General features: G+C 37.4%; 6 protein-coding genes and 2 non-coding genes across 9 annotated transcripts in view; 3 read left to right on the forward strand and 5 right to left on the reverse strand.

Moving 5' to 3' along the window:
• The window catches only part of LOC114352706 (endoribonuclease Dcr-1-like), a gene marked incomplete at its 3' end in the record, with an annotated part of 15,822 nt that extends 11,730 nt beyond the window's left edge, over positions 1 to 4,092 (reverse strand). Inside the window, exons 1-3 of the mRNA XM_028304382.1 lie at positions 4,039 to 4,092; positions 2,340 to 3,025; positions 1,203 to 1,344 (exon numbers count right to left, since the gene is read on the reverse strand). Coding sequence (XP_028160183.1) covers positions 1,203 to 1,344; positions 2,340 to 3,025; positions 4,039 to 4,092 — 882 coding nt within the window. The remainder of the gene's footprint in view (positions 1 to 1,202; positions 1,345 to 2,339; positions 3,026 to 4,038) is intronic.
• A 1,610-nt stretch (positions 4,093 to 5,702) lies between these two features.
• Positions 5,703 to 14,190, reverse strand: LOC114352702 (monocarboxylate transporter 14-like). 2 transcript variants are annotated; one of them, XM_028304379.1, is made up of 6 exons: positions 14,094 to 14,190; positions 9,850 to 11,035; positions 9,227 to 9,763; positions 8,098 to 8,313; positions 7,535 to 7,820; positions 5,703 to 6,910 (listed from the first exon to the last, which is right to left on the reverse strand). In XM_028304379.1, the coding sequence occupies exons 2-6, from the start codon at positions 10,966 to 10,968 to the stop codon at positions 6,744 to 6,746; spliced, it is 2,325 nt and encodes a 774-aa protein (XP_028160180.1). In that variant the 5' UTR covers positions 10,969 to 11,035; positions 14,094 to 14,190; the 3' UTR covers positions 5,703 to 6,743. The 2 variants fall into 2 exon arrangements, with proteins under 2 accessions (XP_028160180.1, XP_028160179.1); XM_028304378.1 differs by lacking the exon at positions 14,094 to 14,190 and adding an exon at positions 13,075 to 13,258.
• Positions 14,191 to 16,607: 2,417 nt separating this feature from the next.
• Positions 16,608 to 22,169, forward strand: LOC114352705 (putative nuclease HARBI1). The gene is made up of 5 exons (XM_028304381.1): positions 16,608 to 17,017; positions 17,340 to 17,536; positions 17,983 to 18,112; positions 20,255 to 20,396; positions 21,450 to 22,169. Exons 1-5 carry the CDS (start codon positions 16,634 to 16,636, stop codon positions 22,061 to 22,063), a joined length of 1,467 nt encoding a protein of 488 aa, XP_028160182.1. The 5' UTR covers positions 16,608 to 16,633; the 3' UTR covers positions 22,064 to 22,169.
• Positions 22,170 to 26,020: 3,851 nt separating this feature from the next.
• rb (adaptor related protein complex 3 subunit ruby) lies at positions 26,021 to 59,978 on the reverse strand. The gene is made up of 23 exons (XM_028304377.1): positions 59,742 to 59,978; positions 59,354 to 59,461; positions 58,702 to 58,840; positions 58,108 to 58,268; positions 57,206 to 57,349; positions 56,043 to 56,148; positions 53,644 to 53,848; positions 52,274 to 52,383; positions 50,746 to 50,904; positions 48,445 to 48,553; positions 47,613 to 47,721; positions 46,687 to 46,798; positions 44,224 to 44,470; positions 42,506 to 42,669; positions 38,354 to 38,451; positions 36,643 to 36,702; positions 35,377 to 35,509; positions 32,682 to 32,853; positions 31,508 to 31,710; positions 29,103 to 29,241; positions 28,285 to 28,394; positions 27,558 to 27,661; positions 26,021 to 26,281 (listed from the first exon to the last, which is right to left on the reverse strand). The coding sequence occupies exons 1-23, from the start codon at positions 59,846 to 59,848 to the stop codon at positions 26,131 to 26,133; spliced, it is 3,150 nt and encodes a 1,049-aa protein (XP_028160178.1). The 5' UTR covers positions 59,849 to 59,978; the 3' UTR covers positions 26,021 to 26,130.
• Positions 35,909 to 36,047, reverse strand: LOC114352707 (U4 spliceosomal RNA). Its single transcript, XR_003655878.1, has one exon. It is a non-coding gene; the product is annotated as a U4 spliceosomal RNA (small nuclear RNA).
• LOC114352700 (uncharacterized) lies at positions 38,787 to 41,232 on the forward strand. Its single transcript, XM_028304376.1, has 2 exons — positions 38,787 to 39,045; positions 39,135 to 41,232. The coding sequence occupies exon 2, from the start codon at positions 39,225 to 39,227 to the stop codon at positions 40,335 to 40,337; it is 1,113 nt and encodes a 370-aa protein (XP_028160177.1). The 5' UTR covers positions 38,787 to 39,045; positions 39,135 to 39,224; the 3' UTR covers positions 40,338 to 41,232.
• Positions 59,979 to 62,328: 2,350 nt separating the features above from the next.
• On the reverse strand, positions 62,329 to 76,155 carry LOC114352699 (alpha-(1,3)-fucosyltransferase C-like). The gene is made up of 3 exons (XM_028304375.1): positions 74,665 to 76,155; positions 68,699 to 68,827; positions 62,329 to 62,908 (listed from the first exon to the last, which is right to left on the reverse strand). Exons 1-3 carry the CDS (start codon positions 75,585 to 75,587, stop codon positions 62,764 to 62,766), a joined length of 1,197 nt encoding a protein of 398 aa, XP_028160176.1. The 5' UTR covers positions 75,588 to 76,155; the 3' UTR covers positions 62,329 to 62,763.
• LOC114352708 (U4 spliceosomal RNA) lies at positions 67,935 to 68,073 on the forward strand. The gene has a single exon (XR_003655879.1). It is a non-coding gene; the product is annotated as a U4 spliceosomal RNA (small nuclear RNA).
• Positions 76,156 to 144,179: the final 68,024 nt, after the last annotated feature.

Genomic DNA, 144,179 nt, shown 5'->3' on the forward strand with positions numbered 1-144,179 from the left:
GATTGCCTTGATCTGGAATAAAATTAGTTATTGTGGAATTAGGAAGTTTTCAGTACTCTTCACTTAGCTCACTTTATTGTGCACCTTTAAGGTTATTGATGCTGAAAATTAAATTATTATTAATTAAGTCCCGAACTAAATTGCTTAATTATGTTAATAACGTCTTCCCTGTCTAGCTGGTACTATCTTATTCCTTCAAAGTTTAGAAAGTAAGTTAATTCTATTGAATAGTCTTTATTTCTACCACATCATGAGACACTTATGAAATTATATTAACTACGCTTTGAAAGTCTCTTATGAATTATAATAAGAATATAAAATACGTAATGATCAATGTTAAAACTCTTTGAACTACCTCTTCACACAAATTCTAAATATTAAATAATAATTACGATGTTGTTGAATGTTATATTTATAAGAAAAACCAGCATTCTATCCCAATTAAGTATTATTTATTTAATATCACAATACGTACAAATATTCTCCATTAATATTACATTTACACCATAGTATTCACCCAATAACNATGATAATTCATGCTAAATCATGTATTTCCTCCACCATTTTCCGCAGTTTGGCACCTCACGTCACATCATTTTACCGAAGTGAGCCCAACAGCTTCGGCGCAGTGCCAATCACTGACGTTTGTCAACAAAATGGTGCTTGACTCTTGAGACAGGCTAAATTGCACCATATTGTTAATGACATTGAGCATACATTTTTTAATACTTTTGCGAAGTAAAACTTCTGTACGTAGTACTTATTATTATTCTGTGGCAGTGCTATCCTGTCGCAACAGCGATGCCCATCGCAATGAGACTCCACTCAGCATTTATGAGGTCGTCTGTCCACCTTGTATTAGTCTACGTACTCACCACGATGTTATACTTCACAGGACAATTCAGAGGCAGCCTGAGGGTGCAAATGAAGGCTTTCCCAGTAGGCAATTGGACCTCTTCTGTCTAAAGCCTGGTCTGTGAGCACGTAGAATTTCGTCCAAAGACCCCAAGCTACCCATCCTTATCGCTCGCGCGTATTTATGTTGCTGTCGCGCTCGCACACTCACTGCTGCCACCCGTCGCACAGTCGCGACAGCAATATAATTACGCGCGAGCGATAAGGATGGGTAGCTTGGGGTCATTGGACGAAATTCTAGCTGCTCGGCGACCGGACATTAGTCGCGATATAGTCTAAGTACTCACCACGATGTTATACTTGACAGGACAGTTGAGAGGCAGCCTGAGGGTGCAAATGAAGGCCCTCCCGGTTGGCAGTGTGACCTCCTCCGTCCACCACTGAGGTGCGAGACGAGTGAAGGTGTCTGACGGTAGCTTGCCGCAGTACCTATGGGTGATATTTAAATTATAGGTGTGTCAGATGGATGTAATCTAAGTGTGGAAAGATTATTCTACATTATGTAATACTAGTGGCCGTCCGCAACTTCGTACGCGTGGATCCCGTTTTACCCTATCAGGGGTGGAGTTTCGTAAAATCCTTTCTTAGCGGATGCCTACGTCATAACATCTACCTGCATGCCAAATTTCAGCCCGATCCGTCCAGTGGTTTGGGCTGTGCGTTGATAGATCACTATGTCAGTCAGTGACTCTTCTTTGAGTTAAGGCTCCCACAGACCAAACGCGGGTCAGAAGCAGTGCAGCTCAGTTGCAGCGCGGCTGAAGCACACTGAAAGCAGCGCAGTTTCAAAGCAGTTGCAACGCGGGCGGTTGTCAAAAAATTAAATATTCGAAAACCGCTTTCAACGCGCTGCTACCGCCCTGCGTCCGGTGTGTCATGCTAATATGGCCGCCATAGTAATACAACAGCTCGGGCCCGCGTTCGCGCCGCTTCTGTCCCGCCGTTCTAATTTGGTGTGACATACTTCAAAGAGTTTCTTGTATTACAACTTGCGTGGGCCTGCATTCAAACTGCGCTGCTACTGCCCTGCGTTTGGTCTGCCCAAGGCTTTATTGTATATTGAGATACATGAGGCCTGGTTCTAACAATAAAGTTAGCGGAATTGAGCAACAAAGAACTGAACGAGCGAGATGTCATTAGCAGCAACACTGTGATAAAAAGAGATGCGAGATAATGACGAATGCGGTGTGACAAGTGTGAGTGATTTAGTAAAAGTTGGGGATATAACATAGGTAGGTGTGAATCATGGGCTTGAGATTGTGTGTAACAAAAGTGTGTGACAAGGTATATACTGTGTAACACAGGTGAGCTATGACTTCTTCAATTTAATATGATATTATATCTGTTTCTGTCAATTACTTTTTCGTTCTACTATTATTAACAACGGAATCCATGGCAATATCAATTTAGTTTCTAAAACTCACCTATTTATCAACGCGATCGCCGAATTCAAATCAACACTAGCAATATCATCAACAGTCTTCTTACTATCATTTTCTAGCTTACTATCACTGTCGTTTTTAGCACTATCACTTATATTTACGACACACGGACACTCAACACTGACGCTCGTTTTCATATTACTACATCTATTGCAGAATAAATTATCCGTTCTTAAACTATCTTTTATATTTTCACACACCTTACTATCTTTTCCCGGACTATCATTTTCGTTTTCACAGTTCGAACAAATAATTTGAGTATCACAACCGTCTGTTTTCACTTTGGCATTTTCGCTTATTTTCAAATCGCTCAGTTTTTCCACACTACTATCAATTTCATTTTCACTTGAAACGTTAGTCCGTTGCACGCTTTCTATCGCCCTCATCAGACTATCATTCCCGTTTTCACATGTTTTAGCCTCTTTATGACTATCTTCTCTGTTTTCATTCTTTTTTTTATTTTCAAAGGGTTTTTCTTTGCCATTTTGTGTGGAGTTTTTAGTATCTTTGTTTTTATCACTATTATTGGCTTCGATGGTGATATTATCTTTGGATGTTGCTTCTTGGGGTGTATAAGGTTTGATAGCCAGGTTGAAAACATCGGCATGGTCTTCCTCGCTCTGAGGAGGTTCATCTTGAACGCCGCACCCGCATTTTCTGCTTATGATCTGGAAAAGACAAATGAATATTATTTTTGTGTTGTCAAAATTGATATTTTTTTGCCAAATCTTATTAATATAGGAATTAGAAAGAAACGCACTTGGATGCGGGCAATGTAGGATCGGTCGTTGTTTTTCCAGGACTTTGCGAGCCTTACTACGATTCAAATCATTCACGATTGGTAAAGCTCGCTTTAATCATCGTAAAAAACCGTTGTTGAACAAAGGCCTCCCCCAACAATTTTCATATTAGCCGGTTGGTAGAAACCTGCATCAAGCACTGTCCTGCAATCTTTATGAGGTCTGTCCACCTTGTAGATGGACGTCTCACGCTGCACTTGCCGGTACGTGACCTCCACTCCAGAACCTTGCTACCCCATCGGCCGTTAGTTCTGCGAGTAATGTGACCTGCTCACTTTAGCTTGCTAATCTGTCGGGCTATGTTCTACCTATACAGGGTGTCCCAAAATCAGCACGTCACACTGACACTGGAGGTAGCCGAGTCTAAGACGCATCGAAAGCTTAATATGTCCATAAAAAAGTTTCATAAGTTTTAAGATATGACCAATTTTATTTATTCATTTCCATAGAAAAGTATGATGAGTTTTGAAATATGACTCATATTAGTTATTTTTAAAAATGAACTTAATATTATAAGAAAAACCAGCATTCTATCCCAATTAAGTATTATTTATTTAATATCACAATACGTACAAATATTCTCCATTAATATTACATTTACACCATAGTATTCACCCAATAAAATTTACCAAGAACCTTAAAGACACTACCATAGTTTTCTACAACTACCCAATTACATAAAAATATTAACACAGCTACTTACAGTGCGACCGTCCTCGTCGAGCGCTCACCCAAGAATGACTCGATTCGCCATCTTGTCCCTTCCAACTCGATTGGCCACTTCCGGTGTTGCCAGTTAAAACCGACCAAAACTAACACTACACATTTAGAATTATTCATTTTAAATCACAATTATTCATTTTAAATCAATAAAACCTAACATTCGACCATCCTGACNTATTTAACTCGAGGGTTGCTCTCAACTCGAATATCATGTTGTAGGATAACTGAAAAAAATAACTCTTGCTGTAACCATATAAAACAAAAATATATTGTAACTTATACAAATCTGTACTAACTTGCCGAATATCTCTCAAAGGACTGTTAAATTAATAATGACTAATTATAAAAAGATGCTGCATTGATATTTTATGAAATTCAAAGAGTATGCTGTATTTTTTCTATTTAGGTACGTTATAAAGTACATATAATTGTAGGTCCTTCTTGATTAAATTGGTATTAAAATCATGCCAGAAAACAAATTATTCCTTGAAGTATTAAAATATAAGAGTTTCATGTAAGTAACTTAATTTTTAAACTAAATTCTGTTATTTAGAAATACCTTAATAGTTTTTTTATGAGCTTCTCGAAGCAATGTATAATTTATTTGTGGAATAGTTTGATGAAAACAATGTAGTTTAACAGGTTTGATTTATCAGTGCGGTTAAAATGCTTCTTTGGTGTCACCTCAGATCATAGTGATCTGAGGGTGTCACACACTAAGTATTTAATTAAATAATCATTTTCACGTTTGTTAAGTACTAGTTATACACGACACTATAAATGCAAGCGTTTGCATCAATGGCTGTGGAAAATGTATTTAACAAATGGACTCTATCAAATATTACCTAGAATCAGTTTTCTTCAAATCGAACTGTCTCAGAGCATGCATCCTTCAATATAAGGCTATGCATAGATTAAGAATTCAAATAAAAATATACTAATTCGTTATTTCACGTAAATTCTATAATGCATATTTAATAGAGTATTTTACTATATTCAGATATTTTAGTGATATTATTGGGTTAGTAGTGAAATTATCGAAAACTATATTTTTTGTATCATCAAATAGAAAATTATTTAATTATATTTTGTAACTATCCAATCAGTTATTAATTAGTGTAATAGTTTGTAGTATGTTTATTTGAGTAGCTCAAACTGAGGTGTAAGTTAAAGGTCTCCTCAGTGCTTACAGTAGCCAGTTGATGTGTTACGTACTGTTGTTGTTGATATTTGTTCCCCATCGATTGTTGTTCCCTTCACAATAAAGTTGTCATTGTAAAGTTACGATGGTTTTGTATTTTACCCTGTTCTGTTAAACTTTCTTTTGTTTTTAAAAAGAGATGTGTTTACAGGAGGATGATTTTGGAATTAATACTTGGGCATATTCAAATAGCCTCTTTTTTATCATCTTAAAATGTTGTATGTTATCGTTCACAAATGTAAGACTTCCTTTCAATGTGTAATCATTATTTATGACATGTGACGTATAAATAAATATTTGCAATGTGATCACATTGTTGCCGCAGTTCCATGCGTAGGCGCAGATGTCATCGGTCCTAATCTTAATTCAAATATTACAACATTACGGCTTGGCAACCATGACAGGCTGCAAGTAATATACTTTTAAAGACAGGCATATGAGCCGCCATAGACTATAGCTTAGTTTTGTATGTAGAGATAAACGAGAACGTTCGTATTCAGATTATTTATAGCTTTGTCTAAGCTATTATGACGACTGTATCAAATATATCACAGTTCGAAACTATTCTTAGATATTGCAGTAGATACATAAAGTGTAGGGTGTAAGAGGAAAACAAAAGCAGCTGAGTCAGATCTATATTCAAGAAATCTACAACACAGAACATCAAAAGGTTGAGCAAACTGTTTAACATCAGTTGGTCATAATCATAGTTTGGTTCGAGGTAGCGTATAAAATATTTATTCCATAAACACTTCAGGTAAAAATGGTCTGACGTCATCCTGGCACGATTATGGCCGAAGAGGATAATCTGATTGATAAATCACGTTCTTTAGTGTTTGGTGCAACATGATTCAGAATCTGAATCAGGATGGCGTAATTCAATATTTTTAACGCAGAATGACGTAGTCTTTTCTTATATTTTTATCACTTTGGTTCTCGTTTTTTTGGTAGCACATTGACATTGTCCGGTTCACACATTCAGCAGTTTCAGGAGAAGTTTTTGTTCTAGTGGGTCATCCCTTTTAAGTCAAGTTGAACTTGAAATTTTATGTTTTTCGGGTTTGAATATGTCTCTACATTTAAATTCGTCAATCATCCGACTAGCTCTATCTTAGTCTCATTTTCATTGGACGTTTTTGTGCAAAATTTAGTTTCGTTATGGTTGTGCATATTTGTATGGTGTCGCATATAAATGTTCATAAATGTTGTCGTGACAGCAACATACATCTACGTTTTTGCCCTTACATAGGCTGGCTTGGTATAACTGCCACATAAATAGGTACAATTAATAGTTTACGTAGTCGTTGTGACCATATAAGTATGGCGCCTTTGACTATAAATAGTGACGACCAGTGAAATAATATTTCACTTATGGCAAGTGCCCCCTAGACCGTAAGCCTCGTATATATCCATCTGCAGATATTAATATTTATATCATGAACTAGAAATCTACATAGAAGTCTTCATCTTTGCTTTGTGGTACTTTATCCACTTCAAGCAAAAAGATCAACATTTTTGCTACACGTCAGTAGCTGCCGCTTAACGTAGCGCCTACTGCCATTCACCCAAAATTGCCATTCACCCGTGGATTATCCCACGTCAACGGGTCTCTGTGGAGGCTATTTTCAGCCGTCACCCACAAGCAATTAGATCCAAATTCTTCTAAACTTCAGTGGTTGCCTGGGCATCGTTGAGCAGCGGCTTGCGTCCGCAGAAGCGACGGTTGTTCGTGCACGCGATGACCACCAGGCAGAGGCCTGACACCGCCACCCACAGGCCCCCTACGTAGAACGTCAGCTCCCATGATCCAGTTACGTCATACAGCAGCCCTGGAAAGTAAATAAAATATCTTAATTCATTCATATTTTTCATATTTCAAAATAAATTTGTAAATTTTGATTTACAATCTCAGTTTAAAACTTCCTGTATGTTCCTGATCGGTAAGGGAAAATGTGATGACATTTAATCAACGTACCGATTAAACCATAATTAATACTCACTACGACATGGTCAGAATATTCGAATGCATGCCTATCAATGTGGAAGGTCAGATGTCAATTGCTCCAATGGAATACTATTAGTCGGCGTTCTAAGGGACGATTATTTCGTGGGAGCTTATTACGTCGACCGGCGACTTAATTATTCTATGGGGGCTATTTAGATTGATGTCGTGCTGTGCGGTCATTTCATGAAAAGATCCAATGTTTCCATAAAACTCTTTATAAGAAATATTCGCCAGCGTTTTTGAATAGTAGTTGGACAAATATAGGTACTGAGTTAGACAGTATTCAAAGTAGTTTCCTAGGTATGTTGTCATCATGAGTAATTTGCTATAACTGGTAATTCCCACGCTCACTTTTAGGTATAATCTGTTGTGATTATTCAACTCAGATACATATCTCTAGACAACAATGTCGTAATGTTTAGTTCATCAATTACAAGCCATGACTTACCCCCTAAAGGCGGCCCGACTAGATGCCCGATACCCTGAGCCAGCAATATCAATCCATAAGCCACAGTAAAATGTTCCAAGGGTATGAGCTTCATCAGGATCGCTGGCGAGTAAGAGTACGAGCTGGCGAAGGAAAACCCAAAGACAGCGGAGTTAATGCTTAGCAGCCAGTAGTTGTGGATGAAGAAGGGATACGCGGCCACGGACGCTCCGCATAGGATCAGGAAGAACGAGAAGGTCTTCGTCACGTTCAACCACTTTTGGTCACCTGACCAGCCCAGCACCACCTGTGAGTAAGTAAGGCACTTTTATTTGCTGTTCGAATTAATATTCTTTCATTTTACGAGAGCTAGAACACTATTCTAATTGATATTACGTTCTCATTACTGTCCCCAGGTAACGCTAATGAAATTGCATCAGTAAAACATTGATATCCTAGCAAGGGCTTTGGTTGTTCTGGATTGAGTTTACATAACACATAAATTGTCCACTATCGACCAGGTGGTCTAAAAATAAATCATATGCATTTGAATTAATACAACCTTGAACGTGAAAACGACTTACGATTCCGATAGCGCTGGCAATACCGATGATACTGATCATGACCTCCCCTCCCTCCATGTTCTGGGAGGTCATGTAGGACTTGAGGAAGAAGTAGGGCACGATGAACCACACAGAGAGGATCAGCTCCGAAAGGTTGAACATGAAGAAGTGGAACTCCGTGAACATCTCGAAGTTGAAGCTCTTTTTGAGCACTTCGAACAGTCGGTGGTACCATCTCTGGAAAGGTAAATGAAGTGATTTTATTAAAATAATATTCATCTTAATAATATCCTGTAGTAGCTTGGTACTATTACTTATTCTGTGGTACTGTGAACAGGTACCTACTACTATAGTATAATAATGAGTATTCCATACTATTATTATACTTTACTATAGTAGTAGGTACCTGTTCTAGGCTATTACATTGTGGTTTGATAAAAACGGTGATTAGAAATTGTATTAATTTACATTAATCCGAATTAAATATTTATTGGAACATACAAACAACCTTGCAAGTGGGTAGGTAGGGTAATAAGAATATTTATAAATACATTCAACTCATTTTCTTTGCTATCAGTGCTGTCACTAACGTCATTTACAATTTTACAGTTTCATTTATTGCAATTTCTGGGGTATTTATTAAATTTAAAATGTCGGTAATAACGGTAATCGTAATTAGTTTAGTAGTCTGAATAAAATCATTGACTTTTAGAACATGAGTAAATAATTCGGTTTCTTAATCATGTGTTACGAGTACTTAATGAATGTGTTTGATAACAATAAAATTGTGATCAAAACGTTTGCTACAATATGACTCGATTTTCTCACAATCACTGCCATCACTTTTGGATATCTTGTACTCGTAAGTACCTACCTAAGTTACTTATCTAATTGTATATTTTTATGTTGTGTGTACTGAACCGGTAATTTGAATAATTACCGGTATTTAAAACAATGAGCAATCTTACAAATGTGTCATTAATGCCATAATTTACGATGAAGTTGTTCAGGTTAAAAATACATGATTTAGCAGGAAAACCGTACTAGGAACATGCAATGAAGTAGTCGTAGGTATAAGTAAACTAAGAAACTAACTGTTGCTGTAGAAGCAAGATAATGTTGGAGGAAAATATGTCTATAAAGTACTTACCCACTCGTCATCTGATTCTGATTCTATTGACCACATAGAGTTTTTATAAATATCTGGTAGAGATGACGCTTTCAGCCTGTACCGGGGGATGTTCATCATAGTTCCGCGATACATGATCGTGTTGCGGTACAGCGGCATGTCTTTGAAGTAGTGGTGGTCCGTGGACAACTGTCTCACGAGCCAGCTCGAGGACTGCCCCCTGACCTCCTTCTTCGGAGAATGTTCTTTCGCTCTTGGAGTTTGTTTCGTATCATTGACGGTACTCTTACTGGCGTCTTTTGTTTTCTTATGCTCGCCTTCATGTTCCACAATCTTCTCGCTAGATTTGTTCACATCTGATTCTGTTATATCCTTTGGCTTTTTAATCTTCACTTGCACGGGCAACTTGGCCGGCTCTGTCACCGCATCTGCTGGCGGAGCTTCCACGTTCAGATTAATTTCTGAGTGTCGCCTAGTCAAAATATCTGGGTAGTTTTGCAAAATAATATTGTACAGCCTGTTGTTCTTCATTAACTTATCTATCACCTCTGGTGGAACCTGAAAAAATAACGATTATATAAGCAAATTTGTAATTTTCAAATCCAAAAGTTCGGAGCATCGGCAGAACATTAGTTCTAACTCACCCTTTCGTTTTGTTGTATAAATGTGGGCAAATGTATGGCAGAATGCATACGCTGCCTAAGCGTTGCCTCGGCGTTCATCTGTGTTGTGTTTTCTAATTGCTCAGCTTCAGCAATCGATGTTGCCAACGTTTCTAAAATATATTCGGGACTTTTCCCGCTCTTTAGCAACGACTTCAGTTCATCGTTGGTTAAGAAAAGTGATTCTCCACCGAGCGACCGAGATGAGAGAGATCCCGCGCTCGACGAGCGTCTAGATCTTGACAATCTACGTTCTCTCTTCTGCTTTATTTCCAGCCATTCAGGAGTTCTCATTAAAGCACCGCACACGCACATGTTTAACAACGTGCCGGCGAGTAGTACAACAGTGTTCCTCCAGTCGTAGACTTGTAGGAAATAATGCGTCATCGGCGAATAGATCAATGTGCCAAAACCGATACCGCTTGATGCTAAAGACACAGCCAAATTCCTCTTCTTATCAAACCAAAACGCGACTGACACGACTGCAGTTACGTACAGTATGCCCATTGCTAAGCCGCTCATGAAACCGAATGTCAAGCACAACATTTCAATTGAATTGCATACAGAAGCTAGTAAAAAGCTTATTGTAGATAACAGCCCAGCTATCATCGTCATCCACCTGCATCCATATCTGTCCACTAAAGCGCTCATGATTGGCCCAGCCAATAGCGGCGTGGCTATGAATAAGCTGCCGATCATGGATACTTGGGACTGGGTGGTGTCAAAGTATCTGGCGAATTCTTCTTGAAGAAGCCCATAGGAAAAACTTAGGCCATCAGCACAGGCTGATACCAGGAATGCTGAGATCACGACCACCCATCCCCATCCTCCGTCGGGGACCGGCGGCAATTTTGCTACAAAAGATTCTGATTCGTCTGAACTGTCGCTATCGAAGTCGCTCTCAGTCAGACCTTGGAACTTAACCCTCTCAACTGGAGGTGAATTTGGCGTCCCATTAGTCTTTTCATAATGGGCTACGATTTCTTTGCTTTTTGATTTCAATGAATTAATTTTGTTTATATCTTCGTCAATATCACTTGGCAGCGTCGTGTTGTTTCCATTTTGATTATTGTTTGGCTTATCTTCGCTTAGGTCGGCCATATCTTATTGTTTCTTTTGTTTATAATCCAGTAAATAAACAATTCATAGCATTACATTTGGTTAGATTCTGAAACAAATAAGTAGGTATAAATGAGGAGCTCCATAATTGATCGCGACTCTCCTGCCCAATTTATCTTTTACCTATAATGGGAACCCGAAATAGACCTACTTATTATACTTAACCAAATTTTATTCGAACTTCAAAACATCGTTAGCATCTACAAAGATGCCTACGCTTCTTCCAATTATAGGTTCGTAGAAACAATCAATAAGGGATTAATTGACTCCCACGAATGTTGAGGCCCTATTAATTTTTTGTAGGAAAGAAAGTAGGCTCTTATTCTGAAATAACTAAAACTTGATTAAAACTCAGGAATGATTGGAACCTGATAATTGGTTTAATTTCAGTATTTGAATAAATCACAGACTTGAATTCATTAAAACGAAAGATTCTTTAAAATAAGATAATAATACACTCGGCATCAAATAAATCGCACCTCCCGCGACAATCACTTATCAAACGTATGCATCCCCACTTCCCACCAACATTGGTACCATTTGAAAGCCTAGTTCTAAACTTCATTTCATTAAAGGAAAGGTTTTTACCCCAAAAATGTGTCTTTTTTATCCAGAGTCACTTCTTCAAAAAATAGGTAGTTACGCTATAGCCATTTTTTATGACTATAAAACTGTTAAGTTTAATCGCTATCCATCTGTTAAAGAGGACACGTGATCCCAGAGGTGAGCCCAAAGTGAGGTCTATTTTCAAGTCACATTTATGGTTGTATGTTAATCATTTATTTAGAAATGAAATGTATTTTTCTTTAAGGATATTTATTGGGCTTTCAAATAACACCAATATTGTTGGGGTACCATAATTGTGTCAGAAAAAAACCTTTAAAGTTCGCGTCGCGGAAGGTGCGGTTTATTTGATGTTGAGTGTATCAATATTAATCGTATGTCTCTAACCTACTTACTTTATTTACTTATTATTTGATAGAAACGTATACATTTCAGAGCGTATGTTTTAACTATGTAGAGCCTTCTAGAGCACTCATTATTTGATAAAGCAACATTTTTTGGTGATAACAACTAATTATTTAAAAGATAAGTATGATATAGTACGTTGTAACACTTAAAAACGAGCACGTGCGATATGTTTGACTGTAAAGAGATTTTTTATAAACACCGGTACATCAAACTCGGCCACTGTAAAGACAAATCCCCTCCTTAAGCTCTGTTCAATAGGTATTTATAGAAAATACGTAAGAGCATTATAAGCCTTACATCATTGAAGCGAAAAATATCAACAATGGTGCATAACAATTTGCCCCATATTGTTCAGAAAAAGGTAAATAGCCTGCCAATCCTCAGGGATGAGGTCAGCCTCATCTTGATTGTTATAAATATTAAGTCAGAACACATGAGTGTCGGAGAGTCGGTGACATAACTAAATCACGTGTTTAAAATTCTTCAGCTTTGCTGTAACTATCGAACTCCGCGAGCTAGTAATTTACAAACGCTTTGATTCATTCATACTTATTATTATGACTATGAAACCTACTATTTTATTTATTCAATACATTAACTTTGAGTTGCACGTCTCCTGCATTTGATATAAAAGTCACCGGTAGATTCTAATTAATAAGATAAAGTGCATTATCGTTTGGGGTTGTCTGGGGTTCAATTCCCGTATAAGTAAGGGGCATTCAAAATAGGGAGGGACTGCTCCAGGTATGCCATTCAAAATGTTTTAATTGAGAACTACACTGTAAGAACATCTGCAAGAGCAAAACATCAGTGTTTTTGTTTTTGATGCACTTGATGTGCGTCATATAAAAAAAAGACATTCAAGTTTCTGTGAGTTTTTATATTTCATTTAATATAGCAAATATTCAGCTCCAAAGTCAACAACAATTTGTAACACAGAACCTAATACATAATATCTTAGCACAGAACCGGAGATACTAAACCCTTACTATGACGTTCTATTATAACCCTCGTGGCTAATGAATGAATCACCACCAAATGTCCCACAACAACACAAAAATCGCACGCCGGCTGTTAATGTCTAACCAAAGTGCGTATATAAGCGACTGTACCTACCTAGATAAATAGCTACACTGCACTCACTCACTCACATTCAAGATCAACCGAAAAGAGCATTGACTAGTAACCTCGCGTTATCAAACAAACTACATTTCGACCTTTGACGAGGCGTTAACGCGTCGTGCCTCAAACGCGTTTGCAACAAGACTGTCTGGGCTGCCTCACACAGCCACTTGGGCCCAACACTCTACGGCGCCACGATTATCAACGCACCGTTAGGTTACCCAAAAATACAAAATGGCATAAGGTATTGATAACCGGCATTTGTAACTTGTGAAATAGGTCGCGCGGACCGAAATATCTGTAATTTGTCATGAATGGGTGACGTACAGGCTTCCCAATTAATTCGTGTAAATTGGTTGTGCTATATTTCGCAACCTATCTAGTTAGTATAGTTACTATAGGTATTGTATCTTTTAATGCGTTATCGCGATTAGGTACATTGCTAGATATCGACTTTTTGGTGTCCATTTGAACATGAACATGTAACCTTCCAAAGTTATAAGTTGCTTGTTCTAGTGATTAGTGCTACAGACCATAGAGCCAAAACAGGTCGCGAGTTCGACTCCTGTAATAGAGCAAATGGTTTGGTTCATGTGCATGAACACTATGTAGGTGCGTACTTCGATGATTAATGATTCTAAAAAGGAAACAAACGATCCACTGAAGGCATGTAATAAATGATTCAGTAGAAATGATCTTAAAGATATAAATGCTGCTTTGAAGTTTAGACAAGATGATGTAGCTACATCCTACACAATTAGTAAATTAACACATTTTAAAGCTGGTTTTCCAAAAACCTACTTATCTTATAAAATTAAAACGGTAACAGGCTAAATTGCAGCAAGGCACATGTAAAGGTAAGTAATTAGTCAGCAATTACTTAGATAGGTACATTAAATAACTGGTCGCTAATGACCATAGGTACAGTTACCTATTTACATGGATTATTTTGAGATAGTTTTTTACTTTCAGACAGCTGAGCTGACTTGATCTTAATCTAGTCCTTAAGTTACCTCCATCCAAATTAATTTGAAATAGTTTTCATCGCCCATATTGGGTCTTCAAACGATCCTGTAGCTTCTAACGGGACTATTCCCACCTCTCGTTCCCACCTCAACTCCTGTGTAGCCAGGATCTACAGCTTGACCGCCACAAAAACCCAACCAATGAAGGTCAAGTTTGTCCCGGGGGAAAGTTAAACTGTCATTGGACCCGCAACGAAATTAATCAGAAGAACATAGGAGGAGTTCGAAATTAAGGTTCGACTTCCCTCCATTGCAAAGCGGATGACAGGTGACAAACAAAGGTTTAAAAACCTTTAAGAAAAGATTATGCACAACGGATAATAAGCTATCAATTAAGGGGGCCTATCTTATGAGCAATTAGCAACTACCTGCCAATAATATTTTTCACAAAATCGCTTAAAAGCACGGAAATTTTTCCTTGTCGCGACAAGATCGGTGTAATAAAATGCGGAAACAGATGTATGTTGTATTGAATTAAGATCCTGTAGCTTGTAGATAAGTAGATATTAACTAATTTCATTTCGAAGTGTTCTCGTAGAAACTTCCAAGAAAATTCCCCAGTTTATGAAAGTCATGCGAGACAAACACGTGAGTGATCCTTATATCCAGTATCGTAAATATGAAATTTTAAATTTAGATGTCTCGTAGTGGTCGCCTCGTTTACAAACACGTGCAAGAAGCTGAAAACGTCAACATGTTACGTTTCTCATACCACAACACCGACCCCGTATATAATATTATCACTCACTTTACTTATATTTAGATTTTTTCTAAATTATTGTGAGATAATTTAATTATGAGTGACCCTGTCGGCTGTCGGGCAGGCCAAACGTTACCGGTTCAATTTGTTGCTCTAGTTTTTCTATACTTTGATAGGGAATAATCACATCATTATTTTCTCCTCCTCCTAAGTCTTTACAGGGAACGTGATAAGGTACCTTTAACAGTTATTGTAACAAAACGTTGAATTTCATTTATTCCAGAATTCATAAACCCATCCATTTGACTAAACTAAAAGGTTAAAGATTTATAAACTTAGGTATAATGTTAAAAAATATTGTTCACATTGAGAAGGATCTCTTCTATAGCAAAGGAATCATTTCATCAAGATGTAGGTAAGTTTCGACGGAATTGGGGCTTTTCATTCGATACATCACTGCGTAGCTCAATGGTTGACTACTGGAGATTTTCCGTGAGGAACTAGCCGTACGCACGCAATAATCTCAACAGATGATCGACAGTCAATGACCTCCAGTTATTTTTGGAAGGTGAGGGTGAAAATATACATTAAGCTGCATTTACACTGACGCTTCTTTTTGATCAACTTTCCAAAATGCAGTGTATTTTCAATAGAGTTGTGCAAAGTTTCAAATTTCCTAACAAATTCGTTAGCGCCTTATAAGTGAGTCTTTCAGAATAGGTAGATGGGATTCTTTTTGAGTTGATATTAGTGACGAAAAAGTGCTAGCATTTTTCGATACCTTGACTTGCAAGTTGTAGATTGGCATTGGTTGCAATCACAATGATAATAAATGACGGACTACTTTTAAGTTGACTCACTCCTTTAACACTTTGTTAACCCAGATTAGAAATCGACTCCTAGATATCCATCTCACTACTTGACTGCTAAGCCTCCGAAGCAAAGCTCAGTCTTATAGCTAAAGTCGTTTGAATTGGCCGAAAATATTTAGGGAATTTTAATTTAGCCAAATATTGTCCCCCAATAACTGATATGGATGCACCGTTATTATGTCTGGGCGTCTGCCTCGTAATGGGTTCGTGTCTCGCTCCACAGACGCTGGCGCCGATGCGGTGATCTCACCGTGAGCGACGGTATGGCACGATGAACAGACGACCGCACATCAACCTGAAACCTAGCATCTTATACAGTTGTAATAAAGACTATTTTACGACTGCAATGTGCTGACGTCTGTTCGTAAACGCGTCAGTCCTTTGGCAATAGATCAATAGCGCACATTTTAGGGATTTCGTGTGCCATAACACGAATTAATTGGGGAGGTATTTGCATTCTTAACCATTTTATTACATTTTTATCGTCTCGGTGGATCGGTGGTTGAATAACTCTCGTCTCGTTGGTTCAGGGTTCGATTTTAAGGTGGGACCACAAAACTTTCAATTAACTTTGTGTATTTTGTTCCCAGTCTGTTTTGAACTTTTGTAGGCCTGAAATATTTGGAAAGAAAGCGAAGAAATTCATTGTACTTCATCTCATATTCGAATCCGGGACCTGTGGGTCTGTAGCAGGTGGTAGACCAGTGTGTTCCCAAAATAAAAGTTCGATGACTAAAAAAGTATTATACTTAGTAACTTCTTTGATCATAAGTAATCTCCAACAGTTGGAAAAGTTGGTTAAAGAAAAGAAACCATAGAAATCTTCGAAAAACAACAATTTCAACATTTTCAACCATCTCTTAGAATTTTAGATCATTTTAAAACTTTATTCTAGCAACACCAAATTTGAAAGGTAGGAATAAATTATTTCATTAATCTGGCAACATTGCCTTAAAATGTCATATTCTGTTGACAACGAAATATCCCAAGCTGCGTCTATTTTATTTGAAAGTAATCAAAAATACACTCGGATGGCTGAGAAACCGCCTGAGGAGGGCTACATCTCGGTCGTGGATGAGGAGCCGGAGATATTTGAGTTGTTAAAATGGGATTCCTCTCATACACAAAAACAACAGGAGCCCCGACCAGTAGAGAAAGCGCGAAGCCCCGAGAAAAGGCCCTCGAGGTCCCGGGAGGAGGTTGATCCCTTCGACTTGCCAGACCAGACGTTCATTGAGACTTACAGACTGTCTAAAGACCTAGTTCGTAACCTGATAGAGGAGGTGGCACCTGTCATGCCAGACTCCTTGAAGTCCCTTGAGTTCTCAGTGGAGAGCAAAGTGAGTGACCAGAGCTTTATTAATTTGTGTATTTCTTAGTTTTTTTTGTAACTTAGTAATTTTCAAACAATTTAGCTCCGAAACTTTATTTTGGTTTGTTTTTTATTTATTTACTCAAAAGTGTTTACAATTCGTAAGGTCAGATTAATGACAATAAATTGATTTTTCTTTATGATAAAAAATATATTGATGGCAAAATGTTATTTACAAGCTGTTATTTTTTCATTTGTAATCTGTTTGTTTTCTGAATAAAACAAAATAACATAAAAATCAAAGCTTTATACATAGTTTTATACTTAAATACCATTGATGTAAATTGCAGGTACTGGCAGCATTATCTTTTTATGCAACAGGCAAGTTCCAGAAGTCATTTGGAGGCAAAATTGACCCGAATCTCACAGCATACTTTGTGGCAACGGCAATGCAACAGGTCACCGAAGCTATGAACCATCCAACCATTGTGAAGAAGTACATTCACTTTCCACATTTGAGGGGCGAGAGAGATATAATAAAAGCAAGGTATAATGCAGCTGGCGTCAATAATTTTTTTTATTTAGCCTAGTCCTAGTCAGCAAAAATATTTTTAAAAACTATTTTAGTTATTTATTTTATTTATCTTGTAAAGTGATGCTAGTGCGACATCTTAAGCTGTGCGAAATTCACAATTTAGGATGAGCTGCACCACAACTTTAACCATAACTATAACAATAACCGGTGTTTTTGAATGGAGTAAGATTGTGCACCCCAGCCTATTTTACCTATCATGTTTTCAATGTCAGTTTTTTAGAAATCATTTAAATTCATAATAATCATTATTAAGAAAGAAAGAAAATGTTTTTATTTAGTCCAAATATCCTTAGTCTACTTACATAGTTAAATTCGAACCAAAGCTGTTATTAAACCACTGGTCTCAGCATAAGGTGGCTTACAGTGTCATACTAATCCAGTAACAAACTTGTTTTCAGGTTCTACATGAAGTATGGCATACCAAATGTGGTAGGTTGCATCGACTGCACGCACGTGCCCATTATGCCGCCGAACGACGACCGCAAGGCACATTTCAATAAGTCCTACCACTCCAAGAAGGTGCAGATTGTAAGTTGATTACTTCATTCTAGTAATAATAGTGAAAGATGTTTGAAAAAAGGTGTGAAAATAATGATAACTCACTCAACACTTTAACTAGATACTATGTTAAAAAAAATGCTTTATTTCCTCACCACAACAACCATTACAATATTTTTAGTACAATGTAGGCTTATAGTAGAATTAGATTATTGTGGGAGACTGACGCTGCGTTTTTTTTCTAAATGTAGCCAAGGTTATAGTTGCTTTTACAAATCTTGTTTATTGAGGATCTAAAGCTTGACCGTTAATACAGTGTGAGTCACGTTAAAGTGTACATATGAAAATAGATGAAACTAGACCTATTTTTATCGACAAAAAAGAGGTCAAAAAATTTTTGAGATTTTTTTTTTAATTTTTTATAGAATTTTTTTTCTTCCAATTACTTATAGTAAAGAAAACGTAATAACTTGTAAACTAAGAGGTATATCCTGATAAAATAAAAACAGTAATAATGCTAAATAACAGGTGATACTAAAAAAAATACATAAAATACACAAAAAAGGCCAACAAATAATAAAAAATGATACTTTTTGAAAAAAATCTGCTTTTAAATACGTGTTTTTTTGGTTATTTGATAAATTTCTCCAAAAAATGCCCCTATAACTGGTGGTTTTTACTACTTTGTATAATTCTCTATCGTATTACCTTCGTAAAACCAAAAATCGCATGTCTCTATCCCTATCACAACATTTGCAATGATCGTTTGAACTAAGCCTCTCCGGGCGCGCAATTCAACGCTTCGTTAACAACGAAACTGAAAATGGCTCTAGATTTGTAATTTAGATAAAGACAAGTTAAATTTAAATAAAAACAAAAGATTTCGAAGTAAAATAAGCATTTTAGTTAAAATTAAAATTTTCTCTACCTGCAGGCGGAGAATAATGTTGTGGCAGGCCTTTGTTCAAACGCTCATAGAAAATGTTGTGATAGGGATAGAGACATGCAATTTTTCGTTTTACAAAGATAATACGATGGAGAATAATACAAAGTAATAAAAACCACCTTTTATAGGGGCATTTTTTGGAGAAATTTATCAAATAACCAAAAAAACACGAATTTAAAAGCAGATTTTTTTGAAAAAGTATCATTTTTTATTATTTGTTGGCCTTTTTTGTGTATTTTATGTATTTTTTTAGTACCGCCTGTTATTTAGCATTATTACGGTTTTTATTTTATCAGGATATACCGCTTATTTTAAAAGTTATTACGTTTTCTTTACAATAAGTAATTGGAAGAAAAAAAATTCTATAAAAAATTAAAAAAAAATCTCAAAAAATTTTTGACCTCTTTTTTGTCGATAAAAATAGGTCTAGTTTCATCTATTTTCATATGTACACTTTAACGTGACTCACACTGTATAAACCCAACAAGAGAGAGCAAACTGTTAGTACTCAACATGTGAAATACGTCATTGATATACTGTCGTGTGATATCTACACCAAATGTTATTCTGTGCAGGTTAAATCGTCCATTGAACTCTGGTAAATTAGAGGAGGTAGTCCTCCTGTAGTAGAGACTAATGCCCGTATTCACCAATGATGCTTGCTTAAGTGAAGTAGCAAATAGAACGCACAGCGTTGAATAGAGCTCTGTGATTGGTTCGTGTATCATCCTGTGCGTCCACGCGCACTGTGAGACCTCATAGTAATGTTTGTGAATACGGCCGTAATTACCTCCTACCTATCTCCCCATAAATGGTGGAAACACACATTTCTGCCACATTCAGTTCATAACACTGAATGGGGAGTTATAAACTTATCTTCGACTAATCCCCAAAAGACCTTTTTGGCTCAAAATACCCACCTATATTTGTATACTTTATTGTTATTATTTTTGTTTATTTTGTGTCAAATAAAGATTTTTCTATTCTTTCTAAAGTCCGGTCGCCGAAAACGTAGAATTTCGTCCAATGACCCCAAGCTACCCATCCTTATCGCACGTATCATGCTCGCACGTAATTATATTGCTGTCGCGACTGTGCGACGGGCGGCCGCAGTGAGTGCGCGAGCGGTAAGGATGGGTAGCTTGGGGTCATTGGACGAAACTCTTCGGCTCGGCGACCGGTCTTTATTCTACAAGTAACCCAATGATTTGACGACATGTGCGCAGATTTGCGACAGCGACTGCAACATCCTGAGCGTGGAGGCGAGCGCGGGCGGCGCGTTGTCCTGCGACGCCGTGCTCAACCGGCACGCCGTGCGCGTCGACCTTGACTCCCTCAACAACGCCGGCGAGCAGTGCTGGCTTATTGGTAACCTAGCTTTTTTTACATCAAGATCAAAGAAGAGGGTTATCGTTTTAGCAGAGTAAATACAAATGAGTAGGTCATCTTCATAGAAACGCCCGAGCGCGGTTTGTATGTGAGCGCGCGCCAATTCAACAAAATTCGGGGCAACACCCCGCTACTCCACGCTAAATTTTTTCAGTGTGTGCGTGTGCGCCGCATACGTATTGGCGCGCTCACATACAAACCGCGCTCGAGCGTTTCTATGAAGATGACCTACTCATTTGTATTTACTCTGGTTTTAGCGCTCATCACTTGAAACCACTGTAGAGTAAGGTCTTAAGGTCACTTGCTAAGGTGGTGCCAACTGGTGAGCAATAAATCGCATTTGCGTTCACTTGAAAGGCGCCACTGTAGAGTTAAGCTTCAACCACACCAACACGTGCAGATCGCCATCGCCGGCACGATCATAGGCCAATGACAGTTAACGCGAACTGTCATGGGTCACGCGACCTGTCCTGTCATTGGCCTATGACCGCGCCGGCGCGCCTATGGTGATCTGTACGTGTTGATGTGGTTGCACTTACTCTCAGTGGCGCCACCTTGGTGGGTGCAAATGCATTAGTCCTTGGCGCCACTGTCTTAGCCACTAACGAGTGATAGGATCTAAAGCCCGGTCTGTGAGCACGTAGAATTTTGTCCAATGACCCCAAGCCACTACGCGCGAGCGATAAGGATGGGTAGCTTGGGGTCATTGGAAAAAATTCTACGTGCTCGCAGATCAGACTATAACTTCACAGACTGAGTGTTTTCCCAGCTAGTCATTTTCTTACAGACCTAATAAGAGTGATATTTATAATTTAGGACCAATTTCTAACATTTGTGTGCAATAAATCAGTATTAATAAAATACATTATTTTTATAGTTAGCTTTTATTATGTCACGGTGACACTCATCATGATCACTGGTGACGACACTACCAGTGATGCTATCTTTTGGATCAAGGATAGTTGGTTTAAAATGAAGGATAATATAAGAAGTAGCAGCTTATAATAAAATACGTAATTCTGTTTATTCCAGGTGGCCCATTTTACACACAGAAACCGTACATCATGACGCCGATACCGAAAATGACGAAAAAATCGCCCATCACACCGGAAAAGTATTACTCGAATCTCCACACGCAGACATTTTCAGCGGTGACCGAGACAATAAAACAGCTGAAGAGCCGGTGGAAATGTCTGCAGGCCACTTGCAATAAACAGATCGAACCACCATCCGTTACTATGATCGTGGTGGCCTGCTGTGTGTTACATAACATCTGTAACGGGCGGGGCTTACCAGTGCCGCCCATGACACAAACTGAGGAGCGTCTCGAAGCGATGAAACAAAAGGTGGCCAATGGCCCGATACCGAGGAAGCAGGTTGAGCATCCAGCTGGGATCCAAGCGAGGTTATCTCTAGCGGAGCGGCTGTGGAACGAGCGGAGAGTCATGCCGGAGTGTTCTGTGCCTAAGAAGCGGATGTCCAAGAAGGACAGGTTGCTAGAAGGTCACCAGCACCAACAACAGCCGCCGCCGGCCGCCAGCCAGCCGCCTCCGCTACATGATGATAGTAAGCGCCCGCGTATAATTAGCGTCCACACCACAAACTACAACTTGGCGATGCCTGGCTGGGGACACTATCCGCAGTAGGCAACCTTCCAGCGCTTGAGTACAACCTGGTATCAGTTGATGAGCCAGTTTAGGCGTCGGACGTGGCTTAATCGGACTGTATGTAGCTTCCGAATGACAGAATCTTCGGATAAACAGGTTGATCCAAACCGACAATGTCCTAGCCAAACTGGGACTCGAACCCAGAAGCTCCAATATAAGAGACATCTAGACCATAGAGTACTCAGTGTCAGTGCACGTTTAGTATGAATCGTGGCGCCGAAGGGATGTGAGTGTTGCGTTATGATCTGTGCCACTGAGTTTATGAAACGTGAGGAACTATTTAGATGTAAATAAATAGGTTTCCTTGTAAGATAGGTTTAGTTCATGAACAGACGTTTATTTGGAGTCAGTAATTTGTTATGAATTGTGTACCAGTGTGTCAGAACCAGTATGAAACCTTTGACTGGTCTAAATATCAATAAATTTCAAGTTACTGACTCAAATCATAAAGGCAGCCATGAGTAGTTTGATACTCAAATTATATTTAGGAAGTAGTTATAGTAAGTAACTTTGTTACAACCAAAATGGCAGTGTTATTTTATACAACAAAAAGCAATATTGGTGCTTTTGTAAATAATGTACAAGCAGAAATGACGTGTAAGTTTAATCGTGAAAAACTAAATTGTATAGTTTTTTATCACAATTTCCTATGAACTTCGGTAGTATCTATCAGCAATTTGCTTTTTATGAAAGACATTATTGAATCTCATAATCGACATTATCTTTTATTTATAAAAATACTAACTTTCCGCCCGCGGCTTCGCCCGCGTGGAATTTTGTCTGTCACAGAAAAACTTTATCGCGCGCGTCCCTGTTTCAAAAACCGGGATAAAAACTATCCTATGTTCTTTCCCAGGACTCAAACTATCTCTATGCCAAATTTCATCAAAATCGGTTGCGAGGTTTAAGCGGGAAAGCGTAACAGACAGACAGACAGAGTTACTTTCGCATTTATAATATTATATAGTTGGGATAAATAACCCATCGTGTTTTTTCATCCCAACTAATATTATAAATGCGAAAGTAACTCTGTCTGTCTGTCTGTCTGTCTGTCTGTCTGTTACGCTTTCCCGCTTAAACCTCGCAACCGATTTTGATGAAATTTGGCATAGAGATAGTTTGAGTCCCGGGAAAGAACATAGGATAGTTTTTATCCCGGTTTTTGAAACAGGGACGCGCGCGATAAAGTTTTTCTGTGACAGACAAAATTCCACGCGGGCGAAGCCGCGGGCGGAAAGCTAGTTTACTGATAAAAAAGAGAACAGTATTTTGGTAAAAACGGTGTTTTTATAATGAGGATTTCTTGCACTATCTACGCCGAAATCGTTTTACATGATCTCATTATTATTTACATAACATTATGTTGTATATGAAATAAATTTGGATACTTAGTAAAAGCACAGAATAATAATAAGTACTAATATTTGAATTTATACTATTTACAAAACATGGTTGATTGTATTAGGATAAGTTAAACCGTTTTTCATTTACTAATTTTTCAATTTCTTTTTCATTTGCTTCAATCTTGTGCCAAATGAATCTTCTTTTTCACTCGTTTTTGTAAAATGCTGATAAATACGATTATATGCTGGATTCGCACTATTTACACGTAAAGTAATTGCATTACAAGCTCCAGAAACAGACGATCCAACTTTCGGGACTGTCCCTATATTGCTAGAGTAACAAGACTAAACTCTAGAGCAGTTTCCTACGTCGACTTGGTGACTCAAAATTACGCGTTTATATTACGAATCCGGCTCAGACCTTCCCATGAATGTTGGCGACAAAAGTAACACTACAATAGTGGAGATCACAATGAGAATCATGTATTATAAAATATATCTATACAACATACATCGTTTTTCATTTCATCGAGGCATACAGACTTTCGTGTAATGTGTCACTACAACAATTAATTAAAAACTAATTAATAAAACAGAGAGAATTGAATAATATTATTTAATGGAATATTAATAAGATTTTTACTATAAAATTAAGATAGTCATAAACTGATACATACAGTCTTCAGGTATTCGTGAGGCTTGTTCGTAGGCGAAAGATTATTTAATTCCACTGACTGCCCATTATTATGATTCATAAAGACTAGATACGAAGACAATATGATTGCATATAAAATTGATGATAAGTGGGCTTAAATATTATGATAGTTTACTAAGTGATAAATGTTTTATATTGATATAAATTCTTACTTGACAAATTGACGACCTAGTTGGGTAGCAGAGCATACATTCATAGCGTTTTTGATAAAATATAAATTAGTTATAACTTCTATAAGGAAAATTATTAACATTGAAAATTAAAATGTATTACATATTAGAACTTAGTATTATGTAAATCACAGACACAAGGAATGACGCAATAGCTATTAAAATAAAACATAATTAACAACCTAATTAGTAACGATGTCAATGGAAGAACCGAGTGAACATTACTAGATTTATTTGCACTGAAAAAAATAATATAATCCTCCATCATCACTACCTTATCATCATAACCATTTCTTTTGTGGGATAAATAATATGTGATCCGCAATACATGTGCATTTTTTGCGTCAACCCAGTGTCTGTGAGGACACATAATTTAACACCATATTTATGCCTTTTACCCTGAATGATCAAACGACACATCAAAAGGCCGCGTTTTAATACCATGCTTCTATCAACCGTCTTTTTCGGAGGACCAACAGCGTTTTCATTGAACTATTAAAACTGATAATTCCTAGGTTTGGTTTATTTATTGGGATCTGCACTAGTAAAAGTTAAGGATCGGAGAAATATAAAAAATATCAAAATTACATAACACATGGGCATGACACTACGCCCACACAGTAGGTCTCGATTTGCGTATCTTTAATGCGGGCGCGAAAAATTATAACTTAAAACGCATGTATTGCATCTTACAGTAGATCTAAATTGGCGTATCTTTAGCCCAGTCGCAGACCACCGAATTTTAGTTAGCTGATATTTGGGTCAGATTGAAGATGTATGAAAGTGCGCACATTACACCGATTTGCTATCGGCCGATTCTTCATACAAATTAAAATCGGGCACAACCATCGGCCAACTAAAAGTCCGTGGACTGCGCCTAGGCTTAGCAAACTAAATGTCGGTGTAATGTGCGCACTTCCATACATGTCGATACTGATATTGTCGGGCAGTTAGCCCGACTAAACTATCGGCCAACAAAAAATCGGTAGTCTGCGCTAGGGATGTTATGAATATGTAGTTTCGATTATGGATACTGTTACGGATAGGAATATTATTATACCGGTACCGGTTTCGGTTACGGATATCTGTGCTTTAGAATGCAATTTGGAATAGTTGTCCAACATGGTTCATTCAAGTAATAAAAAAATAAAAATTGATACTACACTCAACATCAAATAAACCGCACCTTCCGCGACGCGAACTTTAAAGATTTTCTTCTGGCTCAATCATGGTACCCCAACAATATTGGTGTTATTTGAAAGTCCAATAAATATCCTTAAAGAAAAATACATTTTATTTCTAAATAAATGATTAACATATACCATAAATGTGACTTGAAAATAGACCTCACTTTGGGCTCACCTCTGGGATCAATTAGACCAATTTTTATGGTTATAAAGCCAAATAAAGATCTCACGTGTCCTCTTTAACAGATGGATAGCGATTAATCCCAACTTAACAGTTTTATAGTCATAACAAATGGCTATAGCGTAACTACCTATTTTTTGAAGAAGTGACTCTGAGATCTTTGTAAAGACACATTTTTGGGGTAAAAACCTTTCCTATAATGAAATGAAGTTTAGAACTAGGCTTTCAAATGGTACCAATGTTGGTGGGAAGTGGGGATGCATACGTTTGATAAGTGCTTGTCGCGGGAGGTGCGATTTATTTGATGCCGAGATGGCATTATAAAGGTAAATCAGGCTGTTATGCCTTTACATATAACGCTATACAAAAAAAAAAACAATTTTTAAACTGCCTAACGCTCGTAATGCATAGCTCTGTAGGTCCACATCGGCGTACCAGCTCCATTGTATTTTAGGGCCGGTCCATGGCCTGCGCGACGTCGGCGGCCAGCAGCGCGGCGACGGCCATGTTGCCGCAGCTGGCCGCCACGCGGCAGCACGAGCGCTCCGTGCGGACCGAGAGAAGAACTAACTCTTGGGAGCTCATCATGCGGCCGGCGAATCTGGGGAAGGACGTGGGTTTTAATTTATTTTGGGTGGCATTAAGGTGATGCCTTGCGAATATTGGGCGTTTTAAAGAAGCGCAGAATTAGTTTTAATCGTACTTTTCTTATTACTTAGGTTCTTATTTTGAAATATGTCATAGTTGACTAATAAATCTAGTGTCTGGTCGAAGCCGAAACATGAATGGAATCAATTTTCTCGATAGAAAAAAAATCCAAAGATGACCCTTCTATTACTCGGTTTTTCGTTTTATAAGCAGATAGGCTAATATTTCAATACCAAATTTTGTATATTGGTAAGGTAATAACATATTCTAAGTACTGGTCGAGTTATTTTCTTTAAATAGTGTTTGGTTTTTCAATAAATACATGATTTCCGATTTTTGTCGCTTACGTTATTTTATTCCGCGCCGCGCGCGCTATTGCTGTCCCTTTCCTCGCACTGAGAAATCATATTTCTATCCCTCTGTGTGCGAGGCATTCAGTCGGCCGAAAACTTTTACGAGGTAGCGCCTTAAGTAAGTACTTTTTTCACTTTCATAATGGTGAAATTAATAATGATGTCGCTAGAGTTTCACCTTTAAGCCTTGATCACACGTACCGAGTAATCGGGCGAGACAGTGCTCTCGGCCGAGTACTCGGTGTGTATGAACATTACATTACATTAAAAGATAAAATTTAATCTAAACGCAAAATTTTAGTCTTATGTTTTTTTGAGGAGGAGCCTGACTGGAAACAGGTTAACCTTATACGAGAGCGGCACATATCTTGTAATTGTAAAGTGTTTATTTAATAAAAGTATTTTCATTTTCATTACGCCGAGTGCTCGGCGGCGCTCGAGTATGTGATTCGCTCACCCAACTGTCTCGAACGAGTAAACATTTTACTGTCTCGCCCGTTTATTCGGTACGTGTGACGGTGTGATCAAGGCTTCACATTAGAGCATTAGTAGCGCGACAGCGGCGTTTTTATAATGTGAAGACATGCATCCGCTGTCATATAAACGGGACTATTCCCACCTCTCGTTCCCACCGCCGCAACTCCTGTGTAGCCAGGATCTACAGCTTGATCGCCACAAAAACCCAACCAATGAAGGTCAAGTTTGTCCCGAGGGAAAGTTAAACTGTCATTGAATCCGCTGTCACATAGTATGAAATTTTCGGCAGTGCGTTTGTTGCGCTGCTAAATCGCCTAAATGTGAAAGCGCTCTTAATTATGTGCATCTGGGTCGAGGACACATCTTTTAGTTAGAAAAAATATGTTTGAAGTAACTTACCTCAAAAACTCGCCGCACGTAGTAATTCCTGCCAAATTCGCTGTCTCAAAAACTTTTTTGCAAATTGACTCTTCATCTTCTAATTTTGCTGCTTTCTTATCACACTGAAAAAAAAAAGTAATTTATAAAAAGCAAAAGCCACTCTAGTGATTAGTCCTACAAAACTTTTTACAAAAGTTTGGAAGTTGTGTCGGCGGTTTATTGGTGACAAAAATGCAAACCCTCATTCTTTTCTAGCTTTTAAAATTGATAACTTCAATTCATTTAAAATAGGTAATAATATCAATTTTCATTTGAATTCACTTGAATTTCGATTTCGTCACTGTTCTGCGAAGCCGATGTGACTATGTTAACAACAAATTTGGGGTTATTCCCAGCTGCCCCCATCAGTATAAACTCTACTTTTTTTTTTTTAATTTATTGTCTCATAAAAGTTACATCGATTATACTTAATACTAATCTGCCAAACTGCTTAACAGTTTGTCGGCAGTCGTTCTCGTGCTAACTGTTATAAGTGTAACTTATTGTACATATTAACTAAGTAATAATACACACATGCAAAATTGGTTCCTACAGTCGCCGGCACATCAGACCAGACACTTCCAGTGTCTAGCCTGGTGCGCCGGTCGCCTGCACTTACTTTTTAAAAACTAATATTACATTATAATATATCTAATAGTCTGGGGACAGCTGGGAATCAATTTGCAGACATTACTGAAGTGCGTACCTCGGTCATTCCGCGTAGCTTCCTGTGTTCCGTGTCCCAGCGCGCCTCCGACATGACGACGGCTCGCATCAGCTCGCCCACCGGCGGCGTGATCGACGCACACACCTCGCCTAATACGAAGAGAAAATGTATGTTACTGTGCTGTAACGTTATAATTAAATTGATGACTTAGTAGAACACAATTTTCATGAATTCAGATAGTGGCAGTCCACTGCTCAAAATAACTCCAGAAAGCAGAATATTTTTATAAGTAAAAATACACTACATTTTTGTAATTTATAAATAATCAAAGCATACCTCAATGAAGAATGTGAGACAGAGTAAGTGATGATAAATAAATGCATTATGATCAACTTTCATTTTTCCTCACGTGCCCTCAACTTGTTCATCTTTCATTCCTTTTGCAAAAATAAAAATAAAGAAAAGGAGAGTAAAGTAAAGAAGAGGGTTATTGACCGTCATGATTAAACATGTAGGCTATATTAAAATTCAATGCCGTGTGGTGACGGCAGAGTAGAATACATTTGTCACCAACCCCTATTCTTCCCGCGGGTGTCGTAAGAGGCGACTTAGGGACTACACATCAAACAGAGAACGGGCAGCAGCGCTCTCTGACAAACATCAATCTTTTAAACTGCGATCTCCAACCCGCCTGCCAAGCGTGGGGATTATGGCAAAACCCTCCACTATAGTGGAGGAGGCTCATAGTCCAGCAGTGGACTGTAAAGGGCTGTTGATGATGATATTAAAATTTATAATGATCTGTGATAAACTGAATATACATCAAAAACGGCTTTAAAGTGAAAGGATCTACTCACCGACGGAGCTGACGATGGTGAACTCAACAGGCTGGATGGAGTCTGCGAAGTCTACCCCCATGGTGGTGGTTGCCTGCGCGCCGCACGACAGCAGCGGGATCGGCGCGAAGTCGTGGATGGCGCGCGAGCCCGTCAGCGTCTGGAAATTGTCAAGTAGTAGATAAATGTAAAATTTGAAGGCATCAATAGCTCAATGAAATAGAGAAACACGGGTCTCAACGCGCCACATTTTAGAGTAGGCGCAAACCGTTGATTTTTTATCGGCCGATAGTTTAGTCGGGCAGTTGATCAGTATGGGCATGTATGGGAGTGCGCACACTACGCCGATTCGATTTGGCCAATTCTTCATACAAATTAAAATCGGGCACAACTATCGGCCAACTAAAAATTAACGGTGTGCGCATACTCTTATATGAGTAACATATTATTATGTATAGATGAACTACACTGAACTGTCCCACCAAAGTCATTGACAAAGGGGCGCTACCATCGTTCAACTCTATAGTTTCCAACCTGGCAAAAATCGGAACCAGCGATCCTGTATTGACGGTGGCGCCCCTTTGTCAATATCACGGGTAGGACAGTTCAATATAATAGGTCTATAACAGCTTTATTGTCAGGAGGGCGCTACTATCTATATTGGATTATTATTTTGTTTTTTGCCACGTTGGATAACCATATAATTATGCCATTTACAGGAAGCCGCTAATATCAATACTGGGTTATTAATTTTTGATTTATGGCACTTGATGTTTCAGAATCGTTGAACAATACTATAGTTTAACGATTCTGAAACGTCACGTGGCAAAAATTGGAACTAATAACCCCGCATCATATCATCTTAGTAGCGCCCTCCTGTTAATTTCATAGCTGACACGGAATTTTAAATAGGATGAATTGGGAATTAAATCTCATCATTTATTAAAAAAAACCTTATAAAATTAAGTGCAAGGAATATAATAATAAGTAATATTAAAACCACCTCACCTCGGTTAATATTAACCCTGATATTCGTGACCTACTGGTTGCTAGAGTTGGTGAATGTAATCTCCACAGCGCACATCGACCTTGAGTACAGGTGCAGCGCGCAGACTAATCACTTATTTTACAGAGATTTTTTTATAAAATAAAGAGTAACATTAATAACAAGTCACCTTCTTATTAACCCTGATATTCGTGACCTCCTGGTTGCTAGAGTTGGTGAATGTAATCTCCACAGCGCACATCGACCTTGAGTACAGATGCGGCGTGCGACCACCGCCGGTAGACCAATCACTTTTTATAAATTTACAGATATTTTATATAAGATTTAGGGCCTCGTTCACCATCTTCGAAAAGTTCGAGTAAAGTGTCAAGTAGGCTATTCGTCACGAGTAGCAATTTATCGAATTTCACCATCTTGCATCTTCTTATAATACTTGCTAAGTAGTGGTAATCAGGAAGTAACTAATTGGAACTTTACTCGAAGATGGTAAGAGGCCCAAAGAGTAATAATTAAACCACCTTACCTTCTTATTAACCCTGATATTCGTGACCTCCTGGTTACCACAGTTAGTAACGGTCTTCACAGCGCACATCGACCTTGAATACAAGTGCAGCATGCAGACTAATCACTTATTTTACAGAGATTTTTTATAAAATAAAGAGTAACATTAATAAAACCTTACCTTCTTATTAACCCTGATATTCGTGACCTCCTGGTTGCTAGTTAGTAAAGGTCTCCGCAGTTCATATGGATCTTGAATACAGGTGCGGCGCGCGCAATCAGCGGCGGTAGACTGATCACTTATTTTACAGATTTTTTATAAAAATAAAGAGTGACATTAATAACACCTCACCTTATTAACCCTGATATTCGTGACCTCCTGGTTGCTAGAGTTAGTGAATGTAATCTCCACAGAGCACATGGACCGTGAGTACAGGGGCAACGGGCGCAATAGCGGCGGTAGATTGATCATTTATTTTTTAAAGATTTTTTATAATACAGGGTGTTGATTTCAATCCTCGCCATATTCAGGGAGTTGATTAAGTAGTTTATTCTGATCACGAATCAGTAAAAAAATTTAGTTCGAAAAAAATTGTAAACTAACTTTAACTTTGGGTAGTCAAAGAAAAATACCTTTTACACTACCTACTTTAAGTGGCATCCTTCAGGAGGTTATCCAACATGATAAGCGAGCGATCCGCGTAGCTCGATGAGTGCCGCAGTGTAAACTATTGCAGTATTGCGAGCCACAGTACAGATGATTTCGCACGGAAAATATTCGCTAAAAATTCCACTTTCGTTTGTAATTTTTTTTTTGGTTGATAATGAGTTTATGTAAGTCATAATAGATCACCTAAATAAATATTGTGAGGATTGAAATAAACACCCTGTATAAAGAGTAACATTATTAACACCTCACCTTCTTATTAACCCTGATATTCGTGACCTCCTGGTTGCTAGAGTTGGTGAAGGTAATCTCCACAGCGCACATCGACCTTGAGTAGAGATGCGGCGCGCGCGACCACCGCCTTTGGGCGCCCACGCCGCGCCACACCACGCGTGGGACCAGCTCCACGCTCTCTTCTGGGACTAGGAAGGGGCCCACGGGGATTATGGCGTCGCCTGCGGGAATACAAATACGAAATTATTTATTATGAATCACAGGTAAAATGGTGACATGTTACATTATGTAGAGAATAAGTTCAAGTTCAAACGTTACTTGCCCAAAACAGTAAGAAAAAGTAATATTATTATGGTAAGAAAAGAACATACTCGCAGAAATGCAATATTACTAAATTATATAAAATAAATGTCAACTAGATATAATAAACTTGGAGCGAGATCAAGCGAAACCGAACGCGATGGAGGGCTGTTGTGGACGCCCTCTGTCCCATCTAGGGGACATAGGACCTTAAATCAAGTAAGTCAAGATAAAATATAATAAAACTAAAACAGTCAATCAATGTCGCCAAATAAAAAAGATTTGTCCAAAGCAAAGCAAGCTAGTCATTCAATTTTAAAAGATAATATCGATGAGTGTTGTCGAATGCTATCTAAGCTAGCTGTAGATTAATAGGTTATAGATAAACTAGATCTATTCGAAAACGCGATGTTTCCAGCTTCCAAACCACACAATATCAGAAACTATATAGGATACCTGGTACTGGACACCTAATAGTGGCTGAAACGAACGATCGAAATAAAGGCCGATTCACACATATCAGTGAAGTCACAGTTCAGGCTCAATACCGGCACAGTGCGAAATATTCTTTCATACAGTTTCTATGAACGCATCCCCACTTGTCAGTGTCAGTGACGACACAATGCTCTCAGTGTCAGTGCCGACACCGGCAATCACGGACGTATTCGTTGACGACGATATTTTTTGTCGGATCACGGACGCCGCCACGGCACCAAAAACAAAATAACTTACTTCATAGTTTCTGAACAAGAATATTGAAACAGCTCTCTGACATTTTAAAATATTCAAAATATTTCACTGACGCAACACTGTAGCACTGATACTGAATTGAGCGGACACTGCGACGGAACTGTGTCTTCACTGATATGTGTGAATTGAGCTTAAAACTCACCCTCCGGCAAGCCCGGGGCCGCCGTAGTGGGCGACAGGAAGCCGCCACACGTGGGCGTCATGGTGGGCAGGCTGCTGGCCACTTCGTCAAGCTCTAGTAGCAGTTCCAAGTTGGATTTCTCATTCTTCTGCTCTGCGCTGGGTGGTGTTTCTGCTTTTTGTTTCGCTTTTTGCTGAAAAAATAAATATAAATGTAATCTCAAGATTACATACAAAGTTACGATATTCTGCACAGAACAATAATTAATTCCAGTTGCAAGTTGCAACGAGAAAAGTTAATGTGAACTAAAATAGTAAGACACGGGTCTTAACGCGACGTTTATTAATGAGTTACATTATGTACTCACGGCTTGACGTTTCGGCTGCGATGCTGCAGCCGTGGTCACAAGCAGTCTGCTGTAACTAATTAATAAACGTCGCGTTAAGACCCGTGTCTTTCTATTTTGGTTGAAATGGAACGCGAACGTTTAAAATCTTAATGTGAACTGTGAGGGTAGTATGTTTAACTGTTATCAAGATTTTTCATAGAATAAAGATTAGTGTCCGACCGAAACTAGTTTTACGACCGAAACCGAAACCGAAAACGAATTTCGGCAACGGTGTCTGTTTCGGCCGAAACCGAAACCGAAACCGAAACTTCCTTACAAGGCTCATATTTTGAGGGAAAAATAAAGAAAACGTAATTGAACTTATAAAGCGCCTTTTCGAATCGCTAAAATAAAGTGACAGTGGGCGGGGCACATAGCTCGTAGAGCTGATGGCCGCTGGGGCAGGAAAGTTCTTCCACTAGGTGGACCGACGATCTGGTGAAGGTCACGGGAGGTGCCTGGATGCGAGCGGCGCAGGATCGGTCTTCGTGGAAATCCTTGGGAGAGGTCTTTGTCCAGCAGTGGACGTCTTTCGGCTGAAACGAACGAAAGCGCCTTTTTACTCTAAAAGGTATCAAGTTATGTACCTATTAAAAAAGAAAAGTCTAGATTTTTTTTAATTACTCGCAACATTCAGGACATCTACATAACCCGTCCCATGGTCGGGTCTTTTACTTTAATAATTTCTCAATACAAAATTGGTAGTACGTAATTTAGTATCTACTGTACTTGCCATTGTGATAAATACTAAAAAGAACTTTGAAACTCTGAATCCATAATATTATCACCATGAAATGCACTATAGTCATAACTAACTAAGTACCTAACTAATGTTTGTTTACGTATAGCATTTGCAAACCAAAAAAAATGTATAGGTTAGATTAAACTTGATTATACTTTTATCAGTCATATTGAATATTTTTTTTTGATGTTTACTACCCGCTCTTGTTGTAACGACATAAAACGAGATAAAACTTACCAAATTCAAAATAAATCACTCGAAAATTCGCCACCACAACAAAACAAAACTAACAGCAAACAAACAAGCGAGCGAATCACGACATTGGCTCCGATCGGGATCGGATTCATTCCTCATTCAACGCGCCGAACATGACCGATAACAGCGCGGAAACTCCCGAATGCACATTCGGTTTCGGTCGTAGTTTCGGCAAGTTTGCCACCGAAAACGAAACTAAACCGAAACTCGTGTTTTTACCGAAACTCAACCGAAAACGAAACCGAACATTCGGTCGGACACTATAAAGAATGCTGGCAATGTAAGGGAGAGTCCGCTAATTTGGACCAGTTTTTTTCAATCCCATTTTACACATAGTTTTCTTTTGTTTTTTCTAATGTTCATGGTGTATAATTATAGAGAAATTATTCAACTTACTATTTCATAGGTATTAATCAACATAATTGTTGTATATTTAGCACAAATCAACAAAATACAAGTTCAGAGCTTCGGTCCAATTTAGCCGACCGGTTCGATAATTTGTACCACAGGGTTACTAAATAGGATTTCAATAAATTTCAAGCCTATAAAAAAACTATGGCAAAATATTATATGATACATTCTTAACAAATTAGGTAACGAAAAGAAACAGTAGTTAATAACATAGACAATCGATATTGTTTTACACGTTATCACGATTTTGAGTAAAAGTTTTGTAATTCCAATTATCGTAACGCACACTTGTACCTAACCTACTTTGCTAGTCTTTTCCTTTCATTTATTGTTAGTTAAACATAACTACGCAAATAAAACTTCAAAATATGATTTACTAAAAAAAAATTTCAAAATCCTTTGGTGAAGTTCCATACAACTTGATATGGTACAATTTAGCCGACTAGGTGATAGTGCTATTAAAAAATCGGTAAAAAATATAGCTTATAAATACCGAAAAATCTTTCAAATAATTGTAATCCACACTAATTTACGCTTCTAAATAATATATTAGATACACCCTGTGATTAAATTTAACAAAATTACAAACTAAACATGCATTGTCAAAAGTTACTTAAAAACAATGAAAAAATACTTTTCAAAATAAAACACACGTGTTAATTGTCACGGCAAAAACCACATGGCCGATACTAATTGAATTTATTTGTGTATCGCTGAGTGTCGCAATTACAGACATTCAATAAATACTTTACGAAATATGAGGGTGGTACAATTTACCCGGCGGTACAATATACCGAACTCTCCCCTATTAGAAAAATGATTAATTACCGCAACAGCATTTATTTAATTATTATAAAACGTTATAAATGGGTTAAAAAAATCAACTTATAACAAATGAAACAAAATCAATTCCAACCAACCTTTTTATCAGTTTTCTGCGCGTTCTGTTTGGGCGTCTCCTCGGGACTGCTCTCGCCGGAGCTGGCGTCCGAGCTGTCCGAGCCGGACGACTCACTGTCCGACTCGCTGTCCGACGTGCCCGAGTTCGACGACCTGACGAATTACGGTAAGTTTCTGAATAAATGATACGCTGATAGCGAAATTAATGATCGAAGATCTAATATTTTCACACTTGCACTTTAAAATAAAGAAATGGCTATTATTATAATATTATTTTTCACAAATTACTGAAATAAATATTATTACATATCACATATTTATGGTCTTTCACTTGAAAAAAAATGTACACATTGATGTAACTAGATGTAATAATTTATTACTTTTCTTAAAATGCAATTTAACAAATTCACATAATTTCACTCGTATTGCGAACTTAATAGGAAATAAATAACCAAAATAAGCAACTAAATTATTGAAAAATAAATAAACGAAAACTTCACCAAAAAGCTTTCATTAATTGTTGTAGTTGGGTAGAGTAATAAAGTTTCTAAGGCCATTACGGCCGTTCAAAAATTGCCATAGCGGACGGTATTTCACGTCCACAAGGCGGGGTATTGGTAAAGTTTTCAACTAGCAATAATCGCACCTCGGATTAACCTCATTGGTTACGATATTGCCTCTGCGCAAAGTTATCTAAATGAAAACTCCACGGAGGTCTTAAAGTCTGGAAAAAAGCAAACTAAACCGCGAGCTAAAAACGGATAGTGACATCTGTTGGCGTTTTGGCGAACTAACTTCTGCAAGTACTTGCAATGCAAGATTGAAAGCAAGCTCATAATGGTAGTGGCTTTTTGCTAACAAAATAAAGAAAATTATAGAGATAAGTTATTAATTTTTATAAATAATAATAATAAAACACTATGACTAACCCATTATTATTTTTTTGTGGAAAGGAGTTGATGCAGCTTAAAGATTTACTTTGTGAGCAGAACAAAATAGTAAAAAATAATAATAGTAGGCATAAAATAAAAACTGTTTTGGATTTCGGGTTGGTTTTTGGACCTATAAAAATATTTTTAATAAAAAAAACTTTACTGACCCCAGAAAAATCGGCTGTCATTATTTAATCCAATACAAATGTTTTTTTTNGTCACCCTGTATAATTTTATGGCAGTTTTTTGTAAGTTATATTCCAGTAATATAATTTGTATTTTATTTTTGGAATTATTAATATTACAGCTCATGTTAATGAAAGTTCATAACTAAAATTGCCTTTGTGGACTTACCTATAATTGTTGGATTGTTTTGGTGTCACTTGTTTCTTTTCCTCGTTGTTACTTTCTTCCCTGAAAATTGTCAATATTGTCATTAATGTAGTGATAAAATAATGTGACACAGTTGGACAACACTGAAGTGTCCCAAATATAACATTGACAGGAGGGCGCTACTATAGATACTCAGTTATTATAGTCTATCCAATATAGCTTGATTAGAATGACAGCTGTCATCAAAAGTAACGACATAACTTTGTAGTAGCGGTCAATGAGAGCTAAATATTGGCGGACAAGAAATAATTCACGTCTGACCTACAAACAATATTTTCGACGACAGTGCTTCCAATAAAAATGATAATTTCGTGTAAATGCAGCGTTAAATTACACTAATAAGTAGTAATTCGAAATCATAAAAATCAAGCTAGAGTATTAACGACGTCTCTACAAGGTTAACTCGAGTTACAAAAATGTTAGTGTTGGGACATATCGACAAATGTCATATTAAATTAAAACTATTCTTTTAACATATTTAACAAATTTTTTTTCTAACTAATTTTTTAACATATTTAAGTCAAGTTATACGTTTTTCTAAATGTTCACTATTAAAAACCAAAAAACATTTCATTCTTAAATAATCAAACATCGGAAATCAATCACCGGTAGTTTTTTGGGTATTCATAGCACCGTTGCTCTAGAAGAGATGCCCACCGCCTTCTAGCGAGAGGAAAAAACCACTGAAGAACACTGATGGTAATGACTACGACTTAGGTTGTACATCTACTTAGGTTTACTGTCTTTAAATTTAAATCATAATTGTCATTTTTATGAATAAAGATATATGAAGAAAAATTGGGTGCATTTTTTCATATCATTTTTTCGAAAACTTATCGATACATCTATGTGAACCGTACGAAACATACACATCACTAGTCACATTCGTTTGACAGCCGTCATTCTAATCAAGCTATATTGGATAGACTATAGTTCCGATTTTTGCACCGTTGCGTTGGATAACACTGAAGTGTGAGAAGTGTCCCATAAAATTGACATTTACAGGAGGGCGCTATAGACCCAATACAGTGAACTGTCCCGCCCGTGACATTGACAGGAGTGCACTATTGTCAAGACTGGGATATTAGTTCCGATTTTTGCCGCCACGTTGGACTTAGAAAACACTGAAGTGTCCCATATAATTATGACATTTACAAGAGGGCGTTACTATCAATACTGGGATATTATTTCAAATTTTTGCCACTTGGCGTTTCAGTATCGTTGGATTATAATATGATGAAGAAACAATAGCCATAGAGGAGAAGAATATGATGTAAATGTCAGTAGTGTTTTCATTCATTTACTACTCCTGAGCATGACACATGCTGAGCGGTGGCCAATTTTGGTTCTAACTACACTCGCGAGCAAAAATATGGAATCACCCCATTCGTTTCGAGTGATCTTTGGAACTTAATGGCTATGAAATATTAATTAAAAAATTGTACCTGTTTAAAGGTTACATTATAAACTTTAACTTGATACCATACACACATAGATAATCATCGAGTTCTTCAGATCGCTGGGAACAAAACACAGGAGGGTGATTCCATACTTTTGCTCGTAAGTATACTTGTACTTGCTTTTTGTTATTGTGTGTTATATTTTAAGTTGGAACCAAATAATAAATGTTTTTCTCTCTTTCTTCTTTCTTAGTGATATTGTTGCCACTCACTCGTCGTCTGACGAGTCCTCGGAGCTGTCGGAGCCGGACGACGACGATGACGACGAGCCAGAACTGCTTTCTGGCTCCGAATAGAAGCTCATGTTCTTCTGAAAACGAAAAAAAAAGCATGTTTAAACGACTTGAGGAGAATATAAATGCCAATTGTATTGTATTGCAAGTGTATTGTCGATGATACTGAATAAACATTTTTTCTTTCTTTCTTTCTTTCAATTAATTTACATAAAAATGTTTCGATTATTTCTTACTTTATGCTTGCCTATCCCTTTCTATAGCTTTGAGTGTCAGTTAACTTAGAAAAAAATATCCGATATATATTTTTGCTATATAAAATCAATCAAATTTGACAATCCCCGTCAACGGGTATTAGTGAAATTTTTGTTCATTCCCCGTTATATTAGGATTTTATTTTTAACATTATGTAAAGAAAAATATAATTTTCTTTAACCATTTCAAGTTTCTTGCGGGCAAACATCTTTAAGCCAGACCGTGACATTTAAAAAATGAATTTGTAATCTATGGTAGGAAAAGTCTATGGCCATAACCTAAAAGCGTCTCGTACCTCTGAAAAAACAATATTTAATTTTATAGAATTGAAATACCAATTACCATTGGATATTCTAATTGTGGTTTTGGAACCGACATTGTAATTGATAACATTAAATGTCGTTTCTTTCTTACAGGTACGTAAGAATTAAGATTCTGTTACTAAAGATATTATTATCCATTTCATGTGTAATTTGTAAACTAAAGAATAAATTCTTTCTTACAGAGAAACTCAATTGTGTTATTTTGACTGTGTCGTCCAAATCACAAAGTATATTGGAAATCATCTTATAAAACGACATTTATTGTCAAAAATATGGAAAAGTTGAAATTTACATTCGAAGTGAAACCATCAACAGACGGAAAATCCAACTATATTGCTGTAACCTCAATTACGACACAAGATGACAAAGTCTTCCTTATTCCTGAAGAGTATCAAGCAGTATCACTACACAAACACATCCAAACTTCGAAAACCTTCACTACAGTGAAAAATACGTTGAAAAAAAGATATCAATCCAGAGGTGTTTGGATAAAAATGACAGAGGGTATATTACAAACCTACATGGATGAGGATGATAACATGATTTTTCAAGACCAGCTTCTAGAGGAAACTACCCAAGAACAATTGGCTATTGCTAGTAAAAAGTGTTCAGAAGATCCTATTGTGAAAATTCTGGAAAAATTAGTGGAAGGTCAACAAAACAGAGAAAAGCAAAGTATAAAAAAGTTAGCAGACAGGTTTGTAATAGAAAAGTTTGACGGGAAAAACTCAAGTGCATATCAGTGGATGTCCGTATTTGAAAAAGAATGTGAAAGATTCAATATTACACAAGATGAAGAAAAAATTGAAATCTTCAGATTATTTCTTGAGAAATCATGCAATGATTGGTATTCTTCTATGATGATCAAGCTTGGTTTACAGTCCGAATGGTCAGAATGGAAATCGAGTTTTTTGCAAACCTACGCCAGCAAAGGTTGGACTACTAGCAAGTATGCTTTATCTTTCAAGTATCAATCAGGATCTTTATTAGAATATGCAGTAAAAAAAGAGAAACTTTTACTAGAGGTAAGAAAGACAATAGATGAAGGGACCCTTATCGATATAATTGCTGCCGGCTTACCAGATTTTATCACAGATAGAATTAACAAAGAAGAAATTGAACACACAAAACACTTGTTTAATGCACTGGGCAGATTGGAACATTTGGTTACAAGAAAAAAATTTATTAAAAAAAGAGAAGATACGAAACCGATTAAAGAAAAATGTGGTATTTGTGAAAAATTAAAGAAAGGCATACGCTATCATTCAGAAGATTCCTGCTGGTTTAAAACCAAAATGAATACTGAAAAGGATAAAAAGCAAATAAAGCTCATCAACAATTCGGAATTGGAATGTGAATTACAGTGTGAAGACCAAAAAAACTAATAGTGCCGCCATTGATCAAGATAAAATTAGTACTCAACAAAAATGTTGAAGTATTCGGGATCTACGACTCAGGGTCTAATGTCTCATTGATAAATTCGAAGTTATTAAAGATAAATAACAGTGAAACCAGACATTCCAAAAATACTAATTTAAAAACGATTAATGGCGTTAAAAAGGCAAATGGCATAATTACACTCGACATAGCCATATTTGATGTGGAAAAACAAATGAATGTTTTTGTAATAGACAAAGAAAATTTCGATTACGATTTTTTAGTGGGACTAGATTGTATAAAAGAGTTTCACTTAGTTCAAAATGAAAACCTGGAAATTACTCAGAAAATACCTGTACAGAGTGAAATAGTTTCTAAGGAAACAAATAAACCAGACTCTAAGGAAGAAACATCTAATAATTTAGTAAACTACAATGAAGACATCAGTGACGAAAAGTTCCATATTTGTATAAATCATCTAGACTATCAGAAGCAAGCTGTGATTGATGAATTAATATCAGAAAATAAATCTGTGTTTGCAAAAGACAAATATGACATAGGAAAGGTAACGGATTATGAAGCACACATCGATCTACTCATAGAAAAATATTGCAGTAAAAGGCCGTATCGCTGTACAATTGAAGACAAAAAGGAGATTGAAACCCAGATTGCAAAATTATTGGAAAATAATATAATAGAAGAATCATATAGCCCATTCGCAGCACCAGTCACATTGGCTTATAAAAGAGATGAGAATAAAAGATCAAGATTGTGCATCGATTTTCGAGACTTGAATAAAATAGTTGTACCTCAATCACAACCATTTCCTCTAATTGAGGACCTTATAGTAAAAACAAGAGATTGCAAGTATTTCTCAACACTAGACCTAAATTCAGCGTTTTGGTCTATCTAAGCTCCAATTAGCGTTAACGGGGAACAGTGAACAAAAAGTTCACTAATCCCCGTTGACGGGGATTGTCAACGGGGAATAGTGGAATTAGCCCAAATTTGTCAGAGATAAAGCGCATTAAAGCCCAAATGTAGGGAGTCATTACGTTGCATAAAGTGTAACGCGGCGTGACGTCACGTGGAACTTAACTTGCAACGAAGTTATGCATTATTATTTGTCAACTACGATATTACTTGTTTGATTGAGAAATAAAAATAAGTATACTTGTCAAATATTTTTGATAATAATAATAAATTGATGGACCACATTTTTTTTGCACACGAGGCCCTATCCGGCGGCGACGCCGAGCGTGGTCTTCATAGGTAGCGAAGTTGCAAGTTGGAATCACAGCGGTGGCAACTAAAACAAACCATAGGGCAGGGTACTCACCTGCCATGTAGCACGTAACGTAGCATGTAACGTATCTAACCTTCAAGTGAGTACGGCTTGTCCACGGTCATCGCGTATCTGGCTGCGAGCTCCTGGATCCTACTGCGAGCCGCCTTTGTGCTCGCAGTGATACCGACACTCGGCGGGTCGCTGCGAACCACGCGCGAGCAGCTCGCAGCGGGCTCGTGCCTATGTACTCACTTGATACAGTATCTGATACATTACATGCTACACGGCTAGATGAGTACCCTGCTTAGTGTTTTGTATCACATACCGGCGGCTCGGCGCGGTCCGGCTCGCGGATGGCTGCGCCGAGCGCGGCGGGCGGTGTACTGCGACATTGTGCCTACTGTGAACTGCGTACGGTCTAGAATGCAGTGATAGTAGTAATGTTGCACTACATACCGGCGGCTCGGTGCGGTCCGGCGGCGGCGCCCGGTCAGTGACGTCGGCGTCGGCGCAGCGAGCGTGTTCTTTATTAGTGGTAGCGTGATTTTGTGTGGCAGTGAATTTATAGAGATGAGATTATTGGTATTTTATTTTGTTTTTACTATTATTATGTATATTTTATGCAGTATAGGTTAGTGTCCGTGACTCCCACTCGGCATGGGGCACACTGAAAACCAGCGTCGTGGCCTTCCACACCGGGGGCCACGGCTAATGCTGAGTGGGGTCCCATTGCAATGGGCATCGCTGTGCGACAGGGTGGCACTGCTCAGTCTACTTTCTCTTCCATTGTATGTTTTATGTGTCACCTTTGTCTTATTTGCTTTTTATTTACCTCTATTGTATTTTGTGATGTCCATGGCAATAAATGTTTCTTTCTTTCTTACTTACCGGCGGCTCGGCGCGGTCCGGCGGCGGCGCGCGGTCGGCGTGCTCGTCCCGCTGGCGGGCGGCGGCGGCGAGCGCGGCGGGCGGCGCGGCGGGCAGCGCGCGGTACCCGCTGGCCGCCGACCCGATGTACTGCGACAGTGTGCCTACCGCGAACTGCGTACGGTCTGGAATGCAATGACAGTAGAGTTATACAAAGGTATTACTACGATTGTTAGGTGCATACAGCCTGCAATGCTGCAAATTACAATACTTATTAGATTTAATCTCATGTTGCAATACAGGGTCCATGTTTTGGGTCTATGTAAGAACTTTTATATACCAACATTGGAGCAATAAAGAATTTGAATTTGAATCCATTGACAGTCGAGGTAATTAAAAGGTATTGCTACGATTATCAGGTGCTCAGGTGCGTATTATAGTCTGGAATGAAACTACAACGTAGTGAAACAACAGGGATATAACCCTGCCGATGTACTGCGACAGTGTGCCTACCGCGAACTGCGTACGGTCTGGAATGCAATGACAGCAGAGGTGAATAAAGATATTGCTACTATTATAAGGTACGTACGGTCTGGAATGCATTGACGATGTAGTGAAACAACAGAGATATAAACAAAGCTAAAGCTAGAGCTACCGATGTACTGCGACAGTGTGCCTACCGCGAACTGCGTACGGTCTGGAATGCAATGACAGCATGAGTAAACAAAATGTATAATAATCACTACTCCTACTAGGTGGACCGACGATCTGGTAAAGGTCGCGGGAAGAGCCTGGATGCGGGCAGCGCAGGACCGTTCATTGTGGAAAACCTTGGGGGAGGCCTTTGTCCAGCAGTGGACGTCATTTGGCTGAAACGAAGACGAAGAAGATAATAATCACACATCATCATCATTTCAGCCACAGGACGTCCACTGCTGAACATATACCTCCCCCAATGCTTTCCATGTTGATCGATTGGTAGCGGCCTGCATCCAGCGCTTCCCTGCTACCTTTACGATGTCGTCGATCCACCTTGTAGGTGGACGTCCCACGCTGCGTTTTCCGGTACGCGGCCTCCATTCCAGAACCTTTCTGCTCTATCGGCTGTCAGTTCTGCGTACTATGTGCCCTGCCCATTGCCACTTCAGCAATAATCACATATAATTTCTAAAATCGAATAAAAATAAAAATCTTATCGTAATTTTATATCGTTTATGACGACAAATGTGTCGTTTAAAATCGATAAAATACCCCGATAGTATTTAATTGTAGTTTTACTGGCAAAATAAATTGCCAACGATCAAGTGTGTCCGCGGAAGACAGCATGTCATGACGAATACTGAACGGGGCCTGTTGATAGGTTTATTTATTATGCTGCATCTTTTATACTGTGTCAATTTTTTTAGGTTAAAAGATATTATTTATTATAAGAACTTATAAATATAATGATACAATTTGAATAGTTCACTTAAAAAGAGATTTTAAGACAACCCCTTAATCCCATTGCATTATTTAAATAAATGAAATCAACTATAGTCTGGTCTGTGAGCACGTAGAATTTTGTCCAATGACCCCAAGCTACCCATCCTTATCGCTCGCGCGTAATTATGTTGCTGTCGCGCTCGCACTCACTGCGGGCGCCCGTCGCACAGTTATTGGACAGCTTGGGGTCATTGGACAAAATTCTACGTGCTCACAGTCCGGGCTTTAAACACGATCATTTATCAAGCAACATTCACCTTTAAAACTACTCTCCACAGTCGGTTTCGGCTTATCCGGACGGAATATTTCAGCCGCGAAGGCAGCCAACAGCTTTCCATTCTGCGGTTCAATAAACCTCCGCAGCATTCTAGCTCGGTCTCTGACGTCATAGCTCGCGTCGTAGCGAGCTAGCGAGACGATGTACCGGCAGACTGGAAGCGTGTCTGGTTGCGTGATTGAGAGTTTGACAGCTAGTGAGAGCAGCTGGAGTTTTACTAGCTCGTCCTGAAAAATAAATATTTTGGGTGAAATGATGGCATAAGTTTCGGTCTCTGACGTCATAGCTCGCGAGCTAGCGAGCTAGTGAGACTATGTAGCGGCAGACTTGGTTGGATGATTAATAGCTTAACAGCTAGAGAAAGAAGCTGAAGTTTTACTAGCTCGTCCTGGAAAATTTAAAATTATTTTGGATATAAGATGATGGAAAAAGACTCGGTCTCTGACGTCATAGCTCGCGTCGTAGCGAGCTAGCGAGACTATGTACCGGCAGACTGGAAGCGTGTCTGGTTGCGTGATTGAGAGTTTGACAGCTAGTGAGAGCAGCTGGAGTTTTACTAGCTCGTCCTGAAAAAATAAATATTTTGGGTTGAATAATGGCACAAGTTTCAGTCTCTGACGTCATAGCTCGCGAGCTAGGCAGACGGGAAGCGTGTCTGGTTGGGTGATTGAGAGTTTTACAGCTAGCGATAGGAGCTGGAGTTTCACCAACTCGTCCTGGAAAAAGAAATAAAATTGGGTAGAATTTTTTTTTCCCTTTTCAAATCTGCAATCGACTTAGGTCATAATCAGATGTTTTGTCTTGCTTTTTTGTTTGTGTTCATGAGGAGGGGTATTCCAGTAAATTCTCTCCCTCGGTTTTTACTAATTCACGTAGCAATCTAGTCCAGCCTTCCAATATTCAGTCCAAGCCACTAGCATCTTTGGTCCAACTGTAATATTTGCCATCTTTTCAGTCTTGTGGGTAGAATGATGGCAAATTTCGGTCTCTGACGTCATAGCTCGCGAGCTAGTGAGACGTTGTATTGGCAGACTGGTAACATATCTGGTTGTGTGATTGACAGTTTTACAGCTAGAGAGAGGAGCTGAAGTTTTAATAGTTCGTCCTGAAAAAGTAATATTTAGGGTATAAAGATGACAAAATACTCGGTCTCTGACGTCATAGCTCGCGAGCTAGCGAGACGATGTAGCGGCAGACTAAAAGCGTGTCAGGTTGGGTGATTGATAGCTTCACAGCTAGAGAGAGGAGCTGAAGTTTTACTAGCTCGTCTTGGAAAATTTAAATATTTTGGTAGTATGAGAAAAAGAATCATTGAAATCCCCCCACGGTTGCTTCTACTCATAGAGATATAGAGATTAGAGAGATGCCAACTAATACGGCGAGTTCGAAACTCAGTGTCGCATTAGAAATTCACACACACACAAAGTGACCAAAATATGTGCTCATTATCCACTGCGGTTGCATTATCCATTGCTCGTGAAAGTAATACGATATATTACTTTCACGAGCAATGTGTTGTTTATGGGCATATTGCTACGACACCGGCTCCGCCCCCTTGTCACATCCTCTTTAGTTTCTGTGATCTGTGCTTCTACTGCTACAAAGAAAGAAGTACATTCAAAGTCCGATAAACACTTGACTACCTTTTTACCCGACTACGGCAAAGCAAAAGGAGGGTTATGATTTTGACGGGTTATGTATGTATGTTCATCTGTTCCCTCATAACTTCTTATCAGAATTCGACAAATGACATATCATTAGAAGCGTCTTAATTGTCCGCTGGTTATAGGCTATATGGGGTTTCACAAAATCTAATGTGGCGCCTTCTAGCGGACAAAACATACAGAGTAAAAAAATAAAGTTAAGATAAATATGCCGTGTTTGGTATCATTTGAAAGCGCTTTACTTGTACATTTTGAATATATACAGGGTGGAATTTTGTAATGCCACCTGGAGGGGGAAAGTACTCTTAATATTGTAGATAGAAAATTTTACTCAAAGAAAACATTCCTTAATTTTTGAAAACAAAGAGATCTGCATTCAAAGATTTTTGAAAATTTTTCGAAAATGCACAACCATACCATACAATTTTTTGTAAATAATTAAAATAATTTAAGATTTCATGGTTTTCCTTTCATTTAATTTATCAAGTTTGTTGAAGAGATTTCATCCATAAACTTAACCCTAACAATCGATGCAATAAAAATACAGGGTGTAATTTTTAACAAATTTTAGTTGGTTCGATTCCCGGGTGTGGCATGCAAATTTTTGGAAACCTTTGAATGCAGTTCTATTTCTTTTCAAAAATAAAGGAATGTTTTCTTTGAGTAAAATTTTCTATCTACATTATTAAGAGTACTTTCCCTCCAGGTGGCATTACAAAATTCTACCCTGTATATTATTACTAGCATTTGCTTGTGCGCAGTCGGGTAAACCAACCTACCTGGTCGGCGAAGTTGGCGGCCATGTGTGCCAAGATGGCGGCGGCGCGCGGGTGCTTGGCGCCGTGCTCCGCCACCAGCCACACGGCCGCCGCGCGCGCGGCCGGAGCCAGCCTGGAATATTTGACCAAAGAACATCAGTTTTTAACCCCCGACGAAAAACCACGGGGTGTTATAAGTTTGACGTGTTTGTGTGTCTGTGTATCTGTGTGTGTGTCTGTCTGTGGCAAGGTTCGTAAGGATAATTATCAATGATAATTATCACGATAATTATCGTGATAATAACAGATGGATAATTATCGGTTGATAATAACAAAAATTACTGTATTCGAAGTTTTCGAACGGGTATTTCCGCACTTTCGTCTAATGGTGGGCGTTAATCAACATAGATAATTATAAAACCTATCTATTTAACTTCACAATGATCACTAGTTATCTAGCGTGAAAATATTTATCTAATATTTCCAAGCTTTATGCGACTAGCGATGGATAAATTGACAACGATCAGCAACCAAAAACATAAAACAACATTAGCAATAAGAATTTCTTATGTAACAATATGACAAATGTATCTTATACTGTTGATAATTAATGATGAAGCGTAATTATCTTGATAATTTTGTTTCGTTTCCACCAAAAAAATTAAGTTTTCGAGTACCGGCCTCAGGAATACGTAGTGTGGGCAGGTCTCCCACTAGGTGAACCGACGATCTGGTTAAAGTCGTGAGAAGTACCTGAATGCCGGCAGTATACGATCAGTCGTTGTGGAAATCCATCCTCCGTTTAACAGTGAATGTTATTTGGCTGAAAAGAACGAACCTGAAATCTTCTGCGATATTACAAGTACAACCCCTTAAATGAGAAAAATTATTTCCATTGGTATTAAAATATATTGTCTCAATAAAGTTCAAAACGTGGTAACACTAACCGGTCCTGCCGTAGCAGCTTGGCGGCGCGCGCGACGGCAGCGCGGGCGGACGCGGCTCCTCCGCCCACCACGCGTTTCACCACCACCACCGCTTCACACACCACCCACTCTGCATGACAAGTAACTACAGTACAATGCACGTCACTGTTCAGGCAGCGTCGCATAGGTCGTGACATCACTGAATAATACAGTGTTAGTCACGATAAAGTGCACATATAAAAATAGATGAAACTAAAGCCTGGTCCGTGAGCACGTAGAATCCCGTCCAATGACCCCAAGCTGCCCATCCTTGTCGCCCGCACGTAATTATGTTGCTGTCGCGCTCGCACACTCACTGCGGGCGCCCGTCGCACAGTCGCGACAGCAATATAATTACACGCGAGCGATAAGGATGGGTAGCTTGGGGTCATTGGACGGGATTCTACATGCTCACGGACCAGGCTTTAGACCTATTTTTATCGACAAAAAAGAGGTAATTTTTTTTATAGAATTTTTTTTTCTTCTAATTACTTATTGTAAAGAAAACGTAATAACTTTTAAACTAAGAGGTATATCCTGATAAAATAAAAACAGTAATAATGCTATAATAACAGGCGATACTAAAAAAAACATAAAATACTCAGAATATGCTAAAAAATAATACCTTTTGAAAAAAAAACTGCTTTTAAATTCGTGTTTTTTTTGGTTATTTGATAATTTTCTCCAAATAATGCCCCCATAACCCATAACTGGTGGTTTTCATAACCTTATATTATTCTCTATCGTATTACATTTGTAAAACTAAAAATCGCATATCTCTATCCCTATCACATTTAATTATGTTTATATTTACCATCTTTGCTAGACAGCAGATGCAAAAGTCCATTGAGGCAGGTCTCAGTTTCCGAGTGTATGGCGACCGCCAGCCGGCCTATCGCCTGAATGGTAGCTCCAGCAAATGCCTGAAATGAAAAATTTAAATAATTTAAAGAAAGAAAGAAAGAAAGAAACATTTATTGCCATGGACATCACAGAAGACAAAAGATGTAAATAATAGAAAAAAAAGTAAATAAGACATAGGTGACATAAAATAAAACATACAATGAAAGTGAAAGTAAAACTGAGCAGTGCCACCCTGTCGCACAGCGATGTCCATCGCAATGGGACCCCACTCAGCATATGCCATGGCCCCCGGTGAGGGAGGCCACGACGCTGGTTTTCAGTGTGCCCCATGCCGAGTGGGAGTCACGGACACTAACCTATACTGCATAAAATATACAAACATAAATAATAATAATAGTACGCGTATAAATTTTAAGTGTAAGTACAGTATAATCCCAACTAATATTATAAATGCGAAAGTAACTCTGTCTGTGTTGCTGTCGCGACTGTGCGACGCGCGCCCGCAGTGAGTGTGCGAGCGCGACAGCAACATAATTACGGGCGAGCGATAAGGATGGGTAGCTTGGGGTCATTGGACAAAATTCTACGTGCTCACGGACCAGGCTTTAGATGGCATGCAACAAGTTCAGAAAATTCCAAATATCTCTACTCAATATCTTAACTAACTTCAAAATAGTTGGTCCTTCGAGGCGGATAATATTTCAACCTTGTCGCTGGAAGTGACGTTGGTCTGGTATTATATGGCGCTGGAGTGAGGACCTCTTGAAATTGATGTGCGTGGAGTCGGATTTGCAAAGGTTAGAAAATTCTAGACCATCCCCACAATGGTAGCTGGTTGAAATCCGGCTCGAAGGACCAGAATATTATGCTAAGCGAAGGACTACTTATAGAAAAATGTGTAGAGAAGTCTCAGGATGCTAGCTTGTGTTTTTCACGCACTTTTACATGTTTTTTCTTGGTTATTGATGCGATGCGTGCTTTTAATAGTACCTTGTCGCTGGAAGTGACGTATATCTGGAACTCCCGTAACACGACCGGAGCGCTGGACTCGGTGGCAGCTTGAGCAGCTTGATGTGGGACGGGTCGGACGTGCAACTAGGTCTCTACACTTGTTGGCTGATTGAAATCCGGCTCGAAGGACCAGAATGAATGGTGAGCTAAGGACTACTTACAGGGAAATGTGTAGAGCAACTTGATGTGCGTCGGATCGGACATGCGACTAGGTCTCTACACTAGGTCGCTAGATAAAATCCGGCTCGAAGGACCAGAAAAGTAAGCGAATTATTTATAATAAAGTGTGTAGAGTAATTTTTAATCGTACCTTATCACTAGAAGTGACGTATGTCTGGAACTCCCGTAACACTACAGGAGCGCTGGACTCGGTGGCGAGGTTGGTGAGGATCGCCAGCTTGAGCAGCTTGATGTGCGTGGAGTTAGACGCGCAAAGGTTAGAATAGCCAGATTATCCTACACTGGACTTAGGTTAGGAATATTAGTATTCATACCTTGTCGGTGAAACTGATATAAGTCTAGAACTGCTTCAGGTCTAATGGAGAACTCCACTCCATGGACAGATTGGTGAGGACCTCCGCTTATTAAAAATCCTACACTATAATATCTAATCCTACCTTATCACTAGAAGTGACGTATGTCTGGAACTCCCGTAACACTACTGTAGTGTTACGGGAGTTCTAGACATTCCAGACATACTCCTGTAACAGGAGCGCTGGACTCGGTGGCGAGGTTGGTGAGGATCTCCAGCTTGAGCAGCTTGATGTGCGTGGAGTCCCAATATGAAAATGCGAGAAAATACCATACCATCTCTAATTCCCCGCAGAGGCTGCTAGTTCAAATCCGGCTCGGAGGGCCAGAATGTATGGTAAGCGAAGAACTACTTACAAGGTAATGAGTGGGTAGAGTGATTTTTATTCCTACCTTATCACTAGAAGTGACGTATGTCTACAACTCCCGTAACACCACCGGAGCGCTGGACTCGGTGGCGAGGTTGGTGAGGATCTCCAGCTTGAGCAATTTGATGCGCGTGGAGTTAGACATGCAAAGGCTAGAAAATTCTAGACTATGTCTACTAAGTCGCTTGTTCAAATCCGGCTCGAAGGACCAAAATAGCGAAGCGAAGGACTACTTACAGGGAAATGAATAGGGAAGTCTGAGGAAGCTAGCTTTTGTGTTTTTCACGCACTTTTACATGTTTTTTCTTGGTAATTGATGTGACGCGTGCTTTTAATCGTACCTTATCACTAGAAGTGACGTAGGTCTGAAACTCCCGTAACACGACAGGAGCGCTGGACTCGGTGGCGAGGTTGGTGAGGATCTCCAGCTTGAGTAGCTTGATGTGCGTCGGGTCGGAGTTGCGCACGAAGAACGATTTCAGGAACGGCTCGAAGAGACCCTGGAACGAATGATTTTACACTTTAACATTGTATCAAAAAGGTGTAAACATATTTTGTACAGAAACAGAATAAATTGACACACATTACAATAGGGATGTTTCCTGGGTAAAAAAGCAAGTTTTAATTAGTCCGTCAGTTAGCTTATCAAAAACTATTCGACACGTATTTTTCACTTTTTAAAACTAATAAAAATGTAGAGATAAAGCGTGCCAAAGTACTAAAGAAAAGGCCCGTGACGTCAGTGAGTGCGTAAAAGTGCAGCACTTTGTGACGTCGCGCGGAACTTCAACGCATTATAACTTTGTAATTGTTTGTTTGATTGACAATTTAAAATATATACGTGTTCAATATTTTTTTATATCCAAATTGACGGACTAAAAAAATTTTTTTAGGAAACTAACCTATTATGATACAATAACTAATCTGTAACCGACGATTTTGAGTAGTCCGCTCTCGCGTGACTACCCCACTCCACTTGTGTTCATAGGTTACTACATAAATACACAGTTGGTTGGAATTCTTTGCCTTTATGTACTCTTATTTGCTACTGGTGAGTAAATTCTGGTTGATTGTTCTTTTAATAAATAAATAAAATTTCCACTGAAAAAAAAAGAAAATATTCAAAGCGCTTTCACATTAGAGTGTTAGAAGCACGACAGCAGCGCGGCAGCGGCGTTTTTATAATGTGAAGGGAGGCTTCCGCTGCCACATAGTATGAAATTATCGGCAGCGCATCTGTTGCGCTGCTAAGTCGCCTAAATGTCTCTCTCATGGTCTCTGATGTTTTTTTAGCCTGCTAGTATTTACTGTCAATATCACCACAGAATAATAATAAGTACTAAGTGCAGAAGTTTTACTTCGTATTTAAAAAAATGTATGCTCAATGTCATTAAAAATATGGTGTAATTTAGCCTGTCTCAAGAGTCAAGCACCATTTTGTTGACAAACGTCAGCGATCGGCTCTGCGCCGAAGCTATAGGGCTGACTTCGGTAAAATGATGTGACGTGAGGTGCCAAACTGCGGAAAATGGCGGAGGAAATACATGATTTAGCATGAATTATCATGAATAATATTATCTACTTATTTACCTCTCAGTGTCTTGAGGCAAATTAAAAAAGTACATTCTGTGTTTTTATTATTATTTAGGCAGTTAAATACTGCACAGTATTTAGTACACCATTTTCTTTATTTTCTTCCATCATACACAAGAATACGCGTGCGTGAGTCAATGTTCGCTCGTATATGAGGCCTTGTCGGATAGTATCCTGTAGGTGGGCCATCGTACGTGTTTTGTTTTCGATGTAAACTCGCGGAGATGAACAGGCCTGATATCACAAACTCATATTGCAAGCTACTGAGGCACTTACCGGTTTAGTAACTGTGAGCGAGGCGATGGAGTTGAGGACCACGCTCTGCACCTCGGTAGGTGCTCGTAAGAGCCGCACCATAGCCTTTGCCACTGGAGGTAACTCTTGCACTGGAATGATATTTAACACAAACATTTATGCTGGATTTCTATATTCAATCCTAATCCAAGTAATACGGATTTGGATTGTCAACTGTCAAATTTTAATATGTTTTTGGCCAAAATAACTGCGGTTTTTGATGTTTTTACATTTTTATATTGTTTATAAGACTATTTAAACAATATTAAAGTGTAAATGCATCGAAAATTTTGGAAATATAATCTAGAACTGAATTCAATTTGACAGTTGTAATCCGGATTTGGACAAGGATCGATTATGGGAATCGGGCGTTAGTGAGCAGCTAAATAGATCTGTAATACAGCAGCGGACAGTGGTTTAAATCTAGACTGTCGCCTCACAGGCTCCCTCTCAGTTCCTGCTCTGAAGTATGGGCTTGGCTCGCAGCAGGATATGGTGGTCTAGATGTAGACTAGCGGGCAGTAGTTTGGATGTGGACTGTAGCCTCACAGGCTCCCGCTACACTCACCCGGCCGCAGTGGTAGAACAGCTGGTCAAGAGCCATGACGACGCCCGAGTATCTGCTGCCCGCAGCAACAGACGATGGTCTGGACCTCCACTGTTGCCTCACAGGCTCCCACTACACTCACCCGGGTCGAAGTGGTAGTATAGATGGGGTAGCCCAGCCTCTGTAGCAGAGGCTTTACTGCCTGCAGCAACAGGCGGTGGTTGGGATCTAGGCTGTTTCCTCACAGGCACTCACCTTGGCGGCAGTGGTAGAACAAAAGCTGCCCCACAGCCATGACGACGCCCGAAGTGCTGCAGAGACTGTGGCCTCACAGGCTCCCTCTCGCTACTCACCCGGGCCACAGTGGTAGAACAGCTGGGCTACAGCCATGACAACGCCTGAATTCCTGCTCTGCAGGAGTGGCTTGGCTGCCCGCAGCAACAGGCGGTGGTCTGGATTTAGACTGTAGCCTCACAGGCTCCTTTTCATCGCACTCACCCTGGCGGCAGTGATAGAACAGCTGCCCCACAGCCATGACGACGCCCGAAGTGCTGCAGAGACTGTGGCCTCACAGGCTCCCTTTCGCTACTTACCCGGGCCGCAGTGGTAGAACAGCTGGGCTACAGCCATGACGACGCCTGAATTCCTGCTCTGCAGGAGTGGCTTGGCTGCCCGCAGTAACAGACGATGGTCGGGGTCTAGACTTGGGGACTGCGCCGAGTGTCTCTTGGGAGACGTAGGTTCATCGCTGTGCATTCAAGTGCTACAAAGACTGTGGCCTCACAGGCTCCCTCTCGCTACTCACCCGGGCCGCAGTGGTAGAACAGCTGGGCTACAGCCATGACGACGCCGGAATTCCTGCTTTGCAGTAAAGGCTTGGCTGCCCGCAGTAATAGACGGTGGTCCGGATCTAGACTTGGGGACTGCGCCGAGTGTCTCTTAGGAGACGTAGGTTCGTCGCTGTCGGAATCGTAGAACGGCTTGTCCGAGTCGCTGTCGCTTGAGTAGTTCTAGAAAAAGTGGACACGTATTTATGTAAATTTCTATTTACTCTCTACTTCAGGGGTTCCCAAACTTATTTGAGACGTGCCCCCTTTCGACCATACAAAAAATCCGCGCCCCCCATCCTCCAGTCCAGATTATTTGTTGGTCGTATCGAGCAATCTGGAATGTCAAAGTCAGTCAAAATTTCTTTATTTGTTTAGACTAATAAATAGTTCTTATAAATCGTCATTTTGCTCTTAAGGAGCCTCTACAAGTCTCATAATCTTTTTACCCTACCAGTGCTTCGAGACCAACATTTGGCAAGTGCTGAGAAGAAGCGCCGCAACAAACTCAGTCACCACTGTCTGCCGGTTAATTTAAATGAATGCTTTCTCTCAGCCGTCGCAGGTTTTATAAGACTTAACTACACAGATATTATGGCCCGCACCCCCCTTTAACCCTTTCGGACCGCTCCAATACAATTGTGCGGGTTACAAAATCGAGATTATCTCATTAGTTTTACATCGGAAATGGATGGGCTGAATATCGTACGATTGTGCGGGATGCGTTCTTTCACCTCCCGTGCAAATTTTGTTCGAAGCGCAGTTGGTGAGCAGGTTACAACCTGTACAGTTCATGACTGATTGCGCTCCCCGACTTGGCGAAAGAAAGTACCTACTATGGTTTTATTTTGTAATTATAGTAATTTTAAAGTTATTGATTAGACAAATAGTTAAAAATAGCATCTTTTTGTGATAACAGTAACTACTTGTAAGCAAAGGCTTTGGCGTAACGGCTTAACAAACTTTACTGACACAATTGTATCGACGTGGGCCCTACAATACCTTAAGCGTATTTCAAGTTTCTCGTAAATATTAATTTTTCATGGTCTCCGCACCATGTTTCCGATTTCAAACGACGCTACTATCGCAGAGATGCTCAATACATCTGGGGATGAGAGCGATGACAACGACAAAAGCTAGTTTCGACTACTTCAGATGAACTACTCCTCTTCTTCTGATGAAGGCTCAGACATTCATTACGATACATACCTCTGAGTATGCAAGCGGCATAGCAGACGAAGCCCTTCAATCGTCAACATCTTCCAGGAGATGCTGTTGATGTTCCAGAAGATATTAAAACTCCATAGGAATATTTCGAGCGCTATATTTACTGGTGAGCTCATGGAACAGATGGTTTTGCCCACAAATCAATATTAAATGGCAAATACTGGTATAAAAATTAAACCTGTTTATTCCTTACTGGTTATAAATACGTTTTTCGGAATACATGCCATTGATAAAATATCCAAAACCCTTACAATTTTGACCCTCACAATTGTACGTAGGAAGTGAAGGGCCCACACAGCGCCAGCTAGCCCCAGAGTAAGCAACTTAATGCTTGTGTAATGGGTGCTGGCTTAACGGATATACTACTAATATACTTTTTTTTTAAATACATAAATATTATACATTGTCACACCCAGACCCGTCACAGAAATTAAAATTCATCATTTCAATTTCTGCTCGGCCGGGAATCGAACCCGGGACCTCTCGGCATAGTAGTCCGTTCTGAACCACTACACCAAACGGCCGACAAATCTTCAAATCTTAAAATATTTGCACTCGTGCCAAAATTGCACAGTTAGGTGGTTCTTATTGGCACTGAGGCGGTAACCGTGCGGTCACGGTTTGATGCAAAATGTACGACAACTGCAACCGCCACGATTATCGTTGTCTGTTTCAAGCCTTAGGCCTCAGCCTCGAGTTTAGCGGGCAGCGGCGCGGGAGCGGCGGCGGCGCGGGAGCTGGGCGGGCAACGCAGACCCGTTCTAGAAACAAGCGGGCAGCTCGCGCGGCGCTTTAGCGGCGAAGTGTTGTGTTCGGGGTTGTGTTGTCGAGATATTTGTTTTTATTCGCAAACGAAATGTTTGAACAACGGCGACAATTTTATTTCGATTCAAATTTATTCCTAACGCTCGATTTATTGTGGGCAAAAGAAGGAGTGCGCTGCCCGCTCGTTGCCCGCTCCGGCGCCGCTGCCGCGCCGCTGTTTTCGAGAACCGGTCTATTTGATTCTACGCATAAGATCCTGCCGCTCCCGCGCCGCCGCCGCTCCCGCCCCGCTGCCCGCTAAACTCGAGGCTGAGGCCTTATTGTATAAAGCTCTACAATTTTTTACAGTAGCATAGGTATTAGGTAAATTTAAAGTTTTTCTTACCTCGCTATTGGGATCAGGGAAGCATGTCTTGGCATAAACGGTCAGGACGTTAAGAAGCGCCAGTTGACCCCATTCATCCACATCGGCTAGCAGTGAGCACAGTTTCCTGAAATTGAACAAATAATTTTTTTGAACATCACAGTAATAAATAAGGCCAAACCGGTAGCTCTTGTCTATGGATCGAATATGTTATTCACCGTTTGCTGTCTCTAGATCAGTGGTTCTTAACCGGTGGTCCGCGGACCACTGGTGGTCCCTGGAGGCATTCCAAGTGGTCCGCGAGGACATCGTAATAAACAAGTGACGTGATGAGTCGAGTCAACACAACGCAAACGGCGCACAGTGGGCGAGAAATCGACCTCCCCTTTCATAGAATTTTGAAAAAAAAAAGTGGTCCCTGACAAGACAGAAATTTGGTAAAATGGTCCCTCGAGACATAAAGGTTAAGAACCACTGCTCTAGGTTAATATGGTCAACGACCAGTACCAACTTATCTCAGAGACACAAGAGTTTCTTGTGCCAGGGTCAATGATGCGACTCACTATAGCTTTTTGACTCTGGGATTATGCAGTCACTATCACCTCCTTTTCTTTAAAAACATGCCGTTTTTCAACAGAAGCCTCTGCCTTACCTTATCTGTGATCGATGTAGCCGCTCACCAGTAGCTCCTAATCTGCAAATCTGGATTGATTAGCTGGTAGCCCTTGTTCCCTGGTTATTGCTGTCACTCACCGGTAACTCCTGTGGATGAGGCTCATCCTATCAGGACATACCTCGAAGAAGGCCATGGCTGCTGAGCCCACCACGAGCGGCGCCTTGTCCGACAGCAACTTGTCTTTAACCAAGTCCATACGATGTTCACTCATGCTCCTTGTCTTTGGGTAGATGCAGTTACTCACTGGTAGCTTTGGGATGCTATCACTAACTTGTACGTCCTTGTATTTCTCTGTGTCAATGCAATGGTTACCAGGCACCTCTTTCTCACTGGGCACTTAGGGCACGTGCCCAGGGCCCCGAGACCGAGGGGTTCCCCGTCTGCTCGAAAGACCTTTCTCCAGATGATAAGGGCCACTCTTGATCCTTAAGTGCCCAGGGCCCCTAGTAGGTTAAAGACGGCCCTGATGGTTCGGCCTCCTTACGTCAGTGTCAATGCTGTCACTCACCGGTAACTCCTGTGGATGAGGCTCATCCTGTCAGGACAGACCTCGGAGAAAGCCATGGCAGCGGAGCCCACCACCAGCGGCGCCTTGTCCGACAACAGCTTGTCTATTATAGCCACCAACTCCTCCTTTTGGTCGGGGTCGATGCTGGAATAAGCAACATGCTCCATCATTATAGAAGGCTGCAAAATATGCTACCATTTTTGACACATAGAAGGTATGTGGACACCTCACTCTTTACACACTATTGATATTGAAGGCTCAATGGCTAAGTTTCATGTCTTCAATCATTTATTTGTATCTTTAGATGTGCACTCTAACAGCGCGCGCGCACGGGTGACTTTTGTCACTGTGACAATATTATGCCTCTCTTCTTCTCTTTATAAAGGTGTAAAAGAAACATACTTATGCTACCATGGAAAATACTGCCACAGGCCCACGGCGACAAAAATGTCATCCATGCGCGTGCGCTTAACTGGTATTATACTTACACTTTTGCTAACTGGATTGATACATAAAAGATTTACAAGATTGCAATAAGTGGTCATAATGGTGGTGCATTTATTTGGCATTTTTTCGTTATTGTAAAAATTTCATCACAGAATTTCAATCATTGTACAGTCGAAAGCACATCAACCTACACCTTTTTGTTGCAAAATAGCCTGTATTACAACGAGATAAGACGCCACTGTGTTTAGGTTGATGTGCTGTCGTCCGTACTATCGGCAACAGTGTTAACTACCCATTGCCTGTCATGTCATCTCGTTCTATCGCAAAGAATCATCTTTGACAGTGAACGGTTGAATGATGATCCTTTTGATGAGAGCGAGAGCAAAAACGGAAATGGATAGTTAACAGTGTGGCCGTGTGTACATTCTTTTAATAAAGTTAAAACTAAAACCTACCTGTATAACTTAGGGATGGCGTGAGCAGCCGTTTTCCTGACGTAAGGGCTCATATCACTGGCCGAGTCTCGGATGGCCAGCATGACGATGGGCACGATCATCGTCACGCGAATGGACGACAGCACGCGGAGAGCGCTCGCGCGAATCAGCTGGTTTGGATCCTGAGTTGATCATTTAAAAGTCAATGTTAAAGAGATTTGATAAAAAAATAACGATTATAGTACCCTACATCACTGTAATTTAGAAAATTACAAAATAAAGTCACAAGTGTCATCTCAGTAAAATCTTCATCTTTGTGAGAATGTAAGAAAGTACACCTTCCATGCAAAACAATAACAACTTCGACTTAATACTATAACTGATAAATCTGAATCACCATTCAGAGATTCAAAACACTGTGTTATACCAAATTTAATGCTTGAATAGATTCATGAAGTACTTCAATGAATCTCATCTGTCTCTCTTTTGTCAATTTCATAAGTGACATCATTGGGGGGGCATGTGCCCCTGGTGCCACCTCAGCTGTATACGTGTATAAGTGACATATAGATAGTAACAGACAGACACATGAGCAAAACTCCCTCTAATAAATACCTTCAGAGCCCTCTGGAAAGTACTGATGGAAAGGAGTGCCAGGTCCTGCTGCTCCTCTGCGTACCGGACGAGGTACACATACACCAGCTTTTTCACTTCGATGTTCTTTGACACCACATTCTTCACTACTGCTGGGAATCTGAAATAATTCAAATAAGATATAACTATATACTTAATTTCATCGTTGTGTTGGGCTGTTTAAGTAACAATGAAATATTATGCCCTATAACAATGTTTTTCAACCTGTGGGTCACGACCCCCTAGGGGGTCGCCAAGCCTTCATAGGGGGGTCGCGAGAGGTCGTAAAAACTACCTCAGTAAAAAAAACAGTAAAGTTATAAAGATAAATTTATCCGAAATCTAATAATTATGCAAATGGTTCCTACAATATCTTTGTAACATTATAAAATGCATGAAAAAAAAAAGCAAGCGGTCGGGGGGTCGCCAAATATTTTTTCATAATAGGGATAGTCATGAAAAAAAAAGGTTGAAAACACTGCCCTATAATATGCCTTAGCACTGATCAGGACAAGACACAAATAATTTAGCCTTGTGTCTGGAATCTCAGTATTCCATGACTAACAATCGTAACAGTAAATCAGTCTTTGAAAATGTAATTTACTAGATAAAAAAGCCTAAAGTATGTACTTACAAATCAGAAGCATCCCTTCCTTTAGCGATCATGCCAATGATCCGTTTCATAGCCTCAAGTTTTAGGGAGTCTTTTGACCCATCCAGCATTATTTTCAAGTCACCATTCCTAAAACAAATAATTAATTCTTTATGTCCAAATTTTACATAAATACCCATAACTGCTTCCAAAATTGGCAAGCAGGTTTTAAAGTAATGTGATTTAAGGTATTTCTGTGAGTTTTTCATTATAAATACTTAATAAGAAATGAATGATGGTTGTGTAAAGAACTTTAAAAAATATCAGTACATTCATCAACTATCCATCTACTTAACTGTTTGGTTAATAGCACAGATCACGACGAAAAACGAATTTATAGAAATTCACTTTAGTTGTTAGTTTCACTTACTTTTTGTAATCTGGTTGGAAAAATGCCCCAGAAGCCGGATCAGTTGCTGGATATTCCACTTCTCCTGTGACCACTTTGTCATTATTGTAGGATGACGTACTCGTCATTTTGTTCACTTCAACTAAATATATTTTTCATGTAATTTTCCCACGAAATTAAATAAAACACTATTTTATTGTTGACGTTGGAGAAAAATCATCTGAAATTCCTTCAACTTTCACCCATTTTGACAGCTTTGACGGATCCAAAGTTGAATGACCAATGAAAAGCGGGATTGATAACAATCCTGGTTTTGTATTGGTTGGTTTGCTATTGAATGACGGGGCGGAACGAACACGATTGGCTGATTTATCTGCAGTGTTATTTCCATGAAGCTATAGATTTCCGTCAAATACGTTTCGTTTGTTACAAAAACCATTTAGCAAAATTAAATAATTATGTAGTGTTTCTGTTTTCTGACTCCGTGCAAAACAATTTTAATCATTCTTTGCAAGATACATTTAAACTTCCATGCACCTTGAAACCTTGGTGTAAGTCATATATAAGTGATGAATAATGATTGTTGTAAACTAAAACTAAGTTGTACTAAATTCATTTTTATGAATTTGGGGGTAAAGTAGTTGGAAATTATTAATTAAAAAAATGATTTTTAAGTCACATTTATTTAAAAACAGGTAGGAAACAATTTTTATTCATAAGTAGGACATAGAGGCGCGGTCTACCTTTAATAACTAAAATGGCTATGATAACAAATTAATGACCACGCCACGCCATGATACAAACGAACACGGCAGAATACTTACTTACTACTTATCATTTATGATCAATAGTTATAATCTAACAAATAATAAAACATTATCTATAGGAAGGTAGGTAACAAGTGATAAAAGAATGTGTCATCGCACCAACCCACAATAAATTTAGAAAAATCAATAGATTACGTAAGTACCTACATACATGTGCTACCTTAAAGATAACTAAGTAATATTATTAAGTTCGTAAAGCGTAACATTTTACAGTATTGTCATTGTAATGTCTAAAAGTGGCTATGCTATGCCACTGTAAAACTGCTACTTATGTAGGCAGGTAGGGTAATTGCGCCGGTTTTCCGTCCAGCTCCTGTTTTCGTCCATTTGACCGACTTGCCACAAACAAATACGGAAAATTAGAATACAAACCTAACTTTCCGTGCAAGTTTGGACTTGTTACAATCTATAATATCTAAGTAACAGTTCTGCCTGCATGAAAATGTAATTTGACAAGTAATAACTCCAAAAAAAATCTACGGAAGTTGCTGCTGCACAGAGGTGAATAAAAAAGGTCGTCAAGTAAGAAAAAAACGTGCCGGTAGGGAACTTTCATGGTATGTTTAATTACTGTTTTAGCTACTTTACGTAATGTTTTTGGCACGAATGTCTAATTATTAGCATAATAAACACTATTTTAAGGGTTTATTAAAGTTTTTGTATAGAAATCTTAGACAATTAAGTGGACTAATACTAGCATAACAATTTTGCAAGATTTTGGTTTTCGTCCACGTGGACGGAAACCCTGACACCTAGTTAATATTTTTAATAATAATTTTACTTCAATGANTTTATTTTGTAATTATAGTAATTTTAAAGTTATTGATTAGACAAATAGTTAAAAATAGCATCTTTTTGTGATAACAGTAACTACTTGTAAGCAAAGGCTTTGGCGTAACGGCTTAACAAACTTTACTGACACAATTGTATCGACGTGGGCCCTACAATACCTTAAGCGTATTTCAAGTTTCTCGTAAATATTAATTTTTCATGGTCTCCGCACCATGTTTCCGATTTCAAACGACGCTACTATCGCAGAGATGCTCAATACATCTGGGGATGAGAGCGATGACAACGACAAAAGCTAGTTTCGACTACTTCAGATGAACTACTCCTCTTCTTCTGATGAAGGCTCAGACATTCATTACGATACATACCTCTGAGTATGCAAGCGGCATAGCAGACGAAGCCCTTCAATCGTCAACATCTTCCAGGAGATGCTGTTGATGTTCCAGAAGATATTAAAACTCCATAGGAATATTTCGAGCGCTATATTTACTGGTGAGCTCATGGAACAGATGGTTTTGCCCACAAATCAATATTAAATGGCAAATACTGGTATAAAAATTAAACCTGTTTATTCCTTACTGGTTATAAATACGTTTTTCGGAATACATGCCATTGATAAAATATCCAAAACCCTTACAATTTTGACCCTCACAATTGTACGTAGGAAGTGAAGGGCCCAGTTTGAAACAATTGTTGGTATATGAATTTTCCAAGATGGTGGCGGAAAATCTGGAAAATTATAGCAGATTCGTAATCTGCGGCCCCAAATTACCTAAAATTCATGTTCAAAATTACAAATTTCTTTCTAGTTTAAGCGCGGGTCCGAAAGGGTTAAAGGTCTTTGCGCCAAAGGGGGCGCGCTCCCCACTTTCGGAACCCCTACTTTACTTTATGTTAAAACTCGAAATCTACTCGAATTTGTCTAGACTGAAAAAATATTTCTGGACAAAATAATAATAAATCTTTGGACANTAGCGCACTTACCCTATACTTTAGAAAGCCTAGTTTTTAGCACATTTCTGTTTTCAAAATAAGTTTGCTCTGCCACTACAAGAGCTATTTACAAGTACAAAAATATTTTGAAACTAAAACTACCGTTAAATAGCACCGAACCCTGTATAAGTGTAGAAAAATATTTGATACTATTTTTCTTTTAACCTATTTTTACTTAAAAATTAATTACTTAAATTAAGAACACAGTTTTAGTTAGGTAAAGTCATGTTTTTTTTCTAGTTGTTTGAAGGCACTGTAAGTAGTCTTTCAGATCAAACAATAATCTATGTTCTTGTCACAGTTATCACAAATTGTCTAACACTGACATTTATTCCATCAACACAATGTGGCATCAACATTAGTTTTAAACAAGCCAAATCAAAAGCGGCGCAGTTAACTGAGTTAGCGCAGTGCGTTGTCAGCGCAGTGCGTTGTCAGCAGGTGTGGTCCTGCCCGTTCCACTGCTCGTCGTTCCACCAGCGCCGGAAGTGCTGGTACTCGGTGCGCCGGCTCACTGCACCTACGTCGTTCAGTGCAGCGCATAGGTTGCACACATCCGGTTCGAAGGTCTCTTTGTACCTGAAAAAAAAAAAAGAAAATACCTTAGTACTTAGGTACTTTAATACTTTTTAACTGAATGACTGATTTTTGTGAAAAAAAAATAATCTTCTAGGTAGACTGAGACCCGATTACGGTAACTTTTAACGTTTCCAATCCAGACGCGTTTCTGATTCTGCGATACGATTGGTCGTTCAACAGCGTACGTCAGCTGTTTTGACCAATGCAATCGTATCGCAGAATCGATGAAGCGTGTCTGGATTGTAGACGTTAAAAGTTACCGTAATCGGGGTGCAGGTCACGCTTTGCTTCACAAAACCAAACTTCTGAGTAGACGCAAAAGAGCGAAAAATTAAATTTTATAAATAAACCGGCCAAGTCGTCGGCGTCGTCGAACAACGACGTAACTGCGAAATGTTAAGTTTCCAGGAGAGCGTTTTGAAGTTTTGGAACCGGTTTTTTGTGTCTACAAAAAAAACTACTTGGCTGATCGGTTTCAAATTTGGGGATGTTATAAACATAAAGATGTTATTTTATATAAACTATGTACCCATCTCCAAAAATACTTAGTTTTTTGTAAAAATCACATGCGTCATTATTCTATGGACAATTTGAGGATGTATGTGATAAACCGTCGTTGTTCTGCGAATTTTTTTAATCAAATATATGACGTATGTCACTTTTAGTCATTATTCTACGGAACTTCTGCCATGAGTACCCGTCGGATGATGAAGAAAGTTGGAGGAAATAAACAAAAAACATTGTTTATTAGGTTTCATTATTAATTAATTTATAAATAAAGACAATAGGTATCAAAGAAAATTAACAAAAATCAATGATAGATAAACCACATCCTTATACTGCGGCAGGTTATGCAGAAGATCGAAGAGTATAACTTGCCACTATGCTTGGAGTTCGTAGACTATGAGAATGCCTTCGATTTGATCGAAATTTGGGCAGTGCTGCAATCTCTCCATGCACCGCGGCCGTATCGACTCTCGTTACATCGAGGTACTGAAGTACTTCTACATGAACGCACCAATCCGGCCCGAATACAGAAGCAGAGCACGAGCGCGATTCCACTACAGCGAGGCGTAAGGCTGGGAGATTTTATACCTATTTCCAAAACTGTTCGTTCACCTGTCCAACTCCTGGAATGAAAGGATTCGGCATAAATATCAACGACGAGTACAACACTCACCTTAGGTATGCCGACGATAATATTATGGTCATGGCAGAATCTTTGGAAGACCTCGACACAATATTGGCAGAAAATGTCCGAAAGGCATTAAGTCCGCCTTATGTACACCGTTCTATGTGCATATAAGTTTTAAATAAATAAATAAATAAATATTAAAGACCTTAATCGAGTATCCCAACGGGGCCTTTGGATGAACATGGAAAAAATGAGCTTATGTCGAATGTCCATGTTGCACCCTACCCAACTTCGGTTGGGATCTCAATTCTTGAGATTATTGACAAGTAGGATGTCTACCTTGGACAAAAGATTTAGCTGGGTAGCTCCAACTTCGAGAAAGAGGTCAATCAACGAATCTACCTCGACTGGGCAGTATCCGGAAAACTAGACATCTTTTCGTCCAAAATCCTAAAGTGCCTAAAGACGAGAGTCTACCAGCAGTGTGTGTTACCCTATTATAGGTCCAAAACGTTGGCTCTCAAAGAAGCTCAAAGTTGCACGGCGTGCTATAGCAAGGGTTATGTCAGTGTTTCTTTACGAGATCAAATCATATCATAAATGAGGGAGGTCCGTAAACAAACTAAATTCGATGACATATCCCGACAGATTAGCATGCTGAGTGACAATAGGCAGGACACTTACGGCCAATGGGGCACCAAGGTTCTGGAGTAGGCTGCATACCGAAAAACGAAGCGTGCGACATCCACCCACAAACCAAGGCGGAACGATGATCTCATAAAGGTAGCAGGAAGGCACTGGATGCAAAAACTATCACCTATAAGATCTTGCATTATTTTTTTAATTATGTTGGGATCTGCTTGAAAGGGTAAAGGGGGCATTGATTTGACGGAGTAAGTGCTACTTAGAAATGAATAAAATAAATAAGTATGAAATGTAACTTAGACGAAAAGCTTTCTAAGCATACCTATACTTACAGGGTGACGTGTAATAAGTGAACATCCTTGTAAGGGATAACAGGTTATTGTAACCAATTTATTTATGTAGGTATATGCCTAGGCAAAAGTCAAGCATTTCTCAGTTTTAATAGGGACATCCTAACATGGTGTTCCGATAAAAATTGAGCGGNCCAGTCGGCGCGCCTCCTCGAGCGTGTGACGTCACCCGTGCTTCGAGACGAATATTTTTTAAATTCTTTGTGCGATATTTTCAGCAGATCGGTGCCACGTAAAACTTTTGTCTTCAAACTGTTTGCGTTTTGGACAAAACTCGATAATCAACCTATGATTTCGACGATAACGTGACGATCTCGATTCTCCAAATTGGTTTCGTGCTAACATATCTCATACTTAGTTCACTTTACGTCACGTTCACAGAGACGCTGTTTAAGTTATCATACTAATTTTTTTGATAGCAATGAGGGTTTTCATTTGAGATGGCAATACGTAGACGCGAGGTCCAAATGCTGCATGATTGGTTATTTTTGACATGACATTGACACATATTATGTCAAAATCCACCAATCACGCAGCAGTCAGACCCCACATCCACGTCCCGCCATCTAGCGGATCTTTCGTTCGCGAAAACCCTTATTCGAATACGCAAACGATTCGAAATCGAAAATAGTTTCGCACTAGAGGTACAGTGACGTAGAAATTTCTTGAATGTTTTATCTGGTAGCGATAGTTCTGACGTAAGTTTCGTTCTTGCCGCAGGAGGAGTGCTCGAAGTGGGGCCGCGTGGAGCGGCTCGTGATCTACAACGAGCGCCAGAGCGAGGACGACGACCCCGCGCACGCCAACGTCAAGATCTTCGTGCAGTTCGCCGACCCCGACGGTACGTCACTCGCTGGTCATAGACTGTTTGAGATCTTTATGCTATTGCTCCACTTGCGTCTTAGCGCGTTTGGACTTTGAGGGAAACCGTTCTATTACGATAATGAATTGTGTGCGTCCACACTGGGCGAACGGGCTCGCGTGGCACGCTGGTCATCCTGCTCACGCACGAGTCCGCCCCCAGTGTGGACGCACCATAAGAAATGAATGTTGTTTGGCGACCTAATTATTCGTTCTTTTTTTAGTTTATTTCAACTTTTGACGGCATTATACTTACTCAAATCTAGCCTATGCCCATCGTTAATGACTTATTTAACGCGTAATATATTCAGATTTTATCATCAACGCAGGTGGAGCTGTATCATTAGCAAATTAATATATCAAAAATGTAGTGAAGCATCATTTTGTTGACAAACGTCAGTGATCGGCTCTGCGCCGAAGCTATAGGGCTGACTTCGGTAAAATGATGTGACGTGAGGTGCCAAATTGCGGAAAATGGCGGAGGAAATACATGATTTAGCATGAATTATCATGAATAATATTAACTACTTATTTACCTCTCAGTGTCTTGAGGCAACTTAAAAAAGTACATTCTGTGTTTTTATTATTATTTAGGCAGTTAAATACTGCACAGTANTATTAGAACAATGTAAGTTCAGTACATCCGCCACCAAAAACAATTATTTTGTACCAAACGTTCTTAATGTTTATACTCATCAATCTACTTACAAATACCATAAAATAAAAACAAAAGGACACTGTTTCTTTTATTTTCGAACTTCCTAGTACAACGACGGGTGTGTACGTACGTCACAGTTTTTTTTTTCTCTGACTACCCTAGTAAAGAGATGGTTGTGACTTTCAGTCATCAAAACAATTAAGTGTCCAAACTTATAGATATAAAGACGAAATTCTAGATACATTCAATAACAATACGAATACAAATGTATAAGCTATTCCAACAAACGATTTGCAGTCTTCCGAAGTACAATGACGCTTGCACAAACACGTCTCTGTACTGCGTTAAAATAATCACATCCGTCGGTGTTCGATTCTGTATCTTCGATATTATTACGAATTTTGAAAAATTAAAAAATTAGTTTATAAAGGGGCTATTTTAGAGTAGTTTAATGCAAAAAAACTGATTTTGACGGTTGCGATCATACGACGTTGTTCGACGACGCCGACAAAGTGCGTGCCGGACTCACGCACAAAGGGTTCCGTACCATTGATTAATGAATTTTTTTTTTAATTTAAGTTATTTCTATGAAAGATTACGCGGTAATAAGCGGTTTACGATTTACGAGGTACTAAAAAAAACTACTTACTAGATCTCGTTCTCGTTATTTTTTTATTTTTGCATCAAAATCTTAATGCGGTTCACAGAATACATCTACCTACCAAGTTTCAACAGTATAGCTCTTATAGTTTCGGAAAAAAATGGCTGTGACCTACGACGGACAGACACGGACAGATAAACAGACATGACGAATCTATAAGGGTTCCGTTTTTTGCCATTTGGCTACGAAACCCTAATTTTTGCCATTTGGCTACGGAATCCTAAAAAATGCACCTAGAAAAGATTGCCTAGCTACTTATTAGGTTGTGATTTCGAAATCGCTTTGTTTATGTCTTAACTAATGAATTTTTACTGGACTAGTAAAATTATAATTCTATAATAATTCGCATTATTAAAAAAAAAATGTTATGTTATTCTGTAAATAAAATTAATTTATGTCAGTATTTTTATACCTCGGGCTTTATTAATCTAAGGTTAAAACATGATAAAGTTGCATATACAAAGTAGGACCAGAGCAGCTTGGTTTGTAAACAAAAGATCCGACCCTTTTTTTTCTCCCCATCTGCGTGGTTGAAAATAGTCGCAAACACCCTAGTAAGTTTGGGGTGAACCCTTTTGTCTGTGCTTTTGTACAATGTCAGGCGTTTCGTTAGTTACTGCGCCAAAATTTCAACAGATGGCGCTATCCTTACTTAGCCCGCGGTATCATTTGTTTTTTTCCTGATTATAAGACCTCCATGGAGTTTTCAATTGATTAACTTTGCGCAGAGGCAATATCGTAACCAATGAGGTTAATCCGAGGTGCGATTATTGCTAGTTGAAAACTTTACCAATACCCCGCCTTGTGGACGTGAAATACCGTCCGCTATGGCAATTTTTGAACGGCTGTAATGGCCCGAGATACCCCTAATCAATTGTAGATAAAAATAATCACTAGTATTGCTGAATATTATAATGTATGTAGGTAGGTAGGTACACTGTTAATCAATTTCCAGTATTTTCCAGGAAATAATTTATTATAATCAACCACGCACGAGTTCCTACTTATTTGTAGTTTATGAATCTACTTACGTACGATTACTTACTCGAGTACTTGTTATGCTAGCTAAGCTTAGCTTACTATCACAGAATAAACGAGTGGGAGTGATTTTTAGTGCATCATCATTCTGGTCCACAGTCCACTTGAAAATTTTAAACTTTATTGTTTTAATTAAATGTGGATAATAAGCTTTCACTTTCCTATCAAACATTTTTAACAGCGCAGCTTTTTGACAGGAATGACAAGATTTTTACTCACTTTTGACGAAGCGGTTGTACGAAGACTATCCAACTATACGTGGTTCACATCTCCCAATTTATTTAATTTTGGCGTCTTTAGCTTTGTTAAATTCAGTAACTTTGATCATTGCTTTATTAATGTAAAGTTTATAGATAAAATTAATAAAAATGATCGGCAGCGTGTCAAGCCATGTTCAAGCAAAGGAACTGGCTAGCCAGCGCCGAGTGTAATTTAGTATTACCTGAAGTGGTTCTGCCATCTAAAGAACTCGTAGTACCGCGTCTTGTTCCTGTAGATGGCGTCCATGGTCTCCGCTAGCTTCGCAGGACCCAGCTCCCGCGCGTCTAGGTAACTGCCGGGCGGGAGGAATCTGCAAGAGAGCAAACCTTTCATCATCATCAGGTTCGTTCAGTCTCCACACCTGTACTTACCTCAAGCACCAACATCTTTCGTCTTCGAATCGTTTGCGTATTCGACAAAATTCCATACCCAGCCGGGCTAGGATGCGCGCCGTGATATATACTCTTATCGACTTCAAAATGTATGAGCAAAATCGATAAAGTTGCGTGATAACCGCTTATCGCGGCGCGCATTCTAGCCTCGATCGCGATTGCCTAAATTAGTTTCGTTGCATACCTACGTTACGTTGCTACCTTTTCTCATACTAAGTTCACTTTTCGTCACGTTCAACAGAGGCGCTATTTAAGTTTTCATACTAAATCTTTTGATGGCGATTCGAATACGCAAACGATTCGAAGTCGAAAGTTTTTCGTGCTAACTGTACAGTAGGTCTAAGTAAGATGCGCGACGATAAACTTATATCGAGGCGTTTTATCGATTTTGCACAATAAGCTCATACATTTGACGTCTAAAACCGTCGATATAATTTTATTATGGTGCGCGTCCTAGCCCGGCAGGAGGAAAACCTACTTAGTTTCTTAACTAAACTGCTCAATCTGGTTAGATGTGTCGGGTAAAAGAAATGAGTAGGAAAGTGTAAAATAACTCTTATCTGAGATAAGTCATTATTACCTATTTTACATAATAACTGTTACATTAACACCTAATCCTATTACAACTACATAATATCGTCGTTGACGAGTGAAAAACTCGGGAGTACCGAAAACAAAATTTTTCAGGAGAGAAAAAATCGTCTCTTGAATACTTATTTTTGTATGAGACATTTTCTCGGTTTTTGATGTTTATTACAAAGAAAAGCATTTTAGTTTTGAACGAAGTTTTTCAAATTAGAGTAAGAATTCACACGTCATCAGGCGTCTTGCCGAGTTTATCATTCTGCAGGGAGGTTTTCATTGAACTCTGTATATGGCACTAAAAATTCCCATTCGCATAAAGGTGAACTTGAAAATGTGCGTTGAGAGATTTTCTTATTTACTACATTAAAAAGTGTTTTTGGTAAACATTTGACTTACGAGGTTGTCTTTTGCACCTCCTGCATTATTATGTAAGTAACATTATACCACTATTAATTTGCCCATAAGTTTTGGTAATTTGCATTGGGCCTTAATAACAGGACTGTTCTATTTTATTTACCTACTTGCTGCTATTCCACTGAAACCTAAATCCTTATCAAAGTTCTCGATAAGGATTTAGGTTTCAAAGGAACGTGACTTTTCAGTTTAAAGCTCATTTTAGTCGTTTTAAAGTAAGATTACTTAATTCCGAAATGTTCACTGCCTAAGTACCTATCTGCGAAAGTACCTAACTATCTGTGTCGCTTTCACGCCTAAACCACTGAACCGATTTTGATAAGGCATAAAGATACTTTGAGTCCCGGGAAAGGACATAGGATAGTTTTTATCCGGGTTTTTAACAGAAAAAATTTCACGCAGGCGTAGCTGCGGGAGGAAAGCTAGTCATTGATTAATGTGTGCTTTAAAGTCGAGACAATACATTGAAACTGGTTGACTTGGGGTTCTGCTTCAGTTAAATACAATGCTATAATGGTTTGGTACACAATGGTTACCCTACTCACATATTGAGAGGATAAATATGACATGCAAGTACTAACTTATAGTTCATGAAGTAGAATTCATTGAAATATGTATTTCATGAAAGGTAAAGTTGGGGAAAGTATCAGACGCACTTAAATGTTCGGCTCCGATCCAACTAAGAGTTAGTACCTGATGGTGGAGTTTGCTTGCAGTAACATTTATAAAATACTTCGATGTTGAAGCTGGCTATAAGCCTGCTTTCACATCAATGGTATCGTCGACTATGAGAGGTCCTCAGGTCATGGAAAAAAGCTCACTGTTGGAAATAAGCCCTAGAAAAGAAGGAGAGGTCAGAAGTTTACGATTTTCGTTCACTCTATACCTACTTAGGTACTCTTAAGCATTCTTTATTGCACACCACATAAAACTGATTAATAAAAGAAGTAAAATACTGAAATCGCACAATTTTATTTGGTCTTGCTTAGAAGATGCGAACTTTTTCAAATAACTCAAGGAGAGAAAAGAGTTTGAGATAAATATAAATATTAAATAAATATCCTTGGACATTTTACACTACGCTTCTAGTCCCAAATTAAGCAAAGCTTGTACTATGTATGGGTACTAGATAACGGATATAAACATACTTTAATTTTTTTTTTTTTGTAAATACATACATATTATATATAGTAACACCCAGACCCGTCACAGAAATTAAAATTCATAATTTCAATTTCTGCCCGGCCGGGAAGCGGACCCGGGACCTCTCGGCATAGTAGTCCGTTTCCGAACCACTACACCAAACGGCTGACCAGATAAAACGTACGTTTGTAATGTACGAAGAATTAGCACCTTTCGTTTCCCTATCGCTGCTGTCACGATGATAAACTAGTAAGTAGGTATTGTAGAAATGAAATATTTTCTACCACGTTGTGAACTAAACCTGGATAGTTAAGGAAAAGTGGTAGATCGTTGCAACTGGTAACTTTAGGATGGAACCCCGCCTAACTTCAAGCTAACGTTTAAACTTCAGACTAACTGGTACACAAACATCAAATTGCATCCACTTTCACAATGCGAAGCAGTTAGAAAAGTATCTGCCAATATTGATGCGAAGACTTACTTTTAAGGCATATTCATTCATATGTTTTTACCTACATTAGAATCCAATGCAGCTTGATATTTCGTTTTAGCTAATACAAACAGTTTCTTTTTGAAATAACTGAAATTCAATAGATTTACATTTCTTTTATACATTCCAGGGTCTCGGTCAACAAAGACACCGAGTTTATTTTCAAATAATTAAATCAGTTTTATTCCTACAAGTTATTTCATAAAATGGCAAAATTAAATGGCTCTCATCGCGTGAGATAATATGGGTTTTGTATACAAACAAACATGATTCATTTTATTTCGTTCACGTCTCTTATCTATTGGATATTTTGATAACTATGAACATTACGTACGACAGCACATTCAAGTTTCTAATGTAGTTATAATAAGTGTGATATTTAAATAAAATATACAACCAGATGTAGCGATCCCAGCACATGTTTTGTAACACTACCCCCTGACATACAACGGTCATGAGCAAGCATGACGCTTCCATTCCATCTCCGTATCATACCACTACACTAGTGTTGGTAAATTATTATCGAGAGTTTAACTATAGATGATTTACTTTTTTTTTTATAATCGACGAAGCTGGAAACATTGAATTTTCAGATAGAACCAGTTTATTCTGTAACCGTTGTATGTCAGGTTATCATGTTATTGGTACCGTTTGAAAGAGCTCTTGAAGCACTTTCAGGATCAGTAACCAGTTTTTCAATATCTTGTATAGTTTAGAAATAATCGAGTGAGATCACTTAACGTTTCAACCATGTATAATGTTTTGGTTGATGAACTAACAGCTTAACGACCAGTTTAACCCTATCTAATAACTCTGTTAACTCGGTTAGATAAGCCAGTCCCTATAATAGACTATCAGCAAGTCCTAGATTTAAACTAAGTATTATTAACCTATTTAGTGGGAAGTTTTTTTCATCCTACTTCCTACTAATAATATTATAAATGCGAAAGTTTGTGTGGATGTCTAGATGTTTGTTACTCTTTCACGCAAAAACTACTGAACGGATTTTGATGAAACTATACAGTATTATTGTTTATAACCCAGAACAACATATAGGCTATAAATTATGACGATCTGTGACAAACTAAATTTCGCGCGGGTGAAGCCGCGGACAAAAGCTAGTTTAATAATAAAATTGCTCTATTAAAATGAATATTTTTAAAAATTGTTCTATAGTTAGATGGAGTAACAACTATCAGTGTGGCCAAATTCGGGTGTTATGAACGCACGTTCACACCTCACAGCACTAATAACAGGCTCAGCTTCCATTGGCGTACCTATCTCATGACAGTATCTTTTAAAAGATGGCGTGTCTTGTCCTGGGACTATTCTCACCACTAGAGATGGGTTTCCACCCGGGTAAAAACCCACATGAGGGTAAAAACCCAATAAAAACCCGTTTCATTCCACCCGTGGGTGTTTACACCGGGTGAAAACAAATAATTTTATAATTATTTCAATTGGTATCTTTTCTTTATTTTTATTGAATTTTTCTCATTTAAGTTTATTGATTAATAAGTAATAAGTGTAATTTAACACTAATATGCATTTATATCGTGGCCAAATCGTAAAATTGATCACGTTATGATGATGTGACCAATTATTTTATAAAATGGTGTTATTTCAAGAATCGTTGAACCGATTTAAAAGAAATTTAGTAGGAACACAATAATTTGTGATCATGGCAAGGACATGGAGGGGGGGATGCCAAAGATGCCAAACACTCTCTTTGATGACATTACGGTATAAAGTTACAAATAACAACACCAACTACAAAGTACTTCTGCTTAAAAATTTGAAATCGACCGCCCTTCCGCCACTGTAACGCATTGTAACGTTTTTCAAGACCTCCTCTCCCCCCAGATTGCATTACGTAACACTAGAACGCCCCCTTAGCAACAAATACCATTTCTCACTTTAAAAAAACGCTATTTTTGTTTTCACCCGCCAGAATGGGTGATAATGGGTAAAAACCGGGTTTTTACCCAAATCACCCGGTTTAAACCCAATCGGGTGAAATGGGTTTTTACCCACTACCCATCTCTACTCACCACTGCAACTTCTGTACAGTTGGTGAAGTTCGAATCATGTCGAGTAGTCCCGCAACACAACAAATAGAGAAAACGTGATTAACTATTTTCATTTGAGGAACAGTAAACAACGCTTAAGATGTGTCTGTTAAAACGATGATTTAGCCTGAAACATGTAGGTAATATTTATGTGAATATAATATTGAAACGTCAGTTTGACTCATTAGCGGAAGGTGGGATTGTAATCCCACGTCATAGAAGTGTGTAAAAATAAACATGAACTTATCGTAATTCATGGAATGTCCAAAACACTAGCTGATAACAAAAGACACAACCATCCGGACGCGATAACAGGTGAAATTGAAATCATGATAGTTTCGTAGAAAAATCATGATTATTGTTGAGTTAGACGTAAAGGTAAATCGTTTAATTCTTACAAATCGTCAAGATTGTTACACAGTTATGACGTTATGTCACGTTATCAGATTAAGATAAGAAAAATCATAGCTTGCTTGCTGTTAGATACGGCTATTAGGAGACGGGTAGTAGTAAACCAATTTTATACAAATCGCACGAATTATTCAGTCAGTAATAAACTAAAAAGTGTGTCAATACACTTTTTTCAGTTCAATAAACCAATGAGTAACTAACCTCACCCACAATATGCACATATTTGGGTTATCTTCACACCGCAATGTATCAATTAACACGTTTCCAATATTACCTACTTCAAGCGGTAGACGCCGATTGTGTCTCGTTTCTGAAAGCCAATGCGTTGAGGCAAGTTTCCCAAACTGGGGCACATACACAGGTAAAGGATGCATGACAAGAACTCTTATACGATAGTTGACTGGACTGGCAGGTTCGTGCGAGTGACACGCACTGTGACGTAATTCTTGACAAGATACAAGCCCATCCGGCACGTTAGCTGACATTAAAAGCATCATACTTGTAACTGGGTTTTATCAATTAAAATCCCTATTCTATAGACTACAAAGACTTCTCTTTATTGTAGGAGATTCGTATCATCTAGAAAATGAATAAAGATTACTCGTAAAAGTTGAGAATCAATGTTTTGTCGTGAAACGCTCACCTTGAATAGTTAGCGCCTCCATATACCACCGGCACAGCGTCGTTGTTTAGTGCGTTCAGCAGCTTCTCCGTCACGTAGTCCTCCGCGAAAGAGTTCTCGAACGACAGGTAGAAGTAGTAATCCCTCTGGAGGATGTCGAAGCAATGCGAACTGCTTTGTCTCGGACACTTCAGCGTCCCGCACGAACCGTACACGTCCACCGTCCAACCGTACTTAGTCTTTGCTTCACGCTGCAACTGCCTCACGAAATTCTCTCTCCTGCTCAACGTGTTGCAATGAGACACAAACCACGCCACCACTTTACTTTTACTGTCCAACTTCTTTTTAAACTCATCACTCACTGGTGCCAGTTCTGGCCACGTCATGTCCCTTTTGGGGCCTACTTTCTTGCCGTCCAAGTCGTAAATTGTTATGTATCCCCACCGGACGTCCGAGTCCAGTCTGTAAGTCCACGTCCAGTTGAAGAACCCATCGAACACTGGGTCGCACACCCGGTAGTTGTGCGCCGACTCCGTCGCTCCGAAGATGTACTTCTGACTGGCAGACCTCTGCGCAGGCAGGTTATTCGCATTCGGCAAGTGGTTGCCACTGAAAGCGATGGCGTCGAAATTTTTGATGTCATCAAAAAACGATTTGTTGTCTGTCACGTAGCAGTTTTTGTATTCGCAGTCGAGCTTGAAAAACGCTTCTTGGCCTTCTCGCATCACGTCGAATGGAGAATATCTCGGTGCCCACTGCAGAATGAACTTCATTGGTTGATGTGGTGTGACGTTGAACTGGAATAATATATTGTCCATCTGCTTGGTGTAATCGTACGTGACCCTGGTAGGGAGGACGGCGTACATGAAGCCGACGGTGGCCACGACGAGCACGACGGCGAAGTACAGCCGCACGCCGCCGCGATGGCGCGGGCCCGGGTACATGATGCTAGCTTCGACACCACGCCGTAACTGATACCATGCACTCTATTTCATTGATAAGATAAAATCTAATTGTAAGCGATAAAAACATCTGTGGGCTTGATAATTTGGGTCCGGGTAATGGTAAAGTGCGTGCGTGTTTATGTTGCATGCTCTGTTATTGGAGACTGTTTGTGTTTGAAAGGTATGCAGATTAAGATCAAGTCTACGTCACGTGTGTGTAATCCGACGTAGACTCTGATTGGCGCAGACTTTTGTCGAAAGTGAAAACTAACGCAAAATCTTGGCTTCGCAAGCGTGCCTACCTGTCACATTTGTTTTTGCATAATCTCCATTATCACTGACATGATATATCGGGGGTTTAAATGGCACATTCATTAGTTCACGGAATGAAACCGCGTCACCGAACACAAAACTATATTTGTAAAATTTATACTAAATATATGTAGATATAATTCGATTGCTTTCTCTTTCACTTTCCTTCCTGAAAATGTATGCACCGCCAGCGTTCGTAACCGCGTCATGTCATAGTTCAAATTCCATGACTGTTCATGTAGAAACACGTGCTGTGTGCAACAGCTACTCGCAATTACTAATTATTTTTCAGTTACATTATGTTCGTTTCGTAATGAACATTCGAATGAGTCAGCTATCAACTCAACCAATAAAAACCGGTCAAGTGCGAGTAAAATTGCACTCTGAGGCTCCTGTATAAACTTAATTAGTGAAACTTGATTTCATTAAACCTATTTTTCAGAATTCTCCTGAAAAAAGTTAATAAGTGTGAAGTGAATAAATGAGGTTCAGTTTTCATAACATCTTCCATTTCTTTATTACAAGAACTAATGTATGAACAGTTAACCCTCCTTACGCCCATCATTTGTGACGATAATGAAACGGCCGTGCCACATATTTTGACTAAGGTATAGATTCTGTTTAGTCAGGGCTTGTAGAGTTAGAAGTTTGGTCTCTGCAGTTACATGAAATCTGATAAGTTTTTCACAAAGTTTTCTGAATAAACAAAAATAAAGCGACCCTGAAATGAGTTTGTTTCCGTCTTGGCAAAACATTTTTGGTGGAATTTATTTTTCCAATTACGCTGCGGTACCCCAATAACAGCATTTACTACTTAACTGGCCAGTGTATAATTAATCACACTGAACGAATTAATTGAGTAGTAGTCTCTAAGCAATTTGTATGTAATAAAAACATTTAATGAAGAATTTAATCGTAGAAGCCACTAACATAACTCTGTTAATTAGTATTAATGAGTAGCTCAATTGAAATTTCAAAGACTAAGTTGCGAAGATCTCGCAGTATTAAAAAGAGGAAGGAAGTTCATGAAAATTGTGGGTGGACGTCACACGCTGCGTTTTCAGGTAAATACAGGGTGTGGTTTTGTAAAACAACGAGCATCTCAGGGGTGATAGTACACATGAAAGTATTTACAAGAAAGATAAATAAAATTTTAACTATTACTTTAATTAGTAAAAAACCTTGTTCAAACGTCTCCTAAACTGACTGATTTCATTTCCTGATTTCATGGATTTTTTCATGAAAATTTAAAATATTTTTTTGGCATCAGTGTCGTGTATGAGATAGGCGTTGTTTTATAAAACCACACCTGTATATACAGATCGACAATGTTTTTCATATGATGCGGGCTGCATTCATTTTGACCTGAACGCAGACCGCATCAAGTGAGGCAATTCCAAAATTTTTAAATTCTCATTAAAATACCCGTATACAAGAGGCTGAATACACACGAATGGTACCTACACGAATAAATAACGTTATCAGTTCGGCATGTAGGTAGGTACTCATTAATATCATGGCAACGCGACGTCAAACGTTAGCTCAGTGGTTTCCAAAGTTGTCTGGGCTACGACTCATCTTAATACAAGTTCCCAAACTCGGGACCCACCTATAGGAAATTTCGCCCGCTGCCCAGCGGTTGTATCTGTAGGGCAGGCAGGGCACACTCAATGTTCGCTCGCGACCCACCACTGGGTACAAGGCAACCCACAGTTTGGGAAACCCTGGTCTAGCTGATGAAAAAGTCTTTGATTTTGTTGTCCATACTGTAATGTTATACATATGTATTGTTTAACTAGTTGCCATGGGGAAGTTCTTACCACCTACGAGTATGTTTATCAGGAACTAGCTGACCCGGCGAACTTTGTTCCGCCTTAATGGCAATAAATAAGCAGACTTTTTTTTAATTTCGAACGGGATAAAAGTATCCTATGTCCTTCTCCTGGCTCTAAACTACCTCCCTGACAATTTTCAGCTAAATCGGTTCAGCCGTTCTTGAGTTATAAGTGGAGTAACTAACACGACTTTCTTTTATATATATAAGATAATGTGGAATTGTAATGGTGAAAGAATTTTTCAAATCGGTCTTGTAGTTTTGGAGCCTATTTAACAACACGGTGGTTAATCAAGCTTTTTTTTACCCGGGAAAATGGCCTATCCGTACCTACGAGCGACAGGTTATGTGGGGCTCGAACCCACTAAAACCTGGGGTGTTCCCTCTGCCGCATAGTGGTCGGCGCCTTGGCTACTAGAAACGACCAAGGCGTCTTCCGCGGACGTCCCGCCCTACACGGCGGGACCCAACACGCCCCCACTTAATGGGGAGCCGACATCATTAGCCGGGACCATGGTTAGTCAAGCTGACATAACTCAGATCATTGTCTGATCTACGAGTATACGAGTATCTATATAGTAATATTATAAAGAAAAGTTGGGGCAGAAAAATTCTCCAGTAGCGACCATGGGCCGGAGGACGTAGCGTGGGCAGGCCTCCCACTAGGTGAACCGACGATATGGTGAAGGTCGCGGGAAGAGCCTGGATGCGGGCAGCGCATGACTGGTCGTTATGGAAATCCTTGGGGGAGGCCTTTGTCCAGCTGTGGACGTCATTTGGCTGAAACGAACGAACGAACGAATATTATTATGAGGAAAGATTTTTTATGTTTATTATGTTTGAATTGAATAACCATTACAATCCTGGTTCAATTATTTCTAGCCAGTAACCATTATTTTTTGTTTTCGTATTACGTGGTGGTAAATCCCGCTAGCTGGTTGCAGTAAAAGCAGCTTATAATAATAATAATGTTGAACATTACGTTTGTCTTAACGCCTGGCAAGTTTAAAAGGCAAATGTTTATCAGAGTGTAAAAATTTAAGCTGGCTCAAACCAACGGGTAATGTAGGTAGAGTCAAAACAAATATGAATTGCAATTCAAACAGTGGCGTAGCGTGGCTTTTCGCCGCCCGGGGCCGTCCGGAAATCCGCCGCCCTTTATTTTAATTATAAATATTTTAAAGATTAAATATTATATTGAATGGACTTCAGGTACAAACTATTCACCTTATTTGTCGAAAGTCAAAATAAACTACCGCGCACTGCTTCAGAAGGAAAATACATTAAAGAGAAGCCATTGCTTGAAACCCACAGGAAGTTTGATTTTCTTAAATAGCTCAGCTTTATTATGTAACACTAGGTGTATAACAATAAACAATAATAACAAGTATTAAAGTATTTATTTGTCAATTGAGAGTAAATATTATCTTAAAATATATACAGTGTGAGTCACGTTAAAGTGTACATATGAAAATAGGTGAAACTAGACCTATTTTTATCGACAAAAAAGAGGTCAAATTTTTTTTTGAGATTTTTTTTAATTTTTTTACAGAATTTTTTTTCTTCCAATTACTTATTGTAAAGAAAACGTAATAACTTTTAAACTAAGCGGTATATCCTGATAAAATAAAAACAGTAATAATGCTAAATAACAGGTGATACTAAAAAAATACATAAAATACACAAAAAATGCCAACAAATAATAAAAAATGATACTTTTTGAAAAAAATCTGCTTTTAAATTCGTGTTTTTTTGGTTATTTGATAAATTTCTCCAAAAAGTTCCCCTATAACAGGTGGTTTTTATTACTTTGTATTATTCTCTATCGTATCATCTTTGTAAAACCAAAAATCGCATGTCTCTATCCCTATCACAACATTTGCTATGATCGTTTGAACAAAGGCCTGCCACAACATTATTCTCCGCTACAGGTAAAGACAATTTTAATTTTAACTAAAATGCTTATTTTACTTCGAAATCTTTTGTTTTTATTTGAAATCTAACTTATCTTTATCAAAATTACAAATCAAGAGCCATTTTCAGTTTTATTGTTAACGAAGCGTTGAATGGCGCGCCCGGAGAGGCTTAGTTCAAACGATCATTGCAAACGTTGTGATAGGGATAGAGACATGCGATTTTTGGTTTTACGAAGGTAATATGATAGAAAATAATACAAAAACCACCGGTTATAGGGGAATTTTTTGGAGAAATTTATCAAATAACCAAAAAAACACGAATTTAAAAGCAGTTTTTTTAAAAAAGTATATTTTTTTATTATTTGTTGGCCTTTTTTGTGTATTTTATGTTTTTTTTAGTATCGCCTGTTATTTAGCATTATTACTGTTTTTATTTTATCAGGATATACCGCTTAGTTTAAAAGTTATTACGTTTTCTTTACAATAAGTAATTGGAAGAAAAAAAAATTCTATAAAAAATTAAAAAAAAAATCACAAAAATTTTTTGACCTCTTTGTTGTCGATAAAAATCGGTCTAGTTTCATCTATTTTCATATGTACACTTTAACGTGACTCGCACTGTATAGTGCTCATTGAACTTAGAAGGAATAACATATGTGCTTAAAATATTATTAAGGGTTGTAGGTACCCTAGCTAACCAGCGCCACCATATTTTTTCTTGATTACTTTTGTTATAGACCGAAATTAAAAAAGTGGTTTGAAAAATGTATAATATGTATCGAAGCTATTTTTTAAAATAATTTGTTTGAATTCATTAGATATTTGCAGCAAGTTACAGATTTAATTACTGCTAAAAGTTACCATTTTAGCTAATTTTGAATTTCGAACTTGCAGAATATAATAAATACACGGTTTTAAATGTAGCTTAGATATGGCTTTAACTATTTACAAACAACTTTTTTATTTCGGTTTTTAACAAGAGAAATCACGAAAGATTATCTGTGGCGCAAGTTTAAGAGGGGTAGGTAAGTAAGCTCCTTAAATATTTTTGTTACTATTACTTTAAAAAATAGATTAAAAATGTACTCTTCGTGCTTTTTTCAAAGCAAAATCTTTTACACAATCGTCGATATCAAATTGTATCTCATTTTCAATTGCCAGTATAGCTAGATTTGTTAGTCTCAACGTAGACATTTTTTTCTTGTTCATGCAATGTTTTTTTTCTTATCCGCCGCCCCCTTTCATATGCCGCCCGGGGCCATGGCCCCCCCTGCCCCCCCCAAGCTACGCCACTGAATTCAAATGTTGATATTTAACAAAATTATAGACAATGATGAGTTTGTCAGTATGTTTAGAGATTATATTTCCATACAAACACATCGGTTATTGTTACTAGTACGGTTAAAGTAAGGTGGTGCAACTCAACCTTACTCGTATTCTTCGTAAAGTTTTTTGTTATAAATGTATATTTAAAAATATTTTTGATTTTGATTGATTGATTTTGTTACATTCACAGAAACAGTTCAATCTCAATTTCAATCCATTTTCGTCATATTTTATTCACAGAATTGCTCAATTCTATTGGCGCGCACGTGTAAAAGCAGAGAGCCAATAAAACCAAATGTTTCCAGCCGCCGCGGACATTTTGCAAAGACAGAGCTTTAAAATAAAAGATAATGCTCGCTTAAGTCCTGCAGCCTGCTATCATCCCTTTACATAGCTTAAGACATTGGTTTTCAATGTCGGGAACAGTGAGCGAACGAAAAGTTATCATTACTGAGAAGGACATATTTTGTAGAGTTTGAAGTAAGAAACCGGTTATCATTTGCCACCAGAATGTAATACTTGACTACCATCTCATCGTAGAACATTTATAGAACTGACGACGATGTGGCAGGAATGGAGACCACGTTTCGGCAAGCACAGTGTGGGTGGGACAGTAAAGATTGAAAAAGCGTTGGATGCAGGTCACTTCCAAATTGGGGGAGGCCTTATTTATTCAATAATAGTAGACATCCTATCTAATATTGTTATTGAAATAACTTAATACCTATGGCTTATGGTTAATGAAGATCATCATCTCATGATTTCTTTTGAACAATTACGTCGATTTCACGTTAGATAACGAATTCAGAACCACCAAGCACCAAGCCAAGAGAATGAAGCTCTCGTTATAAAGAAAAGTTTTTTAATAATAAAACTGCGCATTTTCCACTTTGTGAATCGAAAGGGATTACCGTATAATCCATGAAAGGGTTTGTAACCAAGCCTAATTCGGGTAATATCTTGGAATGTAATCCAGCTCAAACGCAGCTGTGGGTGATTAATGTTATTTAATAATTTTAATACATACTATGCTCCTCCCGTGGCTCTTTTTGTTAAAATTACCCTTTATTAGACTTGTACTGTAAGGTTGGGTTGCACCATCTTACTTTGACTATTAAAAAATCGTGAAAAGTCTGTCAAACTACCTACAAAAATCACTGGTTTTGGTTATAGTTACCGTTAAAGTAAGGTGAGACTTAAGAGAACTACCTAAGACTTAAGAGAACTAATTTAATTAGTATAACTCTAAACAAATAAAAAAAGTTATTTTTGATTAAGTACATATGATTTTTGCACACATCTTGAAAATTGTGTATCGAGGTGGAATACTAAGATATCTTGACAATATTGTGTTCATTGCTGAAAGATTTCGATATTTTCCGTAACAATAGAGAATGCGAAAAAATAGATGTTCATTCAAAGGAAAAGAAGAGCGATCCATTTTTTCCTAAATCACATACTTTAGATACCTAGATAGACAGATTGTCCAATAGAATAGACCATTATGTGATCGCCCATGAAGGACAAATTACCTTATATTTGTGAAACTTTATGGATACCAAATCAAAGTACTGATACTCGGTAATATTCGGATATTACGATATCAAATACAGCGGTACAGTTCGACCACTCACTGTAATTGTGAGCGAATGGTTTCAGGTGCTCAGTCATTGGTATTATAGCGTGTAACACCGTTAATCGGATTGTTCTGTGAAATACGTTAGTAGTATTTTCAGTCTGATCCGTCAAATATCTATTGAAAAATTAGTGAGAGCCATAGTTATGTAAAAAATAGGAGCATAGCGTACCTACAAGGTGACTCGCAGATTCGTTCTTTACTTACTACTGATTACGTTTCTTGAACCGTCCCGGCGAACATTTTTTTTACATTCCGCTTGGAGTCCCAAACTAGAACAAGAAATAACGTTGCCGTCATTTTAGCCTTGAAAATTTTTACATCCACTATACTGTAATACAGACTGTACACAGTTTAAAGGGACTCAAAACTGATTGATCCTAAATCAGTAAATTGCGTGGAATTTTGATATCATTCTGTGATTAGAATCATGCATTATTATCGTTGCAGCGAATATTCTTGGTGTGCCCACCTTTAGTGACAAGACATTCGTGAGGTATTTTAGGATCATCCTTTAAATTGAAAGTTACACGAGAATGTTCCTGGTGCGTAGCAACCTTTAGCAACAAGGTTGTTTGGTGGCTTATATGGGATTTAATTAGTATCGTATCTGGCGCCCTTGATTATTCATTATTATCATTTATGAGCTTTAGTCTTGTATGAAATATTCTGCCGGGTCATACAAAATTGATAACGATTGGCAAGGGAAAATTACAAATAGCTTTTCATTTATTACACACGATTTCATATTTTGAAGTTGTTACTTACAAGTGGCCTACAAACTAACGCTTTACTTAATGATAATGTATATGTATTACGTAGCTTAACCAGCTAAGGAAAGATGCCGTAATCTAGCAGTACTAAATTTAATGTACTCAGATCTTTATCTCCAGATGCATAGTTCGTTCGTTCGTTCGTTTCAGCCAAATGACGTCCACTGCTGGACAAAGGCCTCCCCCAAGGTTTTCCACAATGAACGGTCCTGCGCTGCCCGCATCTAGGCTCTTCCCGCGACCTTTACCAGATCGTCGGTCCACCTAGTAGGAAAGGCATAGTAAAATAGAATAAATAAAACTTTTCTTAATTAAGTATTTTTGAACATAGGTTTTAGCAATTCTGCGAGCTATGTCGGTTACTTTGGTTCTCCTGCGGATCTCCTCATTTCTGATTCGATCACACAGATTGATGCGGGCAGCGCAGGACCGTTCATTGTGGAAAACCTTGGGGGAGGCCTTTGTCCAGCAGTGGACGTCATTTGGCTGAAACGAACGAACGAACATAGGTACAGGTGATAGGTTTGCAAAGATTTTAAACATAATTTATTTGCTTTAAGAGTGATAACATATTCAAATGGCCGTTGGATCAAAGCAGATACAACTTTGTTACTTTAATAAAACGGTACCGTTTGTTTTCCAACAAAATTAAAATTATACAAACACATCTGACCTTTAGTCTTTTTAGATTTATTTAAACGAATATTAAAGTAGGCTCTGTATTTACTTTAATATTGCAGTAAAGTTCAAATAAAATAAACAACTGTTATATGTACTCGTATGTATAAGTAATTGGCATTCAAAGTTATTTGTTTCCATATCCTTTTGATTTGAAGCGAAATGTTTATTCTGTCCGTAACTTTATTATTATTAACCTTTACTGGATAAACCAACAAGCAAAGTTATTAGCGGTGTTAATATAATAAATGTTAAACATTTACTTTGTATTGTGATATAATTTGGCCAAATTGGGATACCATTTCATTTAATTCGTGAAATTAATTTGCGTTCCATTGAAAATTCTTGAAACGACATGATACTTAGTATTCATTTCAATGACCATACATACATACTGTAATCCTGTTCTCTAGGAAAATGATGATGATGATTAGTACCGTATTTAGAATATTACTAGTGGCTACTGTTAATTCATGATATGGACGACACGACAGTAAAACAAGTGTTTATTTTAGTTAACTACCTACATATCGTTTCATTTCCAAATACTATTCGTACATTTCAACAATTGTAAGTAAGTACCTAATACTTACATAGGTACTACCTATCTTGTTATTTCCTGTATAAATTATGTGTACCTAGTTATAGACTATTTTGGAATGAAAATGTATATTCTGTGCTTTGACCCGTAAAATAGAATATCCATCTTGATCACTATAAATAAGTCGTCGTAAATTATAGAGCAAGGTTTTGTTTCATTCTGTAAACGTGTCTGGACTCATTAAAATTAATGAATCCGACGATACAATACAATACACCGATCAAACTAGGATAGCTTAATTATTGATGAAAATCTTACGAATTTACGAACTCAGGATTATTCCTGTTAAGCCTTTAGCCAATTTGTAATAAATTCTACTAGATCAATTCCAATTATTTTGCTAGTTTATAAAACTATTTGTTTGCCCGTGGTTCGCCCTTGCTATCTTGGTTCGTTTTGGCAAAAAAGATATCGTATCTGTCTTTCATTTATATTTAACTCTATTTCATCGTTCGATTGCACAAAATACCAACTATTTGTTTTTTTTTCTCTTCTTTTATTTGTTCATTTGTATTTTCGTGTCAAATAAAGGTTTTTCTGTTCTATTATGAATTCCATTTACAAAATTTAAGCTCTCAAATCGAAAATCTCGAGTTTGTAATAAATGTTAATTTGTATAAAATAATTTATGATATAGCTCGGGGTTTAAGCTAGTGTTAAAATAAATAGAATTACGCTGAATTCAAATTAAGTATTGAAATTCTCACTAATACGGGATTTGGCAACACAAAAACACTAAAACTACCGCGGGCTTGCAACTCCAACGGTTTGAGCCGAAATAAACGCAGTTTGAGCTAAAATAGAGTAGCACTAAGGCGCTGACGGATGCTAGTTATTGATAAAATAACTGCTGAAAACTATTTTTAGTTCGCAACGTTGCAGACTATATTTGTAACATAATAGATTTGTGAATAAACTTCTGAGTAATCTTATACTTTGGGCTGACTCTACGCGTCTGACTTTTATTATTCTGTGCTATTACACCCGTATTCACAAACGATGGCTTAAGTGAAGCAGCAAATCGAACGCACAGCGTTGAATAGAGCTCTGTGATTGGTTCGTGTATGACCCTATGCGTCCATGCGCACTGTGAGACCTTATAGTAATGTTCGTGAATACGGGCGTTAGAGACGATATGTAGGTACCATCGGCAACAGTGTTAACTTTATATATATATATATATATTTATATTTTTTTTAAATATTTTTTTTTATTTTTTTTATATATTTTTTTTTATTATTTTTTTTATATTTTTAAACCGGCAGACAGTGGTGACTGAGTTTGTTGCGGCGCTTCTTCTCAGCACTTGCCAAATGTTTGTCTCGAAGCGCTGGTAGGGCAAAAAAAGAATGAGACATGTATAGGCTCCTTAAGAGCATTTGACGATTTGCAAGAACTAATTTAATTAGTCTAAACAAATAAAGAAAATTTTGATTTTGATTTTTGATTTTATCCATTGCCTGTTATGTCGTCTCGTTCTATCGCAAAGAATCACCATTTGATGAGAGCGAGAGCTAAAACGGAAATGGATAGTTTACAGTGTGGCCGTGTGTACCTACAGTCTACAGAACATCAGATTTCATTTTTTATTGTAAAATGGAACCTACTCAACCATATACTATCCGTTCGCTTTAAGTTTGCCGCTGGCGTCACTTGAAGGGAAGCGTCTATAACTACCTATAACAAACTGTATTTAAAATATTTTTTATTTATTTTTATTGATAAAAATTGTGTATTTGTTTAAAATAAGACATATTAATTGCGTTTAATCACTAACTAATTAAAAAGTCTTTGGTTTCAAAGGTCTCAGAATATCCGTGGATGAAATTACCATTCTTTTGTTTCTAAGAAACATTATATGACAGATAAATATTTTAAGCTATCTGTAAGCTTACTTGCAGCTAGTGGCAGTAAAAAAGCTCATCTCGTACCTTCAGCTTGATCTGGTTACATTAGCTCTAAATAAAAAGTATAAGAATCTGTCTGGGCTAAAAGCTTTAACGTATATTAAGCTTTTAAGCTTCATCATTACAGTAAAAAAGCTCATCTCTTATGTACCTTCAACTTGATTTGTTTCGATTAGCTCGCTAGTGAACTAATTTCGAGTCTTCTTCCGGTCTGGTAGTTTCGGAGCCTATCTCTAAATATAAAAGGAGAAACTGACTGACTGACTGACAGATCAACGCACAGCCTAAAAGGCTAAACGTAGGCACTTGAAATTTGGAAGGGACGTAGTTTAGGTACCGTAGAGGTGCACCAAGAAAGGAATTCCCGAAATTCCCACGTGAACGGGAATTATCAGGAAAAACGGGATTCACGCGTGCGAAGTCGCGGGCGGCCGCTAGTTCAATACAAAAATACAAATCATTCCTCTTTATAATCTTAGTGTAGACCACTATACTCAGTTTTTCAGTTTATTGGCTCGGATTAAACTTGGTAACTTGTAGAGTTTACGCTGAAAGCGCTTTGAAACATCTCAGCAACAAGTCGCCTTAACTTCCCAACCATTTTCAACTTTGTGCCGTGAGTTTATACGATACGTCAAAACGAGGTTACTGCACATCATTTTAGTTGGAAATTCTCCTTATTACAAGTAAATAAGATACCACAGTGTTTAAATTCACGTGCCTGTGCAATATCTAATTAAACTAGCTGTGCCCGCGACTTCATACGCGTGAAAACTCGTTTTTGCAACATTTTTCATAGTTGCTCTGCGTCTATTACTCGTAGCGTGATGGTATATAGCCTATAACCTTCCTCTATAAATGGTCTTTCTAACACCGAAAGAATTTTTCAAATCGGACCAGTAGTTCCTGAAAGTGCTAGTTTAATAATAACATCTCTATTTATTACCAACTTCTATAATATCAGTCAGTTATCGGTTACTTTTTGTCACAAAATTATCACAAAGTGCTGTTGTTAGAACCTAGTCAATGGGCTAATTATGCTTGTCTGGTTGCTATGGTAACCGCAACGTTAAGAGTAGGCGCACACCGTTGATTTTTCGTCGGCCTTTTCGTCGGATTTTTACTCTAAGCGTATTGTAGCGTTNATCAATTTGTGAAAACAGCCAAAACTGCAACGCTACAGTATATGAGCGGTTTTCAGCCCTGACTTGTTACATATCACCACAGAATAATAATAAGTACTACCACAGAATAATAATAAGTACTACCACAGAATAATAATAAGTACTATATCACCAAATAACGGATTATAAGTAATCCTACTATAATATTATAAATTTTAATGCGAAAGTTTGGATGTCTGGATGTCAGGATGTCTGGATGTTTGTTACTCTTTCACGCAAAAACTACTGAACGGATTTTGATGAAACTTTACAGTATTATTGTTTATAACCCAGAATAACATATAAGTAGGCTATAATTTATGACGATCTGTGACAAACTAAATTTCACGCGGGTGAAGCCGCGGGCAAAAGGTAGTATTACATATATTTTTTCAGAGAATACAAAACATTTTTGAGCTACAGAAATTAAAATTTATAGTTAAGTTTTTTCAGTTAGTGTTTGTCGCGGGAGTGCGATCAGAAGCGCGACAGCGGCGTGTCTGTCGCGCGTTTGTCGCACTGCTAAAGTCCCCTAAATCAACCAAAGTGAAAGTGAAAGTTCTCTAAATCAACTCGGATTACGCGACTTTGTTGTGGCGCGCCCTGCGGTAAAAAAAAGTACAAACTTAGATAGGCACGCGAACCTTGCCAAAGTTTTTAAATTATGAGTACTAAAAAGGTGCTGGGATTATTAGAATGGATAGAAGAAAAGGAAGGAAGATAATGGCTGAATTATTTATTATTTCTTACGTTATTTTTTTTACGTTTATGATGATATTGAAGACATCAAATGTAGCTTGTGCAAGAGACTGAAAATAAATCTGAAAGACCAAAAGGAACTCTAGCAAGTTATATTATGACATATTTTTTATTTTAAATCTTTGGATAATTTCACACAGCGCCAGCTAGCCCCAAAGTAAGCAACTTAATGCTTGTGTTATGGGTGCTAGCTTAACGGATATACTACTTATATACTTTTTTTTTTAAATACATAACTATTATACATAGTCACACCCAGACCCGTCACAGAAATTAAAATTCATCATTTCAATTTCTGCCCGGCCGGGAATCGAACCCGGGACCTCTCGGCATAGTAGTCCGTTCTGAACCACTACACCAAACAGCCGACTAATAAGTAATATTGGTACTACCGTTCTATTTATAAATAAATAAATAAATATTTAGACAATAGTCTACGTGTAAGATGAACTTGTAGAGCATTTCAATTTTAGATTAGCATTGCAAAGCAAGACACATACCTACTTATTACGTGCGTAGTAGCGTTGGTTATGTTCAACTATAAATAATACGTCGAGATGGATAAAAAATTAAAATACTGAAACTGTAATATGGAAACCTCATTGCCGATACAGTACCTACCTAAGATATTAATAAAAGTGGAAAAACCTTGGCTGGATATACTGAGTGGGCGTCCTTTTTGGCACAACGCCTTATATCATAGACCTAACGTATTATTATTGTTATTTTTTGTTGTGTTAATTTATTGTTTCTCTTTTTTCTATGTGCCAAATAAATTATTCTTTCTTTCTTTTTTTCTAAAATAGAGCCAATGTAAGCAAACGACCGCGAGCGAAAGGAAGGAATCGAAAAGTAAAAGTTTTCGAACTTTTTACAATAACAAACAACCGACTTACTTAACAATTCTGCAGTTAAGATAAACAGTTTCTGTATCTTTAGCGAATGTTACATAATTATTTTTGTTTTTTTTTTCTATTTATAATGGCAAATTACGCCCCACGCGGCAAATCTTTCGTATAATTTCAATATCTCAAACAATTTATTGGTTAAATGTTATTATGAACAAGCTATGCTTACAACTAGCGTTTAAATGTTTAGTATGATAAAAAGCCATATTAATTTTAGGATCTACATTGTTAATTGAAATAAAACTCATTTTATTTTTGCAAGTAGGCTTTTAAAACGCACTTTTATACGTCCCAGTATTAACCCTACCACTGCTTCGTAACATTAAATGGGCCAGTGCTGAAATGATTTTTAACCTAGTGTTCACATTTGTTAACAAATCTGAATAACCCGATTAAGTAATAAAATTAAGTGAAAACAAACATTATTCACGGCTTAATTCTAATGTAATAAGTGATACAACATAAACAAATTAATACAAGTCCCATCACCCTCCACCACGACATTTGCATGTGAATGCGCAATGCGTTTATCGCTCGAAGTCAACATGCAATATTTGCATACGTTCATTTGAGGGAATTTATAACGAAGCTTTGTATTAAAAAGAAACAGTTGAAAACTCTCGCATTTTTAAATCGCATTTGGAGATTTGATTTTAAAACAGAAATTCACTAAAACTTTATAGATTCATATAAACAATTTAATACTCGTATTCCCGTAAACTCTTAGGTTGAGTTGCACCACCTAACTTTAACCGAAACTCCGGTGCTTAGGCTGCGTTACACCACCTAACTTTGACAGTATCTACGACGATAACCGGTGTTTTTTGTATGGAGTTTGACAAATTTTTGACGAATTTTGAAGTTAATGTAAGATGATGCAACCCAGCCTAAGAAATAATAATGCTTTAACAAGTGTTTCAGGAGTACTTAATAGTAAAAACTAAGAAATCATACAATAATATGTCAATGATGCAAAACATTTCATAATCAACCAGTCTTATCAGCTTCGTTTTGAATTCTGGGTTTTCCAGTGCTTTTATACAATTAGGCAAATGGTAGATACTGGAGTTCCTGTTATCAAGGCTCTTGCTATAAAGCTTTTCAGATAAGCTCAATAAATAAACGTGGGTGGGTTAAAAGTGGATTTACCACAAACCATTATACAGGAATAATCCCCCCAGCTATAGTTGGGATCGGTCCTGAAAACCGATTTTTCAAAGTACTGTAACACTTTATCAACTATCTGGCCCGGCGAACTACGTGCCGTCCTGACAATTAATGTGTGACATGAGGTGTCAATTATTGCGGAAAATGGCGGAGAAACTTGATTTATTTCAACATTACATAATCGAAGTTTTCATACGTATCCCTAACTTTTTTGGAAATATTTATCGCCTATGTTCATCAGAAGTTAATGTAGGATTTAATAGTGAATTATTTTTTCTAATCGTCCAGTAGCTTCAGAGTATATTGAATGTAAAATGTACAAAGAAACAATCAAGTCTTTCCTCTTATTAGTTTAGATTTAATTATCAAGCGAAGAAATTTGTGAAGCCTATCTACCTACTTCAATAAAATTAGTCATTAAATCTAACGAGTCACGAGTCAAAAGGCAAAAGGGGAAATCCTTTACGTATTTATTGACTTAATTAAGTCCCAACTAGGCTTTGAACTCATTAGATTTAATCACTACTAGACTAAGAGCTAATGAACGCCAGACCTACGTCATTTTATAAAAGCTGAAAGTTTGTCAGCGTATGCTCCCAATATAGGATATAATTTTGGTGAATTATGAAGTTTGGGTCATCGTGGTCATCTTTGGGAGCTACCCTAAAAAAACTGTCTGGCAAGGAGTTGGAACTGTCAAAACTGTCTGGCTGTTGGGGAAAATACTTCTAATTATTGTCCAAATATTATACATAAAAATCAGATTCAATAGTAGCTCCCAAAGCCACCATGACCCAAACGTCATAATTCACCAACATTATATCCTATATTGGGAGCATACGCTGACAAACTTTCAGCTTTTATAAAATGACGTAGGTCTGGCGTTCACTAGCTCTTAGTCTATACTTATATAAATGAAAGCCGCCTCGTTTGTTATATTCTGTTTGTTTACCCTAGTCTCTGGGGATTTAGATATGGTTTTAATTAAAAGATTACTTATACTGTTTTGCCAATGTTTAAGTGAAGCTGGAGCTGATATTTGATAACTTAACAAAAATAATTAAATCTAAAAAAGCTACCCTCTAAAATAAAAACAGTTCTTTGGACTATTTTGTAATGTTAATACTACGTCAAACTTCTTTGAAGACGAAAGGTAGGTAGTTTATTTATCATTGAAGAATCTGACCTTTAAGTTTTTCATTAGTTTTGGCTTCATTATTTGGGAATTAGATTTTAAATTTTAAGATCAAACAATTTTTGCTCATTTATCGCCACAGCTTAGTATCGAAAATACAACTTCACCAAATACTATTTAAAAAGCGTCAAGTACAGAATATTATGTAAATTGAAACCGCAATGGAATGTAATGTTAATATAACTCAAAAAGTTTGTTTAGTTATTCAAATAGAGCTGAAATTTAAATCCAAAGTCCCTTATTATTTACAGTAAAACAATGTAACATGAATTTAATAGTTTCACCTAAACATGGTAGAGCTTATGGTCTACTCATAACGTTGATCAAAACTCCATCACAAACAAGTAAAGTACACGCTTTGAAACCGGAGAGGCGAAGTTCACAGACACGTAGAGAGGTTTTAGAAGAGTAAATACAAATTATGAGTAGGTCATCTTCATAGAAACGCACGGGCGTTGTTTGTATGTGAGCGCGCCAACACGTATGCGGCGCGCACGCACAAACTGACAAAATTTAGCGTGGATTAGCGGGGAGACAGTCGTGGATGCGCCGAATTTTGTCAGTGTGTGCGACGTGCGTGCGCGCCATATACGTATATTGGCGCGCTCACATACAAACCGCACTCGGTGCGTTTCTATGAAGATGATTTACTCATTTGTATTTACTCTGGTTTTAGTCAAGGCTGCGTGAATGCGGCCCGCTCGCTATAATGGCTCATGGTTCTATCGAGTGCTTGTTAACAGATTCGTTCTTTATTATAAACTAGCTTTTGCCCGCGGCTTCATCCGCGTGAAATTCCGTTTGTCACAGATCGTCATAAATTATAGCCTATATGTTATTCTGGGTTATAAACAATAATACTGTGAAGTTTCATCAAAATCCGTTCAGTAGTTTTTGCGTGAAAGAGTAACAAACATCCAGACATCCAAACTTTCGCATTTATATCGAACTGCCTAAGGCGGGAATGGAACCCACGACCTTTCTCTTGAGGGGCGACTGCTCTTCCATCTGAGCTACTTAGCTACGTAGATGAACCCGTCGAAATTTTCAAGTGTTCGTTCTTTCTTACCAAAAACATTTCATCATACGTTTTGCACCGTAAAAAAGTTATCGATCTCATGTAAAACCATACTTATAACTCTACTCGCTCTAACTTCAAAAACATAAGTAAGTTTAATTAATTAGTGGCACATAAATAATAAAGATAAAAAGTAAAGTGGCATGCTTTTGTGTAGCAAGAAGCACGTTTGTGGCGAGTTTTATTTATTTAAGGAACACAGTTACTACAAATACATTAATTGGAAAAGTGATGGTGACCAACCACTTGAAACTATTGCGAATATACGGTGTGTATACCGCCTTACTTATATTTCAAACACACAGTGGAATTAACTTAATATTTTTATATCTTTGGACATTATTACACTGCGCCTCTAGTCCCAAACTAAGCAAAGCTTGTACTGTGGGTACTAGACGACGGGATAAACATACTTAAATACTTTTTTTTTGTAAATACATACATATTATACATAGAAAACACCCAGACCCGTAACAGAAATTAAAATTCATCATTTCAATTTCTGCCCGGCCGGGAATCGAACCCGGGACCTCTCGGCATAGTAGTCCGTTCTGAACCACTACACCAAACGGCCGACATATTACATTTAGGAAGCTCAGCAGTCATTCAAAATAGGACCGTACGACTTAAATGTTAAGATAAATATTAAGTTCACGAGTCATTAATACGAGGCGCCTTGGTTTAGTTTAGTTAGTACACCTGTCCCTTTTATTGCTTTTAGAAAGTAATTTAGAACAACAACAATGTTGAACTTTGATATGAGTATCAAAGTAACTTTTAACTTGCGTGTTACTTGTAAAAGTTAGGTAATAAGTAATAGTGAGGAAATCCTTGGGGGAGGCCTTTGTCCAGCAGTGGACGCTTTCGGCTGAAACGAACGAGGTATAATTTAATTATATATGGGAACTGTGATGTCAAAAGCTTAATACTCAACTTAACAACACTCAACACTTGACAATAATTAGCATGACATTTTAACAATATTTTTTAATTCTAATAATAGTCCAGTCAATAAAGCATTATAGATGGAAAACCGTGGAACACAATTTTTGACTTCGGGACTTTATTTAGACTAGTTAGGAGGTGAACATAGCAAAAGTCCCCGCCCTTAGCCCTTGAGCCGCCGGAGAGAGGGGAGTTTAAAGGTACCACTTTTCGGTTTTTCGCTTAATCCTCGGAAACTATGCGTCCTAGTGACATGACTACTATGAACCAAAAAAAGCTTATTCAATTTTCTACAGGTGAGATAGTCAAGTTTTTCTATATCTTGTATAGTTTTCGCGGCATCTGCTCTAGAAGGTCTGTAATATTGGAAATTTTATTTTTGTCTTACATGTTCCCATCATTAGAAAATCGACTAAATCAACATTGAGCTAATATTCTAGACATGCGGGAGCATGTTAAGCCTAGTTCCAGGGAGGGGACTGCACCGTGCGTATATTTAGACGAACCACTTGGAGCCACTTTTGACTCCTCATCACTCAAAAAGTACTATGCATTAACACTTCAAATTTGGCTCATCTATTGAGACTTGCAAGATAAACATCAGCTTCAAATTTCATAAACATACCTCAAATGGTTCTTTAGGTATTGACGTCCAAAAATCTACATGGCTGACCTTTATGACCAAATTCTAACCACTTCCAGATGACCTTGAAGGTTCAAATTTGGCATCCAGATAGGTAGTTGTGTAAATACAAAGGAACAAATAAAAAATCAGTAAATTTTAATATTTCACAGGTGATAGATAGATTTTAGTGCCCTAAATGTCGATTTTTGAACGTCAATACCTAAATAACCGTTTGAGGTATATTTATGAAATTTGAAGCTGATGTTTATCTTGCAAGTCTCAACACATGAGCCAAATTTGAAGTGTTAATGCACAGTACTTTTTGAGTGATGAGGAGTCAAAAGTGGCTCCAAGTGGTTCGTCTAAATATACGCACGGTGCAGTCCCCTCCCTGGAACTAGGCTTAACATGCTCCCGCATGTCTAGAATATTAGCTCAATGTTGATTTAGTCGATTTTCTCCTAATGGGAACATGTAAGACAAAAATAAAATTTCCAATATTACAGACCTTCTAGAGCAGATGCCGCGAAAACTATACAAGATATAGAAAAACTTGACTATCTCACCTGTAGAAAATTGAATAAGCTTTTTTTGGTTCATAGTAGTCATGTCACTAGGACGCATAGTTTCCGAGGATTAAGCGAAAAACCGAAAAGTGGTACCTTTAAACCCCCCTCTCCCCGCCGGCTTAAGGGCTAAGGGCGGGGACTTTTGCTATGTTCACCACCTAACTAGTCTAAATAAAGTCCCGAGGTCAGAAATTGTGTTCCATGGATTTCTCTCTACACCGTCGTTAAAGCATTCATTGACTGGACTATAATTCATTAATTCTATCTTTATTTTATAATTATTGAATCGTTTAATAATGAAATTTCCACCAAACTCAATTTATACATTAATTTCTTTTGAAACTATTAAGATCGTCGTTCTGTCTCCTTCCTAAAGTTGCTGTGCCCTAAATGGGTCCACATTGTATAACTGCCTAAATTGTAAGACCTAATGTGAATGTTCTAATGAGGTTATGCAATAAACGATTGAGTACTGAGTATTAATTGCTTAATAAATAGTCAAATAATTCAGGGTAACTTTCATTTCCACACGGAAAACACAAAATGATAATAATTATTTACCACCAAAGTTGCCGCATAATGTCTGATGTGTTTAAACAAGTTCATTTTAAATATAAACTTCATTAATGTAGCAAAAATCTGCGTGTAATATAATTATTCCGATCAACAAATGGCAGAAACTTGCATTCGAAAATAATACATTTCATGTTACAGCGTGAAATACTACTCATCATTTTGTTTTTATGTACGAGTATATTTTAAGCTTCTGGCTAAGGCATTGCCACAAGGTTTTATTTTTTATTTTCAAGTGAAACATACATAGTATTAGGTACTCGTATCTCTAACATAGAAATGATAATTTCCTCATTCCCCAAACAAACTTTCATCATATTTTCAGTCCATGTTTTTTTTTTGTCTGAATAGATATACCTACATATTATTAATATAGGTATGGGCCATGCCTACCACTAGTACGAAAAACTTTCTACTTCGAGATCTGGGGGCACGGCAGTGCCCCCACCAAGTCGAGCAAAAAAGCGGCACGGCCGTACCATCCTTTTCTCGAAGCAATTCAGGCCATTTTCGATTGCCTGTAACTTCGTTGTGGATAAAACTAGAAGGCTGAATTTTCATTAGCTATGCAGGCATTGTAAAGACACGGTATATTTAAAATTTCATTCAATTTGAACCAGTAGTTTAAGAATTATAACGGGTCAAAGTTACTTAATTTTGTCACTCACTGACTCACTGACTCACCGATCATCAAAACTCTAAGGCACTTCTAGCAGACCTAGAAGCTTCAAATTTGGAATATAAGTAGTGTTTGGTGTATGAATCAAGGAAAAACTAAAATATTTGGGGGCACGGTAGTGCAACCGCCAAGTCGAGTAAAATTTTTCAATTTCGGTCCAGTTTTCTAGATACATAACTGCTGTCTACAAAATACAAAAAGAAATGAGATCCCATCAAAAACAATACTTGTCAAAAAAACCAAGTCTCGCAACTCAGTTGTTCTACGGTAAAAAGTTGTGAGATCCATGTAATACCAAGTCCAGGCCAGGAAATCTTTAACGTTTTACATAAATATATTGACTTGGCCATCGCATGAAAACACGTGTAAATTAAATTATTTAGTGCGATGGCCAAGTCAATAATTTATGTAAAACGTTAAAGATTTCCTGGCCTGGACTTGGTATTACATGGATCTCACAACTTTTTACCGTAGAACAACTGAGTTGCGAGACTTGGTTTTTTTGACAAGTATTGTTTTTGATGGGTAACTTTTACTTTACTTAACTTTTTACAAAAATTAAACTCATCATCATCATCATCATCTCAGCCATAGGACGTCCACTGCTGAACATAGGCCTCCCCCAATGCTTTCCATGTTACCCGGTTGGTAGCGGCCTGCGTCCAGCGCTTTCCTGCTACCTTTATGATGTCGTCGGTCCACCTTGTGGGTGGACGTCTAAAATAAAATAAAGTATTATTTGTAAGAGCGTCCCTACCTTTATACCGTATCCATTTGGTCAGCACTTTACGCGTAAAAACGCAATAAATACAAAAACAAATACACAGAGTTAATTTAGAATTTATACGAGTAGATCCATTTATCTTTAGCTCAAACAGGAAATATAAAATGTATGTTTGAACACGCGTGATGAAAATGTTAAAAAGAATCCTTTATTAAAGGAAACGCGAGCTTGAAGCGTACTGTATGATGTATTTTAAATTGGATATTAATAAAAAAGGAATGCACATGATATTATTAAATTCCTTCTATAAATACTAATTGAAATTGAGATTGTGCTTTAAAATGGCTTTTATATCTCAGAAAGAACTATTGGGATTTTGTTACAGCTTTTATTTATTTATTTTAAGGACAGCCAACAAAGCATACACCTTATCTAATATAACCTTAATACATCAAACATTATGTGGTGTTGCTTTAAAAGGCTGCCACGGCATGCAAATAAGTGTACTACTAATAGAAGGCGAACACAATTTTAATTTTCTTTTCTCTTCTACATAAATCACTAAACATGATTCTACAGTCTACAGTTCGTTTCGGATACATAGTCCAATCTTTAGACTATTTATACGAAACGAACAAGTCATGCAAAACAGCTTTAAATTTACGAGGTGAATATGATGTCATGTCGATGCTCCCAGAAGATGACCGTGACAGGTGGATAACTGCGATTGTATTCTATTGATTGTTGAAAAATGGCTCAAGTTAGTCCTAAACTCTTTTGCTCGAAAAGCCATATACCTAGACGGTCTAGCCAGTTTGTATGGAGTGTTAAAATTAACCTGAGACAGTAGATCCCGGCAGTCGATTTGCCCATTAATAATTTTGTACAAAAAAAGGTGGTCATAAATTATTCTGCGATTGTCTATTCTGCTTTTGATAAAATAGATATGAATATCTATCATAATTTAGCAAGAAGAAGAAAGGGTTACAGTTAAAAGTTTATCTAGAAATACCTAGCTTATTACCACAAAAATTAATATACGTTTAGCCGAAAATGTTTCTTTCATTTTATAAAAAGCATGTTGAATTTTGTACGGAAATCTCTTTCATTTAAAAATTCTTGTGCCTACCTACATACTCGTACATACAAAAAGGATGTCATATTAGTGGCTGACACGATTCAAATCTCCCAAGCGAGTATACCAGAATTAATTAAAGGCGCAACAGTTCGCAAATACAAAGACATATCAGCTAAACAACTTAAACCTATTATTAAGAATATAATATTACATTATTAATCTCCATTATTCATTTAATAAAACGATCTTATGATAAAGTCCTGGTTGCTACGATTAAATGAGCTACGAAGCTACAGGTACTCGTAGTCCTCGTAGCGACTACGTTCCTACGGTCGGCTGTAGTCAGTCGCCGCTACGAGCTTCGAGGAGCGACACGCGTCGCTTTTCAGGAAAACTTCGCGACTCGCGACAAACTTTCGAAGTTGTTCTTTCATTTTTATTTGAGAACAAATTGGGCGTTGATCTCAATTGTGCTAACAAATTGTTTTTGCTTCCCTAATTCGTGTAACCGAAAAGTTTTTCTAATTTGAAACAACCAAGTTTTTTATGTAAAAATTATCTTGGTGTTGTACAGTGTTTTCTTTAGTGAGTTTTTGATTTTTATGGATGGAAGTTGTTGTTTGTAACCCCCGACGAAAAAACGACGGGGTGTTATAATTAAAATGTAACTTGCTTTATGGAGTGATTTTTGTTTAAAAGTTTTGAATGATGTGACTGACTTTAAAGTTCTTCAAAATGGTGTTGAACATGTTTGAGTATGAGGACGGGCTGGTGATACCCAGCACTTCAGAGATCGACAAGAAGTTCTGGGATTACTTTGACGTCACCACCACTTCGGCTCAGAACTTGAGTCTGGCTGTTGAGGAGACCATCCCTAGGGACCAGACTGCAGTCTTGGCTACTTATGGTGTGCTCCTGGCTGTTGGCGGGATCGGGAACTTGGCAGTGCTGTTGACCTTGGCCAGGACTAGACGGAGGAAGTCAAGGATTGACCTTCTGATGACGCATCTGGCGCTCGCTGATGTTTGCGTCACCTGTGGTGTTATACCATTGGAGGTCAGTGCTTTTTAAATGTTTACTAATTTTAATATTTAACGTTTATTATGTCCTGTCTGTACATATTTATCATGAGGATGATATTTTTAGAAGCGTTGACAATATTATTCTAAATCGGAAGTTAATTTTAATACAACATTATCTACTTACAAAAAACTTAAAATTACTTAAAAACTAAACTTTAAAAATTGTTCTTATTGGAAATGGTAAATTTAACTGTTTCTAGTTTACATACCTACTTGATGTCTTTTATGTAACGTAGTTTTTGAAACCTATTACTTAAGCACCCACAGCCTGTTATCGGACTCGTACTTTTATTTTCGATATTCCTTTTCCTTTTATGGTTTGGCATGTATAAAAAACTATAGACTAACAGACGCTTGAGTGATGAAAGGGTTTTTTTATCATAGATCGTAGGAAACCCTTTAGAGTTTAGAAACGGGACATATTTATTGAAACTTAGGTGTGCCTGTTATAATCCTATGCAGTTTATGTCACGAAATGTTATAGTTTTTCTATTAACCACATTTTCTGCCATTTGTATTTCAATTGAATTTGTATTTGTTTGGAAACCAAATTATAATAAAATTGTAGAACTATGAAGTAAAAAATAAGTCTTTTATTAATTTTTAAAACTTTCTTTCCGTTTGTCTCCATCCAAATGGATAGACTGACTTGGATAAAACTAAATGTTATTGAGTAAGACCGTCTTATAGAGAATTTTAAAATTCCGTAAAACTAAAAAAAATCCGTAAAACAGTCAAATGCAGGCAACCAAAGTCAAGAGCAGAAGGCAGTTTTTAATATAATTAAGAGAACTGCGTTACTAGATTATTAATTAATTATGTTTAAATTATATTAACAACGAGACAACCACACTCCAAGCCTTAGCAAATTTAATTAGAAGGGTTTAACAAACATGGGGTCTAGTAAATATAATGATTAAAATTATTTTGAATTTAACTTCTATAAAGAATAGACTGAATATTATCATTTATATACATACATATACACTTACAGTTTTTATGCATTGTAAGCTGCCCTCTCTCACTCTTTACTTCGAAAGTATTCCTGAAATGGCAATGATACTAAAACATTGCTTGCTGACTACGAGTATAACAATTTCTAATAACTGCTTAGGCCCGATTCGACCAAACTTTTATCCGAGAATAACTCCTGGTATAACCAGGCCTCCGTCACTCGCCTATGCCGGCCGAGATAATTATACCTACAGCGAGCGACAACTTCAAGTTGCAAATCAGTCAGGGCCGCCACGCGCCAACAGCACTGTTATTCTTCTTTAATGGAAAATCGTAATATTTAGGAATAATAATTAACTGTAGTGATTTAAATAATTAAAAAAACTATACTTTTTAAATAATTTTGAAATACTTATGATAAAAAACTTATTTTAGCTAATAAAAACATTAACTTTACTTCACCGTGTCTATTTTCCGACACTACACCTTTTAAAACTGTTTGTTCAATTTCAAATTATCGCAACACTGAAATTTATTAATAGGTACTTTAGAAATGGTACGATTATACAAACACCACTAGATTAAAGTTTACCAATCGTAAATACAATAAATGCTTCTTAAAATTATTTTTTTATTTATTTTACTTTGCTTATACAACCCTGACGCTTGAGCTGTGAGGTAGATCAATTCTGAACACAAAAAATTGCGCTCTTGTGAGTGTAGTAGTAAGGTGTGATTTCGAATGCACCATGTGCGTTGGATATTTTGCATTATTATTATTACCGTTAAAATGCCGGCATCTGATCCTACACAAAGGAGTGCAATTTCTGTTGCTACTATTATGTATTCTGTGGTATAACTGGCACATTACTAAAATAACTTCCCTACAAACCGAGCGTTAGGTTAGGCACTTATAATAAAACAATAACAATGATTAAGTGTTTTCGTGTAACAATACAAGTAATACCAAGAAACAATTAATTACGGACTCTTACCAAACAAAAACATGTCCTATTCTAAGTTCCGCGCCAAACTCGTAGCCAAGCGGTTACTGTTACATCCATTATTCACTGAGATCCATTACACTACAAACATAAAGGATATCAAGTCCCGACGTTGTGTTCGTCAGTCATATATCGATGTCAAACGCCACGGAAGCCAATATCTGAAAATAACTAAAGCTTTTGTCAAACTACACTGATCTGCAAAACTAAGTTCTAAACTTTAAAATTACCATTTTTTCTTTACTAAGTATAACCTCCATTAATAAAAGTTACACCCTAGTTAAACTCTGGCTTAAGTTGTCATTTAGTATGGAAATGTCATTATAATCCAGTGTTCATCCTGCGCGTAGGTGTAACTTTTTATTAATAAGCAGGTAAAAGTTAAAGATTTAAAATAAAAAATGTTTTGTAGGAAATGTTATCTGCTTTCTTTGAAACTTATATAAACTCTTTGTCAAGTCCTTTTTAAGTCGAAAGTATAAACTTGTGTTTTTGAAAAGTTGAAATTTTAAAAGTGTGTTACTTAGTTTCATCTTCTCGTAGGCTTGACCCGCATGGTTATCAGTTTGTCACAGGCATTGTGCCCAATTTCATGGGTTATAGTTTTTTATGCGTAACCCGTAACCTTCTTCTTTTTCGTAAGTGTCCTTTTTAGGATTCCGTTGTCCAGACAAGGAACCCTTAAAGTAGAGATCAACCAAACAGACATTACAACTTGTTTTGTAACAAGCTCAAAATTCGACATTATAAACAGCATAAAGACAAATAAATAATAAAAAGAAGTTTAATTTGTTTAGATAAACAAATAAGTAGGTACATAAATAATATAAAATTTCCAATTACTGACACGGACGTTCGCCATGTCGTCAGGGCTAGGTTATTTTTTTCCATAGCAACGTAAGCACATGCCGTATCTTCCCTTTTTGTTTTAATCTAAGATTGCCACAGATACAGACTCCAAAGGATAAGGAAGTATTTTCCGACCTCCAATCTACACGGGTAAAAGCTGTAGGCAACAGCTATGTATATTAATATCGAAACAGTAATCAGGAAACATCTTAAGCCATAGCGTTATGTAATCCACGGGCAGCAGAAGATATACATTATTAATTAATATCTCCCAGTGATCTGCCGCTGTGCGTGTATCAATTATGTACATAACTTCCTCGGGAATCTGATCAGCTAGTTCAGACTGTTTGAAGATTAACATCATAAGACAAAAGATACAGAATATTTTATGCTCCTTTTCGTTAATAAAGATACAGGTAAAATATACGCTAATAAAAAGTTTCAAGTCCTTATTTTGTTTGTTTACTAGCTTTCTGACCGCGGCTTCGCCCGCGTGGAATTGACTGTGACAGAAAAACTACATCGCGCGCGTCCCTGTTTCAAAAACCGGGATCAAAACTATCCTATGTTCTTTCCCGGGACTCGTAACTATCTCTATGTCTTTCATCAAAATCGATTCAGTGGTTTAGGCGTGAAAGCGATACAGACAAACAGACAGAGTTACTTTCGCATTTATAAGAGATTTATCTTTATTTATTTTAGCATAGCCTTGTTTGATACATGCAGCTTCAATTTATGAGAACAGTAGATACTCGTATACTTCACAAGGCTTAGCACTTTCGGCCTCATAAATACGTGATTGACGTATTAGCAAGCTACACGTGTTCAGGCTAATTTGGAGCTAATTATTCCTCTTTCAGAGGTTATGGAATACCCGTATTATGGAATGATACTCAAATACGAACCTACAGGCATGATTAGATTCAAGCCTGTGATAGGTTACACACTGTTAAACTTTAACGTGTGCTAGCTCAGGCTACAAAAGACTATGAAATTGTATATGTAAACTCTAGCATAATAAGTTCTTATAATGCTATTATTTTAATGAATAAACTATAAAACTATAAACTATAAATTGAGTGTTTAGAAAAGATAAAGATAAATAATCTTTATTCAACTTAACAAAAGTACATCACACATATACGTGAAATGGAATGCTGAAAAGGTAACGTAACGTGTGTCTCACTCAAAATCATCATCAACGTTCAAAACAGATGAAGAGTGCGTGTTAAGTTTGGTAAAATATATTTGAATGAAACAATAATTATTCATCATTAATGAAATTAATCGATCCATAGTAGTTGGAAAATGAATGCAAATAACAAATTAGTGTATTCGTAATCCCAATATCGACCGTTAGGCATGAATTCATTTATTTTACTTAATCAAGGACAATCAACAAACCACACAAATGGTAAATTACGAGTAGTATTATGCATTTATATGATCCGCATTTGAAAACGTGTTACGCCCGTATTCACAAGCGATACTTGCATAAGTGAAGCAGCAAATCGAACGCACAGCGTTGAATAGAGCACTGTGATTGGTTCGTGTGTCACCCTGTGCGTCTACGCGCACTGTGATACCTCATAGTAATGTTTGTAAATACGGGCGTTAGTCACGATTTTTTATTCATTGAATTTTATTAGTGTTTCAGTAACACAGTTATGGAAAATTATAATATGGAAAAACACATTTTTATCAATTTTAAAGTACAAACCTATGTGCAATTTGGTAACAAATATTTGACGGATTTCCGGATTTCACTTCCGGGAAAATGCCTATTAATTAACCTTTAGATGTGGTTGTCTGTTACAGTTTTTGCCAGCCATATAGCTAGTAATTAAATTTTAGAAAAAACTCCACCATCCCGTTTCAAGTAAATTAAATGCTAATGCTACAGCGTATAAAAATTTGTTGGAAAATTGAGTCTAACGATTAAAATTACCAGTTGTAGTGATAGGACGATGAGGTTTGACAAAAAGTTTTAGGAAGGTTAGGACTTCTACATTATAGTGCTCACCACTTAGGCTAAGTTGCATCACCTAACTTTAACCGTAAATATGACCGGTGTTTTTTTCATGGAGTTTGACAGATTTTTGACGTTGTCAAAGTTAAATTAAGATGGTGCAACACTGGCTGGCCAGTGTAGCCAGTATCAAGCTTAATTGATCTTAAATTTTTTTAAAGGGGTAGTAGATGTTTGACGGTATCATTTTTACTATCAATTTATTTAACTACATTAGGGTAGTAAATATGCGTTTTTGCAAAAAACCCTTTGAGTATGTTTGTAGCCGTCTGGTAAACACAGTACAAGTGTGGTACAAGCTTTATTTACTTTGGGATTTAACGGCGCTGTGTAAAACGACCAAGTATAATTTTATTTAAATGAGACTTAATACTTACGTTACAAGAAACCAAATAAGTTACGCAGTTTGATATTTTTGGTGTATAATTTATTTTGGTGTTAAGTTTCTTTTTCAGTTCAGTGAGTGTATACTTACCTGCCGGGAAGTGCCTATTGACTAAAGTCTTCAATAGGCCTGCCTAATGTTGTACTATTACTTATTCTGTGCTAATGTACGAAGTTGGTAGGAAAATATAAAAAAAAATATACAAAAGTATTCGGGGTTAACAGTGTAGGTACCTGGCAAAGGTTCTATTCATAAATTAGGTACAGGGTGGCACAGAAGAAAATTCACTTTTGAAAATTCAAGGAAATAAAAACTGTACATTTTTATAAAACTTTAACTATTGCAATTTATTTTTAAATTTACTTTCATTAAATTACATCGCCCAGGCGATTTCCTTGACGCTTACAACATTCGATCAACATTCATCAAAATCTTGAAATGCGTTCGTTAGAATTACCTTGAAACCTATTTTCAATTTTTTGCCGAATGCTCTGCTTCAGTTGCTGCATGGTTGTTGGATTATAAAAGTATATACTCTATTCTTAATGTAACACCACAAAAAATAATTTTCTGGAGTGAGATCAGGGCTTCCTGGTGGCCAGGAGAGTCACCCCTGCCTGAAATTATTTTTTTGTGGGAACATGTCTCTTACCATCTAAATGCTCTCATTTGAAGTGTGACACGTAGCCCCATCTTGATGAAAACAAGTGCTCCGGTCATAGCCTTGCGAATCTTGCCACTTTGAAATCAAAAAGCTTTTCAGCCTACCAGTATAGCGCTCTCAAAAATTAATCATCCTTTCAATGCAACAAACCAATTAAGCAGGGGTGAAATCTCACTGCCTCTAAGAAGCGCTAATCTCATTCCAGCAGACTTCTTTTTATGGGGTTACCTTATTAGCAGAGTATACTCTCATAATCCAAAAACTCTGCAGCATTCATTCATCATGAATCCATTTCAAGGTAACTCTAACGAAAGTTTTCCAAAATTTTGATGTATGTTGACCGAATGTTGTAAACGTCAAGGGAATCATATAAAATGTACGATAAAATTTATAAAAGAAAGTAAATTTTAAAATAAATTGCACTAAATTTCCTTTAAATTTCAATAGTTCAAGTTCTACAAAAATGTACAGTTTTCGTTTCATTGAATTTTCAAAAGTGAATTTTGTTCTGGGCCACCCTGTATATAAAAAGATATATCGTTCTTATATTTTCAAAGAAAAATAGTTGAGATTTATATTGAATTACTTGATATTGTTATTTCTTTTATTTAGTTCTCACTTTTGTCCTTAGGCCACGAAGCGGCTGTGTAATGAGGCAGCTGTAAGTACCTAATTTTCTAACTCACTGGAGTGATCTAGATTGTTTACATCTCATAATGACAATATTTTTTCTATCATAAAATAGGTCGAAAGAACATTGGCATTCTATTCTTCATTCTTCTTATTTCGAATATACTCTTATAGATGACCCACGCTGAACTGTCCCACCAAACTCAATGACAGGGGGGCGCTACCATCGTTCAACTATATGGTTTCCAACATGGCAAAAATCGGAACCAGCGATCCGGTATTGACGGTGGCGCCCCACTGTCAATGTCATCGATAGGACAGTTCAGTATTTTGGAACTTTACATGTAAACAGAATTTTTCGCAAGTAGATACAGTCAGCGTCAAATAGTTCGTGACACTCAAAGTAACCAAAAAGTTCGCAACACGTCTTTTTTCCAATTTTTAATTAGGTTGTGTTGTCATTTTTTTGGCCACATTGGGTGTCACAAACTATTTGACGCCGACTGTACACATAATAATGACTTTGACCTAAAAATTAAGATACATTAATATAGGTATGTAATACTCAAATACACTCGGCATCAAATAAATCGCACCTCCCGCGACAAGCACTTATCCAACGTATGCATCCCCACTTCCCACCAACATTGGTACCATTTGAAAGCCTAGTTCTAAACTTCATTTCATTAAAGGAAAGGTTTTTACCCCAAAAATGTGTCTTTACAAGGATCCAGAGACACTTCTTCAAAAAATAGGTAGTTACGCTATAGCCATTTTTTATTACTATAAAACTGTTAAGTTGGGATTAATCGCTATCCATCTGTTAAGAGGACACGTGAGATCTTTATTTGGTTTTATAACCATAAAAATTGGTCTAATTGATCCCAGAGGTGAGCCCAAAGTGAGGTCTATTTTCAAGTCACATTTATGGTATATGTTAATCATTTATTTAGAAATGAAATGTATTTTTCTTTAAGGATATTTATTGGGCTTTCAAATAACACCAATATTGTTGGGGTACCATGATTGTGTCAGAAGAAAATCTTTAAAGTTCGCGTCGCGGAAGGTGCGGTTTATTTGATGTTGAGTGTAGTTGTAATTGTTTTCCATAACAGTTTGGTAACTTACGAGTAATAGAGCCTAATTTTGAACATTCTCATAATATGTAGTATAGTTTAATAGGAGTATAGTTATACACTCAACATCAAATAAACCGCACCTTCCGCGACGCGAACTTTAATGATTTTCTTCTGACACAATCATGGTGCCCCAACAATATTGGTGTTATTTGAAAGCCCAATAAATATCCTTAAAGAAACACACATTTAATTTCTTAATAAATGATTAACATATACCATAAATGTGACTTGAAAAAAGACCTCACTTTGGGCTCACCTCTGGGATCAATTAGACCTAATTTTATGGTTATAAAACCAAATAATGATCACACGTGTCTTCATTAACAGATGGATAGCGATTAATCCCAACTTAACAGTTTTATAGCCATACAAGTTGGCTCAAGCGTAACTACCTATTTTTTGAAGAAGTGACTCTGGATCCTTCTAAAGACACATTTTTGGGGTAAAAACCTTTCCTTTAATGAAATAAAGCTTAGAACTGGGCTTTTAAATGGTGCCAATATTGGTGGGAAGTGTGGATGCATACGTTTGAAAGTGAACGTCTCGGAAGGTGCGATTTATTTGATGTCGAGTGTATTACCCTGAGTCATAAAAACCAAAACATTTCGTCTCTTTCTGCCACATCCAACATAACATACGACCAAAGTGACAGTCCTACAAAGCTGTTAAACTAAACGGTCTGAACGTACAGTTTTAATTTATATGAACGAGGGAGTAAAACATTTAAAAGGGTATTTACGAGGGTAAAAGTAGTTAGTAAAGCTATTTGACCTAATGATATGAACGACCAGTATGCTTAAAGTTTTACATTGTGTAGTTAAAACGATAAATAAAAAATGCTTTTATATTATTAACCCTTAACCAGGCTCTGGTATCCACAGATACCACATCAATTTGAACCTTATGCTGTGAAGTAACGGTGGTAACGGTTGAAAACCAATGACTTTGTTTTTGAGCCTTCCATAACAGGATACAAACCATGGAAATATATTTCCAGCATTGTGTGTGAGTGCGTGGGGTGGTGTATGATATTTGTCACCGACAATGTTGTTCATGCATGATGCGGACTGCGTTCAGTTTGACCTGACCGCTGATCGCAGAACGCATTAAGTGTGGCAAACCATTTAAGGTTCGGCAAACCAATTCGTGCAGCCTGCGCGATGGCGATTGGTAGAAATCAGTAGGATTGCCATCGCCATAGCCTCCAACCGTTTTGCCGGAGTATCATGTTCAATAAGTGAAGTCGCTGGTATCCTTCTAGCTAAGTTTTATTGTGTTCTTGGAATATTAAGTCAAAAGAGTAAAACATGGATTAGCCACAGCGTATTTGCGATGCCATATTGGAAACTGGATATTGGGTAAGGATGTCAACTCCTCAAAAGATTGTCCGTGAATTTAGACTTGGTATTTCTATTTCACTACACGCCGAGTAAATTTTGTTGCAAGTTTGAATACGATAGTGATCATTCACAAGTCTGTAAGTCGCTACGGTCTTGTGTAAGTCATTCTGAGTTTACTACTAGACAGAGTTAAGATTTATTTGAATGTAAAGTAACTAGTTTTGGTTCAATATTACTTGAAATTGACTGACTAAAGATAAAGAAGATGAGAATGAGAAGAATTCTTTCTTTTACATTTTCTGGGAGAGTACAAAACATATCAGGACATTGAAAAACTTTTGGAATAGTTTTTGAACAAAAGCGAAACAAGCACGTTCCTCAGTCCACACAAACTCACACTTTTGTGATATTAATTTTCTTCAAGTTTTCTGATAAGAATCTTAATTGAAAACTTTTCAAATTATACGGGGTAATTTTCTACACCGGCAACCCTAATGTAGAAAGCGAATGGAAATATTACTGGTGCCAGTGCTATTCTCGGCCTAATTCTTCCTTTAGAAAGTTTCTTATTTTTACGTACATTCGACAGCACATCAGACAATGTTTTTGTTGCAAAATAGCATCTGTTTCAATGATATAAGAACTAAAGTTTAGTAGCTTGATGTACACAGTATGTAGGTACCTATCTCTTTGTCCTCATTCTCGATACGCATTCTGAGTTGATAACTTGCTGCTGTCTTTCCTGAACACTATAATCCAGGCCTTTTCAAGGTGAGAGTGAATAGGCACTTACAGGGCAGATGCACCATCCTAGACTTACTACTTTTTTCAGGTAGAACAGTGCATGTATACAAATTATAATTCGTTGTCACGAATATTTCACTTTATTTTGTGATAGCTTCACGTAGCAAAGTAGAAAGGACGTAGAGCAGCGATCAAGAAATTTAATCTGTCATGTTACTTTGTGAAGAGACCTAGAAGTTAACAGCTTTTTCTACTGGAAGTACTTATATTTAACCACTGCTATACAATTCGAAAACACTGAACGGAATTTCCATGTTTAATATGCTTCCATTCAGTAGGTATAGGTAGTTTTCATAAAGTATTTTGGATTGATATACCTACTAAAAACTTGGCATTCTCTAGAGGAGGCCTTCACCTCCAACTAACGGGGGGTTCTTACTTCTTTTTTGCTCAATAATAAAGTAACTTCTAAATATTAGTATGTTAATTATTAGCATGTTTATTAGTTTTATTAGCATGTTTATTAGTTTTATTGTTAATTTTGTGTATAGTAAGAAATAAAAGGCTTTTTTATTTTATTTTTATTTATTTATTATACTAAAAACTGAGACATTAAATCATATAATTTTATGCCTGATTTTTGAACAAACATCATGTTTTCCATCATGCAGAATATTTTTTCATTTACCATCACATAAGCTCTAAATTAGTTGTTAATCGTACTAACTATTCTAATTCTGTCGTATCAATAAAATGCAGTTTCAGCACGTATTCCGTCTATTTTTCCTCAAGTGACATTAATAATAAAAAAGCGAACATCGAAAGTTAATAGACAATAAAAAAACAAAGCGTAAAAAGGTATACATATTTATAAAAAAATGTCCATTCGTGGACATCCTCCCCTTTTTTAAAGGAAAACGATTTTTCGTATCTACCACCCAGTTGGAGCACCTTCCGCCAACAGCTCCTGCCCATCATATCAGTCTTGACTCTTCGCACGAGTTGATCCCAGGTGCCGCCCATAAATGGAGCCGAAGGGAGTATGAAGCGCCAGACGATTTTATTGATCGTATCGTAAGGGACTCGTAGTTGCCGATTAGCTCCAAGAAATGACGTGCCATCATCGGAGAGGATGGTGCTCGGTGTGCGATGAACCTCTGGAAACACATAATAGCCGCATCCGCAGGGAGGCTTGCAACGATCTCAAGGTGGATGGCTCTCTGCACGTGAACAGTGCCCCAGTGCCAACGTTTCTCTTTCCTGCGACCGATTGCTACTTCAGTTGGTCCAAAATAATCGATGCTGGTGAAGAGGCGCTGATGATGAGCCAATCTTTCCTCCGGAAGATCTCCCATTGGAGGACAGAGCGTTGATCTCCAAAGCAGCTTACAAATCTGGCATCAATGTACGACACACCGCACCGCGTTTCGATTCGTATGCCGAGAATCCAAACTTCTGCCGCAGTTCATTGATGACGCTCTCCGTGTCGCAATGGGCGAGTTTTTCATGACAATGAAGAATAAGAAGGCGTCCCAGTGGCTCTTTGCCATCCAAAATTACTGGTAGCTGCGCCAAAGTCGACGATGTTCTCCCCGCGAGGCACAGCAGTCCATCCTTCAACACCGGGGATAGTGTGACAAGGCGGCTCTTTCGTGGCACGGGTTGGTGGCGCATCAGACAGAGCATTTCCTCTTGAAAAACGTTCAGATGACTCCAGGAGCAAGGTGCCGTTCTGCACGACGTCCTCAGATATCAGCGGCAATGGGCAAGAAGCGGTGGCGGAAGGGGTCGAAGACCGAAACTCCTTACGATAAAGAAATATCCCCAACCCAAAAATTTCGAAAATAGTACCGGTGTTTGAATATGAGTGTGAAAAATAAATGGATCCAAGCAGTTGTCCTTACCAGTCTAAACCAAAAGCTAAAATGAGTGACGTTAGCTACTACTGGTAAGGGCCGCTGATTTAATGAATGGACAACGTTGATGGAATCTGAAATATGTTCGGGTGGTACGATGTCATACGTTCGGGTGGTACGATGACATGAGAAATGGGTGACTTGAAGCCTTTCCCGCAGGCCACTCACTGATTGGAGCTACTAAAAGGTCTGGACCAAATATCCATCGTGACTCAATGCCGCATGTTCCAGTGAGAGAGTCAGTCCAGAAAAAACGCCGACGCGGTTTAATACGATGTGCGTCTCCAATAGTCGTGGCCCGACGAGAAGCTATCAAAGCTCCCTGCAATTCCAATCGGGGAATTGAAGCGGGCTTAAGCGGAGATACCTGTGCTTTGTTAGCCACAAATTCTGAATAAGTATCCGACCTCTCACTAGTATGGGAGCCAAAAGATCTAAATGGTTCATAGATGCGCATGTCTTCCCTCCTGGTGAAATGATGGGGTTGTTTGATAACAGAATTAACCGACTCCCAAAATAATCCCAGAGTGCGAGTGAATGAAGTGGGTGACAGCGAACTACCTAAATCAACATTAGAGTGATCGGCAACTGAGAGGTCGGACAACTCTTTACGTACTAGCTTTAAAGCGTCGGGGTTATTTTGTTCTTCGATGAGAGCTTCCGATTCACGCCTCGGATCGTCGCGTGATACCATAATATGAAACACAGGAATGGACGAGGTAACCGCTTGAGTTTTGTTACTCGAAAACCCAAACAAAACCCATCCTAGTTGAGTACGAATGGCAACCGGCTGAGATTTCGATCCACTTCTGGTCTCGGAAGCGACTGTGAGAGGCCAGTTATCGACACCTATAATCAGCATGGGCCTCGCGTCATCGTAGCATAATTCGTGTACTATGTCAGCTAAATACGGAAATGATTGGAGGCTTTCTCGTGGCGCAGACTGGCTGCGCAGCCCTAAGTCCTTTATCGACCTCGCCCCTTGAATAGGGTAACTCGTATCGGAACAACGACCTTTTATTTCAAAATCCACATACTGAACGGCGCTATCTTTTGTTAAACCACCTACACAATCTAAATGAATTTGTCCCTGAGGACCTTCAGCGCCTATTCGAGAGGCGATGTCGGAGTCGATCAGCGTGGCTGTAGACCCGTCGTCTAGCAGTGCAAACGTGTCGACACTACCAGCAGGCCCAGACACCGTAACAGCCACTAACTTTAATAAGGGACGTAATGCAGGATTGTTAACTAGCGTATCGGTTGCGTTGATAGCTACCGTATCAGGTTTTGAGTTAGATGACGTTGAAGGAAATGATTGTTCGATAATATTATGAGCGGCCGAAATGTGATTAGATTGGAAATTTGGATCGTGTAATAGCATGTGATGTTTTGCATTGCAACCGTTTGTCTGACAATTTAATTTATTCCTATTGCACGTTTTAAAAATGTGGAAACCTCTTTTTAGACAGCGGTGACAGATTTTATTCCTTTTAATAAAATGCCATCTGTCATCGACTGTCAATGACATGAAGTCTTTGCAATTTGACAGATCGTGCGTTTGTTTACAAAATGAACAAATTTTTGATGTTGGATGATTCGGAACATTTATTGGATGCATTGCAGGTGCTTTGGAAGTCGTACCTGATGTTGACTCGGAGATGGTATGTGTCCGGTGGTGAATTGGGCCCTGTGTCGTGGCATCGGCCACCGCTCCAAACTTTACCACTAAATCCACCTCCTGAGATAGGAAGCGCGACAACATCTCTACCTTACCTTGGCCTAAACTTTCGTTAGCGGCAGCGAAATCCAGCCATCGTGCGCGTAGCAGTGGACTCAACTTACTTAACAGTCCCCCGAAGAGCTCAGGGGAGCGTAAATAATCGTGGTGTTCCAATAATTTCGCAATTTCGACACAGTTACGCACACGAGTGGCAAAGATTGTCAGATCCCGCACTTCCGGGCCCAGTTTAGGCAAGGCTTTGATAGAATTGACCTCCTGCAAAACGATTAATTCAGGCCTTCCGAAACGACGTTCCAATGCGTCAATTACGTCTTCCGCTCGGTGCGCCATCATCAACAATGTCCCTACGGCCTCTCGTGCGGCTCCTCTCAGAGCCTGGTTTAGCCGGGTGAGGTTCTCCGTATCTGAAAATGTATTAGATGTGTCAACAAATGCACGTTTAAACATGAGCCAGTCTAACGGAGATTTCCTATCGTATGTCGGCAACGGTGTTACATTCTTGCTAAACGATGGTTGTTGCCTCTCGGCAAAGGTGTGTAAAGCTTCAACAAGCTGCGCAACGCCAATCGNAAGTTCGTTTGATCATCTAATTATTTTATCATTTCTACGATTTTTACTTTGTCCAATAAAGTCAAGTTGTAAGAATAAGCTTTGATTGAACTAGCGTTTTCTTACATTGTCAATCTGTTAAAGATTTTCGGAAAGCCAAGAGGCAGCCTTATCATCGTTTCTTTACTAAGGATATTTAAGAAGGAGAGTTATGTTTTTCGAGTGTGAGTATGTTTTAGGATTGTTGCCATAATATTTATTAGTAAATATAGTATTCATCTTTACCCGTACATGTGCCACCAAAATTTACTACAACAAAATTTAATCAACCACGCGCGTTATATTATTTATAACCCTCCCACAGGCAACGTCTTAAGGTAAGCCGCGGGTGAGCCGGGTTACAGAATCACCCCAGCCTTGAAAGCCATAAATTCACCAAATGCGCATCATAAATTTTGTCACCAACAGCTTACTAATGTAGCGTTATACTAAATGGAAAAATGCGAGCCCATTTCTTTACTTGGGAAACGTCGCATGACTGTAGTAGGTAATATTTTTCCGTAAGTATATGCTGATAGATTTACACACCGTTTTCTATTTGGGTCTCATTATTTTGTCTCTTCTATAATCTTGGAGGTTTTAAAAACTGAGATCGCAACGCTGGTGTCAACATAATAAGTCTCTACATTTACTCATTTTAGTAAGAAAATTATAGGTAGGTATATTGTAATTATATCTCACCTGTTTGCATTTTAGTATATTCCAGATATAATATCAGTGTATCAGTAGGTATCGATCTAAGTGAAGATGTGTAAGAGATTTATAAGATACACAAGACGACACAACTTTCACCACACAATTCACATTGTATTTCATTTAGTAAAGTACGAGTAGAAGGGTCAATTAATCCTCGTACCTATTTTGCACCCTACACCTAATTGCCCTAAGGTTGACTGCCCTTGCACATTTCCTCGGAAACAGTAGACAGATCATAATCACAATATTTAAAAACCTCCCTCAGAGGAAAACGGCGGAAGTAAGCAACCGGATGCGTTCCACGGCCATAACCGGAACCGCCCGCCCATAGACGTAAGAACGTGTCGTATAAATCAGTTTTATGTTTGCAGGGTACAGGGGTGATATGTACCCCGACCGGAAATTGTCGCGTGAGGGTTAAGATATAGCGTTTATTTCGTATTTGGAGTAATTTCTACCGAAAGCGTAATCAAACCTTTAACGTTTTTATTTTCTGCGTAAAATCCATGGGGTGTTATATACCCCAGGGCCGATAGCGAAGCGAGGTTGCGTGCGGGTAGGGACGTAAATTTAGTGAAGCGGCGAATGTTGCGCGCACCTTAGGGTGTAAGCATACTTTGTCACGATTCGTCTACCCGCAGCGCTCACGCGTGAAAGTAGATTTGACGTAAAACTTGTTATATGTACGTAATATTTTTGATTACAAATGTTTCGTCACACTTGCCCCTTGAGCCTATTGGTACACTTCGTTGGGTACGAGCCGATATAATATTGTTTTATTGAGTACTCACCTAGAACCTATTATTATGTAACAAATGTCAAGTATTTCAAATTTTAAGGTTCACAAAACATAAATTGAAGCTTATTATAACGTCCTCCTACAAGGTGGACCGACGACCTGATAAAGGTAGCAGGAAGGCGCTGGATGCAGGCCGCTACCAACCGTGCGATGTAGAAGTCATTGGGGGAGGCCTATGTTCAGCAGTGGACGTCCTATGGCTGAAATGATGATGATGAAAGCTTATCAATTAGAATATTAATAGAGTGTGTCAATTATTGAACTTGTTCTTGGCAACAAAACTCTACTGTTTTTCTCTTTCTCTCTGTACGTCAAAATTCGTTATAACAGTCTCAGCAGCTTAGGCATAAAAACATAACAAATAAACAGCTTAGTTATTTCTCATTTAAAATTGTGCCATTTGTCAAAACCATGTCTGTAGTAATATAAATCCAGGCCTGTTCCCGACGGTGACAAACTACGTAATTTGCACGCCATTAGCGGTGATCAGGCGCAGGCTTGATCACTAATTACGTCAGACAGAGAAACAAAATGCAATCTTTAAGTAAATTGAGACAAAAACGAATGCGTGGGGCGGGCAGATGTAGGAATATGGGATGTGGCATTTTTTACTCATACAACATATTTTGCTTTACCTTCGGCCTGATCATCACTTACCATCAAGTGAGATACAGGCCAATGGAGCTTCCTCGTTGTGGATAAAAAAATGTGCTACATCCTTGCTACTCATTAATGAAAGTATGTCGTCGTTTCATCCAAATGACGTCCACTGGACAAAGGCCTCCCCCAAGGATTTTCATAACGACCGGTCGACTACACTGCCCGCATCCAGGTTCTTCCAGCAGTTCCAGCGACCTTCACCAGATCGTCGGTCCACCTAGTGGGATGCACCACCTGGCTACGTCTTCCGGTAAAGTTTGTAATGTATTTCGTTTACAAAATTTTGTCACATAGACGTTTTTCTTGTGCCTTCAAACGTCAGCGAGACTTCAGATGTGCTCCAGACGTGTAAGCTCTGTCCCGTCAAAAATGTCAATGTCACAACTTCCGAGCCGCTTCCAACCTCAGGCACTGACTTAATTATGCGTCAGGCCTGTAGTTTTTTCGGCTACCTTCATCATCATCATCATCATTTCAGCCATAGGACGTCCACTGCTGAACATAGGCCTCCCCCAATGCTTTCCACGTTGATCGAATGATAGCGGCCTGCGTCCAGCGCTTCCCTGCTACCTTTACGATGTCGTCGGTCCACCTTGTAGGTGGACATCCCACGCTGCGTTTTCCGGTGCGCGGTCTCCATTCCAGAACCTTGCTGCTCCATCGGCCGTCAGTTCTGCGTACTATGTGCCCTGCCCATTGCCACTTCAGCTTGCTAATTCGTCGGGCTATGTCAGCGACTACCTTACCACATCCAAAACCATTCTTATTCCTTGTAAAAACGAAATCGTTAAAACTCTCCGGGTGAACACAAATGGAATTATTAAAGAGCGCAGTCACCGACTTATCTTAGCCACCTGTTGATGTCCTAATTAATTCAATTTTCTTCCGACGCCTTTTTATTTTACGGCCCGAGACTTGCAGTGGAAGGAAATCTTTAAGGAGTTGTAAAAGACAGATTAGTTAACGCTAATCGGCAAGGAAATTTGCTGGATGCGTATTTTAACTGGAATTTCAAATCGTACCTATACAAATATTGAGAAAATTGGTTCTTTTAGGCTGTAAGTAACACTAATTTTAACTGAACTGAACTTAATTAACTACGAGTATTATAGAAATAAAAAACCGCATAATGCCTATTTGCCCAAAGCTCGCTAAGTAGTTCTTAGATAAAAGCCTCAGAGATGTACAGAATAATGGTTAAGATACATACTTGTAAGAATGGTTAGTTACGTTTATCACCAGCACTTTAATCACTTTTTGAATTGACTATTTATGTGAGAAAAAATGTACGTGGACAGACTATCCATTTTTATTGCAAAATCGTTCCTATTAGAAGTACATAAGAGACCACAGTACTTAACTTGATGTGCTGTCTATACGTAAAAATTGCTACCAATATCAGTGACTGCATAACGTAAATTGTTAAAAGCGCTAAGTGCTTACAATTTTATTAAAACTATACATTCAAAATTACTACTTAATCCAACGTAATCGGTACCATACAGCAATTCACGTATTTTATACCCTATTTAGCTTAATAATACATCGAAAGTGTTACGCGATACATCTGCTATGCAAAACGTTTAATAACATTCAAATTGCAAACCCTAAAAAGGACATTGCAAAAACAACTTACAACATTTTCGCAGATGAAGTTATTTACGATAATATTCTTAAACTTTTTAATAAACGAAATTAGGTACATCCAAAGTTCTTNCAGTTCTTATCTTGTCACTTTAAAACCCAAATTTGAATGGCAAATTTATTTCGCGTAATTACAGGAATCGATAAACAACATCAGCACATTATAATTATAATAATTACCGCAATGAGTGACTGTTTTCTTTTGAACTTTCTTTGTTGGAAAATGGGCTGTGCACGCGCAGGTGTGTTGTGTCATTAAAAACAGTTTACAACTTCTGTCCCATAGATTATTATCTGCTATCTTTGGCGCCATATTGTTTTCGAATTTATAACTGTAATTACGTCACTGGCAAGGATAAACATAGTTGCCTCGGAAGTTAATTTTGAGAATTATTAAATAGGCTATATCGCATTAACATAATGAGTATGGGTAGTTATCAATATTAATGTGGAAGATGAGATATCTTTTATGGGGTTTATGATGTGTATAACGACCATGTTATTAATTTTATGGGGGTAAGCTTGTGTCTCAGAAGAAACTTGGTAGTGAAACCGAGTTAAACAAAAAACTGACATGACTTTACGACTAAGCAGTAGCCGTTTGAATATTAATAAGTACTTGCCACTTACGATGTTTTTAGGTTTTCTATTTTTTTAACCTACAATACAACTCGATTCGTAGTATTAAAATACAATACAGCTATACAAGTTAAAGCAACATTGTATTTTTTTTATTACACCTTTGTATTCAAACCAAACCTTACCTGAGTTTAAGCACTGCTACTAAAAGTTAGACGATCGCCTGGTCTGATAGGTCTTGTCACGCTGTGAGGTAGCGGGTTCGATCCTCGTACAGTACAAACCTTTTGAGTGCATGCATTTTTCTGAAAAATTACTTGTTTTTCGTATTGGTGGGGAAAATCAACGTCTGTTATTATACTTAAAACTATAAATATTACCACTACCCATTTACGCTTTAAAGCTTTTTTAAAATGAGCCTATAAAAAATTTATTTTTTATTACTTAACCCTTACTACACCCTTTTTGCGTCCAACCAAACTAAAATAAACAACATTTCAATTCGTCCAATTTAAAGGTGACGTCTAGTCTGCCAGCTTGACATTTTGTGCGATAATTTCGACGTCACATTATCTTTTCACACACAGTCATTATCACTAAGTAAAGTATGTTCCAAGCTGGTCACTTATTGCCCTACAATTAACACAAAGTTGCAATTTTAAAAGAAAGACGTAATGCAATTATTAGAAAGGATTCTTGTAGATTTGTATCGGTTGTTGGGCGTGATTGTCGTAATTGTTCACTTACAGCGTTTTAACGTCAGTTGACGGGTTAATTTTTGTTGCTTTGACGATATGATTTGCAAGGGTTAACCTTTAACTACTGACGTGGGGGCCTCTCAGGCCTTGAAAAAGTCAAATTCTTGAATTTCTCCTCTTCCACGTGCACGACACACGCAAATCTTTTAGTACCTTCGAGTTTCATTGCACCGAGGCTGTCAACAACTGTGCACGTGATTGCACGCGCAATTTCAATAGGTAAATTAATTTTAAAGTTTCTTGTGGGCCTCTCAGGCCCCCACCTCAGTATTGGCGTAACTTTTTTTGTCTATAGTTTTCATTTAATTGTCGTCTTTTCTTGAAATAATTTGAAAAAATCTATAATATGGAGCCCACAGTACGTCGTCCGAGAGAAAGCGGTATCTCGGAAATAAAAATAACCAGCATTTAATGAAAAATAGAAGAATATTAGTTTTTGGCACGTATATTAGGAAATGATATGCCTGTACCTGTCTATCAAAATTTAAACGATGAAAGCAAGTGCCATACATGTCCTTTGAAGATTCAAATGAAATCTACATTTTAAAAACATGTATGGCTTCCTTCACTGAGCAAATCAAGTTTATCCAGACTGTGTTTAATTCGCACTATTTGATGTGTGTAATTTTTTCCCCCTTTTATCATATTAGGATTACTGATATATCATTAGCTAAAAAGACTATTGAAAATTAAGATTCTAAGTTGATTTGTTGAATTTATGAATATTTTTCATGATAACTTTGTGAATCATGATTTCATGAAATTTTTTGCCAAAAAATGCTACATGTCTTCTAAATATTGAAATAATACGTACTTATTAACAATTAATTTACATAAAAATCGTTTTATTGTATTTAAATATAACCACTATTAATAATTATTAAACATAAAATCCTAAAGAGATTATAAATTTTTAAATATAAGCACACATATCTACGGGCCTCTCAGGCCCCCACGTCAGTGTTTACGTGAAATTAAATCCACCTCAGTAGCTAAAGGTTAACAAACCGTTCTGCAAGTGGTTTTGTGAGCCTAATTTATTGAAAAAATATCATTCTCTTTCTTCTTATTATTATTTTCTTTGCACTTTTTGGTTGATAATATTTGATACTAATATTTTTTATTGTTAATTGATTGTAGTTAGCAGAAGAGAGAGAGAGAAAGAGACAGTAAAAAATATTGTTAATATAAGAGTCCTAATAATATAGGACTTATCATATTATTTTATACTAATGGTGCCAATTTAACCTACTTAAAAAAAGAAGAGATTCTCGATTCGTTTGTAATTTTTTTAAGCTCTACTTACCGCAGAGCTCTAAATCATTTCAGTATGGTTCAAAAACCTCACACTTCTTTAGATTTAAGACGGTATTATTATTTGACGAAATATTTAGACTAAGTATTGTTTTCGTAACCAAATGGTATAATTACAATTCCGTATAAAAACGCGATTCGTGTCCAAAATTCTCCTATTCCAACAGTAAATAATAACCGAAAAATATTATCTGACATCTAAAACTCAGTGCGATTAGAAAATTAATAGGTCCCAAAAAATTACATTTGAAACAATAAGAAGGAAACGGCTTAATTAAGCATTCGTAAGTCGAAATGACAGGTTTTGAGTGCTCAATTGTTATTAAAAAATTCATTCGATTATTTTTTGTTTTGCCCACAAAGGTTGCCTTTTCACACCACACATCGGCATTTAACATGTTTAATCTAATATGACCCTTATTGCTTAGGTGTTAAGAAGTGGACATGGCATAGTTATGGGAGTAACATGGTGAAAACAAAGAACGCCGTAATGAATTCACGCTATCGCCTAAACTTATCTAAATCCGGTAAAACTGAACGTGACGACACAGTCGAGGTGGCAAGTTACTTCAGTAGAAATACTGAGGTTCCGTATTAAATAAATATAAATGACTGTGGTTAAAGATTTTTAATATGGATGCCATAGAACTGTGTAATTTTACTGCAGCGGCCACGAAAAAATAAAAAAGCAAGGAAATATAAACGTTTCATTATAAATAGAATCAAACAAATACCAAATTTTAATTTAAAGTCGCAATTCTAAGACAGAAATAATTGAAGTACCTAAAAAGTTCGATAAAAAAATTTTAGAGCCCTATTATTTTATTACCTTCCCACTATGTAATAATTGCTGTATGTAAATGTTTCTTTTTAGAAACGTCAGACACAAACATGTTAAATAAAATAATTTTTGAAAATGTACTCTTAATTTCTAGTGGTTACAGTTACAACATTTTTCTGAAGCCGAAAAAGAGTTTCCGTCCAAATTTTTTAACCCACCGACCACCAAAACCACCGAATAGTTAAAATTTAAAGATGCACGATAACCGATTACAATCGTGAGTAATTCTCGACGTTTCGGGCGAAAAAAACACGATACTACAGTGGCAGTAAATTACTGTTTTCGTATACATATTTATGACTGTTTAGTATGGTAATGCATGTGCAGTGAACGTGTTAATACTTTGAGGCCTATAGCAGTTTTAAGGTTAGGGCTCGGATAATTGAACTGATAACAAATTAAGTTAATCACCTATTACTGTAATTTAATTGTAATGTACAACGGTCCGCTGGCAACATTGTTGAATGTTGTAAGCCTATGGTCAACGGTCTGTGATAGTTGGATGTATGGCATAATTAAATATAATAGCATAATACCTGCCTTGTCCTGCACAAAAAAAAATATGCCTTTGCCTGTAAAAGGAAAGAATAGAACCAAAAATAGTCTGATAGCTTTTTTCAGGGACTTGCTTATAGCACCTTTGAGTCCAATTGGTTAACTAGTTATCGATTCTCGTGACTTGCAAAGTTTTGGATGTAATTAGTAATGACACTTTGTCCATTTATTCCCAGTTTTGTTAGATTTGAATGAACCTGAAGTCCAAAGTGGGAAACCTATGATACTGGTTCATACTATTTGTATTAAGTACCTACTGACTTTATAAAATATACAGTATTTAGTATCTGTCTGCATGTAATTACTTATTTAGTAACCAGAATTTTTTGGAGTAGTACATACTACAAAAAGTTCTTGCTTACTTTTTTATTGTACTAATAAAAAAAAATTAAATCCGTTTATTTTATTATTTGGTGCGTCTCACTTTTTGCTCCATCAATGTGTAATCTTTTCAAGTCAAAAATACGTTTGTTTGCATTCTCACATTTTATCTTTATTATTTATTTATTAATTCAGCTCAAATGCTTATTCCAAGTTCTTATCTGGATCTAACTCAATAAACGCCAAAACGCGGCCATAAAAATTATAATATCGAAATTAACACCAACAGTAAATTGACCCTTCAATATTAACAGCTAATTAATAAAACAGGGTGAAAAGGGCTGTCTGATAGATCTTTGAAATAATGCCTCCTAAAGGTCATAGCACACTTATCAACCCGAAAAGGATCAACACCGTATAGACTAAGAGCTAGTGAACGCCATACCTACGTCATTTTATAAAAGCTGAAAATGAAAACATGTGTTATAGTGTGTGCTCTGATCACCACAAAAAAAACTTCGTAATTCACCAACATTATTGTATCCTATATTGGGAGCATACGCTGACAAACTCTTAGCTTTTATAAAATGACGTAGGTCTGGCGTTCACTAGCTCTTACTCCAGTACCGCCTTTCGCGAGCTGTCATCGCCTGTCAACCGCGAGGCGAGGCGTTTACGTTACGGTGCGGATAAAGTGTGCGTTACAGTATGGAGTTTCATACAAAGAATACTGGCCGCCTCGATTTGATACGGTTACGATCCCTTTCCGGGTTGATAAATGTGCTACGTCCTTAACTCCTAAATGAGTGCGCGATTAGCATAATATTTGGTTACATTTTGTAATTATAAATCATCGTGGTTAATAAAATACAGTTGTAAATGTTGTATGCATTTTTTTACGACTTTGTTCTGCATATTTTTTTTTGTATTCAATTGAAATGCTTAAGAAGTAAGGACTAAGTTCTAACGCCCGTATTGAATGATTCAGCATATCGAACGCACAGCGTTGAATAGAGCTCTTTGATTGGTTCGTGTACTACCCCGTGCGTCCACGCGCACTGTGAGACCTCATAGTAATGTTTGTAAATACGGGCGAAAGTCCTATTTGGTTACTTAGCTATACTTTCTTATTTTATCTTGCACACGTAGAACAACAAATTACAGAATATTAATACGATAAAAAAATTAATTTAAAAATTATGCCAAATAGGCTTCCACTCAGCATAATGCCGCAGTGCGTAGCACCACGACGCTGGTTTTCAGTGGTCGCCTGATTGTAGTGGTGGAGAGGCGCAGGTAAACATTAAAAAAAAAACAAGACGCAACTGAGCAACGGTGACACATACACATTTTGGCATAAGTTTAAGTAAGGCAGAAACAATAAACATGACAATGATAAATAATGAGAATAACAAGGCACAAGATCAGATTAAGAGAATAATTGAGAATTTTTCTACCTAGCCTACTAATTACACGTTACTTAAGTAGGTATCTATAGTGACCTATAGATATGTGGTGACCCACAAGTGTGATGTATTTTGTTTTTATTTAATAGTTTGAGTGTCATCGTGAAATAGCACGTTATTATACATTGAACCTAGATGAATATTTTAAACTAAATCCACTTTGCCACAACTAGGCTACTTGATATTGAACGAGTTGCGTGCGAGTTAACTACAAAATTATAGTTTGATTAGAAAAACCAATTAGTGTGCCTGATATTTTAATATTTATTTATTTTGCCTAAGGATCTTTAATCGGTCTACTTGAGTCAAACACTCGCAGATGTTTATTTAGTTATCTAGACAATTTAAAATAGATAACTATTTGCTAATATAAATGCATTCATTCGAATTAATTAGTAATTTTAAATATTCTGAATATTTTGATTCAGATGATCTTTTAATAGACTGTTTTTAATCCAGCTCCAGTCAAATAAGACCTTTCATTCCTATAGGACTTAATATAATAGATGGTTCAAATTGGATCCTGGAACTACATTATTAACGGAAATATCATACCTTACCTACATTTAAAGTTAGTTTAAGTAGTTACTTAAAAACAAAACCATTAGTTTCTAAGTTTAATGATATCGTCTTAAGGTTTTTAGGATAATAGTAATGGAGACTAAATGACCTGATGACGATGATTATATTGTATGTTCGTTCGTTCGAATGTCCGTGTTGCACCCACTCCTCTGAAGGTTGGAGACTCTACACTCGAAGTTGTCGACAATTATGTATACCTGGGACAAACAGTCCAGTTAGGTAGGTCTAACTTCGAGAAAGAGGTCAATCGTCGAATCCAACTCGGATGGGCAGCGTTCGGGAAGCTTCGCCATATACTCATGTCCGAAATACCGCAGTGTCTCAAGACGAAAGTCTTCGAGCAGTGTGTGTTGCCAGTGTTGACATATGGATCCGAAACGTGGTCGCTTACTATATTGTATGTAATAAGTAATTATTATTTACGTAAAGCTAATACTCAGTATTACATTATAAAGTGCATCCACGCACCGGATGATGGCGATGCGATCTATAAAACCACTGATTTGCATTTATTCTGCAGGAAAAGGGAATTAAATTCATAAATAACTAGCGGCCGCCCGCGACTTCGTACGCGTGGACCCCGTTTTACCCTTAGGGGTGAAGTTTCGAGTTTTTTAGGGTTTACCCGGAAATTATTCAAACTTTTCTCGCTGTAAAAACCATCCTTGGACTTCAACAAACATTTAAAAAAAAGAATTGGTAAAATTGGTCCAGGCGTTGTTGAGTTATGCGCTTACCAACACATTTTGCGATTCATTTTTATATTATAGATTACAAGATAAAGCCAGTAATTAGGATATCTGATTTAGGTATTAAATAAACATGCAGGTCAGTGACCTAGGTTCCAGTTAAAATGTACGTTCTAATGAAATTTAACTCAAGTATTTTCAAGATAAAAATTCTAGCACTGTATTGAATTTCTATACTTAGAGAAAACTTTAGGCTGGTTTTTATAAGGTTTGAAATAACATAAGTAGAGCTTATTAGTTGGGTAGTTTTTTTATTTTGTTTTAAACTTTCATCGTCACATGGTTACCGATATTTCGGCACTATTGCAAGCGCCATGGTCACGGAGTAACGGTACATGGTAACAATCCCGTCAGTAATAATAATTATTTTTTATTTGTTTTTTATTTTTATTTTATCTTAGACAAACAGGAACCAACTTACAAAATCAATTTATATCTACTTACATAATAAAATAATTAAACTATTGTAACATTATTTCAGTAAAAATCTAAAACGACAATTCTTCGTCTAACCAAATCCCCATTCTCCAATCCAGTGTTATCTGCAACAAAAACAGCCCAATTAATTTAAAAAGGCATAAAAATGTCTATGCAAATAGATAGTATGCGATACGCAGTGTGAACCCATTTTGAAATTACGACAAAAAGCCCAAAGATTCTAGCACCCGCCGTAAATGTCCGCTAACCACTTTTAACATGTTTATTTTTGGGGTTCCCTAGGTGAATATTAGAACATTTACTGGTAAGGTTTAGTAAAATCACTCAAAGTTATATTGAAATTAATCTTAGACTTGGTACACAATAAGTTCGTAATTTCGGACGTAATGAAGACGATGTCTCAAAAAAGTCTGCAAACAAAAATGTTTGATTGAAACATAAAAAACACTAAGTCTAAGAATAATAAAAATATCAAATGCGCATAAATGGTTTCATTTAATTACTCATCGTCATGTTTGACCACTTTTGTATATTTCTTTTGTATTTTTTTACTCGAATAAATATTCAATTCTGCACCTACCTAAAGGCATTTATGTGTTAGTTACCTTCATTTTATTCTTTCTAATATTTTTAACTTTTAAGAATTGGCAATATAATAGAGTCGTAATGTCTTAAACATTAAACAAGGTCAATTCATTGACAACACTATCTAATCACCAAAACTATCTACGGAACACTTTACCTTACGCGGGTCGTCATTCCCTGGTTTTTTTCGGTTAATTTGCATCGGCCGGTTATCTGACAATCTGAATGGTTAATTGTGAACCGAGCTGATGTTAACCGTTGCAAGTTATCTGATGGTTAGCGGGTCTACACGCGAACGTTGTGCCCGCCACACACGGCCACGTTCTTTTGACGGCTTTTTTAAATTCCACTGACAGGCGTGGTTGTTGACACGTTTTTTCTAAAACGGTTTTTTGAGAATTTCAAATGTGGGTTCTAGGCTTTATTTCTTGATAATGGTAATGAATAAGCGAAGTATACGAGTAGTATGGTCTAAGATCTCTAAATTATAAGGAGAAATAAATACTAGTTTAAAAAATCATGAATAAATTACTAAAATATTTGCGCAGAATTGAACGATTATTATTTTGATAGAATAAATAAAATAACACATCGATTTTTAAGCCTTCTTATTTATCATGCAGAATTTTGGCATAATTGTCACTATGTTGATCAACAATCATATCGTCGCCTAATAATAAAACCTGTGATGTAAGAATCAGTGTTTATTTATTACCTTAGTTGTAAAATATTTTTTGGATACTTTGGTACTCAACTAATTTATTTGTTTAAAGTATCTATAAAAGAAATGTTACTTAAGTGTGAAGAGTCGTGTCATGAGTCTTAACAAGACCTTAGTCTATAACACAGTACCTTAGTCGCCGCGATCTGAAGATATTTAAATCTATACTTCTCGGGTTAGTCGCTTTCGTGAGATCGTCCGCGCAAGGGTTAACTAAGCTATTTAGTTTACACTTAAGTTTAGTTAGGAATTTCTGGTAAGCTAATGAGACCTTAATAGTACCTACTCACTTCAACGTTCACAGGAAGATGTTTTACTTAATAATATTATGATACTCTCGTAATGCAGCCCATTTTATGGTGTAGATAGAGGACATCAAATTAATGAGGTATAGAGAGTAGAGACTCTTTTACTTAGAGGCCCTGGGTTCAATTCCCAGGTAGGTAACATTTTCCTGTTTCTAGTTTAGTTCCTAGGCGTACAACCTAGGACCGATAGATAGAACCTAATCAGGATTGAATGAAATTCAGCCTTTGATCAAGTAGAGTCACATGCCCATTTATTTGTTATCATAAAATTATAGTAAGTAGTTACCCAATTTTATGGCACAAAAAAGTGTAGAGCGCTTTTAATAAAAATATATTTTTGTTATAGTCTGTATGAACCATTATGAATATGTAATTATGTAATTAATGCAGTTTCATATTCACCAGAAATAAAATAATTTCAATATCATTCTGACATACCATAACATATAACTATAATTTTAGTATCACATAAGCCCATTTCTCATTTAGCTACTGACTTAACCTCCCACCTGCTCCGCACCAGAAAACCACCAAAAATTACCGCACCGGGTCATTTTATATCAGCATTACACTTAATTTATAGGCATTAAACGTCAAACACGACTTTTATTCTGACATAAAAAGTCATTTCGTATCATTTATTATGTCATTACGGCCAAAAAGAATGGACCAGCCTAGTTCCAACTTAATTATATATTCATGATTTTATGTGTTTTTGATGGGCCCCTTAACAATTAACTTATAAGACACAATATTTATGTAAAAAGCCATTAATTTCAAGTATTTTACTATGTCCGTGTTGCTGTAGCTTTAATTACTATTTTAATAACTCTAATTTGGTTAGTGACAATGGAGAGGAAATTAAGTTTTTATATTTATTCGGTATCATGCACATGCATTTTAATATGATAGTACAGTCATAAGTACATCAGACTGCACATTTTTGTTGCAATAGAACACTTATTAAAACTACATTAAGATTCACAATGTTAAGCTTGATGTTACTCTACATGCAAATAGAAATTGACGCCAAGCTATATTTATCAGACTTTGCGTATTCTAAACCTACTGGGGACAAAAGTATGATGAGCTCTTGTCACCCAGAATTTCGCATTAAGCGACATATTCTGAAGATTAAAAAAAAGCTTGAAATTTTTTCGCGAAACATTTTCTCCAACTCCAGAACCCAACTTTCTTATTCAATATTGTCAAACTCAAAACCGGCGACCGCTATAAAATGGCTCCCACACACTTCCCAAAATCAATTTAACCCCCAAAAAACGTATCATATTTTCTGCCACCCCACGCTGCGATAGCGGGAGCGAGAGAGAAAGTCGTGCTCCACTGTGCAAAAAAGAGACGGGTAGTCAAACAAAAAGTTGTATACGAAAAAACATGGTCGCGAAAAGCTTATAGGGGTCCAAACTGAAGTGGGACATTAGTGCATCCTGTGCTGAATTCGAAGGAGAAAAATGAATAATAACCATCGGCAGGGTTGTAAAGTTTTACGATGCCATCCAAAGATGAAGTCTGGAGGTTATTAAGGTTGAATATCCCAGTCTGAAAGAGGTGAGAATATAAATATTTCTAATAAGACAAATAAACAACTGAAGTAGATTTTTTTTTCAAATAACGAAAGAGCATTTATTCTTAATGGCCATTACGAACGTTCTTACATCAAATTAAAGTGGAATCAATTTTGGAACATCGTTCAATTTTAATTTGGTTTTTAAACAATTGACAATTTAACAAACATTGATTAATATGACTCGTTGTAGTAGATGCTATCTATGGAAACATTGTTATAGTGAAAAAACAATTTTAGTTTAGGAAAACAATTGATTTTCATATTATAGTAGAGAGGCGATGCTGTAAGTCATAATAAACTGTAACATGTTATTTTAGAAAATTCCGGGACCTTACGTTTCAAAACTTTGTTTGTGTCTAGATTCTTATAGATAGTTTTAAAGAACTACTAATCTTTTAGAAACACCCAGTAAGTTTACATCTCAACCAGGGAAACTGGAAGTGGAAAGTGTTACATCACTATGTTTATTTAAAAACTCTAGGTAAACTCACGTAACCAGCTTATGAATTCTACTAAACTATCACAATGTTGGCAGTTAATACAAACAGCCCAAAACAAAGTCTAAACCAACATTGTGGTCTGAAACAAATTGGTGTTTTGTTAAACGTGTCTATTAGACCACACAATCCAGCAGTTCAGTAAATAATTGACATAAATTAGAATAAATTAGGGATTAACCAATCAGTTTTATGGATTTTAATTAACATTCAATCGTCAGTTATCGCTTAATCCTGATTGAATCGGTTTGCGTATTCAATGTTATTGTTTTGATTTGATTTGAAAATGTTTAAAATCCTAAGCTATGTTAGTAGCTGACGAACAGTTTGGTGGTTGGAATGAAGGAATGAGAGTAAGTTGAGGAGAATCATGCCCGTTTTCACCACCAATCACAAATTTTTAAGTGACCCATGAAGTAACAGAATAACAGGAATTTTGTTTTCATAGGGGTCACTTAAAATTAGGAATTGATTGTGAAAACATGCACAAATATCCCCAATAAGGTTACAATAATGACATATAAGTAAATCCATACTTCCTTGGACATTCTCTTTTGACATTGTAAGTTTGAGATATTATGTAGTACTTAAAATCTAGCTCTAACTCTAGCATCTTAAAGAAAAATCCTAGCTATCGTTATTTACACCATGACCTCCCAAAGCCTATAATCACGGTACCCTTGACAATTAAACACCCTAAAGTAGGCTACGGTGCCAAAATTAGAACCCCATCGATTGCTAACGAAGGGGACAGGGCACCCTTAATTTTTAAACAATCGATACCAATCAGATGGGTTTCGATTCGATTGAGAATGCCGCCAGTGGCAAACAGATGTTTTTTAGCCTGACACATTTCTATGTCCACATTATCGCGGTTTTGAAAAATAAAACAATGTTAAAAGTTAAGAATTTTATTTAATTTAGTAGGTACACAACTCGTCAAACACAAAGAAAGTTCCAATTGATCAAGCCTACTTTAACCGCACATATTTGTTTGGCTTTTACCAATATAGTTAATCTAAATTTTGTTTTAAAATAATTTATAAAAAGTTTCCAATAAAATTGCTGTGATTCCGAGTTTGCCTTAGTCCCCGCCAATAATCTTTGCCAATTTTGTAAATACTAGCTTACGTTAATAATGGACTGAAACAAATATTATTTTGACTGTATCAGTATTTTTGATTTTTTTTATTTTCAATCAATTTATGATCATCGACTGAAATGAGATTAGTATGGTGTAAATGTTATCCAGCCTTTTTTGAGAATTTAAAGTTAATTCCTTTATTATAATATGTAAAAATAATTAATTATTACCTTCTTGAAGATAAACACAATAGGACGGATTTTTTTTAAATTCGATGTAATGTATTCTAATACTGTTTCTTAACTGTACCTATTTATTAACTGTTTTTATGAATTTGTTGTGCATTTATCATAATTGTCCATGATCTTCAGTTCAATACTTCTTATACTCTGTTCACATAAATAGGAAAATAATTATTTCTCCAAAGCCCTCAAGCCCAGCTTATCCGTGGTCGTGGACGTTTAATGACGTCATTATACAAACAGAAACATCTATTTCTTACTGCATTGTCTTTTAATATCTCCTCAACTGAGACATCTAAATTAAACTCTATTTGAAAAAGAATAAGGGATGTTTTGTAGAGGCTAATTCATACTTCACCCCAGATCTGTCGAGTTATTTGTCATACCACTAATTGTCTGTTATATTGGGCTGAAGAGGGATTTACATGTCGACGTCATATCTAATACTAGCTTTCCGCCCGCGGCTCCGCCCGCGTGGAATTTTGTATGTCACAGAAAACTTTATCCCTGTTTCAAAAACCGGGATAAAAACTATCCTATGTCCTTTCTCGGGACTCAAACTATCTCTATGCCAAATTTGATCTCAATCGGTTCAGTGGCTTAGGCGTGAAAGCAAGACAGACAGACAGACAGATAGACAAACGGACAGTCAGAGTTACTTTCGCATTTATAATATTAGTATAGAGCATACATTTAAACACGTAATTAACAGCTGAAAATATAAAAATATACAAATAATTCAGAAATTGTATTTTATCAAAATACCACGGTTCTATCGTTCAATAACCCTGAAAGTATTGAGATTGTCCCATTTTTTAAAGGTCTTCATAAAATTATCTTCCTCTAACTAGAGAACCGCCCCGGCTTCGCACGAATGCAATGAATTTGTACCTAGTTATAAATCTTCCCTGTGATTCATTCTCATCATTATCATCATCATTTCAGCCATAGCACGTCCACTGCTGAACATAGGCCTCCCCCAATGATTTCCACAATGGCCGGTTGGTGACGGCCTGCATCCAGCGCCTTCCCGCTACCTTTATGAGGTCGTCGGTCCACCTTGTGAATCATTCTATCAATTGGAAAATTTAAATTTAAATTAATAACTACAATTAAACGCGTTCAGACAACACATACAACAAAGTTTTTAGACTCTCCATTTGATTGTCAACAAAAATATTACATTTATTTTTCAGGGAATTTTCAGGATAAGTATTTTCATAATCATTCACGACGTTCTTTGCAGAGAATGAAAATTTAATTTTTAAAATTCTGAGATGATAAAAATCGGTTCTAAGAAGCAGGAGGCGTTGCATAGAGATTTAGGCTGGGTTGCACCATCTTACTTTAACTTTGACAAACGTCAAAAATCTGTCAAAATCCATACAAAAAACACCGGTTATCGTTATAGTTACGGTCAAAATTAGGTGGTGCAACTCAGCCTTAGAATTGTAGTCTCTAAAAAAGACCATCTTACTTTAACTTTGACAAACGTCAAAAATCTTTCAAACTCCATAGAAAAGGCACCGGTTATCGTCATAGTTACCGTCAAAGTTAGGTGGTGCAACTCAGCCTAAATCTAGCGGTAACAAACGGTGTTTTTTACAATTTGTAAGCTCCTATTCCCTTTTTCGAAACACTTGAATGTTATTTTTGTAACTTTGTGTGAAGGGCCAGTATCATGCTAAGATTTGTATGCCTTTTGCCAATACGAACTTATTTTTTGTACATTACATAGTTTTAGTATATAGCAATAAAGACATTTCATTTCATTTTAAAACCAAGGATTTTCCTTCTTTACCTCCCCAGTGCCTTTGAAAACCTAATCAAAATTCCAATCCGTGCTAAACTCCGTAACACACGATACAATACATCCACAGGACTATCCACATAAGACTCGCATAAAATACATCTACAAAGAAGGAAAAAGTAATGCAAAGGAATCAGTACCAACTACTATCTCAAAATTGATCTACACATTCACAAGCGAAAACTGTTTTTATCTGCCTGAAAATAAGACCGAAAATCGCGTGTTGATTGCGATTATAAATTGGTTTTTAGGAACAATCCTATTTGAACTTAAAGCTGAGGGAATAGAGACGAAATGAGATTGGGGGGCGATATCTCATATACCCTCACATAAGTTAAGGCGCAAGTAATACGGATGACGATGCGAAGTTAGTGGAAAGAAAGGGGAGAAGGGAAGTGGAATAACGAGGGGGTGGGGGGTGGTCCCCCACACACCCCCTGTTTCGGGTTTTCAATAGATGTTTGAGAGTTTCGCTTCCCGTGCGATTTGAAAGCGGACAGGTGTAAACGCGTTGGCTCGTGTGTGTGCGCCTTTAGGTTATGATCGAGTATGTGCAATTTTGTGTTTGCTCGAGTAATTTGTTTACGCGTGATTTATAAGGAAAACACTGACAAAATCATGGCTGATTTCAGATGCTTGGTAAATAAGGAACCTGAACGTCAATATATACAAAATAGAAATCAAACATACCTATTTTTTTATTTATGTGGACTAAAATGAATTAATAGAATATCTTCAATTCTGTCTCTTACCATTTAAATTAAAATCATTTATTCATGTTTCATTATTTATTTTTGCCCCACCAACGCTTCAAGGCAAGAATTTGGCGACAGCTAAGAAAACTTTGGACAATTTAATACTAGTTTAATTTAGTTTAATTTAATACAAATTAATTTAATAGTGTAATAATTAATAGTGAATGCAGGTAATAATCAATCTAATCACTTTAAGTTTGACATAAAGTTCTTAAAGACTGAGGTTCGTATACAAACGATGCTCAAAAATCTTCATTCAAACTTAAAGCTCAATATGGCTTAATAGCTTTCACGAATCTTTCAAACAATGATTTGTACACAGATGAAATATTTTACTGCAAAAAAGAAAGGAGATTAATGTTTTTACGACTAATTGACCTAGAGATTACAATGGACTTTTACATATTAAATTATACTTTTCATGCAAAAAATAAACACCACTAAATGCATAAAAAACCGTCCCAAAAACCGACCAATTCTGATTTAATTTGTTTGATCAAAATTAGAATTCATTGCCCTTGCCCATAATTTTTTGAAAATCGAATGAGTTCTCTATTCGAATGCCAGAATTCGAATTTCGAACGAGTGCAAGGAACACTCATTCGAAGTTATTGCGTCGTAGCACGAGGATATATCGCGAGGATCCATCGCCGGCTTAGGGACGCGTTTTTCCATTTTTCAAGACACAATCTACCCCTGCTACGGCAAGTAGATGGTGTGGTGCAAGTGAAAAGAACACAGCTAAGGAGTGGAATTCGCTGCCTGCTGTCCTTTCCCAAACACTTAGACTAGGCGCAGAACACCGATTTTTTGTTGGCCGATAGTTGGGCCCGATTTTAATTTGTATGAAGAATCGGATAATATCAAATCGGTGTAATGTGCGCACTTCCATACATGGCCACACTGATCAACTGCCCGACTAAACTATCGGCCGAGGAAAAATCGATGGTCTGCGCCTAGGCTAAGTATAATCCAAGCCTTTTCAACGCGAGAGTGAGTGAGCATTTACAGGGCAGACATTTGCGATTGCGATTAAATACTTAACCCCCTGGGTCTGCATAAAAAGTTATTGTATGTTAGATTTATTTATTTCTGTGAGAATTTCTACGAACGGAGCTTGAAAGCCTGCTTCGTAATAAAACTACATATTTCACGCCACTAGAGAGGCGAGTGATGTCTAAATGTATATTTATAGTTCTATGCCCGTTTCATAAAATACCCAAGTAAGAACTTCAAGAGCTAATCATCGATTTGTATTAATATCGAAATTGAAATAATTACACGTTTGAATCTAGTTTCTTAAAAAATGTTTCAAATCGCTTCAAGTTTGTCCCTTGCACAGTAAAAAACCCGCCAAGTCCATCCGCAATGCTCCTCGCAGTTTTGATGCATCGCAATATTTTCGCGTCAGCCGCATGCGCTGGTGACGTCACGTGATATATTGGCTTTCATCGCGACGCCATATTGTTTTTTTCAGCCCTCTTTTATTTTATGAGGTAATATTTGCAGAAATATTAAAAAGATAGGTATGCATTAAAAAACATAGATCATAGGGCCAAATATTTTAATAAACTATTAAAACAAGAATGTAATAAAAAAATGTTAGGTTAGGTTAGGTTAGTGTAAGATTGAAAACATTGATCGTCGGGAGAGGCCTATGTTCAGCCGTGGAGGTCCTTGGCTAAAGTGATGATGGTGAAACATTGAATGACCTATTTTTGACATTATCTGATTCTGTCGTTTAATCCAATCCCACAATGTACTACGAGTATACTATCTATCTGTGCTAAAAATAACAAAATTTTAAAATATGTATGCAAAAAAGTAGCTACGAAGACCAAACCACGGGCAAAAGCTAGTTATAAAGATTGCTAAACTCACGCTTATGGTGCCAGATACTTTTTAAAAGTTACCTCAAACTCCGAAAAAGAACTAGCGAATGTTTTTCTTCGCTTTCCCAGTTCCCAAGTATGCTCCCCAAACATTCGACACAAATTGAAACCAGAACTTCAGTTTTTTCGTATTCCCTAAAACCACAAAATAGATGGGTAACGTAGGTTCGAGATAGATTCGAGCTATGACGGTATTATTAGATGTATAATGTAAGTACATATATCTTTTTACAATGTTTTAAAGAATAATATTATTGAAGGCACAAATAAACAAAGCACATATTCCTATAAGACTAAGTTTGTGTTAGTAAGGTAAGTTGAGATCTCAAGTAGTAACGATCTATTTCAATTCTTGTAAAAGTCACGTAACGAATTAATACTTTATTTTATCATCACTGCTATCGTATCTTTTTTTTTAATTGCATAGCCACCAGTCTTGGGGGCAACGAGTGGGGGTTATTATGGGGCTCTCTCTACCAGAAGTGTAATGTCAAGTAAATACTTATTGTAGGAATTGAGCCTTCTCTATTCACGTTCACTGTACAAACTTCGCCAGCGGTGAGACCGACAAAAAATCCTATCTTCGTCTAAGCCCAAAGAGCTCCGTTAAGACAAAAGCGAGGCAGGAAAAATTGCTAACTACAAAGCGGCGGGGGCGCCACCGTCTCATATGTATGGAAATGGGGGCTAAGCAAGATAGGCGGCGGCCATGCGAGCGCCTTTAAAATAAAATGTTTGGCGCAACTTGGCGTGTTTTTTGTTGAAAGTTTTTCTTTAAGAAACGGGAAATGAGAAACCTAGTGCAAGGTGTGGGCGTGTGGTGTAGACTTTAGGCAGCGCCTATCAAGGATATAGTATTTTATTCATGAAAATCTGTTATTTGAAACTAGTAACCCTGCCTACTTTGGAGTAAATATGTAAGTCCATATAAGCCTGCCTACTAACATTGGTACATCTTAAACAAACTACAATGCACAGTAGTCTATTAGGTAGTTTCAAAAATAATTCCATTTATTGCACAAAGAAAAAATATTCCATAACTTAGAAACAATTTCTGAAAAAAAGAAATTAATTTCAACTATCATTTTATTACGCCTTTTAATAATTCAAATTAGAGAAAACTATTCTGAATCTAAATAAAATTGTCTGCTTCACCATGTAGAAAAAGTAATAAACACTTTCTTATTACATTGATACTCATCTCAACTAATGAAAGTCCTAAAACTTTTTCAACAAAAAAGAAAATCAAATATCTAGGCTTTAAATCATTATTCCTTTTCATATTTGTCAGAAAACTTAGGCTGTACACTATTTTGCTTTTGCCTTAAAAAAGAAACCACAGAAAACTTTCTCAAATCTAACACCTAGCTAGGATTTCATAAATCACTATTTCTTATCAAGTCAGAAAACTCAGGCTGTACATTATTTTTGCCTTTGCCTATAAAATACAAAAAAAAATCCATAGACAATGTTGGCCACATGCACCCGCCCTTACTTGGCATGGCGTATACATAAATACACGTCAGTTCGCCGAACCGGTACGAATATATTTTTCTCCAAGATATTGCGAGAGATTTGTAGCTCTCCCCAATTTATTTATATAAAAGTTCGAAGATAAAAGTTGTGTGTGAGTAAACAAAGATGTATGGGCTGAGTTTTGACGTGTTGATGCTATGATTGCTTTTGCACACAGTGGGCTGAATTTTGGTGGAAACAGAAAAAAAAACAAATTTTAATCTCTTTCGTTAATAAGGCTTGTTAATCTGGTCTTAACCGTCTTAAACGTAAAATATTAATTATGCCAAGAAGAGGTCTGACATGACTGAACAAGACCAAAACTTAGACCTCTAAAACACGGATTATATTGAATTTTTCTCTTGCAAACCAAGCATTATCTTTGATAATTATGACGTTTAGTTCTGTATAACAAAAAGCCCGAAGAGCATCTAGCTTTTATCAAAATATCTATGGTTCGTATTATAAAATGAAGTTCCACTCAAATCTAAGCATGTGAAAATTATTGAATTAAAACTGAGTTATTTGAGTATCGCTTCAGAATACAAACGTTCAGTCAAAAGATTGAAAACTTAAAAAACAATTTTCCCTGTTTCAATCAAATCCAAAATCAATCGAATTTTTCAACTCCACTTTTAAATTTCATTCTTTTAAATCTAGTTTTTGGACAAAAACCTATAAAACTCCCGGCTAGGTAAGTTTTCGGCACGTAATACATTAGGTGTAATCTTCTTACATCGTCTCAATTTCGGCCTACCTCCCCCCTCCCTAGGGATTACCCCCCATCCTGCGGGAGATTTTTCTCCCTTATTATGGTAAAACGGTAAATAAGTTCTAGTTTTGGTGAATATGTTAGTTCAATTTTGTCATGTATTATCATTTTAACTGTTTTTGTACCTAAAAAAAAATATTTTTCCTGTTAAAGACAAAAGAGGTGCTTAGTTATTTACGACTCTACATAAATTAAAACAAAATGTTTCTGTTAATAGAGTAAAATTCAGTTTTTTTCTATTTGTATATCGGATCTAGCACGATTCTTACCTCTTAATAATAACAAAATAATCTTTTTTTGCCGTTTTCTATTAATACGAGTAATACTAATTTATCATGGTTCACGGATATTTTGCTATATCTTTAACCTTATGAGAACCATAATACCATCATTCTAATAACACAACACTGATGTTGTACTGTTTGCTAAAAGCATGATACAAGGAAAATGGACTAAAAGGTTCCTTTTAAAGCTTTTTATACTTTACCCTACTTCCATTGTCATCCGCGGTTATTACGAACAAAACATGTTTATTCCCGATACAAAGTCCCCCAACACACGAAAAAAACATAATTTACTTACATCCAACCACCCAAGACATTGCCCTGGGTCTAACAAGACAATGGCTTGGCGAAATAACTTTTCTCCCTTGGCTCCGACCGGCAAACTCAATCAGGTCTCCCCTGCCTCTCTTCACCCAAAATTTTCACGAAGAAAACGGCGAAAGGTCTCGAAAATTCGCAGACCACGATACACTGGCCGATTTTGCCACCCACTGCCGTCACTCTACTAGTGATGGATGACGTAGGCGGGGCGAATCCAATCATTATCCGTGATGCATGGCCGTTGGTACGTCACTACTCTTGATTTGGAACGCTGCGGATTCGAATTTTGAAAATTAGTTTAACGGAAATGGATTCAGCGGGTGTTCTGTTTTAGAAGAATAATTATATGGCTGTTGCGCTGTTACAAGTTTGTAATATGCCAGTGTTTTATTTATATTTTGTTGCATTTTTTTTATTCTACGTTCACTTTTTTAACTGAATTAAAATACTTTGGTAACTGACTATTAAATTACAATTAATTTTATCAAATATAACTAAACTAAAACAATTTAACAAATTTTTTTATAAACATTATAGTATAAACAAACATAAAAATAATGCATTGAGCTCATTGCAGAACTGAATCTATCTTATTGTGATACTCAGAAAGAAGTTAAAATAATCTGTTGGACAGGATACATAAATTCTTACGATCGAGTTCGTCCCAATTAGTTTCGTCAGCTTATTTATTAACAGAACAGAGCATAGTTTTAAAATAGACACAAACATTTAAAGAATTTCTATGATTGAATTTGAAATAATAATCTGTATTATATGTGTTAATCACTTGACTTACCTAAATAAGGCAATTGTCACTAGGTATTATTGGATTCAATTTTATGAACTGTCGAATAATAAAATTGTCCGTTTCACTCTCCAAAACTTTTTAGCTCTCGGCAAAGAAAATATTCTTCCAAACATATTCCTACACCAACCCATTTTCAAAAAATGAAACTTAATTTTATTGAACTTAACTAATTAAATTAATGATCAAAATGACACACTCAAGATGCACACTCCACGGAACTCAAAGATAAACTGAATAACGAAAAAACTCGCAACGAATTCGCATTTTAAAATCGCATACATTAATTCTAACCCTTGAATAATTATAATTATGCGTGAGCGCAAATAGTCGTGAAGACTTAACCCTTTCGATGCAAATGAGGTGACGAAAAAATCACAACCGGTCTTTTTGGTCCAGGTTTTATTATTTTAGCGGGACACCTTGGGGTAAGCTTTTTAATAACATGGAACGTTTTTTGAAATTCAATTATGGAACGTCATGCGCGACGTTCAAGTTTTATGTGGAAGGAGGTTTGATTTTTTTTTTTTACTAATGAGTAAGTATGACATCAGATGTTATTATGCAAAACAATGTTTATTTTAATCAACTTCAAATAGGCTTCTCCGAAAGAATTCAGCCTTAAATTCAAAGTTAACATTAACTAGACTAGATCAATGGAGTCTCTGTAAATCTATTTCACCCAACTTTTTAACCCGTCCCTTCTTATTAGTTGTGATATTTTCTGAAGCGAGTGCTTATTCTGAAAACACAGGTTCTTATTTTATTTAAAACCTCAATAATATCCAAGTGTGATAGAGACATGACGACATCATTAGTTACTTTGTCTTAACACCATTAATTAAGTATCATTACTACAACACACCGCGTAAAGAATTTCAACTTTCCACAAAAGTTTCTTCAAGTATGTTGCCAACAAACAATTCGTGTTCTCAACATGTTTTAAAATACTTAATAGCCAATAACAAATAATAAAATGTCAACCGTCCAAAGCCGACAGGTGCCAATTAACCCCAAAGCTCATACATTCCGGAACACAAGAATCCAACGATAAAATTAGCCATTAAAATTTTACCACTCAAATTGTGCTCGATCAGTAACGACAAAATTACAGCCAAAAACATTGGGTACAGTCGCCAACGCGCAAACGAATTCTCACCTTTAATACCGAAGCATAAGAAAAAATAGATTAAAAAAGTTCTGGACTGTACGAGCGGAAATTCTTTGAACACAGTGCACCTGCATCAATGCTTGGGGACAAAATTTGAATTTGAATTCCGAAGAAGGGTTGAAGACGTTCGTTTTTATTTCTTTTTACGTTAGGGTTGAGTTAATTAAGAATATTAAAAATAAATGCAACGCTATATCGTGCGTGGGAGTCAGGAAGCCTGCGGGTAATTCTCACATTCAATCGAATGAATTAAGAATTAGATTAAAGAGAGTTATGACTTTGGTATCGATATTAATTTCTGGTACAGACGATGAAATATCATTCTAAACAGTATGGTATCTTATGTACTTGTGATAAAGGTATTTTTGCATCAAAAGGGTAGCTATAGTCTGATGTGCTGTTGTCTGTAAAAAAGATAAGATAGCCTGTTATGAGTAGAGTTCGTAGAGACGATGGCCGTTGGTGCAGAAAAGTTCTCGAGTGGCGACCACGGGCTGGAAGACGTAGCGTGGGCAGGCCTCCTACTAGGTGGACCGACGATCTGGTAAAGGTCGCGGGAAGAGCCTGGATGCGGGCAGCGCAGGACCGTGCATTGTGGAAAACCTTGGAGGAGGCCTTTGTCCAGCAGTGGACGTCATTTGGCTTAAACGAACGAACGAACGTTCATTAACGATTTTATTAACGTTTGAAAATCGAGTCAGACATAACCTCCCGTTGAAATACTTACAAAGTCCTTAAATACTTTGACTACACTGAAAGCATTGTAATGTTGCCATAAAAGAGCTATAACCTCGGCAACTCACAAGCGTCACAGCATAAAAATCAATCGATTGTATTTATGGTCCATCAATAAGATAATTTGCATACAGACCAAATGTTGACACAGCTTTCCATAACACCCAACCCCATCGATTAGCAAAGACAAGATTCCCACACACTTCTTAACATCTGAGAATCCGTTCTCACGAATACTAAAACCATGAATACATTAAAAAGTTTATTAAAAAAACTCCTTTATCTGTACTCCTTGCATCTTACCTACACACTGGCCGCGTCGCTCAATTTGAATAAAAAAGTAAAAGGGTTATTCTTCCAAGTGTCAAAATTGCTCTTCCGCGTCTAGAAAAATGGCGCTTCATTTGAATATCGAACGTTCGAAATTCGAATTCAAAGACGCATGGGATCTATTTTGCATGTCTATATCAGTTTTATTCTAAGGATTTGTGTTCTAAGACTTTTTGGAATAATTTAACTTTTCGCGCAGCGAACAAAAGCGTGGTTTTGTAGCATTGATTCGATGCGTGGAATTTCGTTGTATTCGTAATGAGATCAAATATTTTGCGTTCCGCTGTCAAATTTGGAGTTATATTGGCTGATAATGTATGCGGCCATTGTGTTCAGGTGATAGATGTTTTAGCCATCGAGTGTATTCCCACGGGTTATTTGAATAATTTGCTCTAACAATATTTGGTGGTACTTATCATCATACTGTTTTCGGCTTTTAGTGGTGGTTAATGATTCGATGTAGGGAATAAAATAGGATATTTGCAGGATTAACCTAAATATTAAAAATAATTAATATTGTACAGTTACCTTCACTTATTAATGTTGAATCTTGAATATTTGTATAAGATAAAGAATATAACAGCGACTCTACAATAACCCAGCTAACTATATCATTATGTTTATATAGTTCGGAATATCGGCAAAAATAATCACACAATTACAAAATAAAAGTGTTTTTTTTTTACGGGACTCTCGTTATGACAAACAAAAACCCACGCAGAATTATTATCACAGATAGAAGATACTAGTAAAGTACTTCCTGCTAAAATAATAAGCGCTTGGAATAAACACAAAAACATTCAATATACAAGATTAATCGAACACATCATAATGTTACAATATAAATCTTAAATCACACAAAACAAACAAACAATTGTCATATCACAGTTCGCAGATAATAAAAATAGGTTTGAATATATTAACCCTTTGTGAGTCAGTTATTGATCGGACGCTTTATTTTTGAATACAGATTATAAATTGCTTCCGACGCGTTTTTAATTTATGTATGAATATTAATGAGGTGATATGAGCTGTTAATAATGAATCAGTGTTTTTTTCAGTGTGATTGTGAAGTGTTTTCAATTGCTTTAATTCAATACAATCGTTGATTTAACTATTTGAGTAATTCAATCCTACTTCTCATCTTTGCATCGTGTGGGTTGGGTCGTGGTGGTAAAACTGAAGTTTTTTAACACATTGAATGCCAAATTATGTAGTTGGCCCCTAGCATTACTAGTGCCTACGCAATATTGCGTACGTAAAAGATTTTTTGATCCGTATTAATCGTTTGACATAATAATTGGGCATTTCTACTGTACGGTGTATTTTTTCTCAATTCGGTGCTAAAATTTATATTTAGTTTTTTAAGTAGTTTCAATACAAAAAAATAAATGTTACTCCATTCTGAATGTAAAAATAGCATTGTCACTAAATATTGTTTAGTGGTTTATGAGAAATGTTAAGCATCGAATTGAGAGAGCACCGAATTGAGAAAATGAATCACGGAATTGAGAAATGAATCTCCAAATATAAAAATCGCTCCGCAAACTCAGAATTGATGACATTATGAAGAAATACCTAATGTATTTCAATAATTAATATAATAAATACTTAAAACGTTTTGATATCTGATTGCTGGTCTATTAGTTAGATGGTTCATTTTAGGTTTATGTGTCTGAAATACCAATCGATTGACTTGGCCATCGCATGAAAACACGTGTAAATTAAATTATTTAGTGCGATGGCCAAGTCAGTATATTTATGTAAAACGTTAAAGATTTCCTGGCCTGGACTTGGTATTACATGGATCTCACAACTTTTTACCGTAGAACAACTGAGTTGCGAGACTTGGTTTTTTTGACAAGTATTGTTTTTGATGGGATCTCANGAATTCATACATTTCCTGTAACATCTACACTAATATTATAAAGAGGAAAACTTTGTTTGTTTGTTTGTTTGGTTGTAATGAATAGGCTCAAAAACTACTGGACCGTTTTTAAAAATTCTTTCATCATTCGAAAGCTACATTATCCACGAGTAACATAGGCTAAATTTTATTTTGGAAAAAAATAGGGTTCCGTAAAATATGTAGATAATGTAGTCCACGCGCGCCAAGCCGCGGGCAGAAAGCTAGTCATAAATATTACTTGAAGTCACTTAAAATTTAATATTATGGCTGTCCAGTCCAATCAACCCTTAAACAGATTAAAGGCATTTCGATGTTAATCCAGTTTCAACACAATAATTCATATTCCCATCAGGTTTTCGGATTGCAGATGCAAATTAATCGTATGCACTTTCGCGACCAAGTTGAACAGACACTACAAACTATACCTATATTTTTGGTGCAAAATAGCACTTATTCCAACGATATAAGACTCTTATGTCGTTACGATAAGATAAGAGGGTTTTAGCCTAGGCGCAGACCATCGATTTGTCGTCGGCCGATAGTTTAGTGGGGCAGTTGATCAGTATGGGCATGTATGGAAGTGCGCACATTACGCCGATTCGATTTGGCCGATTCTTCATACAAATTAAAATCGGGCCCAACTATCGGCCGACGAAAAATCGATGGTCTGCGGTCTAGGCTTACTGTTATAATAAGAGTGTTTAGCTCGATGTGCTGTCGTTTGTACTGTCAATTATTTGGGACAGTCCGTTGCCAGAGATTTAATTTTTAATGTATGCTGTTCTTTAAAGTAGTAATTACTTTGTTCTTTGTTCTATCCAATAGACTTGTTATCTAAATGATTATATTAAAAGTAAAATGTTTGCTTTTAATTTCATATAGTTTCTGGCGTGATGTTGTTCTTGTTGTTGTTCTAATTTAAAATTTCTTTATTTCTTTTGGAATGAAACTTGCGACTCCGGGCTATCATACTCATAATTTGTTCTCTCTGGTAATTGTAAAGTTTGTCAATTTTTTACGATTACATTTACAAGCAAAGCCATTAGTCGAAATATCTTAGATTACCCAATTGGAATCGTTGCCAAACAATATTGGCTTCAAACTTGTAGTGAAACGCCGCGCTTCGTTAGACGTAGTGGGACCACTAACGCGCAACACTGATTCGATTTCACGTGAGACGCGCTTCAGACTCATCGTAAATCTCGCTGATGTGATTTACAGTAATTTCATTTCGGCGTTTTCGCGTAGTGGTTTAAACGCTTTAATTATGGGTAAGAGCTAAAGCACACGATGGGTTTCGTCGCTGGAGCGATGTCGCTGCGTCGTCTCAGGGCTCGTTCCTACGGCAATCTATTTTTGCTGGAGCTACACTCGCGAGCAAAACTATGGAATCACCCTACTTGTTTCGAGCGATCGTAAGAAGTAAATGACTAATAGAAGATTAAAAAAAATGGTAACATTTTAAAGCCAATATTTATACTTTTTAAATTGATACTATAGATAAATACATATTCATTCAGCTCTTAAGATGGAGTGATTCCATACTTTTGCTCGTAAGTATAGTAATGCAGGATCCCGCAAAAAAAGACTCGTGTGAACACACGTGTGTGTTTGAAATTCAAATGATATTACAAATTCGAACGAATCGGTTTTTGCGGGGACACGAGATGTTTGTGTGAACGTTATTATTAAAACACGTGTAAGTACCTGCTACTAGTAAACGGGATCCTACAAAAACAGTTCTGGCACAAAACGGGATGTCTCCGTAGAAAGAAACCCTTACATAGAAATATTAGTGGCGGTGCGGCGCCGCGTCGCGCAATACGGCGAAATATTCCCAGTGCGGTGCCGCAACGCATCGTGTGCTTTGGCTCTAAGGATGTATAGCAAATCAGACAACACATTTTTGTTCCAAAATCGCATCTATTCCTACTAGTGTTAAGCTTAATGTGCTGTTGGCTGTACGTGTAGAGCAATTATTTAGACACTATTTACGTGTGAGGTGACACGGATTAATGTTAGGTAGGTATCTGATTGCTTTGAACGTACCTGCGGAAGGTGCAATCAAGCTGGTTTGTTTATTAGCTTTAAATCAATATCAATACCGGCCGATGGGGCAGCAAGGTTCTGGAATGGAGGCCGCGTACCGGAAAACTCAGCGTGGGACGTCCACCCATAAGGTGGACCGACGACATCATAAAGGTAGCAGTGAAGCGCTGGACGCAGGCCGCTACCAATCGATCAACATGGAAAGCATTGGGGGAGGCCTAGGTTCGTTCAGCAGTGGACGTCCAAATGATGATGATGATGAATATCAACACAAAGCAGAGCTGG

Source organism: Ostrinia furnacalis, unplaced genomic scaffold (assembly GCF_004193835.3).
Source record: "Ostrinia furnacalis isolate ACB-3 unplaced genomic scaffold, ASM419383v2 OfSCF1420, whole genome shotgun sequence".
In the NCBI taxonomy this organism is placed as follows: Eukaryota; Metazoa; Arthropoda; class Insecta; order Lepidoptera; family Crambidae; genus Ostrinia; species Ostrinia furnacalis.

Bases quoted from the DNA above. Each gene is read 5' to 3' on its own strand.
- LOC114352702 (XM_028304379.1), bottom strand. From the start codon at position 10,968: ATGGCCGACCTAAGCGAAGATAAGCCAAACAATAATCAAAATGGAAAC. The intron at 9,764-9,849 runs GTGAGTTAGAAC...TTATTTTTTCAG, and splicing joins TTATACAACAAAACGAAAGG to GTTCCACCAGAGGTGATAGA. The intron at 7,821-8,097 runs GTAAGTCGTTTT...ACTTACTCACAG, and splicing joins TTGCCAGCGCTATCGGAATC to GTGGTGCTGGGCTGGTCAGG.
- LOC114352705 (XM_028304381.1), top strand. From the start codon at position 16,634: ATGTCATATTCTGTTGACAACGAAATATCCCAAGCTGCGTCTATTTTA. The intron at 17,018-17,339 runs GTGAGTGACCAG...TGTAAATTGCAG, and splicing joins AGTTCTCAGTGGAGAGCAAA to GTACTGGCAGCATTATCTTT. The intron at 17,537-17,982 runs GTATAATGCAGC...ACTTGTTTTCAG, and splicing joins AGAGATATAATAAAAGCAAG to GTTCTACATGAAGTATGGCA.
- LOC114352700 (XM_028304376.1), top strand. From the start codon at position 39,225: ATGGAAAAGTTGAAATTTACATTCGAAGTGAAACCATCAACAGACGGA.
- rb (XM_028304377.1), bottom strand. From the start codon at position 59,848: ATGACGAGTACGTCATCCTACAATAATGACAAAGTGGTCACAGGAGAA. The intron at 56,149-57,205 runs GTGAGTGACAGC...GTTCAATTTCAG, and splicing joins CTCATCCACAGGAGTTACCG to GAAACTGTGCTCACTGCTAG. The intron at 28,395-29,102 runs GTGAGTAGATCC...TCTTCGTATTAG, and splicing joins CACCATCGTCAGCTCCGTCG to GCGAGGTGTGTGCGTCGATC.
- LOC114352699 (XM_028304375.1), bottom strand. From the start codon at position 75,587: ATGTACCCGGGCCCGCGCCATCGCGGCGGCGTGCGGCTGTACTTCGCC. The intron at 68,828-74,664 runs GTGAGCGTTTCA...GCTCTCTTGCAG, and splicing joins GGAGGCGCTAACTATTCAAG to ATTCCTCCCGCCCGGCAGTT. The intron at 62,909-68,698 runs GTAATACTAAAT...TTTTTTTTTCAG, and splicing joins AGATGGCAGAACCACTTCAG to GTACAAAGAGACCTTCGAAC.